General features: G+C 41.0%; 2 protein-coding genes and 2 long non-coding RNA genes across 5 annotated transcripts; 2 read left to right on the forward strand and 2 right to left on the reverse strand.

The window, feature by feature from the left end:
• Positions 1–26,673: 26,673 nt before the first annotated feature.
• LOC129009886 (CDGSH iron-sulfur domain-containing protein 1-like) lies at positions 26,674–27,051 on the reverse strand. The gene has a single exon (XM_054443484.2). The coding sequence runs from the start codon at positions 26,998–27,000 to the stop codon at positions 26,674–26,676; it is 327 nt and encodes a 108-aa protein (XP_054299459.1). The 5' UTR covers positions 27,001–27,051.
• A 9,070-nt stretch (positions 27,052–36,121) lies between these two features.
• LOC134737654 (uncharacterized) lies at positions 36,122–75,793 on the forward strand. 2 transcript variants are annotated; one of them, XR_010122765.1, is made up of 5 exons: positions 36,122–36,189; positions 36,638–36,774; positions 42,004–42,126; positions 71,009–71,150; positions 75,704–75,793. It is a non-coding gene; the product is annotated as an uncharacterized LOC134737654 (long non-coding RNA). The 2 variants fall into 2 exon arrangements; XR_010122764.1 differs by lacking the exons at positions 71,009–71,150; positions 75,704–75,793 and adding exons at positions 59,450–59,581; positions 71,793–71,906.
• Positions 67,890–68,243, reverse strand: LOC129010691 (small ribosomal subunit protein eS27-like). Its single transcript, XM_054445212.2, has one exon. The coding sequence runs from the start codon at positions 68,241–68,243 to the stop codon at positions 67,929–67,931; it is 315 nt and encodes a 104-aa protein (XP_054301187.1). The 3' UTR covers positions 67,890–67,928.
• A 5,503-nt stretch (positions 75,794–81,296) lies between the features above and the next one.
• LOC129009887 (uncharacterized) lies at positions 81,297–105,246 on the forward strand. Its single transcript, XR_008492863.1, has 4 exons — positions 81,297–81,357; positions 82,918–83,021; positions 95,932–96,138; positions 104,616–105,246. It is a non-coding gene; the product is annotated as an uncharacterized LOC129009887 (long non-coding RNA).
• Positions 105,247–144,179: the final 38,933 nt, after the last annotated feature.

Here is a 144,179-nt window from a genome sequence, read left to right on the forward strand (position 1 = left end):
TCCTTCTGATGTTCGGATATGCTTGGAGTTTCTTCCCTCTGGTGGGTTTGTGGCCTCGCTGGCTCAGGAGTGAAGCTGCAGACCTTCACCGTGAGTGTTACAGCTCTTAAGGTGGCACGTCAGGAGTTGTTCCTTCCTCCTGGTGGGTTCGTGGTCTCGCTGGCTTCAGGAGTGAAGCTACAGACCTTCACAGTGAATGTTACAGCTCATAAAGGCAGTGTGGACCCAAAGAGTGAGTAGCAGCAAGAGTTATTGCAAATAGCGAAAGAACAAAGCTTCCACAGTGTAGAAGGCGACCCGAGCAGGTTGCCACTGCTGGCTTGGGCAGGCTGCTTTTATTCTCTTATCTGGCCCCACCCACATCCTGCTGATTGGTCCATTTTACAGAGAGCCCAGTGGTCTGTTTTGACAGGGCGCTGATTGGTGCCTTTACAATCCCTGAGCTAGACACAAAGGTTCTCCACGTCCCCACTAGATTAGCTAGATAGAGTGTGGACACAAAGGTTCTCCAAGTCCCCACCAGAGTAGCTACATACAGTGTTGATTGGTGCATTCACAAACCCTGAGCTAGACACAGGGTGCTGATTGGTGTGTTTACAAACCTTGAGCTAGATACAGAGTGCCCATTGCTGTATTTACAAACCCCTAGCTAGACATAAAGGTTCTCCAAATCCCCACCAGACTCAGGAGCCCAGCTGGCTTCACCCAGTGGATCCCGCACCCGGTCCGCAGGTGGAGCTGCCTGCCAGTCCCGCCCTGTGCGCCCGCACTCCTCAGCCCTTGGGTGGTTGATGGGACTGGGCGCCCTGGAGCAGGGGCAGCGCTCATTGGGGAGGCTCGGCCGCATGGGGGGAGGTGGGGGGAGGCTCAGGCATGGCGGGCTGCAGGTCCCGAGCCCACACCCACCCGGAACTCGCGCTGGCCCGCAAGCACCAGGCGCAGCCCGGGTTCCCACCCGCGCGTCTCCCTCCACACCTCCCCGCAAGCTGAGGGAGCCGGCTCCGGCCCTGGCCAGCCCAGAAAGGGGCTCCCAGTGCAGTGGCGGCTCCCAGTGCTCAGAAAGGGGCTCCCAGTGCAGCGAGGGGCTGAAGGGCTCCTCGAGCGCTGCCAGAGTGGGAGCCCAGACAGAGGAGGCGCCGAGAGCGAGTGAGGGCTGTGAGGGCTGCCAGCAGGCTGTCACCTCTCAATATGGGAATCTGATCCTTCCCTCCCTGGTCACGGCTGATTAGGTCAACGGTGTGCACCTGGGCCAATTAGAACTTTTTTTTTTTTTTTTTTTCCCTGGGATTCTAAGGAAGCTCTGTCTCTCTATGAGACTGAAACTTTGGAATTATGGGCAGCGATTTCATATTCACTGGGTGGACAAGTATCATCACATTAAGAAGGATGAAGTGAAGGGTTGTGAGGAGACATGGAGAAAGCTTTCACCCCTCTTCCACCCCTGTTCTAGTCTTCCCGAGGCCTCGCTGTCTTACTGTTCTTGGGTTGTAGGAATCACCTCTGTATCTTTATGATAAATCTCCTTCTCCCACCTTGTTTTTTTGGCTCGAGCAAGTGTGAAATTTTCTTCTGTTGCTTCTAATCGAAAGAATCTTCACTAGTCTGCATTTGTCGAGTCAGTGTTGCAGTTGGCATTGTCACCACTCCAAGAAGCAGATAAAGATACAGAGGGGAAGAGGGAAAAGTGTAAACACACAGTTCCTCACCAAGCTGGGAAACGGGAGGTTTTCTTCTTTTTTTCTTTCACAGTCATAGACTCATTCCTTGAGGGGAAATTTGTGGTGCGTGCAAGAGGTGGGAGACGAGAGCCAAGGACTGCAAATAATAAAGAGCACGACGTAGCCACAATCAGGAAAGAAACAAGGATCTAAAAGGCAGAGTCAAAGTTGAAAGTTTCACATGTAGGGAATGGGCACCCAACAGAAAGATCTTGGTCCTCTAAGGCAGATAAAATGCTGAGTCTTGGGCCCCTCCCTAGGGATCTAAGGACCCAGGAGTGATTTATTCTTGAAAGGCTGATTAGGATGTTTTGAAATTTGCATATTGGCATCTTTTTGCATACCAGGAAAACTAAGAGGACCTTGAAAGTGTTTTGATAATCACCACTCTCTTTTCCCCTTTTGACATGGATAATTCATATCCCATTATGATGTGACTAATTCAAATATGATTATTATCCAAACAGAAATATTCTTGTACTTTCATTACTGGAAAATAACTCTCTGCTTGTCAGAGCCAAGTTAAGGAAAAGTCAGCATTGTCTGTTTCTCATAAAGCACATTCTTTCTCTGTCTCATGCCAAAATTCTGTCTCAGCTGGAAATAAAGTGGACAAATCTTCACTGTGGCTGATCTATAGCTTTATAAGAGAAGGAATATATTATGATTCTAACTGTGTCCTTGGGACTTTCTGTTCTGATTTCAGGTTACATGAGTAGAATATTTAAAAATCAGGGAGAGTACATATTCAGAATATGGGCATAAAACGGAAATGTTAGATAATTTTTTATTTTTGACATTAAAATGTTTTTCATAAATTAACATAAAACAAACAAAAATCACAGAATGGTTTTTGCTTTTACTTAGGAAGAGCAAGGCAAGTAAATGTTATTCACACATTGTATCAGGCAAAAATGCAAATGTTCTCCCCAACTAACACCATTAAAAATATTGCCTCTCACAAGTTTCTCCTGGCAAAAGTTAGTTTCAAATCTACAATTTAAATATTATGAGCCAGGCTAGGCACTGTGCCTCACGCGTATAATCCCAGAACTTTGGGAGGCTGAGGCAGGTGGATCACTTGAGGTCAGGAGTTTGAGACCAGCCTGGCCAACATGGTGAAACCTTGTCTCTACTGAAAATACAAAAAATTAGCTGGGCGTGATGGCGTGTGCCTGTAATCCCAGCTACTCGGGAGACTGAGGCAGGAGAATAGCTTGAATCTGGGAGGCGGAGGTTGCAGTAAGCCGAGATTGCACCACTGCACTCCAGCCTGGGCAACAAAGCAAAACTCTGTCTCAAAAAAATAAAATAAATAAATATTATCAACCGGGTATGGTGGTGCATGCCTGTAGTCCCAGCTACTTGGGAGACTGAGGTGGGAGGCTGAGGTGGAAGCTTGAGGCTGAGCCCAGGACTTCAAATCCAGCCTGGGCAATATAGCAAGAACCCATCTCTAAACCAATAATAAATACTATGTGCACAGGGGTGAAATACAGATGCTTATTTCACTAATATAGGCTGCTCTGTCTTATGTTTTGTGTTAGCAGATGCATTTGAGTAGACCATATTCTGTTTTTATCTTCCTTCCCAACCTGAAATAAGCAAATGTTTCATGGGTTTTTCCTTCTCCTTTTGGTTTCCCCTCGTTACACATTTTGCTAGATGGCCGAGGAGTTTCATCTGGAAAAGAATTTTCCATAATAATAGATCATTTGGTACTCATGGCCAATGATCCCACTTCCCCCTGCCATCTACAGGAACCACGGGATGGAGCAAAGTGGCAAATGAGTCATGAGTGGCAGAGCCTGGAAGAGGGGGAAAGACACAGCAAGCAAGGGGAGGCTTTGTTTGTCAAAGACCTGACCGAGAGTCCTAGGATAGTAAGAGCTGAGTGGTGTGTGTGTGTGTGTGTGTGTGTGTGGTGTGTGTGTGTGAGAGAGAGAGAGAACCTACGTACATCCTCAGGAGATACTGTGTGTGTAACTATTTTGGAGTGTGTAGCTGCAGGTCATTTTGACAGATGCAGAACATGTGTGGCACAACTTTGTATGGCGAAGAGGAGGACTGGGGGAAGAGAGGAACATCAATGTGCTGCAAAATAAGATGAGGCTGAGATCCTGGGTGTGTAAGCAATGGCCTGGTGAAGGAAGCTGTAAAGAAGTGCAAGAGTGAAAGGAAAACTTCCTCTTTGTCCTCAGAAGGCTCAAATCACTCCACAAAAGGCAGGCTAATTGGAGAAAGAGTATGCTAATTTATCATTAATGTTTACACTGTAGATGGGAACACTTCAGAATGAAGACCCAACTCTCCACTGGGGTGCAGAAGCTTATATGCCATCTCAAGGTGACAGAAAGAATGGGGGCTTGGTGCATGGCCAAAAACAAGTTGTGATGGTAAATCGGGTTTTAGTGGCAAGACAGGTTATGGGAAAGAGAGAAGAGGAGACTTGGCTAGCAAAAGTGATCTTATTATGTAAATGGAACCTCAGAGGTAGCAGTCCTCAGTGAGATTAAATGGTAAATTTTTCCCCCCAGTCCTTTAAAGATGTCAGACTCTCAGTTAATGTTTGCTGGGTCTGGACGAGGGAGGGTCTGGCTGCATCAATGCAGATTTTCTACAGATGCAAATTTTCTCCACAAACGACAGGTTTGGAGGGTGCTACTTCATTTTGCTGGCTCTCTGACAGCCATCTCAAAAATATGTCAAAGAAGTGTATTTTGAGGAAAAATATTTTTCTTTCCTTCAGACTCCACTTTGAAACATTAAAAAATTTTCACATATTAAAAACCAAGTTGATCCCACTGGAGGGATTTGGGCTAGATGTTGCTAGACAGAGGAGTGGAGACAAATTGGGATAAACACAAAAGAACAACTTTAAATATATCATCCCATATCTTCTTTAATCAGCCTCTTAGCCCTGAGAATAGATCAGTTTAGTTAAATGGCTGTATCCCATTCTAAGAGGTGGCATTGCAGATAGGATAGGCCTCTACATATGATGTAGGCAAACAGATCTTTAATAAGAGGCATTTCTAAGGAAAAAGAAGAAAAAGGCTAATATCTGGAATACTCTATAGACTAATTTTTCTAGAGTCTCTGAAGCATCTTCAAATTGCAATGGCAATCTGACAGATTTTTCTGGATTGTAGTTTGAATTAAGTGTTCAAGTAAACTTTCTGAGTAGTCCATACATCAGGAGGTGAGAAAGTTGTTTATAAAAGTTGCTTTAATTTCTCCTGAAGTTCATTTAAGTTGCTTAGCTTCAGTTTGCAAGGCTTTAAGAAAAGCACAGTTTTAGTTTCTAGGGATTCCAAGTCAGGAAAATGAAGAAACATTTGGAAATATTAGTTTGGAGATATGTGGCCAGGAAAAAATCCAGAATTCAGTCCAAAGTGTAGGCATATAATAAAAACTCAAAAATAATGGACACAGCTGGAATCTCATAACAGGTATACCTTAGTTTTCTTTTGGAACATAATTTTTATTTCTACAGTCCTCCATTTCTACCAAAGACAAATTACAGTAGGACCAATTTATTTTCAAGATAAGTTTTAGTCTTATTATACTTGGCCTGGTTATTTGCATAAAGTGCATAAGAATTGTGATTGGCTATATAGCCTTTTTTATTTTTATTTATTTTTCTTCTTCTTTTAGAGATGGGATTCTCACTATGTCATTCAGGTTGCATATAAACTCTTTTAAGACTGACTTTGCTGGAACTTTTTCGTAAGGAATCTCGGATTAGACTTTTAAAAGCCTCAAGGCTAGAAGCTATGCCAAGGATTTGCCATCAGACTATTGCAATATCTGTATGAATTGGGTGAGTTCCTCTTTCCTCAAAGTACTCAAATAATTTGAGGTTCCTGGGACTGTCAGAAAGTGACATTCCTTACCTACCGAAGGTCAGGGACCTTGTAAAGGAACCTTGTAGACAACGTACCAGGCCAGCCTTTACAAGAAGCTTTTCTTGAGCTTTATAAGTCAACCTTAATTCCTCAAAGCAGTCTGGTTATTATGGAAAATATGCCATTGCAGTTAAATGGTTTGTAAAGTAACCAGTATCTCCAATTGTGTCCTGTTAGAGAAACAAACAAACATAAATACAACAGATTTTTATTGAATTTATGCAAATAACCATATTGCTATAAATTAAAAATATAGTTTCCAAATTCTGGAGAAATCAGGTAGAGAGAAATATAAAAGCTTCATTGCTCACAAAATATACTTTACCCAATTTGTTGTAAGCTTCAGGTTTTGCTCACAAAATATACTTTACCCAATTTGTTGTAAGCTTGAATAGCTCAAAAGAAAAAGTTTTCTTGACCCTGGAAGACAAAACATTAAAAAAAAAGCGTGTTTCAAACAAAAGAAATCATAAAACATCATTTTAGTCCTCTGTTAGTTTAGCCCCATGTAATTAATTCTTGTTTTGCTTGATGTTGGGCTAGCAAGTCTCATGAATGCTGGAAGTTTTTATTTATTCCAATGGTATAATCTCTAAAGCTATCAGAAACCTGAATAAGAGTACTTGTCAGAGCCTTTTCCACAAATTTTCTTAAAGAAGCAATTTTATACTGTAGCTGATTATAAACCACTTTTTGAGAAGAATCATAGTAAAACAGTAATTGTCTGTGGATGACAAAAATCTTAGAATAACTATGGCTAATGACATTTGACAAGGACATTTGGTTATTTCTATGACATGTAATAATTTAACATAATAATCATAATTATTACTAACATACTAAAATATATCAGAATTTTAGAAATCTCATAATTTTGGTATATATATTAATAATGCATTTACACAAATATGCAAAGAAAGTTAAACACCATTTCGTATTTGACAATGCTTCCTGTATGATTTTAACGTACTAAATAATCCTAATATAGCTCGTTTGAACTTCCAGGGGGCATAATATACAAAAAGTTGGTCTGAGGTTAAAAAAGCTGAATTTAGAATTTGAAACGATTTAGGAAAGTTTGTCAAATATCAAAAGTTTAAAACACTTGCTCAAAATAGGATCACAGATCATTATAAAATAATAGTCATTAATTTAGCTAAGTGATAATGTAAACATTTTAAAAAGCAAAACATTTTACTCTTTGACAGAGAGGACACTCAGTTTCCCAATTATAAAACCTGACAAAAACACCATAAGGGAAACAAAAATCTGTCTCTCTCTCTCTCCCCTCTCTTTTTCTTGTAGTCTAATCAAAAGTTAAACAAAAATATTTTACTATCTCTTATTAATACTATACAAAAATCTTATTCAAAAAAGAAATCCAAATTCTACCTTTGTGTTAGTGTATAATTAATGTTCAAGCTAATTTTAATAAAACCTTGTAAGCAAATATATCCAATCTCAATCAGTTTTAACCATAAGATTTTTATAAATATTTTATAACCTCTTACAATTTTTCTCATTTTCTCAACTTTTTATATCCATTTAGTTTATCGATTTTTTAATTTCTTTAATATAAACCAACTTTTAAAAGCTAAAACCAACTTTTAGAAGCCAAGTAAATTTTGTTACTTTCCCTGTAACAAAAACCACATTCTCATGCCTTTTTATAACTTTTCTTTTCAACCAAAAGTCCTTCCTACTTTCTTTATATACTTTACATATGGAATTGTTTCTCTTATATCTAATAGTTTTAATTACATATATTAATTAAATGTTTACTCTTAATAACCCTTATTTTTTATGAAAAGCCTCAGCAGTAAGCAATTTTAATCATGTACCAGATGTAATGTCCAGGACAAAAGACAGAGCTGTGAAGACAATGCTTAGAGGATATAACCCCGCTCAGCATGGCCAAGAGACACAGCCGGGCAAGGGAGGAAAGGGCCTAAATGTTGTCCCCACACCCTACTATGGTCACTGATCTAGACTTCAGAATCTAAAGGCTCAAATCCAAAGATGTAAGCTCACAGACAAATTATTCAAGTATTAAAAATACCATAGAAGCAACAGTTTTATGACCTTAAAACATTTATCAGAGACAGTATAAACCTGTCTACCAATAGACCCAGGCAAAATTGTCTAAATTATATTCTAAAGATGTTTTTATTTACAATTTAACAAATATTTGCCAAACATTACTAAAATCATGTGAACTTAAACAACATTTAAGCTTATTTACCTAATTTATGAGTGCTCATTTATTTATAAATCGATTTGGTACTATATAGATAGTATACAAACAGACAATACACATGTACACATAAAACCATAGACAGACATCAATAAAGACTTTATAGTTTTGATTTTAGAATTCTAGCCATGAGAATAGTAAAACTCACTAATTTAAAGGGACAGCGGGAGGCAATCTCTGCCTTTGTAAATGGAAAAAGTTAAGGTTTATCCTGAGAAACACTTATTGAGTTTTAGAGAAAACCAGGTGGCAATTTATATCTCAAAGCATATACACAGAGATAATTTAAGCTTTTTCAACTAGGAGTTTGTTTGTGTTAGAGGAAGATTAAAAATGAATGCCAAGGTAGGCCAGGTACAGAGTGGCTCATGCTTGTAATCCTCGCACTTTGGGAGGCTGAGGACGGTGGATCACTTTAGGTCAGGAGTTTGAGACCAGCCTGACAAACATGGTGAAAACCCATCTCTACTAAAAACAAAAAACCAAGAAAGAAAGAAAGAAGCCAAGGTAACATAAAATGATAGGAATTTACCATAGAATTATATAAAGAGAACAATTTCATTTCAGCAGATAGCTGTTAATTTAGTTCTGTTTTCTAACTAGATCACTGAGCTCATGGCAGAGCCCATTAAGGAACAGGGCCAAGAGTGCATTTGCAATTTTTAGGGCCTGATATTTTAAATACGTGAAAAGCAGGTGTAGTTGGAAGACAGAACATTTAACCCTTTAAAAACCAATGATCTCACCCTTGCACTGAATCGTGGGTCCCCCAAAAGAGGAAAACACCATGGGCAGGGCCATGCAATACTTCCACAGTGCACTGTGCTACAGAGACATTTCTCTAAGTGTTTAGATTGTGCCTTTCTTATTTAAACATGAAAAAAAATAACTAGCCCCCTGTTGTAATAATCATTTATTGTATATGACTGCTGTCAGTCACCTCTAAAACTGTAGCTCTTGCCAGGGACTTGCAGTCATCATAGACACAAAGAGCAAGTGTCCTCTCTGTAAAAAGTAATCTCTGCTACTCCCAAAAGCCCAAGAGATCAGGTAATACAATACAAAAGAGCGCATAGTTTTAGAGCTGAGAGGAATCTGGCCATAACGCCTTAGACTCTACAGGAAGACAGGAGACCCTAAAATAGGGTGAGCGATGCCTTTTTCTGTGTTCCGTAAGGGATCTGAGTCATTAGATGTCCCCATAGATCTTTTCATGTGGTACCAAAGATGGCAGAGGGAAAAAAAGAACAGGGAGCAGTAGAAGTAAATGGGAGAACAATTCTTAAGAAAGGAAGTGAACAGAGGGACCAGGCACACACTTAAAAAAAAATTTCAGTCAATTGAGAAAAAAATTTTAAAAACAGGATACAAATGGGAAAAAGCCAAAAGTCCTTTAACATATACCAAAAGTCCTTTAAAATATACCTATACCTATAAGTAGTTTGAATATTAGCTTTTAATTAAGTGAACTGTCAACCATAGAGCCTTTAAAAAGATTATCTTAAAATCTCTTATTATCAGATTATGTATTTATTTATTTTTTTGAGATGGAGTTTCACTCTGTCGCCCAGGCTGGAGTGCCGTGGCATGATCTCGGCTCAAGCAATTCTCCCGGATTCAAGCAATTCTCCTGCCTCAGCCTCCTGAGTAGCTGGGAATACAGTCATGCACCACCATGCCCAGCTGAGTTTTGTATTTTTAGTAGAGACAGAGTTTCACCATGTTGGCTAGGCTGGTCTTGAACTCCTGACCTCAGGAGATCCACCCACCTTGGCCTCCCGAGTGCTGGGATTACAGGCGTGAGGCACTGCGCCTGGCCTTATTCTCAGATTTTAGCTGGGAAAAACAGCCGATATTTCTGGCTTTTGAATTTTTATTTTATTAATATTATTATTATTTTTTACCAAAGACACCCTCCCAAGTGAACCAAGAATATGACTTAACCAAGGATGCATGAGGTGATTCCAGAGAGGTGAATGGACATCCCAAAAAGTCAAAAGTCACACAGACAAACCAAAAAGGATGGGTTCCCTTACTGGAAATCTAATCCAAGCTGTGTGGTAGTCTAATAGTTAATAGTTTCTTGCTTTTTGGGAACGTTTTAACTTTTGGATTACAAAGTGAAGCAGCCCTCATTGTTAATCCTGCAGGGATCCAAAGCAGGCAGTTAGAGCAGTTAGAGCAGGATTTTAACTTTGTTTTAGGTCAGAGTTTTACCATTTAATTTGGTCATGAGAATTTCTAAGGCTAGTCATGACAGTATTATGTGTCTTTCTTTTAATTTGATTTTCCCATCAATTATTTAGAATAAGAGATCTCTGTTTTTTGTTTGTTTGTTTGTTTGTTTGTTTGTTTTAAATTTAGGAGTCTAATTTAAAGTATCCATCTTCTGGCCACTGACAATTAGAATTTCCAGTGGAAATTATTCCAATAGCAACTCAATCCAATTGCCTTTTTACGGAAAGCCCAGGATGTAATTTTCCAAGTTTAGAAAAAAAGGTGCTTCCTGGAGAGGGCATAGAAGAAGCAATCCCAAAGACTGCCCCCATCCAAAAAAAATATCGACTCCCAGTGTTACCAGAAAGGGGTCTGGATCCAGACCCGAAGAGGGAGTCCTTGAATCTTCCCCAAGAAAGAATTCAGGGCAAGTCCATGGAGTAAAGTGAAAGGAAGTTTATTAGTAAAGGAAAGTAAAGGAATAAAAGAATGGCTATTCCGGCCGGGCGTGATGGCTCATGCCTGTAATCTCAGCACTTTGGAAGGCTGAGGCGGGTGGATCACGAGGTCAGGAGTTCGAGACCAGCCTGGCCAATATGGAGAAACCCTGTCTCTAATAAAAATACAAAAACTGGCTGGGCATGGTGGCATATGCCTGTAGTCCCAGCTATTAGGGAGGCTGAGGCAGGAGAATAGCTTGAACCTGGGAGGTAGAGGTTGCAGTGAGCCGAGATCGTGCCACTGCACTCCAGCCTGGGCGACAGAGTGAGACTCTGTCTCAAAAAAAAAAAAAAAAAAAAAGAAAATGTCTATTCCATAGACAGAGCAGCCTCAACGGCTACTGGTTGCCCATTTTTGTGGTCATTTCTTGATTATATGCTAAACAAGGGGAGGAATATTCATGCCTTCTATTTTTAGACCATATAGGGTAACTTTCTGACATTGCCATGGCATTTGTAAACTGTCATGACGCTGGTGGGAGTGAGGACAACCAGTGAGGACAGCCAGAGGACACTCTTGTTGCCATCTTGGTTTTGGTGGGCTGGCTTCTTTACTGCAACCTGTTTTATCCACAAAGTCTTTATGACCTTGTGTATTTTGTGCCGACCTCCTACCTCATCCTGTGACTTAGAATGCCTAGCCATCTGGGAATGCAGCCCAGCATGTCTTAGCTTTACTTTACCTAGCCCCTATTCAAGATGGAGTTGCCTCTGACACCAGGATTAGGCTAAGACAGCGAAAGGCATTTGTTGTGACAGATGTTTAAGGATGGTGTTTGCCTCCAGTAACCCACAAATTTGTAAGGGGACACCAGTCACAGACCTGCTAATCTGAGACACCCTGTATGACTTCCTGAAATTGGACTTTTCTGGCACTAACCAGGCAACAAGAATTGAAATGACATAAGTCCTATAGGGTTGGAACATCTCAAGACAAACTATCCCAAAAGCATCATATCTTTGGAATGAAAATCTTGGGTTCCAGGTCATTTTCAGGCTGACCACCTAACGTGATCTGAAACTCATGTCCCCTGGATGGCAGAGACCAAGAGAGAGTGCTTCCATTTGGTCACAAGTCAAACTCTCAGGGACATGGAACAAGAACAGAGGGAGCCTCAACCAGTGCCCCTCTTTATGACAGACAAAATCAAAGGAAAGGACTATTTCTGGGAGGAAAGAGATCAAACAATATGAATATTCATATCACAAAGTACCAAATAGTCCACTAGAGTCACTGCACCAAGACTAGTCACATAAGTCTTCTTCTCTCATTAATCAGAATTTTGCAGAGGAAACTGTGATTTTTGCCATCCACTTGACTGGATTGTACAGAGAGAGATCCTGAGAGCCTGGCTGTAAGAAATTCTTACCCTTTTGCCCATGGATCAGGTCCCAGATTCTCTTATCTGTAGCTTCCAGAAGAATGGAACTTTGACCCTACCAACTAAGCTAACTAAACTCTAGGAGCAAAGCGATAGGTTTGCTGAAAAAAAAAAAAAAAAAAAAATCAACTCACAAAAGGCAGGCTAATTGGAGAAAGGCATGCTAATTTATTAATGTGTATGCTGTAGATGGGGAGACTTCAGAATGAAGATCCAGCTGTAGATGGGGAGACTTCAGAATGAAGATCCAGCCCCCTAGTGGGTCACAGAAACTTCTATACGATCTTGAGGTTACAGAGAGAATGGGGAATTTGTGCATGGCCAAAAACAGCATATGGTGTAAGTCAGGTTTTAGTGGCAAGACAGGTTATGGGAGGAAGAGAAGAGACTTGGCTAGCAAAGGTGGTCTTATTATGTAAATGACACCTCACGGGTAGCAGCCCTCAGATAGACGAAGTACTAACTGTTTCCTTAGGCCTTTCGAGATGTCGGACTCTCAGTTATTCTTGGCTGGATGTTGACAAGGGAAGGCCTGGCTGCATCAATGCGGATTATCTATAGATGCAACATTTGATTGCCTTTGCAAATTTATAGCTGAGGAAATTATGACAGTGAAAGAAATCAAACCTAACTGACTCCATCTTGCTTCTAACCTTTAAGCTGTTCTTGTTCATTCCTGCACGTAGGCCGAAGTAACTTTGGAAAGGAATTCAGTTCATGATTTGACTCTGAAACAAAATTGATAACAGCCCTTTCCCAAAAAGACCCCCTTCTTGCCTGGGGACCAGTCTGCCTTTGCAGGACTAACAAATTAGCTACAAGATTAGAAATTACTGTTTAGGGGTCATGCAACCTCTGGCTCCAAGAGTCTGAACCTCCCCAAATTGTTCCTGGGGATAACATCACTATTGTAAAACCTAAGATCAGTGCTTGAGATATTTTGCAGACCCTGCCCTGGATGGATCAGCTGATACCATACACACTTGTTATCTGGCTCAATCAGTTCTGCCATCCCACCCAGGAACAGAAGACAGCAAGAAAAACTGACTTTGACCCCCATGATTCCATCTTCAACCTGACCGATCAGTACTCCCCACTTCCCAAGCTCCAACCCACCAAATTATCTTTAAAAATTTTGATCCCTGAATGCTCGGGGAGACAGATTGAGTAATAAGATGACTCTGGTCTTCTACACAGCTGGCTCTGTGTGAATTACTCTTTCTCCATGGCAATTCCCCTGTCTTGATAGATCAGCTCTGTCTAGGCAGCAGGCAAGGTGAACCCATTGGGCAGTTACAATTTTCCCAGCAAAAGACAGGTTTCGAGGGTGTTACCTCATTTTGCTGGCTCTCTGACTGTCATTCCAAAATATGTCAAAGAAATATATTTTGGGGAAAAATATTTTGATTCCCTTCAGAAGGTAGAGGAAACACACATCATACCATTAGCTGGTTTGCCAAATTTTAGTTGTTAGATCAGAAAACTAAGAAATGGCATTCTTTACCTGGAGCCTGGATTTGTAATATTCAACAAATTTCATGACCCTTAGAGTCTGCAGGCAGGGTAGTTTACATCACATGAAATCTAAACAACGGTCTTATTTCTGGAACCAGAATCTTTACTCTGCCTGGTGCAAAAGAAGTAACTTGCAAATACAGTGTTCATTTAGACTGAAGCTCATGAAAACCAACTTTGGACTTAGTGACTTTCAGCAAATTATCTAAGCTCTCTGGGCTTCAATACCCTCAATTGAAAAATGAAGCAGTTGGTCTAGATAAGTGGTCTCTAAACAGTTTTCTAAAACTTTTCCTAGAAAGTGCCCCATCCCTCACTTCCAGGGCACAAGCAGACCTGTTAGGACTTTTTCTGATTTTACCACAGTCTTTAAAGAATACTTACTGGCGACTAAAAGAAAAAAAAATCATTTTGGAGCCACCAGATTGAATTCTACGTTCCCTTCTGGCATTATCATTCTAAATGTGAATGCAGTGTGGTTGACATGAATACATTATTCAGATATTTACTAAGCATCTACTGTGCATTGACCACAGTTTTAGGCATTGAGGATAAAGCAGTAAAGGAGACAAGTCCTTATCCTCACAGAGCATACATTCTAGTTGAGGGATAGATTAATGAACAAAGTGATTACAGGGAATGATTGGTATATTATAGCAGAGAAAGGGCACGGAAGCAGTGGGGATCTCTCTGAGCAGTGGCATTTGAACAGACATCCAAATGAAGCCAGGGAAAGACTATAAAGACCTCGGTAGAACATTCCAGAAAGAGAGAACAGACAGTGGACAACCTTGGGCAGACATGAGCCTGCAAATTTATTTTTTACCACATGAACTACTGATCTAGGTCTCCATCTTCCTTAAGGAAGGAAACACTTGATTTTACTGATTAAGGGTATATGAGTTTCTTCTACTTGAAATGATGTCTTGTCTTAGTGGTTCCTCCTTACCATTTTCAAGGGCCTCCTCCCACCGCACCTTTGCAGCATGGTATTCAGTTGCAGCAGAGTGAGAATCCCGTCCTGGTGAACTGTCTTGTCCTGCCCCATCCTGTGTATTCGCCTCAGCCCTTCTTGCATCTATCGAAGTTAATGCAACGTGCGTTGACACTGGCTTTTCTTATGCACTTGAATCTGCCCCATCTATTGGTTACCACTGCTGATAACCACTGCCTCCAGTCCCCAGGATTCTGCACCCAAAACTCTGGCACAGTCTGTTCAGAACCTAGGCCTCTGTGGTGCTCTCAGCATTTCTTGGGCATGAAACCCCCAGGGGTTTTTCTCTTTCCATGCTGGAGTAGGCACAAAAGGCATTAAGAACCAGGACTCTTGAGCCTCAGTGCTTGGGTTTGATTTCTCTATATAGTAAGGTGAGTAACCTAAAATCTTTTTGCCGCCTTCTTCCTTCTTCCTCTTCTTCCTCTTCTCCTCTTCCTCTTCCTCTTCTTCCTTCTTTCTTCTTCTTCTTTTTGAGACAGAGTCTCGCTCTGTCACCCAGGCTGGAGTGCAGTGGTGCGATCACGGCTCACTGAAACCTCTGCCTCCTAGGTTCAAGCAATTCTCATGTCTCAGCCTCCCAAATAGCTGAGGCAGGATGATTACTTGAGCAAAGGAGTTCGAGGCTAGAGTGAGCTATGATTGTGCCACTGCACTCCAGCCTGGGCAACAGAGCAAGACACATCTCTTAAAAAAACAAAAAACACAGCTGGGCGCAGCGGCTCACGCCTGTAATCCCAGCACTTTGGGAGGCTAAGGTGGGCGGATCACCAGATCAGGAGTTCGAGACCAGCCTGGCCAACATGGTGAAGCCCCAACTCTATTAAAGATTAAAAAAAAAAAATTAGTCAGGTGTGGTGGCACTTGCCTGTAATCCCAGCTAGTCGGGAGGCTGAGACAGGAGAATCGCTTGAAGCCAGGAGGCGGAGGTTGCATTGAGCCGAGATCGAACCATTGCTCTCCAGCCTGGCCAACAACAGAGCAAGACTCCATCTAAAAATACCCACGAAAACCAGAAACCGAAAAACAAAAAATCCAATCAGTTTCTGCCCATGTTCCCAATCAGGTCTGTTTATGCAAATGAAAGATTGACACTTTCTTTGTTCTGATTGGTTGTTACAGCTGAGCTCTGATTGGCTGGGGCTGGTGAGCCTTGATTGGTTGGTTTCCAAGTCTAAAACCAGAAGTCTCTGTCAGATGTTTCTTTCAAATGGCTGGAAGTGGGGCTGGGGTGGTGGTGGTTTTTCTAGTCACAGTTTATTTTGGCACTGACAATTGGAACTTGTTTGGCTTGATTTCAGAAAGGGAGATCCTATGACATTTTATAACATCTTTCTGATAACACAGAGTGTGTGACAGCTCCCTCACCCAGCTATGACCACCTGGTTCTGTTTTAATTCTGAGCACCTTAGCCATGGGGAATCCATTTTGCCTGTCACCAAGGAGCATACTTTAGCACTACCTTACATGACTGCTTTCAGGTACAAATAGCTTAATATATGTAAATATATGTAAAATGCTTTTCTTTTTCCTTTGAAGGGTAAATATTTTATTTCTGAGGAATTTCTTACTGCACATTTTCTTTCTTTCTTTTTTTTTTTTGAGAGGGAGTCTCACTCTGTTGTCCAGGCTGGAGTGCAGTGGCACGATCTTGGCTCACTGCAACCTCTGCCTCCCAGGTTCAAGCGATTCTCCTGCCTCAGCCTCCAGAGTAGCTGGGATTACAGACGTGCACCACCATGTCCAGGTAATTTTGTAGTAGAGACGGGGTTTCGGGTTTCACCATGTTGACCAGGCTGTTCTCAAACTCCTGACCTCAGGTGATCCACCAGCCTCCTCTTCCCACAGTGCTGGGATTACAGGCGTGAGCTGCCGCGCCCGGCCTTACTGCACATTTTCAAAGAAAGTCTCATAAGAAAGTACAAATGTTATTCTCCCCACATCCCAGAAATAAATAAGAAGGGTATAAAATTTCTTTTAAATCAGAACATTTGGAAGTTTAGCACCAGCATACAAAATGAACACACAAAAATAAAATAAAATAAAAAGCCTTTGCTATATATTTCAGATTTTTTTTGGTTGGGGTTCTCCTGAGGTGGTATTAATATTTCTTCTTTGAATTCACATATTTCTTCTTTCAATTTATATAACCAAAAGAGTAAAAAACGGGAAAAAAAACCCCTAAGTTTGCTGAAAACTGGAGAGGTTGCTGTCTTGTCTTTTGTTGTGCAGGCATTCCCAGTGTTTCAGCTTACTGGAAAAATTTGCTGTCATTTTCCTTTTGCAGTTGTTATTTTCTTAAAGAAAATAGTAAACATTCTAATGTCCAAATCTTGGTTAGTCTTCCACTTTCTTGCTCGGATGTTTCTTTGATGCGGGTAAGATCGAGGTCTGCTTTTTGCTTTATGTTATTTTTGAGTGGTCACTAATTCTTTAGGTTGCCTTGCTGATGGTGAAGGTCCCTGGTGTAACTCAGCGCTGCTCTGCTCAGTCGTGGGAGCAGGGTTCTCAGTTGGGGCTTCACCTGCTTCGGTCTCTGACATCTTGTGAAGGAGCCTTAGGAGGATAGAGGCTGCGTAAATAGTTGTGGGGACGCTGGTATCCACGGCCAGCAGGTTGCTGGCTTGGATGATTGGCTGCTTGTTGATTCCCTTTATCTTCAGCTTCTCCAACAGCTGGGGCAGGTCGTGGCTCTCTGAAGCCAGCTACACATTCCAAATCAAAGCCCTACTCTCCAAAGGACAGGAAGCTTTCCAATATGCAACAAAACGCAGACGTGGGTCTTGAAAAACTGAGCCAAAAAAATCTCACACCAGAAAGCATAGAAGTTTTCCTCCAAAATTGTGTTATAAGTTAAAAGTGCTCTCCTAGAAACTTTTAACCATTAAATAGTCTATCCGAAGTTAATTATTCTATCTGAGCTAATTGTACATGATCTTTGAGGAAAAAAAGTCAGCAATTACTGAAATAGCCTTGTGTTTTGATGAGAGTCATGGCTACAGAAAAAAAAAAAACATAAAAAACAAACAAAAAAATGACAGTGGTAGCTGTCATAGTCTGTGACAAGGACTCTGCAGGTTATAAACCTTGTGCATTGTTAACTTAGACCTGCAATTAGTCCATTCACATTTTGGTGTGATTTAATTGCAGGAATTGTAATTTGAAAGGGAATAATTGGTATGAAACTCAATATTATTTAATTTAATTTTGTTTTACTTTATTCTTTTGGTGGACCACTCTCACAGAATGATGAATAATTGATTTCATGGCCCACAGGTATCTGATGAATAATCAATCGAGTTAGTGATTTTATTTTGCAATTTACATTTAAATAAAAAGGGATGGAGAGAATTCTTTCAAGAAGTTAAAAAAAATTAGCCCTACTTAAATGATGTTTAATATAAAACACAAAAACACTAAAACAATTCCAAAGTTAATCTTCTACTCTACTACTCCACTTTTACTCATGACTTTGCAATGACTGGGAACAAGGGTAAGTGATGACATGAAAAATGATGTGGAAAAACAAAAGAGCAAGAATTCGATATAACAGGTTATTTCTATATTTCTATATTTGGATTTAGCCAGTCCATCTGCCCGATATTCTGACCTGTGGGTTTATATAAAGATTTTCTCAGAGACAACTGGGGTATAGTGAAAGGAGCTTTGACACTGTAAACAGAAATCGTTTTTTCAAAAAGTCTCAATTTGGCCATTGTTTTTCTGTACGATCAAGTCATAACTTCTCTACTCCTGTTTCTCATGTAGAATAAGGAGTTAATAATTTAAACTTCACAATGTTATGGTGAGGATTCAATAAAATAATGCCTGTGAAAATGCTATGTGAAGTACAAACTATGCATGGGAAGATGTTAAATTTTAAATGAGGGTTTCATTTAGTTGGGAGAAGCCTAGATCATAAGCATCTAGTGCCTCAATGTCCTACAGCCTAGTCTGGGTAGATTGCCTCTCAGAAAAGTAGAGGATTCTGTTAGCTGCAAGGCAGGTGAACAGCAATGCGGAGCAGGGGGCCAAGGGCAATGTCTAGATAAAGCAAAAATGTATCTGGTATTTACTATATATCACGCACTCCAAAGCTGAACTCTTTTTTTTTTTTTTTCCCTGTAGAAATCCTGCCCATTCCTGCTTATGTATTAAGGGAATTTGGGTCGTTGTTTCAAGAAAGTTAAGGATAAAGGAAACATTTCAATTTCCATAGTGTTGATAAAGAATTGCAGCACATTAACAAGGTGTATCGTTTAGAGCTTTTCTTTTTTTTTTTTGAGATGGAGTCTCCCTCTGTTGTACCCAGGCTGGAGTGCAGTTGGGGCGATCTCAGCTCACTGCAACCTCCGCCTCCCAGGTTCAAGGGATTCTCCCGCCTCAATCTCCCAAGTAGGTGGGATTACAGGTGCCCACCACCACGCCCAGCTAATTTTTTGTATCTTTAGTAGAGACGGGGTTTCACCATATTGGCGAGGCTGGTCTCGAACTCCCAACCTCAGGTGATCTGCCCACCTCAGCCTCCCAAAGTGGTGGGATTACAGGTGTGAGCCACTGTGCCCAGCCTAGAGCTTCATTTTAATTTGCATCACTGTCACATGGCAGTAAATGCTAGGCCTTTTCACAGCTCCTTGCTTTATAGGAAATCTCTATGGAGTCTTTAGTAGGAGCCTGTTGTAATGCTTTTGAAAGGAAATGCAACTTTATGTTCTTTTTACACTCAGAAGTCTGAAACGTACATTGTTTTTTAAGAGTGCTGCACAGAGCAGAATTAACTTTACCACCTTGAGGTGTCAACAGTGAGAGAAACGGAGGAAGTCACAACTTCTGAGTTGAGAGAAGCTTTTTAGGTAACTATGAGGTGTTTAAAAAAGTACCTTGTCTCTTTGGTAAGCGGAGTTTCCCAACTCCTGTTCAACGATCTGTCAAAGTTAGAATGCACATGAAAGGTGCATTGAGACAACTGTACTTGTCTGAGAGGGAAACAAAAATTTGTTTTTTGATGAATCCTTCCAAAATAGGTCAAATTGAAGCTGCTTTGAGGCACCAAGTGAGGAAATCTGATTTTAGCCTTTTTCCCCCTCTCGGTTGTAGTTATTCTAAGTGACAAAGAACAAATTATGTTAAGAGAGGTTGACATTTTTAGGAGCTGCTTTTCAAAACATAGAAACCAACATTCTTCTTATTGGCTGACTCATGTTTGAATGTGTGTTTGCCTTGGGTTAGGAGATACAGCCTCCCAAAAGACGTGGCTCTACCATCATCAGGCAGCTCTTTCTAAGGAATGATTAACCTATCGGATATATTTTCTTCTCTTTAGTAACAAACCAACGTTCCCCTTTCCGTGCACCCATTTGCTACATCTCCATTCTACTCTGTTAAGATTATGACTGTCTCTTGGATTCCAGGCCTTCTCATAGACTGTCTTTCCACTGTCCAGGAGCAGCTTTGTATTCCAAAATCTAATCAGAGAGTAAGTTCATTCCGCAAATATTTCTTTTCACAACTGTTTATTGAAGGACAGTGTGTTACAGGCTCTGTGCTAGCTGCTGGAATGCAGCTATGAACCAAGTGGAGAAAGATCCCTACCCTATAGGAGCTTACACTCAGGGGAAAAGGGAATCAGCTTCCTTGATGAAATATAAGTTGGTCTATTTAAATTCTTCTCTAGCTTTCTAATCCCTGTGTACCTGTGCAGTTCAAACAGATTCTAGAGAGACTGGGACAGAATTCCTGTTAAGAGAAGATTGCATTTACTGTGCGAGAGCATTTGTTACTCAGAGCCAAAAAGCTCTTTCTGCTGTAGATGTCTTATCAAGATTATATGAGAAGAGAGAGCCTGAAACATAATTCTTCTCACTGCCATTTCCATATCTCTGCCCTAAGGCCCTTGTTTTAAATTCTAGAAGGTGAAAACATAAATGATTAATGGCATGAAGGACTGATTTATGGCAAAGGATCTTAGGAGATAAATATGTACGGGTTGACTTCAGGAGGCTCTCAGAAATTGTTCTTGGTGATATAGTTAGTGAGGAAGGATTAGCATGATATTAAAGCTAAAACAAAGTAGGGTAGAAGAGGATGATTCAGGATGTTTGGGAATACATAATTTTTTTTTTTTTTGAGACGGAGTCTCGCTCTGTCACCCAGGCTAGAGTGTGGTGGTGTGACCCCAGCTCACTGCAACCCCTGTCTCCCAGGTACAAGCGATTCTCCTGCCTCAGCCTCCTGAGTAGCTGTGACTACAGGTGTGCACCATCATGCCCAGCTAATTTTTGTATTTTTAGTAGAGGTGGAGTTTTGCCATGTTGGCCAGGCTGGTCTTGAACTCCTGACCTCAGGTGATTCGCCCGACTCGGCCTTCCAAAGTGCTGGGATTATAGGCATGAGGCACCGCGTCTGGCCTGGAATACTTAATTCTTAACATTCGTATGATGCTTTACAGGTGAATAACAATACTGGATATCATTGATTAAGGGCTTAGCACGTGACAAGCACTTACACAAAAAGTTATTTAACAAATATTTGTTAAGTGCCTCGTATGTGCAAGGAGCGGTTCTAGTTTCTGGAGATACGACCTGAAACAGAGAAGACAAAAAATCCTTCCCTTATGGAGCTTGCATTTAGTTGGGGAAGGTAGAATATACACAAATAAATCAGTAATATATGTTATTGGGTCAAGTGGTGTTAAGTGCATTAGTATGTGATTATCCGCACAGCTTGCAAAGTAATTTCACAAACATCATTTACTCATTTAACAAATATTTATTGAGAATACAATATGTACCAGCCATTGTGCTCATAACAACCGTATAGTTGTTAGCATTTTAAGACCAAAATATTGAGGTTTAGACTGGTTAAATGATCTTTCCAAAGTAATAGAGCTGAAGGCAGGGCACGATGGGCTTATACCTTCAATTCCAGCACTTTGGGAGGCTGAGGTGGGAGGATGGCTTGAGGCCAGGAGTTTGAGATCAGCTTGGTCAACACAGAGAGACCGTGTGTCTACAACTAAAAAAAAAAAAAAAAAAAATTACAGCTGGTAAATTGCAGAGCCAAGACCCAAACCCATATTTTCAGTTTCTAAGTATAGTCCTCTTTTTGATGCAATAGCCGTAACTTAAAAATCTGAGCCTTGAAGCTTCCTTGTTTCTTCTTTCACTCCTTCTGTTGCTGTAAGAGTGAAATAAATATGTTTCTAGGGAAGTGGATTTCTACCTTCAGGGCTTCCTGGATATGTGTGTTGCTTGGGCAATATTTTGTCTTCAATTAGATGAGTTTGGATAGCTTAAAAATTCACTGTGACTTGCAAAAGAAATGTTTTTTAAAACTTTACATTCATAAACTTTTCTTCAAATGACTTTAAAGAAAGACATTTACTGTAATGTTCCCCTCTCTGTTTCATATTCTCTACTTAATTTTATTCCTTCAATTTCCTCTGGTCATATGAATTTTAAAATTAGGCCCTTTGACTCTTTTATAAACTGTATTTGGAGTTCTGTCAAAACTCAGTGAGACTTTGCTGGATTCTTAAAAGTGCATGGCTCTCTGAATTCATCCTTTACATGAGAAAGCAGGGGAGATTCTTGGAAATAATCTGAGTTGACATCTATTTCTGTTGTTTTACAACAGTTTCCCAAAGTTTGCAGTTTTAAGTAAATTTAGAACAATTGTAAAAAAGGCAGCACACAAAGTTGAAGATGGTAGAGTTGTAGGCCAGGGAATTCAGACTTCTTATCCTGAATGTTTACACATGGATTTTTCTTTAGATGTATTTTTAACACTGTCTCCTTTGCTTTTATTTTTGCCACAAGGTAAACCCACCTCCAGTAAATAGTTTTGAAATGATTTTAAACCAGGGTAAACGCAGTAAGAAAGCCAATATATTACAATGAACAGAGCACAGTTAAAAAAAAATAGTTGGGTGGCTTGGGTATTTAATAATCTTTAAAAAGATACAAAAGCAATAATCTTTAAAAATATAAAAACAACTTTTGTTCAATGTAGATATTATCATTGATAATATTTTGGTATGGCCTATCTTTCAGACATGTTTTCCCCTGTAAAAAATGGGACCATATGTTGTGGACTTCATTTCTTTTTTCTTTGTCCACATTGTTTTTATGGCTCTTTAGTAGACTGACATATTGTGATTTGTCTAACCATTTGTCTATTGACCTTTTAAATTATTTCCAATTTTTTAACTCATTAATAATTTACAGTGAACATCCTTAAAGTAAAATATTTGAACACATCTGTGATTATTTTCTTAAACTAGTTCACAGAAGTTAAATTGTTAGGTCAAAGTGTATACGGAATTCAAAGGCTTTTGTTAGTTTTGTCAAACTGTCCTCAAAATTCTGTATTCCCATAAGTAATATATGGTGAGTTAAAACATTGGGTAAGAAACTAATAAATGCAAACCAGGTACAGTGGCATGGTGCCTGTATTTCTAGCTACTTGAGAGGCTGAAGCAGGAGGACCGCTTGAGCCCAGGAATTGGAGACCATAGTGCTCTATGACTATGCCTATGAACAGCCACTGCACTGTAGCCTGGACAACATAGCAAGACCCAGGCCCTAAAACAATCAAGTGAAATCCAAAAAAAAAAAAAAAACACTAAATGCACAATACATACTACATAATCTAAAAAAGCACAATACATAATTTAAAAAAGAAGAGTTCAGATCACATCAACCACTAAGAATATTCTGTTCCTTCATTTAGGGGGATTTTCTATTTGAAAACCATCCCAAAAAAAGAAAAATGGAACACCATTACCGTTGAGGTCTATGTAGCGTACTGAACTGGTAATCTGAAAATCTGGTCCCTAGCCCTGGCAGCCAGTTATTCTAGCTGGGCCTAGTATTCTTTATTCGTAGTGTGACCATATATCTTGCTCTATGTCTGTGGCGCAAGCATGATAATCAATAGCATTTTCTTTTACTCTCAAAGTGGACAATGAAGTCTGTGCTTGTCCCACTTTCCTTTATGTGAGGTGTTTCCACTGTTAAAATGGACATATGTTGTTTTGCCTGCCCAGCCTCTTCCCCTGTTGTTTTCTGTTGTGGAGCCACTGTCTCCCATCATCAGTCAATGTGTCTGCAGCCTAAGTCTATCCCAGACACAAGGCCAGGGTGGGCCAGTCAGAGCACCACAGCCTCTTGGACTCAGAGATGAATCTAAAAATAGCCATGTGACCCAAATCAGGCTCCTGTGGGCTGTCCTCCTGGATTTCTGCAGGGCTGGTGGTGCGCTGGCTCATATTGGTCCACAAGAGCCAATTATTAAATTTCTAGGAGTTTTGCCAATCAGTTGTTAAACACAGCCATTATTAACAATTAGATTATATAAACTTACAATTAAAGTATATTAAAACAAAGGTAGGTGAATACTTCAAACTCACAGCTGCCTTATTATTTTACTACATCTTATATTACCTATTATCTTGAGTTATGTATGTGTTTTGACTCTATATGGTGGAAATACTACAGAATGGACTGCTGCACATCTCCTCTCAACTCCATGTTTAGTGATGTTAAGTTGGTAGGTTGAAATTGGCCAGGATGGGAGTATTTATACCATGGAAATGGGCAAATGTTATAAACCAGATTTTTTTTTTTTTTCTGGAAAGTTAAACACTTACCTTCGCATCACTGGCTTGAACTAATCATTTGCTTTTTACTTTGTCACTATGCTGGTAAAATGTAGTCCTGGAGTAGCAGGAGGGCCATTTTGGTCATTTGGAGAGGGCTTGCCCAAGAACTATGCTAGTGAAAAGAAAAGTAGAGCGGAGGGCTACAGAATGATGGGATTCTTATTTTTCCTTTGGCTTTATGGAGGCATAATTGACAAATAAAAATAGAGACAAGCTTGGTGTGGTGGTTCATTCCTGTAATCTCAACATTTTGGGAGGCTGAGGCAGGAGGATTGCTTGAGCCTTGGAGTTTAAGACCAGCCCAGACAACATAGCAAGATCCTGTGTCTACAAAAAATTAAAAATTTATGCCGTGTGCAGTGGCTCATGCCTGTAATCCCAGCATGCTGGGAGGCTGAGATGGGCAGATCACCTGAGGTCAGCAGTTCGAGACCAGCCTGGCCAACATGGTGAAACCCTGTCTCTACTAAAAATACAAAAAAAATTTTAGTAGGGCATAGTGGCGCACACCTGTGGTCTCAGCTACTCTGGAGGCTGAGGCAGGAGAATTGCTTGAACCTGGGAGGTGGAGATTGCAGTGAGCCGAGATTGCACTGCTGCACTCCAGCCTGGGTGACAGAGCAGTCTCCATCTCAAATAAATAAATAAATAAATAAATAAAATAAAAATTTAGCCAGATGTGTTGGCTTGCACCTGAAGTCCCAGCTACTCAGAAGGCTGAGGTGGGAGGATCACTTGAGCCCAGGAGGTGGAGGCCACAGTGAGCCAAGATCGTGCCATTGCACTTCGGCCTGAGTGACAGAGCGAGACAGACCCTGTCTCAAAAAAAAAAAAAAAAAAAAAGACAAGACTCTTAATGTATGTATTTGGTATTTTAGTTGGATGAGAAACTGGCTTAATCCACATTAGGTTTCCATAATTTATAAATAAAAGTCTTTTGATAATACAGACTCTATGATCTCTAAGACTCCCTTGTAGCTTAATGATACCTGATTTCAAAATTAAATAAGAGGGGGAACTTCTTAGATAATATTTGAGTGCCCATAGTTACTATCTTTGACAAGAAGTCAAATAAAAAATATTCTGTAATGAATTCACACAATTTATCTTCACTCAAACATTCAATCCTGTATAATGTTAGCATTAAATATCTTGTAGCCAAAATTTAAGCCATAAGACAGATGAAATAAACTGATGTTAATAATTTCGCTCATTTTACAAGATTTCCCCCCTTCTTTTGAAAATAAAATATTGTGTTTAAGCTGATCCACTTTAAAATAATTTTTTTAAACCAACTTTTAATTATCCTCAGATAGTGATTATTATCTATATTCAACCACAGTACTGTGTCTAGAAAGCCCTGTTAAGATATAGTTACTCTGCATTTTAAGAACACTGTACTTTCTCCCTTTGAAATATTGATTTGATTTTACCAGCGTGATGTCCCCACGGTGCACCCTGAGGTGGTGGTTGTTAATTAGTGAATGAGTCTGGAGTAGGTCCTACTGAGTTATTAGGAATACTCTCCAATTTGACACAGCTGAAGTGCATATTTAACATTTCATTCCTGGCTCACTGTAGCTATGACCCATCTCGCGTATTGTTGATTCACAAGAATCAAAATCCCATCGGTGTGTTTGCTTTCTGGTACTTGACTGTTGATAGCTCAGAGGTGTTGGTGGTTAATAGTCAACATTCACAAAAATCTTATGAGGCCAAACCTCATAACTTGCCAAGGGCTAAGATGGTTTAAATTTACCATCCCTGAAATAAAGTGTTCTTTTCTTTCTCTGGCTTAAAAAGATGTTAGAGAAAGTCTGTTTTGATTTGGATGATTACGTTTAGAAATAAACTAAACAACAAAAACCTTGATGCTGCCATTATTAGCTCTACTAGGGGTTTCCTTGTCAATAGCTGGTTGCCTCCTCTTAATTCTATTGCTAGTTTGCCCCTTTTTCAATAGTGAGTTGTCATCTTGCAACTATAACAAAACAAGCTATTTAAATTAACGTGAATGAGAACTGTGATGTATTGGAACGAAACAAGCACTTTTGGGGACTGACCTTGAATTAATTCCCTGCACCAGCATTTGCATTTCCCAAAGTGTGTTCCAAGAACCCTAGTTAGGGAAACATTTCATGTCAGTATTTCTCAGTGTGTAGATCATCTGCATCTGAAATACCTGGGGTGTTAAAGTACAGGCTGCAGGGCTGCTTCTGAGGGGCTTGGTAATATGAATTTTCAACAGTTTCTCAGAGTGATTCACATGTACTTTGGCAAAAAGGGATCTAGTAAATTTGTGAATTACTTTCTTTTTTTTTTGGTTTTTCCTTTTTTTGTTTCGTTTTGTTTTGTTTAAACAAATGTGTACCACGATGTTTCAACAAGTAAGACAAATGTCATGAATGTGAAAGCTGCAGTTTGCAATATACCACATTTAGAACCCAGGGGAGTTGAATTAGAGGCGGTAGTCATTCTAATTAAACAATCAGGTAATTTCACGACAAGTATCAAAACTGTCCACTTAAGTTTCTTTTTTCTTGATGATCAGAGGTCCCACGTTGACTCCAGTCTCTTCGTTGTGTTTTGTATGAGACCCATCACAGAACGGGAACTTTTTGGACCTCCAGAAACGGCAGTACACAGCTTTATCTCCCAAATCCTCCATGTCAAAAGCACGTACTATCTTTGGGTTGTCTTTCTGGATGTGAAGGTTTATCACAGCTTTATTTCGATGATCTTTAACATAAAATCTTTTGTAAGCTAGATAACCAATTGCAGCTGTCCCAGCAGCAAGGGTAACTGCTGCCATCCATTCAACTCGTCCGCTGGAACAGGAAGTCAGACTCATGGCGCCGTCGCTTGCAAGGCGTGTGCACTAGGATACCGAGCACAAACGGGTTCGCGCGGCCAGCGAGAGTCAAGGTAGGTGCCAGCGGCGTACTAAGGTTACCGACTCCGCGCTGCTACCGCCGAATTACTTTCTTGACTTACAGACTACATTAGCAAATTAAAGGATCTGAAAAGGATCTGAAAAGTCCTGTAGTAGAGACCTGTTTAACTTTTTTAAACCCAGGACTTTCTCAAATTGTTTGATTTTTCAGTTTCTTTTGTTTTTTGAGAGTCTCACTCTCTTGCCCAGGCTGGAGTGCAGGGGTGCGATCTTGGCTCACCGCAACCTCCGCCTCCCGGGTTCAAGCTATTCTCCTGTCTCAGCCTCCCAAGTAGCGGGGACTACAGGTGTGTGCCACCACACCTGGCTAATTTTTTGTATTTTTAGTAGAGACAGGGTTTCACCATGTTGGCCTGGTCTCAAACTCCTGGCTTCAAGTGATCTGCCCATCTAGGCCTCCCAAAGTGCTGGGATTACCCGTGTGAGCCACACTGCACCCTGTCTCAAATTGTTTGATTACAGAATTCTTTTTTGGGAGTAACATTTGTTAGTTGATCAAATACTATTGGGAAAAGTTTATCTAATAGCATAATAATTGTAGATTGTCGCAATTGCTTGCTAGTTTGATACTGAGTTACTGTAGTGTCTTGCTATAAGCATTAGACAGACATCTGAGTGTGAATCCTGAATTTTATACTGTTGGTTCAGTTACCTAGCAGTTATGTTCTCTTAATCACAAGGGAGATAGAGCGAAAGAGTGAGTTAATACCAGAAACATTGCTAGAAAAATAAACAAGTGTTTCTGATACTATCATATTTTATGAAGAGGGATGTATATGAATACTTCTGGCAATGTATTTTGCCCAGACATTCTACCTCCTCACTCTACACCTCCAGAGAAGAGATCTGGGAGATCTGGTTGCCATTTGACAGTAGACTATACAGAGGGAGGAGTAAAGAGCTCTTCCAGAAACGCCAATCAAGTAGAACAATGGGAAAGAAGTAAACACAGTTGAGCAGGAAATTGGATGGAACTGAAGTAATTCTTCACTCTGCAGCAGAAGTGGTTAAAGGCAACCCCAGTTTTTCTTCCCACCATTCTCCCATTAGGCATAAACAACACAGAGCCAGGCAGTAAAGAAATGATAAGGGAGGACTGAACTTTAGGGCCTTCTCTCTGGGGGTGGGACTGCCTTTTGCTTGGCTCTAGGACTAGAGGGACAAAGATGGGTCCAGAGTAAAGGAAGCAGGGCACAGATTAGCTGGAGGGAGAAAGATAAGGAGACCTCTGGGTTTCCTTTCAAATTGCCTGGGTTGATTGACCAGGATAGAGAAGGAGGCCAAATCCTGGGCTTGCTCATCCCGTCCCTGACCACACAAGGCATTTCATTTCTCCATGCTTTTGCACGCCTTGTCTCCCTTGTTTCTTCTTTTCTTTTCTTTCTTTTTTATTTCTTTCTTCTTCTTCTTCTTTTTTTTTTTTTGAGACAGGGTCTCTCTCCTTTACGTAGGCTGGAGTACAGTGGCCTGAACATGGCTCACGGCAGCCTCGACTTCTGGGGCTCAAGCAATTCTTCTGCCTCAGCCTCCCAAGTAGCTAGAACCACAGGTGCGCATCACCATGCCTGGCTTTTTTTTTTTTTGAGACAAGTCCTTGCCATCTTGCCCAGACTTGTTTGGAACTCCCAGGCTCAAGCCATTCTCCTACCTTGGCCTCCCAAAGTGCTGAGATTACAGGCGTTAGTCACTGTATCCAATCCTGCCTCCTTTCTTTCAAATGCCCTTACCTTGTTCTCCCCCACTATGTGCCCATGGAACTTTGCTGATTTTTCTAACTTAACCTCATAATATATTAATGCGAGATTGGGAGCTTTTTGAAGGGCAGAGATAATGTCTTATTTATCTTGAGTATCTTGCACTAGGCTTAGCTTCTAGCATAAAACAGCTTTTCAATTAATGTTTGTGGTCGCCAGGGGGATCAGAAATCTCAACAGGATGCCTCTAAATAATCTTTAGAGTACTCATGTAGAGTTCAGTGGTATAGAGCTTTAGAGCTGGAGGCTATCTATAGACCCTCCTCATTTTACAAATAGGGCAGTGATAGTTCACTCAAGAGGCAAGCAGCGACCTAGGACTCAGGCCTCCTACCTCTCAGTCCTATGTTCTTTTGACTCCCCCAAGGTGGTTTGTGTAATTAAAAAAACCCTCAAAACTCACACTACCCAATGTTGCATGACCCTTTATGAATTATAGTATAAAGCAGTATTTCATTTAATATTTGCATCAGTGAAAAATGCAGAGACATTGAGCTAGAAAGTGATTTAAGGAGGATGTTCTGCCTCCACATAGAATGTGTTCCATTTCTGAATTTTTGCATCCCGTTGTGCGCCTTTCTAATTCTTGGCTAAGCTTGGAAGCTGCAGTTAAAAAATGCTGGGTGAGAAGCTATTCTCCTGGTACTTTCAACTTTATTGGAAAGAGAAGGTCTCATAAATCACGTAAGGGAACTGGGGCCTGTAGGATTGCTTAGTTGCCAAGTGAATTCTGATTGATTGCTTTGGAAAATATGTACATTTTCCAGGAGCTTATCTGAAATAAAATAAAGATTCATACTTTCTCAGACTGAGCTCCCACTCCACTAAATTTCAATCATAGTCTGGTCATTTTAATCCAGTGAAACGGCAGTTAAATGAACAGTGTAAGCATTAGAAGTGTAGTAAAAAATCTGAACAGCAAAGTACAAATGTTATTTCAAATAGAGAAAGGTTTGGAACAACAAAAATGCTCCTAACTAAACATAAAATTAGAACCAGATTCAGGTTCTATGGCTCGTGTTGACTTAAGCTTCTTCCTAATAATGGCCAGCATATCAGAGTGGAGAAATTGTTGGGAAAACCATGTTATCAGACGCAGCTATCACTTCCGTATCAGGAAGCACTGTAAATTAGGATTACAGGAGAACTGAAATTGTGTGTGTCCACAGAGAGCGAAATTAAATGGGAGGAAAACATTTGGATCTTAATCCTTTGAGGTCACAGAAACTGTTGAAAATCTATGAAAGCTGTGAACCTTCTCCCCATAAAAATTCACATGCTTATGAAAGCTTTCAGACCCACGATGCCCATAGGGTGCTGGGAACCTACATTAAGTACCTCTTATTTAGCTATTTTTCCTAGAATTTCTGGTTTCTGTATGTGGCAGATCTGCCTGGCTGGCACCTGGAACTTCCAGCCCCCTCACACACATACACTCTAGGGCCAGGTTGTAGCAAAAAAAAAAAAAAAAAAAAAAAAAAACAGAAAAGGAAAAAAAAGGACAGAACATCTGCTGTGAGGCTGATTCAGTTTTACTCAGGGTGAACAGAAGTGGCCTTAATCCCCTACAGATTTCCTTTACTTTGTTGTTGTGCAGAGGGATCATCTGGCAGAGATTTTAAATTTTCTCAGCATTTATTTGTACTTTCATTTGTAGTATGTCTGAAAGGAAAATGTAAACTTTTAATTGGACTGACTTGGTAACTTGGTTCAGTGATACGCTAGGTTCAAAATTGCTCCATCCCCGTTTACCAGATGATTACAGTTCACGTGGGTAGCAAATTCTGCTTCATCTTGGAGATAACACAGTTTAAGAGATTTTCTAGTCTTCATTCATTACCATTTCTTCTGAATTCATCTCTGGTGAACTAAGGAAGACTTCTTGTTGTATGATTAACCTAGTGAACATGATGATGCATTCCTGAACAGACATGGGAAAGCCAGGAGGATAATAATAGTCTACAGCACTTTTTATTTATCCAGAAATCTGCCATCCCCAGGAGGTTGACATATAATCCCATACTTAATCTTTCATCCATACTTTATGTAATAATAATAATAATAATGATAATGATAATCATTTACACTTATATAGCCACTTTCATCTAGGGTATCTTAAAGCTTTACAAACACTAATTAATTCTCCTGGTCTCCCTGTGAACTAGGTAAGGCCCATTTTACAGGTGAGGCATTTGAGGGACAGAAAGGACGAATGGCTTTCTCAAGGCCCTTGGGTACTGAATGACAGAGAGCTCTGTACTTCCAGTTGTCTAGAGCCAGCTGCATCATCTGGGTGAGTGAGTGGGAGGGACCACACCAGAATAAGGCCTTCTAAGACTTGGTTACCTAAACCCTAGTAGTGCGTAGAAGCTCTGGGAGAGTTTCCAAAGTATGTGCTTTTTCACCTCCAGCACACGCATGCACAGCCTGTGAGTGGTTGTTTTTGAGGTCTAAGCAGTAGAGGTGGAGTTAAAGTTGGCTGTCATATATCTTTGGATAGGAAGGAAAGGAAAGAACGTGGGAAGAGAATTGCATTTTAAGTGGATGTTGCTGAGATGCATCAGCCTACTCTACACTGAATCAGAGTAATCCTGACTTTTGACTTGTTTTATTCTGTTCCACTACATGAACCATTTGATATGTACATAACAAGGATGCAATGATTAAAGAGAGTCCAGTATGCAATTGGCAAGGCACCTAATGGAAACTAGCTTCTCACTGTTTCCAGGCATTTTAGTTTTTGAGAATCCTTGAAATTCTCCCAAATGGGTGGTGCTGAATTCCAGGGAAAATGATGTTTAATGAGTGCTTCTCTCTCTCTTTAATTGCAAGAAGAAATAGACAAATGAGGGCTTATCAAATATTAATATGCATACCAGTCACCTAGGGATCTGTTAAAATACAGATTGTTGCTTAGTAATTCTGGAGTGGGGCCCAAGATCATGCTTCCAGTTGGTGCCCATGATAATGGTCCCTATAGCTTGCTCTGAATAGTGAGACTCTACGCTATTGTTTACAATTCCGATGAGCTTATTCCCACAACATACTGCTCTGGAGGAAGCTTCGGTCAATTGGAGTGAGGCCTGGGCTTACAGGACCAAGGCCTGGTTTGGAAAAGTGCTCCTGCTCTTTATTATCTAAGAGGTTTAAGACCCCAAACCTTTCAGAGCCTCAGTTTTCATATCTTTAAATGAAGATCATTAATTGCTCCTTTGCAGGTTTGTTATGCAGATGAATAAAATAACCCAGGTGAAAGAGTCTGGCACATGCTGGCTGGGTGCGGTGGCTCACGCCTGTAATCCTAGCACTTTGGGAGGCCGAGGTGGGCCGATAACTTGAGGTCAGGAGTTTGAAACCATCCTGGCCAACAAGGTGAAACCCCGTCTCTACTAAAAATGCAAAAAAACTTAGCCAAGCATGGTGGCACACACCTGTAATCCCAGCTACTTCGGAGGCTGAGGCAGGAGAATCGCTGGAACCCGGAAGGTGGAGGTTGCAGTGAGCCGACGTTGTGCCACTGCACTCCAGCCTGGGCAGCAAGAGTGAGACTCTGTCTCAAAAAAAAAAAAAAAAAAAAAAAAATTGTCTGGCACATGCTATATAACTCCACAAATGTTGATTCATTCTCTGGGCTCCCCAACTTACTCTGTCTGGTTATGTTCTCTAACAAATACTTTATAGTTTTCCCTCTACATCTGCTGTAATTAACTATATTTTGTCTATCTTGGCTTTTTCCTATTATTTTACCTCTAGATTCTTTCTCTTAAACATGTATAAGCCAGCATCAAATGTTAATATGTCTCTCAATATCAAAAGGCTTTTCTTGAGCTAATTTCTTGTCTTGTTAACTATTGTAAACTTACCTCTGCCTTCCTGGGTTCTAATTTGATCTAGGCCATGCAACAGAAGTCAGACTGTATGGTATTCATTTAGTAAACAAATATTCATTAAGCACCTACTATGCTATGTTCTGATGTCCTGGGTATACATACCACTGAGAATAAGATAGAGACTTTTTGTTTTCCATATTGTTTTTGTTGCCTCTGTTTAACTGTTTGAGCCATAGCGAAGTCTGTCTTTAATTATCCATTTATTGATGAAGACTTTCTCTCATTTTCTTCTAGTTTCATTTTTGTCTCTTCCTCTTGCCCACACTTATCCTTTAGATCTTTTCCCTCTGAATCTATCAGACTGACTAGAAAATTCTTTCCTAAAAAGTCTTTACAAAACTCATTTTGTGTGAAATGGTTTTGATTTTTAATAAAAAGCAACAGTGAAAGTTAAGTATTGTATACGCACGGGAACAAATGTCTGAAATAACACATACCTCACTGTTAACACTGGAACTGGTGAGAGGAAACTTTCACCTTTATCTTTATGTACTTTGGCATTTTGGGGAAAAAACCCCTCCCCCTTATAGTCATCAAATTATATTCTGTGACACAGAAAAGAAAATGAGAAAAAGTATGGGCCAGGCATGGTGGCTCATGCCTGTAATTGTAGCACTTTGGGAAGCTGAGGTGGGCAGATCACCTGAGGTCAGGAGTTTGAGACCAGCCTGGCCAACATGGTGAAACCCCATCTCTACTAAAAAGAAGAAAAAATACAAAAATTAGCTGGGCGTGGTGTCATGTGCCTGTAATCCCAGCTACTCAGGAGGCTGAGGCAGGAGAATTGCTTGAACCTGGGAGGTGGAGGTTGCAGTGAGCTGAGATTGCACCACGGTACTCCACCCTGGGCAACAAAGGGAGACTGCGTCTAAAAAAAAAAAAAAAAGTATGGATTGATGGACGACAAAAGGAAGGATGAAGAAAAATGAAATGAAATTTACAATCTTCAAATTTGCCCACATTCCAACCTGTAGTTTTATGTCTCAATTGCTGAGTCTGTTATTTAGGTTTCAAATCACTGGTTTGGAACCCCGTCTTCCTGGGATTATGCAGTGTCAAGAACACTGTTGACATGAAAGCAATACTAATAGTAAAACAAGAGGAGGCATTTTTACAAGAGACAGCACTACCCAGATGGATTTTGATAAGGTTAGTATGTACCCCAAGAGGTCATAATTAACCACATCAAAGAAGGAGTGGCTTCTTAAGCAAATGGACTTTATCTTGCCATCTGCCAAAAAATGTACCAAATGCTCTTACTTTGTTAAAAAAATCTGCACTTTTGGAACCAAGTCTTCATAGCTTTGAACTGACAAATGTGATTGAAGAAATACTTTTATTACTTACACATTTGACCTCTCATTCTTTATTTGGCACCTTGCTTCTCTTATGTCCTCCTCGCTTGGACACATCATCTACAATTTACATAAATGAGAAAGTACTGGGTCATGGCTTAATTGGGAACAGAGAGGAGTTATCTGATAAAAACAGAGCAGGAAGAATTTAGTTTCCCTAGCTCATAGTCAATTTTCATCCTACCAGCTGGCATGCGGGAGAAAGTAGTTGTTAGAGAATTGAATGTAGCAAATCTAACGTAGGCAAAACTGCGTTAGAATTTAGATAGGACTCAACCTGGTTTCTGATTAGAATCCTCTGGAGAGGTTTTGCAGATTAAGCTTGATTTAATTGGCTAACTTTGGAATTAATAAAAACAACAACCAAACAAAACAACAGGCACAAAACACCTCTCCAGGTATCTCTAATGTGTAGCCAGGAGAGCTACTTCTGGGACTGAGCCAGCCTTATACGAGGTCTTTGGACTACACAGCTTTTAATTAGAGAACACATGGTTCTCTTAAGGAATAATAGATACTCTTCAAATTTATTCTTTCCTGTGATGTTTGGTTTCAGGTATATTTGAAAAATAATCATAAGTGTAAATGAATAGATTGGAATGGCCCAAGAATGTACTGAACATTTACAATTGTGTTTCAGCCTTGGTACTTTTACTTTACGTATGTAAAGCTCTAATATTATATTTCTCTGTAATTAATACTTATTTCTTAAATGTTATTTAATGAAGTAGTTCACCTTTATTTCTGCAATGATTATTAAATTATCAGTCTTTTTCAAATGCAGAATAAAAATTTGCCTACCCTTGACTGTAAGTTTCTGGCTAGCACTGGAGTTTCTTTCACTGGAGGCATCTTCCTTAGATTCTTTGCCTGCCTCTTCTTTTTGGTGGTGCCATGCTAGTTAGACGCACCTCCACTGTTTCTCTTAGATTTAATAAAGGTGTTGGAGGCTATTCTTGCTGTTTTGTGGTTTTCATTCTATCTCTTCATTTCCAATATTACTTGGGGATATCTTTTTGTCTATGCTGTTCCCTTTTCCACCCCTTTCCAGGGAGTTCTGGGCACAGAATTTTAGAATGTACAGAGATAAACCAGAAGGTGCCTCATTATGCATAATCCACATGCCAAAAGATCTGCAAACCATGTTGGGTGATGAACATTTGAAGGAAATGAAGGCAATTGCCCAAAGAAATTATGATGTGAAATTATATGGTAAATGATAACTTCCTTAATATATTTTTCTTCCTTAGTAAAATGAATTGTCCTTTTTAATTATAGAAAACCCAGATCCTCCAAGGCCCTAACCCTGTTCCTTGATATGCAACTTCCTTTAGGTCAGGGATGATACTCATCATTCACCAATGTTGCCACTTCCTCTGTCGTATTCACGATTGACAGGAGTACTAATTGATCAAAGCATTCTTTCCTGCTTGAATCTGGATGTGGCTTCAGGCAGCCACTACTAATTGATTGGTATTGGTGTTAAAAATGACATTATGTGTCATTCCTACCTTAAAGGTCTCTTGCTAATTACTGCTGCCAGGAGGATAATTCTGCCCTTTAACACCAAGGGGGCTTCATGATCTATATTTAAATAAGTCTCCTGCAATAATACCCAGATAACAGTTGAGACAAGACTAGAATATTTATTAAGACTGTAATTAAGTGTAAGTCACTAACAAAGTGGAAATAAAATAATATAAACTAGATAATCTTGGCCTGTTCTTCCCTAACCCATCCTTAGCCTGGGATCCTCTCTTTGTATATCTCCTGGTTTTCCTCCATGAGGAAGAGAGAATTTTAAACTCCTAATCCTTTGGAATAGTTCAGAATCTTCAGGACTTAAAAATTTAGATCCAAGAAAATGAAGTCCCAAGAGAGAGGAATTGTTCTATTTGTTGCTTTCTGAATTCTAGGTGAATTGCCTGATATTACTGTGGACTGGCAACAGAATGTTCATATGACATGTCTTTAAGAGAGACCACACTTAACTACAACTCTACTATGACCTCAAAATCCCAACATTCCTTCAGCAGAGCCACATGTTGTCTTCAATTGCTGTCTTCAAATCATTGAATACTTGAAGGTGTAAGTTTATTGCATATTGCTTCCAAGGGTCAGCTAGATCAGTGGGTAGAAATCAGAGGGGGGCCAGACCTGAGTTTAACAGAAGGTTATGTTTTCTACTAATAAGACATGCCCTAATGTTATTAAGGGGCCTTATGTTTTAGTGCTCCTAGTCACTGGAAAGATTTAGACAGTCTGGATTGCCCTGTGCCGGAGATAGAGTTAAGTGGACTCCCTTAGCAGATGGAAAATTGAACTTAATCTCCCTTCCCTTATCAAAGAATCAGGAGATCAGAAGATTCAAATATTCAGTTATTTGAAGACAACATTTATCAAAGAATTGAAGACAACATTTATCAAAGAATCGGGAGATTCTTTGATAAGTTAGGTATAGCTAGCCTACACAGTACAGCAGGAGTATTTGTAAGGAGGTAATCTATAAACGATTTGAACTTTTCTATCCTGACAGTTGCTGGCCAATGCAGGACTGATTATAAGTAATGATGACGCATCTGTAACTTCTAAATGGGAAGGTCTTTGAGTGGGATTGAATAGAGAAAGTGATGAAAAAATAATTGTGGTAATACATACTGTTCCAGGTTTTAAGTGAGTACAACATAGTTGCATTATAATATAAAATTGTACAACTTAAAAATACACATATATGCCATCTATAATTACAAGTTTATGTGTACAACATAGTCCATTTCTAAAAGAATTTTTCACATAATTTTGATCTGAAAATTGTAAGATGGAATATTATGTAACTAACATAACACTGCTACAGAAAATACATAATGTTGTGGGGAAATATTCACACACTACTGAAGAAAAGCAGATCATAAAAATAACGGGAAGAATGATTCTACTTTTGATGGGGAAAAAGTATACATTTATGTTTTTAAATATAGATTAAAGGTGCTTTTAATTTTGTAAGAAGAAGAAGACTGGAAGGATGTACCTCAAAAAGTTAATAATGGATATAGGGGAGTAGAATTAAGGGTGACTTTTGTTTCTATTTTAAATGTTTTCTAAAATTTCCAAAGTTCTTAAAATAAGCAGACATTACCTTAGTGTTATCTTAGTTTTATATTTCTGCTGTAACAAATTATTACAAACTTAATAGCTTAAAAAACATGAATGTATTATCTTATGGTTCTATAGGATAAGAATCCAATGCAAATTTCACTGGGTTAAAATAAAGATGTTTATTGGGTAAAATCGAGTGCTGCATTCCTTTCTGGAGGCATTAGGGGTAAATCACTCTCCTCACCTTTTTCAGTTTGTAGAGGCTGCCTACATTTCTTGGCTCATGGCCCCCTTCCTTCATCTTCAAAGGCTGCGAAGTTGCATCTCTCTGATCATACTTTCATAGACATATCTCCTCTGATGGGCTTCAACTAGAAAATGTTTTCTGCTTTTGGCATTCTCTTGATTAGTTTGAGCTTACCTAAATAATCCAAGATAATCTCCCCATCTCAAGGCCTGTATCCTTAATCACACTTGTGAAGTCCCTTTTGCCAAGTAAGGCAACACAGTCACAGGATTTGGGGATTATGACATGAGTATTTTTGGTGGGGGAATGCATTGTTCTGCTTACCACATGTGGTCAGGAAAAGAAAGCATTTGTAAAAATGTGTTGAATCCCTACTGAACTCATTCTTTCCAATAGAAACAAAGTCATACATGAGGCCATGCTCCAGGCTAGTCATCAGAGCCTATGTGACCCGTGATAGAGGGGACTTTACTTTTTCAGTAAACTTGTTCAAATGGTCCTGTTAGTGCTCTTACACATCAGTACCTGAAAGAATGAACAATAACAAGTTCAAATGGTTTATAGATTACCTCTTTACAAATATACCTATGGTACTGTGTAGATTCACTATATGTAACTTATCAAAGATTCTCCCTCTGAAAGGGAGATTTATTTCAATTTTCCATCTAAGAAGGGAGTCCATTCAACTCCATCTCTGGCACAGGGCAATCCAGACTTTGTCTAAATCTTCCCAGTGACTGGGAGCACTCTATAACATAAGGCAGCTTACTAACATTAGGGCATGTCTTATTAGTAGAAAACATGTCCTTCTGTTAAACACACGTCTGGCCCCACTCTAATTTCTACCCACTGGTCTAGCTGACTGTATCAGGAGAATGTATTCAGAGTTCCCAAGTGGATGCCAGGAACATAACCCTCCCCTTTTTTTTCTCAGCCTCTGCTTTACTCTCTTCTTTCTCCCTTATGCTTATTTTTGCCTCTCCCGTCTCCTCATATGTTCGGGAATACTGAGTGGAGATTCCGTTTTCAGTCTTTAGGTGGTGATCCCCACGGCCTGTGGCGTGAGTTCAAGCAGGATGGGGGTAGGAAGTGACGAATAGCTGAGGAATTAGATGAGTTCAAGAGAAGGTAGCTGTGGGACCTCTTTTTTGGTGTAAATCTCCGAAGGTATCCTAGGAGGCTCCCGTTTCTCTCCTTCAGTTTTCCCAGTGGCCCAAGTGATTGATTCACCTGCTTCTTTTTACCTATCTCCACTAGTGTCACTGAAGGCTTCTGTTACATTAAAAGAAAATCCTTAGCTAAATCAAATTTAATGGAGTTTACTTGAGCAAAGAACACTTCACCAATTGGGCAGCCTCCAGAGCCCAGGTAGGCTCAGAGACTCCAGTGCACAGCCACGTGGTGGAAGATTTATGGATGGAAAAAAGGAAAGTGACATATGGAAAACGGAAGTGAGGTACAGAAACAGCCAGATTGGTTACAGCTTGGCATTTGCCTTATTTGAAAAAGGTTTGAACAGTTGGCTTCCTTTGATTGGCCAAAACTTGGTGATTGGCACAAGAGGAGGCTATAGTCTGTTGACACATCCAGTTAAGTTACAGTTCACTGTGTACAGAGAAACCTTTAAGCAGAACTTAAAATATGTAGGGAGGCACCTTTAGGCTAAACTTGACTTAACAGTTCTTACTTGCTCACCATGGAACAAAACAGTTGTTCATACAAGCCAGAGCCCTTCTAGAGTTTTCTGAGGGCTTCTCTATCCAGCAACTGGGGACAGAAAGCTCTCACATGCTCCCTTCTACTTATCTTGTGCTCGGGTTATGTAGCCCCAGGTGCTAGGGAAGGAGCGTTGCACGGAAGGGCTGCCTTAGAAGCTGGGGCATGGGGAAAGGCCGGCAAGAGGCTCTGCTGTTGGGCCAGGCAGTGGCACGTGTGAGAGAGAAAGTCTGCTTTCCCTCTGTGGGGTGAGCTTTCCTCCAGCCTAGGCCAGCACAGTCCCAGTCCCAGGTGGGTGGATCCCAATAAATAGAGCAAGTCTGTCTCCTTACAATGTTCAAAAGATGGCGAGTGTATTGTTTTCTCATGTTCTGAGCTTGCTCTGTAGTTAGTTGAGGAAGTGTCTGGAGAAGGCTTTTCAAGGACAAGCCTCAAGTTGTCCTCTTTTTTGGCATTTAGGGGGAACACTGCCCCTGACTGGGAACTAGGGCTTGCCTCCTGATGATTGTAAGCCAGAAATAAAATCCTAAACCCCCCAACTGACTGAACTGAACAGACCCCCTCTTGGCTGAGGGAACCCCAGAGAAACCTAAAAAACAAAATTCCCGGCCATGCCAGGAAGGGAGGCTGAACATACCTTGTTGTACTCTTTTGGGGTTTAGGTTAAAATAGAGGTCACAAGACTAGCAAAACAGAATCTTTGTGGCAATGGGATACCAAATTACAAAGAAGACCAAAGGCCATGCAAGGCAGGGGTTAAGTCACATCCTACAAACCATAAAATCTGCCCTCCCCCACTTTTTTCTGAGGCAGTCTCCCTTTGTCACCCAAGCTGGAGTGCAGTGGCGTGATGACAGCTCACTGCAGCCTTGACTGCCTGGGCTCCAGGGATCCTCCCTTTTCAGCCTCCTGAGTAGCTGTGACTACAGGTGTGCACCACCATGCCAGGCTAATTTTGTATTTTTTGTGAAGTCAGGATTTTGCCATGTTGCCCAGGCTGGTCTCAAACTCCTGAGCTCAAGTGATCTGCCCACTAAGTGCTGTGATTACAGGTGTGAGCCACCACACCTGGCTTTGTATTGATTTATTAATTGGTCTACAATTCCCATCTCCCTAACATGTATATAACCAAACTGTAACCTGACCACCTTGGGCACACTTTCTCAGGACCTCTTTAGACTGTTCCCTGGGCCATGGTCACTCATACAAGTTCACAGTAAGCCTCTTTAAAATATTTTAAAGTTTGGTTTTTCCATTAACATGATGATGAGGAGGATGACAAGTAGCTGTCACGTGCAAGTGCTTACCATGTTTTAGACTGTGCTGAGTGCCTACCTGAATCTAGTTAGATCTTCATGATGACAGTATGACATAAGAACTATTTTATCATTATTATGTGTCAGTGATTTCAAAATAACACAGAAAACGTATAAAGCTATACACTAAGTTAATGATATATGTAAGCCATGCAAAAATTATTGAGAATAAAATACACTGAATAAAGCACTGAAGTCATACAAAGGACTTAGCTATGGTTGTGCTAAGCCTTGGAAAAACAGGTGGAATAAAATCTAGAGTTCTCTCTCCGTCTTTCCCCCCATTTACTCTCTTTGGATGGACCACACTGCAGCTGCTCTGGTGCTCTTTCTATCCCTAAAACACACCCAGCCTGTTAGAGGCCAAATAGTGCCCTTTCAGTCCCCTAAAGTCATATGCCCAAGTCCTAAGCCCTAGTACCTCAGAATGTGACTGTAGTTGGAGATGGGGCCTCTACAGAGACAGTTAAGGTAAAATGAGGTCATTGGGGTGGGCCCTAATCCAATATGACGTATACTCAATACGACCATGATATTATGATGTATATATTTTGGGTTTTGTCCATGATTCCATGTTCTCAGCTCCTGTAAGCCTTGCTGTTTCCTAAGTGACTAGAGCAATAAGAATATCTTTTGTTAAATTATTTGGCCTTTTGTCCTGGGTTCTTGAAACACCCTAGAAACAGCTTCAGAGAAGTGAGGGAGAAAGATGTTTTTTTGTTATTTGTAACAAAGCCTTTTCAACCACATCTGAGCTGGTGTGAATGAGGTGATTTTTGGAAACTCAGGGTGGGCAAATGATGGGGTGCTCATTGCCAGGAGAGAACTAGCCGTGTGGTCAGGGGAACTAGCCATGTGGTCAGCCCCACACTCCAACCACCCAACAACCAGGGAGGGGAGAGAGGCTGAGGGTTAAGCTGATTACCAATGGCTGATTGATTTAATTAGTCATATCTATGTAACAAAGCTTTCATTAAAACCCAAAAAGAACTGGGTTGGAAGAGCTTGTGGATAGCCGAGCATGCGAGGGTTTCCAGGAAGATGAAGAAGAAGATATCCACGAGCTGGGAGGGTGGCGCACCCCAACTCCACCCAGACAGAAGCTCCTGGGCTCATGACCCTTCCAGATCTTGCCCTATGCCTCTCTTCATCTGGCTATTTATTTGTATCCTTTAAAATATCCTGTGTAATAAACCAAGTAAGTGTTTCCCTGAGTTCTGTGACCTGCTATAGCAGCTCGTGGGAGCCCTGATTTATACTTGGTGAGTCAGAAGCACGGGCAAAATAACCTGGGGTTTGCAATTGTCGTCGGAAGTGGAGGGCAGTCTTGAGCGGCTGAGTCCTCAACCTTTGTGATCCGATGCTGTCTCCAGGTAGATATTGTCAGAATTGAGTTGAATTGAAGGACACCCCGCTGTTGTCCTCTGCGCAATCACTTGCTTGCCGATGGGAGAAATCCCTACACATCTGGTGTCACAAGCGTGTTGTGAGAGTATAGAGGAAAATGGTTTGCTTTTCCACCCACAGACACATACAGAGGGAAAATGAGGTGAAGACACAAGGAAAAGACAACCACCTATGAGCCAAGGAGAGAGGCCTTAAAAGAAATCAACCCTGCCATCTTGATCTTGGACTTCAGCCTCCAGAATGGTGAGAAGATTAATTCTGTTGTTTAAGTCGCCCTGTCTGTGGTGTTTGTTATAGTAGCCCTAGCAAAACAATACAAAGCCTTTTTCTGTACTAGGAACTTTGTGCTCTGCATTTTCTGGTTGGAAATCTTTGTTCCCACATTCAGTTCAAATATTCCCCCCTCACAGAGGCTGTCCCCACCAGTCAACTAAAATTACTGCCCCCACTCCCAACAGTCAACCTCTTACCAGCAACCCCTAGCACAGGAGTCTGTTCTATATTTTTTATACTTCTATTAGCACCTGATATTATTTACTTGTGTTACTGTTTATTTTCTCTTCCCTGATCCCTTCTAGAATGTAAGCACCTTAAAGGTAGTCTCTAGTTCATTTTTATGAAATAAACTGCTTTCAGTTCAGAGCCAGAGTCTGGTGATTAAAAAAAAAAAGAGGAAATAACATTATTATTATTATTATTATTTTTTTTATTATACTTTAAGTTTTAGGGTACATGTGCACAACGTGCAGGTTTATTACATATGTATACATGTGCCATGTTGGTGTGCTGCACCCATTAACTCTTCATTTAACATTAGGTATATCTCCTAATACTCTCCCTCCCCGCTCCCCCCACCACAAAATAGGCCCCGGTGTGTGATGTTCCCCTTCCTGTGTCCATGTGTTCTCATTGTTTAATTCCCACCTATGAGTGAGAACATGCAGTGTTTGGTTTTTTTGTCCTTGCGATAGTTTGCTGAGAGTGATGGTTTCCAGTTTCATCCATGTCCCTACAAAGGACATGAACTCATCCTTTTTTATGGCTGCATAGTATTCGATGGTGTATATGTGCCACATTTTCTTAATCCAGTCTATCATTGTTGGACATTTGGGTTGGTTCCAAGTCTTTGCTATTGTGAATAATGCCGCAGTAAACATACGTGTGCATGTGTCTTTATAGCAGCATGATTTATAATCCTTTGGGTAGATACCCAGTAATGGGATGGCTGGGTCAAATGGTATTTCTAGTTCTAGATCCCTGAGGAATCGCCACACTGGCTTCCACAATTGTTGAACTAGTTTACAGTCCCACCAACAGTGTAAAAGTGTTCCTATTTCTCCACATCCTCTCCAGCACCTGTTGTTTCCTGACTTTTTAATGATTGCCTTTCTAACTGGTGTGAGATGGCATCTCATTGTGGTTTTGATTTGCATTTCTCTGATGGCCAGTGATGATGAGCATTTTTTCATGTGTCTTTTGGCTGCATAAATGTCTTCTTTTGAGAAGTGTCTGTTCATATCCTTTGCCCACTTTTTGATGGGGTTGTTTGTTTTTTTCTTGTAAATTTGTTTGAGTTCATTGTAGATTCTGGATATTAGCCCTTTGTCAGATGAGTAGGTTGCAAAAATTTTCTCCCATTCTGTAGGTTGCCTGTTCACTCTGATGGTAGTTTCTTTTGCTGTGCAGAAGCTCTTGAGTTTAATTAGATCCCATTTGTCAATTTTGGCTTTTGTTGCCATTGCTTTTTGTATTTTAGACATGAAGTCCTTGCCCATGCCTATGTCCTGAATGGTATTGCCTAGGTTTTCTTCTAGGGTTTTTATGGTTTTAGGTCTAACATTTAAGTCTTTAATCCACCTTGAATTAATTTTTGTATAAGATGTGAGGAAGGGATCCAGTTTCAGCTTTCTCCATATGGCTAGCCAGTTTTCCCAGCACCATTTATTAAATAGGGAATCCTTTCCCCATTTCTTGTTTTTGTCAGGTTTGTCAAAGATCAGATAGTTGTAGGTATGCAGCATTATTTCTGAGGGCTCTGTTCTGTTCCATTGATCTATATCTCTGTTTTGGTACCATACCATGCTGTTTTGGTTACTGTAGTCTTGTAGTATAGTTTGAAGTCAGGTAGCATGATACCTCCAGCTTTGTTCTTTTGGCTTAGGATTGACTTGACAATGCGGGCTCTTTTTTGGTTCCATATGAACTTTAAAGTAGTTTTTTCCAATTCTGTGAAGAAAGTCATTGGTAGCTTGATGGGGATGGCACTGAATCTATAAATTACCTTGGGCAGTATGGCCATTTTCACGATATTGATTCTTCCTACCCATGAGCATGGAATGTTCTTCCATTTGTTTGTATCCTCTTTTATTTCCTTGAGCAGTGGTTTGTAGTTCTCCTTGAAGAGGTCCTTCATGTCCCTTGTAAGTTGGATTCCTAGGTATTTAATTCTTTTTGAAGCAATTGTGAATGGGAGTTCACTCATGATTTGGCTCTCTGTTGGTCCGTTATTGGTGTATAAGAATGCTTGTGATTTTTGCACATTGATTTTGTATCCTGAGACTTTGCTGAAGTTGCCTATCAGTTTAAGGAGATTTTGGGCTGAGACGATGGGGTTTTCTAGATATACAATCATGTCATCTGCAAACAGGGACAATTTGACTTCCTCTTTTCCTAATTGAATGCCCTTTATTTCCTTCTCTTGCCTGATTGCCCTGGCTAGAACTTCCAACACTAGTTCTTGAATGGGACTAGTGTTGAATGGGAGCAGTGAGAGAGGGCATCCCTGTTTTGTGCCAGTTTTCAAAGGGAATGCTTCCAGTTTTTGCCCATTCAGTATGATATTGGCTGTGGGTTTGTGATAGATAGCTCTTATTATTTTGAGATACGTCCCATCAATACCCAACTTATTGAGAGTTTTAGCATGAAAGTTGTTGAATTTTGTCAAAGGCCTTTTCTGCATCTATTGAGATAATCATGTGGTTTTTGTCTTTGGTTCTGTTTATATGCTGGATTACGTTTATTGATTTTCTCATGTTGAACCAGACTTGCATCCCAGGGATGAAGCCCACTTGATCATGGTGGATAAGCTTTTTGATGTGCTGCTGGATTCTCTTTGCCAGTATTTTATTGAGGATTTTTGCTTCGATGTTCATCAGGGATATTGGTCTAAAATTCTTTTTTTGCTGTGTCTCTGCCAAGCTTTGATATCAGGATGATGCTGGCCTCATAAAATGAGTTAGGGAGGATTCCCTCTTTTTCTACTGTTTGGAATAGTTTCAGAAAGAATGGTACCAGCTCCTCCTTGTACCTCTGGTAGAATTTGGCTGTGAATCCATCTGGTCCTGGACTTTTTTTGGTTGGTAAGCTGTTAATTATGGCCTCAATTTCACAGCCTGTTATTGGTCTATTCAGAATTCAACTTCTTCCTGGTTTAGTCTTGGGAGGGTGTATGTGTCAAGGAATTTATCCATTTCTTCTAGATTTTCTAGTTTATTTGCGTAGAGGTGTTTGTAGTATTCTCTGATGGCAGTTTGTATTTCTGTGGGATCAGTGGTGATATCCCCTTTATCATTTTTTGTTGTGTCTATTTGATTCTTCTCTCTTTTCTTCTTTTTTAGTCTTGCTAGCGGTCTATCAATTTTGTTGATCTTTTCAAAAAATCAGCTCTTGGATTCATTTATTTTTTGAAGGGTTTTTTGTGTCTCTGTTTCCTTCAGTTCTGCTCTGATTTTAGTTATTTCTTGCCTTCTGCTAGCTTTTGAATGTGTTTGCTCTTGCTTCTCTAGTTCTTTTAATTGTGATGTTAGGGTGTCAATTTTAGATCTTTCCTGCTTTCTCTTGTGGGCATTTAGTGCTATAAATTTCCCTCTACACACTGCTTTGAATGTGTCCCAGAGATTCTGGTATGTTGTGTCTTTGTTCTCGTTGGTTTCAAAGAGCATCTTTATTTCTGCCTTCTTGTTGTTGTGTACCCAGTAGTCATTCAGGAGCAGGTTGTTCAGTTTCCATGTAGTTGAGCGGTTTTGAGTGAGTTTCTTAATCCTGAGTTCTAGTTTGATTGCACTGTGGTCTGAGAGACAGTTTGTGATAATTTCTGTTCTTTTACATTTGCTGAGGAGAGCTTTACTTCCAACTATGTGGTCAATTTTGGAATAGGTGTGGTGTGGTGCTGAAAGGAATGTATATTCTGTTGATTTGGGGTAGAAAGTTCTGTAGATATCTATTAGGTCCTCTTGGTGCAGAGCTGAGTTCAAATCCTGGATATCCTTGTTAACTTTCTGTCTCGTTGATCTGTCTAATGTTGACAGTGGGGTGTTAAAGTCTCCCATTATTATTGTGTGGGGGTCTAAGTCTCTTTGTAGGTCTCTAAGGACTTGCTTTATGAATCTGGGTGCTCCTGTATTGGGTGCATATATATTTAGGATAGTTAGCTCTTCTTGTTGAATTGATCCCTTTACCATTATGTAATGGCCTTCTTTGTCTCTTTTGATCTTTGTTGGTTTAAAGTCTGTTTTATCAGAGACTAGGATTGCGACCCCTGCCTTTTTTTGTTTTCCACTTGTTTGGTAGATTTTCCTCCATCCCTTTATTTTGAGCCTATGTGTGTCTCTTGTACGTGAGATGGGTTTCCTGAATACAGCACACTGATGGGTCTTGACTCTTTATCCAGTTTGCCAGTCTGTGTCTTTTAATTGGAGCATTTAGCCCATTTACATTTAAAGTTAATATTGTTATGTGTGAATTTGATCCAGTCATTATGATGTCAGCTGGTTATTTTGCTCGTTAGTTGATACAGTTTCTTCCTAGCCTCAATGGTCTTTATAATTTGGCATGTTTTTGCAGTGGCTGGTACCAGTTGTTCCTTTCCATGTTTAGTGCTTCCTTCAGGAGCTCTTTTAGGGCAGGCCTGGTGGTGATAAAATCTCTCAGCATTTGCTTGTCTGTAAAGTATTTTATTTCTCCTTCACTTATGAAGCTTAGTTTGGCTGGATATGAAATTCTGGGTTGAAAATTCTTTTCTTTAAGCATGTTGATTATTGGCCCCCACTCTCTTCTGGCTTGTAGAGTTTCTGCCAAGATACCAGCTGTTATTCTGATGGGCTTCCCTTTGTGGGTAACCCAACCTTTCTCTCTGGCTGCCCTTAACATTTTTTCCTTCATTTCAACTTTGGTGAATCTGACAATTATGTGTCTTGGAGTTGCTCTTCTCGAGGAGTATCTTTGTGGTGTTCTCTGTATTTCCTGAATTTGAATATTGGCCTGCCTTGCTAGACTGGGGAAGGTCTCCTGGATAATATCCTGCAGAGTGTTTTCCAACTTGCTTCCATTCACCCCGTCACGTTCAGGTACACCAATCAGACGGAGTTTGGTCTTTTCACATAGTCCCATATTTCTTGGAGGCTTTGTTCATTTCTTTTTATTCTTTTTTCTCTAAACTTCTCTTCTCACTCCATTTCATTCATTTGATCTTCCATCACTGATACCCTTTCTTCCAGTTGATGGAATCAGCCACTGAGGCTTGTGCATTCGTCACGTAGTTCTCGTGCCTTGGTTTTCAGCTCCATCAGGTCCTTTAAGGACTTCTCTGCATTGGTTATTCTTGTTAGCCATTTGTCTAATTTTTTTTTCAAGGTTTTTAACTTCTTTGCCATGGGTTCAAACTTCCTCCTTTAGCTTGGAGTAGTTTGATCGTCTGAAGCCTTCTTCTCTCAACTCTTCAAAGTCATTCTCCGTCCAGCTTTGTTCATTGCTGGTGAGGAGCTGCGTTCCTTTGGAGGAGGAGAGGCACTCTGATTTTTAGAGTTTCCAGTTTTTCTGCTCTGTTTTTTGTGGTTCTTTGTGGATTTATCTGCCTTTGGTTTTTGATGATGGTGACGTACAGGTGCGGTTTTGGTGTGGATGTCCTTTCTGTTTGTTAGTTTTCCTTCTAACAGTTAGGACCCTCAGCTGCAGGTCTGTTGGAGTTTGCTGGAGGTCCACTCCAGACCCTGTTTGACTGGGTATCAGCAGCGGAGGCTGCAGAACAGCGGATATTGGTGAACAGCAAATGTTGCTGCCTGATTGTTCCTCTGGAAGTTTTGTCTCAGAGGAGTACCCGGCCGTGTGAGGTGTCAGTCTGCCCCTACTGGGGGGTGCCTTGCAGTTAGGCTACTTGGGGTCACGGACCCACTTGAGGAGGCAGTCTGCCAGTTCTCAGATCTCCAGCTGCGTGCTGGGAGAATCACTACTGTCTTCCAAGCTGTCAGACAGGCAGGAGTTTTCTGCTGCCTTTTGTTTGGTTATGCCCTGCCCCCAGAGGTGGAGTCTACAGAGGCAGGCAGGCCTCCTTGAGCTGCAGTGGGCTCCACCCAGTTCGAGCTTCCTGGCTGCTTTATTTACCTACTCAAGCCTCGGCAATGGGGGGCGCCCCTCCCCCAGCCTTGCTGCCGCCTTGCAGTTTGATCTCAGACTGCTGTGCTAGCAATGAGCGAGACTCCGTGGGCATAGGACCCTCTGAGCCAGGCGTGGGATATAATCTCCTGGTGTGCTGTTTGCTAAGACTGTTGGAAAAGCACAGTATTAGGGTGGGATTGACCTGATTTTCCAGGTGCCGTCTGTCACCCCTTTCTTTGACTAGGAAAGGGAATTCCCTGACCCCTTGTGCTTCCCAGGTGAGGTGATGCCTTGCCCTGCTTCAGCTCACACTCGGTGCGCTGCACCCACTGTCCTGCACCCACTGTCTGACACTCCCCAGTGAGATGAACCCGGTACCTCAGTTGGAAATCAGAAATCACCCGTTTTCTGCGTCGCTCAGGCTGGGAGCTGTAGACTGGAGTTGTTCCTATTCGGCCATCTTGGCTCCACCTCCTGGAAATAACCTTTGATAGAAGGAATAGTTCTGATCCCCCCAAGCCACTGTGCAAGGTCCATGAAATTTTGGTATCTGCTATGAGCAATCACAGACCATCATCAGTCTTTCATTATTCTCTTGCTCCAAGTTCAGGTCTTTAAAACATTCATTTTCATTAAATCATTTGACTTTTATAGGAGGCTTGGCTTTTCTCCAGTATGCCCTGCAAATGCTGGTCTGTTATACTTACATTAAATTAAGCCTAAAGCTGCTTCTTTACATGTTTTAAGTTCGGTCTGAAAGTTTCTCCATGTGTAGTGAACTGTAACCTAACAGGCTGCAACCTAACAGGCTGTGTCAAATGACTGTAACCTACTCTTGCACCAATCACCGAGTTTTGGCCAATCTAAGGTGACCAACTGTTTAAACCGTGTTCAAATAAGGCACATGCTGAGATGTAACCAATCCAGTGATTTTGGTACCTCACTTCCGTTTTCCATACCTTGCTTTCCTTTTTCTGTCAACAAATCCTTTGCAACCACATGCGGGAGATGTTCTGAACCTATTCTGGTTTGGGTGCTGCCTGACTGGTGAATTTTTCCTTGCTCAGCTGAACTTTGCTAAGTTCAGTTTGTCTTAAGTTCTTCTTTTAACACCTATGAGCAACAATGGCTGCATCTTAAGTGAGGCCCCCTCACCCTAGTCTACACTTCTGCATGCTCTCCTGCATTTGTGTATGCTTTGGTTTGTGTGTTCTCCTTAAAGAGTCAGCATTCTGCATATCATACTACTGGGAGGAGAGTATTAAACCAGCTCTGGCAGGAAAAGCAACTCTGCTTGGAGGTAGAACTGAAAATAGATTTCCCCATTGGGCAGAAATACAGATGCATGAAATCTCTTGTGCATCCCATTTGATACTCCTGGCAGCAATAGTTCTGGGATCTTATTATTTGAATGCTTCTTGCCCATTGTGATGAGGACTACATATCCACACATGAATGTACATACGTACAGTAGAATATTAGAAATGGCAGAAATTCCATTTATTGTGTAACGAAACCCAATCTTTCCAATCATTTATAGTCAGGAGAGCTGGTCTCACAATTACATGTGGAAATATTATATTTGAAGATATATGATCTTCATAATTTTGTTTCAGATATGGGTGAAAAGCAATCTGAGAGCTACCAGATTAAATAAACAACCATAATAATCTTTTTTATTCCTGGGAAGAGAAATGAGGCTGATTTGAAAAAGAACAGATCAACTTGTTAGTGTTTCAAAAATATCTCATTAGAAGTAAACACAATTTCATGAAAATTCCAGTGGTGTTTAATTTAGCTAATATTATTACTGCGTGGTGGAAACTGTAACACTCAGCTGTGTGACGGGTTACTTTTCACAATTATTTGTGTCACAGGATTTTTCAACTTTTCAAATGGTAGAAAATACACAATTTTACTTTTTTTTTTTTTTTTGGTTAAAAGGAAGCTGAAGAAAAACAAGGACAAAATATTGACTATACAAATGAAAGCTTAAAATGAAAACAACGCAAACCAAACTCAAAACACACTGAGGGTACCAATTTGCTCTTTAGAATTTTTCTGGGATTATTGTTGCTTTAAAACTATAGAGTGAACCAGGAGCTGTTCTCCGTGACTCATAGTTCCAGATTGACAGCTGTCATTTCTCTTTAGCAGATAAAGAGGCACTTCCTTTTTTTAGTTGTCAGCTGCTAAGTCAGTTTAGTGAGCACTGGAGAACCAGGTCAGGGTGAGCACACAGACTGCTGTAATGGCACAAAATCAAACCCCACTTTTGGACTTGGGTCTAACGGCAAAGGCAAAATTGAACATTGGAGCACTGATTAAAGTCAAACCTCCCAGTTTCAAGAGATTTATTCATTTTTTAAAAGGCCTATTAGTAACTGAATGAGTTTACAGTTCTGAGTAACTGTATGTATGGTCTATAGTAAACAACCTAAACAGCTGTTCTAAATGAGCTCTTTATATTCAGCCTCTAGAAACTTGTAATTACATTTGAGGCAGGATATGTGATACCAGAAGATATAAAGCTATTTAGCCCCAACTGCCACTTGAATTCAGGGAAGGCAGTTCCGTAAGATCAGCGGAACACACAAGAAAATCACTGCCATTAATCATCTCTTAAAGTAGAACTGAAGAAAGCTTTTCTTTAAAAACAAATAGATTTACTCTTTTTTCATTAGTCCTGGGCTTTAAAAATAAATTGTGATGAGGTTGCATTTTCAGCAGCAGTTGATCTTTTCTGTCTTACATTTTCTATCTGGCTAGGTGATGTTAGGAAATTATAGGCATAAATACTGTTATAGCAGTTCTCTTTAAAAAGTGGAGGCTCAAGAAGAAAGTTAAGAAACACTCTGATTTTCAACAACCATGAAATCAAGTGTGGGTTGCTCCAAGAATTTCTCCCCATCTCTAGCTACAAAAGCGTGCTCTAGGAGAACACATGTATGCCCAATGAAATGGGTTAAATATTTGAATATGAACAATCTTTAAATAAACAGGCCATGTTTTAAATGTTACTTATGTTAGCAAAAATGGACAGATTTGAAACCACTGTTTCCAGGTAGATTGACCAAAATCTAACAGTTACTAATAGTTTTACCAACCTGCAAAATTTTTATCAATTTTTTGACTCTTTCCATCATGGATTCATTCATTATTGAAAAAAGTATTTACTGAGCCTCATTTGGTTCTACAACTAATAAGAGTGAGCTTCAGGAGTTTGAAGTTTTTATTCATTTTTAGCAATATATATTCCATTTATCTTAACGTTCTTAGGATCTGTCTTCTGATTCTTTAGATTAGAAATAGGTCCAAACTAATTTCTTTTTCTTTTCTTTTTTTTTCTTTTGAGACGGAGTCTCACTCTGTTGCCCAGGTTGCAGTGCAGTGGTACACTCTCGGCTCACTGCAACCTCCACCTCCTGAGTTCAAGCAATTCTCCTGCCTCAGCCTCCTAAGTAGCTGGGATTACAGTCGTGTGCCACCACACCCAGATAATTTTAGCATTTTTAGTAGAGATATTTCACCATATTGGCCAGGCTGGTCTCAAACTCCTGACCTCAAGTGATCCACCCACCTCAGCCTCCCAAAATGCTGGGATTGCCACCACGCCTGGCAGTTCTAACCTAATTTTTTTCTGACCTTGGCTCTCTTGGGCCATGCCAATTGCAGGTCAAGTCAACCCTTCCCTTAAAAGCCTGGGACACTGGTTAGCATGAGCCAGAGCTGGAGAGCCACATGAAGGCAGCGTATGCTGCCCAAATGGTACATGGCCACACGCTGTTCTTCAAGATGCACCTCATTAGCTTGTTTCTGATGTGGTATGTTGTTCTCCTCTATTTTCTCCAATTTCATACTTTTGGACTTTTAATCATTCTTTAAGATCCAGCTCAAATCATTTTTCTTCATGAAAGCTTTATTAATCTACTTTCTTCATTCTCCCAATTTCCATGTGTTTGTATTTTTCTTTCAGTACACTCCTAGAAGTGGTTACATCTATGGTAGTCAGATTTTCTTCCTCTTGTGTTCCTATAGATCAAAAGTTCTTTGACAATAATATTGTTTCTCATTTTCTAGTAGCCCCTGCTGTCTTTCAAATGAAAGGTGCCTGATAAATATTTGCTGATAAAGTTGGGAGGAATTGGATACAATATTGGTGATATATATCTGGCATATGGATTTTATTTTTGCCTTTGTTTTTTCATCCTTTCCTGAAAGTAGTAAAAAAAAAAATACGGTATCAGGACTACATTTACAGCCAAAGAGTCCTTGAATTAGAGTGAAACAACTGAGGCTAGAATTTAGCTCTTTATGTCAAATTTGTGGCACTAATTTTCCCAGTGGCAGTTGGGGAAGTCACCAACACAGACATAACGTCATTGCAAACCAGGAGGCCAAGCATAGCTGTGGGAAAGAAAGCCATGTTCAAAAGGAAATATCCAAAATAATAGAATGGAGGGTCTAGAAAATCACCACCATGAATGCTGTTTTTGTGGGTCTCATTTTCCTCAAGGTTGCTCTGGTATGAAAGTCCTTCTTTAAGGAGATAACATAAAAAGAAATAAGTGGTGGCAAAAAAAAAAAAAAAAAAAAAAAGCTCACTCTTGTAATGGCCTTGTATGTTCTTTGGCTATTTCAATGTAATGTTTATCTAATAAATAGCATTTCAGTGTTAAACAGTAGAGCTGTGTCTCCACTTCTATGCCAGAAGGCTGGACCTCCTTCAGGTCTTGCCATGCTCTTACTGCTGAAAAAAGTTCTGTTTTAATGAAAAGAGATACTATGTGGCTGGAGCCAGTACCAGTGATGCCTGCTTAACATTTTCATGCTTCCGCATAGTACAGAAGTCTTCAGACAGAGTCACAGTTCACGTGTTTGTGTGTGATTACTGTATGTATGGTCTATAGTAAACGTGCATGCATACATAAAAAATATAATTTCAATAAAAACTGACAGTAAAAAGCACCCAGACAACCAGACAATACTTGCTGGAGATAGAATTCTATGTAACTGCTTCCTGTCCTAAACAAGTTTATCGGAGAAAGGCATTGTTCAAAGGGAAATATCCTTTGTGTATGAAGATAAATGTAATAAGGATTATTGTCTATTATGTCCTTTGGCGATGTGTATTGGTGCATCTGTATAATAACTGAATAATTGTTCTGATGTCCATATTAAAAAAAAGGAAGGAAAAAAGAAGACTAATGTGTGTGGTAGTGAAAGGTAAAAGAAAGATGCTAATTCCAGAACAGAGCAAATGAAACCTATGTCCAATTACCTACCTCAACTCTTAGACAGTCAACACATTTTTTTTTATTTATTTATTTTTTAAAAATAATAGATACGAGGTCTCACTGTGTTGCCCAGGCTGGTCTAGAACTCAAACAATCCTCTTGCCTTGGCCTCCCAAAGTGCTGGGATTACAGGCGTGAGCCATCACGCCCTGCCTGGTCAACACATTTAGATGGTATTGGAGTCATTTTTGAGATTGGATTTCAGAAACATAGTTGGTCTCTAAACTTTGCTATTTTCCAGAGGAGGAGAATGTTTCTTGAGAATAGTAAAATGAATTTTTAGCATGGTAGAGCGAGGACATGGCAGGGACAAGGTAGGTCAAGGCGGGACAGGTTAAAGAGGAAGAAAACATAGTCCATGAAAAATTGTCCCAACTACTGAGAAAAATATATGATATTGCCCTGTTCATTTAATCCACTTCTGTAAACTCAGAGGAAGTGTTTATGTGGTTCTAAGGCAGTGCTTCTGCTCTGACAAGGTATGAGAATTTGGTTTATGGACCAAAGCGTTTCAGGGTGGAAAATGGGAAAGAGAAACTTGAAAGGGATTTGGTTGAGGTGTTGTCACCATCAGTCTGACCTCCTTAATAAACTTTGCTGTTCAATCATCCATTCCATTCATTTGGAAAACTATTAAGCTCCTTCTGGGAGCACAGGAAGGATCACTACCCTGAGATAAATAGGTCCTGTCTCTGAGGAACTTAAAATCAGTCAGGTTTAAATTATGAGATCCATTATGCATAGTTCATGTGCTCTGCAGCTTGGGCTGATTTTAATGTTGATGGACACAGACATGGTGTTTATGGGCAATGAATTGTGTTGACACGGCTGCCTTGTCCTCTCTTGGGGAACTGTCCTCACTGGTGGCCTTTGTCACTTCCGCTGATTTCCTTAGGGCTCCCTTACTTGGTAACTTCCCTTGGTCCAGCCTTCTCCTCTCTGTCCTTTCAGCAAATACAGCTGCCTTGTGTGCTGTTCTCCCAGAATTCTCAGTCTACTTTATTTGAAAAACCTCTTGGTAAAGTGATAATGGATTCTTTTTCCTAGTTAGCATGTTTATATGGGAATAGCACAATGAAGACACCTGCTTTAAGCCTGGGGAAGGTCTCTAATGCTAACAATTTCAAGTTATGGCAGGCTAAGGGGTGGTGGTGGGGAGTCATTGGAACCCCTCAAATGGTAATCATACTCCACGGCTTCTGTCTGTATCCAGAGGGATGGTGGTGGATGCATCACTCTGGTTCCAAGAGCAGCTAGAGAGCTTGTCATCTGTGCTGAGATGCACTCACTTCTGCAGGTTTCGTTCTCTCCCTGGGCCATCACTCCTCAGAAATGGTGGAAGAACTCTGGACAATTTTCACCTATGGTCTCTTCAAATATTCGTTTTCTGCTATTCGCACCACTCAGTGTGTGTCTGTTTTGGATTATTTAAATTCACAAACAGTAAAGTTGACATTGACTTTTGATTTTTTATCCTATGAGTGATTTTTTTTTTTTTTTTTTTTTGAGACAGAGTCTCCCTCTGTCACCCAGGCTGGAATGCAGTGGCGCAATCTCAGCTCACTGTGATCTCTGCCTCCCGGGTTCAAGCGATTCTCCTGCCTCAAACTCCCGAGTAGCTGGCATTACAGGCACACACCACCACGCCTGGCTAATTTTTTTTTTTTTTTTAAGTAGAGACGGGGTTTCGCCATGTTGGCCAGGCTGGTCTTAAACTCCTGACCTCAGGTGATCCACCCACCTTGGCCTCCCAAAGTGCTGGGATTAGAGGCATGAGCCACTGCACCCAGCCTATTCTATGAGTTTTGACACTTGCAGAGATTTGTGTAACCACTACCACATTCAGGATACAGAATAATTCCATCAACCTCTAGGTCAATCCTCTGCTCTCACAAATCCTTGGTAAGTATTGATCTGTTCTTTGTTGCTATGGTTGTACACATATTTTTGAAAGTGTTGTATTAATGGAATCATACAGTATGCCACTTTTTGAGATTGGCTTTTTTCATTCAGCCTAATGCCTTTGAGATTCATCCAAGTTGTTGCATGTATCAGTGGTTTGCTCCTTTTTATTGCTGAGTAGCATTCCATCCAATGGCTATGTATCCATTCACTGATTGAAGAGCATTTGGATTGCCTCCCATTTTTGGTGATTATGAATAGAGGTGTACCCATTTTTCTACGAGAATGTTTTCATTGATCTTAGGTAAATACCTAGGAGTAGGATAGCTGGGTCATATAGTAAATATATCAAATAATACAAAATAAAAACAATTGGAAGAGACTGCCAAACCATTTTTTGTTGCCCCAGAATAAATGATGCTATAGAGACGAATCTTCTAGTGCCTCTGAGCTCACCCATCTAAAAGCAAAGCAAAGAGTACTGGTTTCTCCAAAGAGCAGCCATTGATCATTTGTCTGACTCAATGTTTATTCCTACTCACTGCTGTGAGAAACCACCCTCTGGAAGGCAAGCACTTTGGGTGTTTACATGCAGAAGTGGGCGGGGCTGGCTTCGTGTTGAGTCAAGGGTGTGTGTTACTTAGAGGTAGCTTAGGTAGGGGCACTGTCTGGGTCCACAAAATCAAGCAAAGCTTGGAATGAATTATACAACAGCAGTGGGAGGCTGCTGTGCTTTCTGCCTAAGCTTAAAGAAAGAAGACACACCTGGAGTCCTGCAGTAGAGCACTCAGTTTGATACTTGGGCACATTAAACATTCAGCAAGAATAGTGCCTGCCTGAACATTGTCTTCTAAACAGTATCATCGAAATGTAAACAGATAGTGTGACAATCCTATAGCAATTCTGTTGTTGGGTGTCTTTTCTCCTGATTGGTCTCAGTGCCCTGAAACAATTTCTTCAACCTGAACTGCTGGGAATTCAGATTAGCCAGCATCAAACCAACCCTTTAATGGGATCCACTGGCAATTGCACACAGCAAGAGGCTAAGCAAATCTTAGGAACAGCTTTTTACTAATCACAGAAAAAGATGCAATTTATTTATATTTTAACACATCCCACTGTGTTAAACCCAATGAAATGAATCAGAGATAAGCTATATAAAGAATACGTATGTATATGTATATGTGTATATATATACACACACACATTTCAGGTAATTTTGGTGGCACTTAAAAAAGTTTGTCTGATTTAACTTCTATGACACCACAACTTTAAACCATTCCTAGCACAACTATAAAATAGAAAAATTGATATATGTAAAAAAAATGGATCAGGGATCATATCAGACAAACTTATAATTATAAGCAGAATTATGGTAGAAGGTAAGTAGCAGTTGGAGAACCTCAAAAGGCTTTTGGGCTTGTTTTGGATGACCCTCAGAAAGTTTCATTTCTCAGGCAAATGTTCTGTCTCTGGAGTTGGAAAAACTGGACTTGAACTCTTATGAGAACAGGTAATTCTTCCTGGTTTGTTTTGATGACCAACATGGCCAGAGTAGCTTCTTTCAGGTGTTTAGCGTTTCTGCTAGAGCCCCTTTCAGAAATCAGAAATTTAGACAACAATTAAAAGCAAACAAACAATAACATGGCCACGCATATAGTTGTGTGAAATCTTGCTAGTCCCCTTTTTCTTCTCCCAAAATGTCTAGACTGAACCACAACGGACTGACTGTTCACAACCTCAGGCTAAATTTCCTGAAGTTCCTCCTTACTATCTTACTCTGCTGCTTTCACAGAAGGAACCAAGGCTAAGTTCTCAATTGTTTCTTTTTTTTGTTTTCCTTTCAAATTACCTACAGTATAAACAGTAGGTTTGTGGTCACCTGGTTTGAAATGCCCTCTATTTTCTCTGAAGGCCAAGTATCGTAGTATCCTATATTTAGGTATCACACCTGTGATAGTTAACCAAGACTCTCAGGCTAGGCGCAGTGGCTCATGCCTGCAATCTCAACACTTTGGGAGGCCGAGGCCGGTGGATTGCCTGAGCTCAGGAGTTCAAGACCAGCCTGGGAAACATGGCAAAACCTCGTCTCTACTAAAAACACAAAAATTAGCTGGGTATTGTGTCGTGCATCTGCAATTCCAGCTACTCAGGAGGCTGAGGTGGAAGGATCACTTGAACCTGGAAGGCAGAGGTTGCAGTGAGCTGAGATTGCACCACTGTACTCTAGCCTGGGCGATAGAGTGAGACCCTGTCTCCACACACAAAAAGAAAGACTCTCAGGAAGTATTTGTTCAAAGACTGAATTCACTCATACATTCAACAAATATTTAGTGAGCACCTAAATATATGTCAGATACTATTCTAGGCACAGAAGTGATCAGCACTGGGCATGCAAATAATTCTGCCCTCAAAGAGCTTACATTCTGGTAAAGGAGAGCATCAGAGCTGTCTTGACTGGCATACAACATTTCACATTCAAATGATTATTTTGTTCCAACACAGAATATTCTGCCTCAGGTGCTATTTCAGTCATACAGATATAACTGAGGAGGATAAAGGGTATACATTTGTTTTTCTACTTACCACATAGGTATCATTCTAAAAAAGCAGTGCTAATATTGTAGCATCCTATCTGATAACTACAGTTACCTGTATCTGAATGTTTTTATAAATTTTATAATGTCTTCAGGTCTATGTGACTTTTAAAATATCCAAAATTGATGTGGATTACTCATCAAAATTTGAAAAGGTAATTTTTAGCCACAAAGTAGAAATGAAAAATGAAAATGATTGCTTCAAGATTCTGCAAGATGTTTTGCTGTAATTATATACCAGGCTTAATAACGGTCGAGTCTGACATACACGTTCCAACATTCTGTTGGAATTAATTGAGGTAAAATATTTGTGGATCTTTTCTTTCTTTTCTTCTCTCTGTATTTATAATTCAAATGAATGAAAGGAGCCTGATTACTAACTGGAGAGTTTACCAGGTTACTTTTTTCTTTTTTCTGGTTAAAGCTGCATAGCCACAATTTATTGTTACTTGTTACCTGTCTCCATCCTCAGTATTATCTGGTGATCAAGTTGCACTGAGAGATGCTATTTTTGTATAATGCCACAGGACATATGCATAGAAGTTTTTCACATCTTACATTATGTAACTGAAAGGCATTAGAGCTAGTTCCAAATGAATCTTTTTGTTTAACTAGTTCCTAAAGAACTCATCTTTTATATGTACCAGCTGTATTGTACAGTTGAACAATTACAATTCTTAGAGGTCACTGTGTGTCCCATTTACCATATAAATAGCAGTGTGATGGTCTGGAACCATTTGATTTCTTATTTTCCTTATATTCCTTCTTTCTGGTGTAAAAGCATTAAGGAATTTTGACATAATGATAAGCTGCTATTTAAAGTCCTCACTTGTGAAGATTGGAATGCCATGCATTCAGAAGAAATTTACAAGCTATGCATTCATCCGAGGTTAGAGCCAACAACACTGAGCATTGTTTGAAGGCAGGAAACAATTTACATTTCAAATTTCTGTTACCTTGATTACTTTGACCATGGAGGTGATTATCAAAAAAATTTAATAAGATTTTTAAGATTCTTATACAGTCTTATAGGAAGCAAAATATCTTCGTGATAACTAAATACATGTAATTGCTAGCCAGATGTTTTGTTTTTGTAATGCCAAACAGCTGGATGTTAAGAAACATTGGATAATTGTGTTTTTAAAGTTTTTTTTTTAATGTGAATGTATGCTTGCCATAATGTGGTCATAGTTACACAGTCAACATCAGAACATGGCTGTTTTGTAGTTTTATATCATAATACTAATACACAATCTCAAAAGTATATCTGGAAAAGATTTCTTTGCTATGTAGAATTCTCCCTGATTGCTGAAGAAATTACATCCAGTTGTATAGGGATGTTTATAAGAATAATACAAGGACAAGTGATCATTATCCAATTAAATTGGTATTTTGCAGGAGAGGACCTAGCAAAGCCAGGGTTACACATCGAGATGGAACTGAAGAAAGCTGAATTTCAACTCAAGAAACTGGAGAATCGGCCAGGCGCAGTGGCTCATGCCTGTAATCCCAGCACTTTGGAAGGCCAAGGTGGGCGGATCACCTGCGGTCAGGAGTTCAAGATCAACCTGGCCAATATGGAAAACCCTGTCTCTATTAAAAATACAAAAATTAGCCAGTCGTGGTGGCAGGTGCCTGTAATCCTGCTACTCAGGAAGCTGAGGCCAGAGAATTGCTTGAACCTGGGAGGCAGAAGTTGCAGTGAGCCGAGATCGCGCCACTGTACCCAGCCTGCGCGACAAAAGTGAGACTCCATCTCAAAAAAAAAAAAAAAAGAAATAAGAAACTGGAGAATGGACTGAAGAATCAATTTATAGATCACTTCGTCATCTAAAGTGAGCAAAACAATCTCTTGTGGCAGTTGGAATAATTGGTAATAATTGGCACACTGGCTGAAATTTCCACTAAGCGAAATTGCTGCAACAATTAATATTTTAATAATATAATGATTGTATTTAATATATTTCATAATATAATGATTTAATAATATAATATTGGGTATATATAGAGATCTAGCTATGTATCTATCTATATAAAGTGAGACTCTACACACACACACATACACACACACACACACACACACACACACACATATATATTTGGAGACAGGGTCTTGCTCTGTCACCCAGGCCGGAGTACTGTGGTGCCATCACAGCTCACTGCAACCTCAGCCTCCCGGACTCAAGTGATCCTCCAGCCCAGCTTGCCCAGCTAATTAAAAACAATTTTTTTTTTTTGTAGAAACTGTCTCCTTATGTTGCTCAGGCTGGTCTTGAACTCCTGGACTCAAGCTGTTACTAGTGGAAGTTATCCGAGTTTCCAGTAGCGAATCCGTAGGGGTCTGCAGCAACCTCAGTTCTTGCCTCCTCAGAAGAAAGAATTCGACTGAGGAGCATAAAGCAGGAAAATAGACGGAGGCAAGTTTCAGAGCAGGAATGGAAGTTTATTAAAAAGCTTTAGAGCAGGAATGAAAGGAAGGAAAGTACACTTGGAAGAGGCCCAAGCGGGCATCTTGGAGGTCAAGTGCGGCATTTGACCTTTGACTTAGGGTGTTATATGTTGGCATACTTCCGGGCTCCTGCGTCCCTTTTTCCTTGATTCTTCCCTTAGGGTGACCTGCCAGCATGTGCAGTGGCCTATTGGCGCCTGGGAGGTGAGCATGCACAGTGTGTGCACATGCTTGCCTGGGACTTCGTCCCTTTTCCGGTGGAATGCCCCAGGAAGGTCACACTCCGCCATTTTGGTTCTTAATGAGCATGCTTGAGCCCACTTGCCCAGTTCCTGATATCTTAATTGAGAAGCTGTCAATCACCAATTTCAGGTGTTTTCTATCTATAGGGGTCCTGCCTTTCTTTGATGCTGGCTGTAACCAATTATTATTTTAGAGCGGCAGTGTGACACTGCCTGACCATCACCTGATGGTTGTCTGACTTTACTGGTGAGGTGTGGTGGGGAGCCTTCTCCTGCCCTGGTTATGCCTGACTAGTTACCTACTGTAACAAAGCCATCGTCCCGCTTCTGCCTCCCACAAGTGCTGGGATTATAGGTGTGAGCTGCTGCGCCCCATGTATTTCGTTATATTTAAACAAAACTCTGTGTTGATGAGGAGAACCTTTCCCCCATTTATTTTGTATCCTTTAGTTCTCTGAAGAGCTCTGTATAACATTCTAGATAGTTAAATGCTTGTTTATTCTAAAAATGTCCCAAAATTCAACAGCCAAGACTTTGGCATTGTAATTTATGAGTTGCCTATAGAGAAAAACAAAACATCTCCTTTCTGTATGCTACATGCCTCCAGGTACTTTTTCCCAAGCATGTTTTATCTGAATCAAAAAGTAACACAAATTAACAAAAGTCTCCAAAAGTTCTTATTTCAGTTACTCATTTATTCAACATACATTTAGTAAACAGATACCGTATGCAAAGCCTGTTGCTATACACAGAAGGGGTATGAAAGAGAAAAGGGAAGGGGGGAATATTCCTTCTGGAGGAGACACAATGGCCCATGCACTATGCTTAGCATTTGATATCTGTGGGGCTATCCGAAGACACAGCTATTGCCTTCAACAAGTTTGCAGTCTAGCAAGGAGGGTATGACGGGTACTATTCCTATAGCAAGGTAAAATGGGAGCATGTGCCACAAGACAAGTACAAACTGGATTGCGTGTTAGAGTGGAGAGGAAGAGACCACTTTCAAATTGGGAGGTCAAGAAATCCCAGCTGAGAATTGGCTAGAATTTCAAGGATTTCAATAGGAGAGCATAGTATGTGGTGGCAGAAGTTGGGGAATCTAGAAGTCGGCATAGGTAGATGTGTGATGTAAAGAGTATGGGTAGGAAAGAAGTGGGAACTATTTGAGCAAAAAGAAATGCAGTTTAGACCAGTCGCAGTGGCTCACACCTGCCATCCCAGCACTTTGGGAGGCCAAGGTGGGTGGATCTCTTAAACCCAAGAGTTCGAGGCTAGCCTAGGCAACACGATGAAACCTTGTCTCTACCACAAATACAAGAATTAGCTGGGCATGGTGGAAGGATCACCTACCTGAGCCCCAGGAAGTTGAGGCTACAGTGAGCTGTAATGACACCACTGCACTCCAGCCTGGGTGACAGAGCGAGGTCCTATCTCAAACAAAACAAAATGAAACTAAACGACAGAAAGAAATGCAGTTTAGGTGGTGAATAGGGCACACCAGAGCCTCCTGAACATGTCAGACCAAAAGAATTACTTCTGTAAGTGTTCGTATCTGTGGTAATTAAAAAAAAAAAAAAAAGAGGTTTCTTTTTAGGTTTCGCCTAAATCTATTAATTCAGAATCTCGGGGGTACTTTTTTTTGGCAAACACTTTTCTTTTTAAAGCAAGTACTCAAAGTGATTGCTAACATCAGGTAAGTTTGGGAAGTCCTGGAATGTGAGGGCTGGAATGATAAAGGGAGGCCCCGCACTTGGATTGTATTCAGAAGGTAATCGTTGCATGCAAGAATTCCCACCCATTTGGTCAATAAGCAAAATATTCCTAAATTGTCTTTGTCTGTATGCCTTTGACTCTTCAGTCACATTCTTTTAGACATTTGGGAACCTAGGTCGCTCAGGTAAATGTGACACAAGGCCAGCCCTCCCCATGTTGAAGAATTGTGACACTGTGGAGCCAGAGCGTGGTTCCACACAGTCCAAGTGGAGCAGGCAGCTGCTGCTAAGAGCTTCTCTTTCACTGAATTGGGCCATGTTCTCTGTGGCATGTTTAAATAGCCCTTTAAAGGCAGTAAAAATGGGTTTCTATTGCTCAATCCCTCCTCTGTGGTTGCCCCACTGACAGGACTGAGACATGTATTGAGTGGATGGGAACTGTCACTCTGGCTTGGTCTCTTCTGTCTGTATTATTTTAGAAGTGAAAGCTCACAAGCTGTTAGGGAATGGATGAACAAAATGAAAAAGCACTGGTGCTAGATCCAAGTCTTTTAACTTTTATTAACAAATGCTCTCTTATCTGGACTATAGGGCATGATGGCCTTTGGAATGCCCAAAGAGAGGACCTTCCCTTTTCATTTTGTCCCCTTCTCTTTATTTGTCCCCTTTCTATTTTATCTTTCTGGACCCAAGTCCTCGTTTCTAAACGCATCTCTTCTAGGCTCTACCTCCCAGACTGGCTCCCTCATGCCTTCCCCTGGGTCTCTGGTCTCCTTAGCTGTCTGTGTCCCCTCTGCCTGCAGCTTCCCACCCCTTCATCATCTGAACTCATCCTCAGCCTCTCCAGAGCAACGTCATGATCTCTTTACTCTCTCTCAACCTCCTTGCTTTTCACCCTTGCCCATGAACTCCGTCAACCCATTTTCAGCTTCCCCTTCCTTGACTTCTTGTCCTTTTCTTTTGGTGCTGCTACTCTATGCCCGGTTGTCCAGCTTCATTCCTCCCGTCTCCATGTTTCCTTCAACATCTCTGCCTCTTCCCATCCCGCTCCTGGCTGCCCTTGCTCTGCTTAAAGTTACAGTAATATCACTGAATTCTGCTTCGAGGTAGACTGGAAGAGTGGTTGGGACCAGAAATTAAGAAGAAAGGTGGTCAAGAGCATTCATTGGTTCTTGGGCTCCACTGCCTGGTTTCAAGTTCAGACAGTGCGGTCTTTGTAAGTGCCTCTTTGTGCTTCATCTTAATCTTTCAAATGGGCCTGCTAGCAGTATGCAAGTTGTAAGGCTATTATGAGCATTGAATAAGCTCATATACGTCAAACACTTAGAACAGGGCCTGGCATGTAAATACCATGAGAGTGTTCGTTGTTATTTCTCTACCTGGTCTGTGTCCTGTAACTGCTTCCTTTTTCATTCACACTGAATATGTCTGCACATTTGCCAGGTTATAACATTGGTACAGTATTTGTAAAAATTTTTTTAAATATTATTTCTTAGCTGGGCATGGTGGCTCACACCTGTAATCCCAGCACTTTGGGAGGCCAAGGTGGGTGGATCATGAGGTCGGGAGTTCGAGACCAGCCTGACCAACATAGTGAAACCCTGTCTCTACTAAAAACACAAAAAAATTAGCTGGGCGTGGTGGTGGGTGCCTGTAATCCCAGCTACTCAGGAGGCTGAGTCAGGGGAATTGCTTGAACCGGGGAGGCGGAGGTTGCAGTGAGCTGAGATCATGCCACTGCACTCCAGCCTGGGTGACAGAGTGAGAGTCTGTCTCAAAAAAAAAAAAAAAAAAAAAAAAGAAAGAAAAAAGAAAAAAAAATTATTCCTTAAGATGAAAAACTTTAACGTTTGCTTTCTGCAGTGTATGTATAAGCTGGTGTACAACAGAGAAGATGCAAGCTCCCTTTCCACTGCATGTCTGCTCAAAAAATGACTAGTCCATTTTTGTGAGCAGAAAGTTCAAAGCCAAAGTTTAGTTGATTCAAGTAATTCCTCCTTGCTCATATACACTGAGAAATGGTGAGCCGTTCTTTTATCTTTTCCTTATTTGTCTTTAGCTATGTTCGTTGACATAAACTTGACAGTTTGTGTTATGCTCATGGACTAGAAATTGAAATTGCAGAAAATAAGGAAGAAGGAATTGAAAGAAGAGACTAGAAAGGGGGCATTTTACAAATTGTGAAAGATGAATATCAGCACCTTGTTTTAAAACAAGAAATGGATCTCCAGAGAGGAAGGACCGATCATCCTTTAGAGTAAAAGGTCTATAAACTGTCATGCATCAGATTTACCTGAAGGAGTCTATCCTCAGGCTTCTGACAAGTTCAGAGTTGCATTTTAAACAAACTCCCAGGTGATGCTGTGATATAGTTTGACTGTATCCCCACCCAAATCTCATCTTGAATGGTAATCCCCATAATCCCCACGTGTCATGAGGGACCTGGCGGGAGGTAATTGAATCATGGGGCGGTTTTCCCTCATGCCGTTCTCGTGATAGTGAGTGAGTTCTCACGAGATCTGATGGTTTTGTAAGCGTCTGGCATTTCCCCTGCCGGCATTCATTCTCTCTCCTGCTGCCCTGCCTTCCACTGTGATTGTAAGTTTCCTGAGGCCTCCTCAGCCATGCAGAACTGTGAGTCAATTAAACCTTTTTTCTTTATAAATTACTCAGTCTTGGGCGTTTCTTCATAGCAGCATGAGAACGGGCTAATACATGCTGCTATAGTCCAGGGACCATACTTTGAGAAATACTGCCATAGACTTTTCTTCCTGCCCCTTCATAACACTTTATTCTTTCCTTTTTGTTCGTTAAAAATAGTAGTACCTCCCTTAGTAATAGGGAGATATTACTGCTCTAAAATAATTTCATTCTTCATTGGCGTTAATGCCATTTATTGTACTTTCTATTATCTTTATTTGTAAAGTTGTCCTCATTCACATACAATGAATTCTTCTCTTCCTCCTGAGCCCTCATCACCAGCTCCACCTGCCTCAGTCCCCAGCACACCCGAACCCCGGCTTCTTACTTGCAAATCCTGCCCAAATGACCAATACATACTGGAATAGAGACTTTCTACCAGGTTAGAGTATGGAAAAGAAGGGTCTTGAGGCTGAGCTACAGCAAAAGAGTTACCACCAAGAGTTTTCCAGGAGTGTGCTCAGCCAGGAGGGAGAGAGGAAAACAACAGGGTCAGAAGCTCAAATGCTGAATGACAGACATGGTGATGTATGGAGCTGAATGTTAGCATGAGGACCATAATAGACACCTATTGCTTTTGCCTTCCTATCCCCCAATGTCTCTCTTTTTTTTTTTTTTTTTTTTTTGGTGGAGCATCTGCCTTTACTTTTAAGGAACTGTTTTTCTTTTATATTTTGTAGGTCTAATTTGAGGCCCTACTTTCCCAGCCCCAGGTATGGGCTCTAGGCTTTTCAATGAGAGTAGCTCATGCTCTGGTTGGGGTGACTTGTGGCTGACTGGACATGTGGCCCCAGGGGGCTATTCTGAGTCCTTTGAAGCCTGAGCTAGAGGGAAAAGAAGGCCACTCTCCTTTGGAAAGTTCAGAAGCTTAGATTATGTCCATTAGGGCTGCTGGGGACTACATAGTCTTCCATTTGGAGAAAGCATTCCTGAAGATGAAGTCAAGACTAAAGAAATCAGGATAGGGAGAGAGAGGGAGAGGGAGAAGAAGAGGGAGTTCAGTTATTTGAATCCCTGAATCTAGCTATGCCAGAAGCCAAACTACTGTTGGAGTTCTCAGTTATGTGAGCCAATTAAGGCTCTTTTTTGCTAAAACCACATAAATTGGGTTTCTGTCATTTGCAATAGAAAAAAAAGTCCAGAAGGCCATTAAAAATGTTGCTTTGGTCTATGGGATATCCATATCATGTCCCCTTGGTTTTTCCTTTGAAACCTCCCTCATCTCCCTACTCTCAAGTGTATGGATAGTGACACTTGGCTTGGCCAATCTGTGATTTCCATCTTCTAGGCTGCAGCAATTGGTTCAGGGATGAGCACAAGGTGTAATCCAGGTCTGGGAGACTCATTTCTGTATTTTTTTTTTTTATGAAGTATTGGAAATGTAAAGCTAATTTTTTTACCTGAAATTGCAGTGCTAGAAGACATCAGCCTGGAGCTGTTGGGGTGATTATATAGGAAGGGCTTGTGTGAAAGCAAAGCCCACAGAGAACATTTGGATGTAGGGAGATCAAGGCTGATGACATCAATATTCAGAACAGCTGAGGTTAAGAGGTTCAAGAAGCTTAAAAACACATTAAAGAGAATTGTTAATCAGCTGCAGAGTGCACATGTTTAGAATCTTAGTAAATCATGGTCAGCTTAAGCAGATTTTCCTAATTGGCTTTGTGTTCCAAAAGATTTTAGTTGTAGTTTTAGCCAGTTTTTTCTGTCTTTTGCTCCATTATATATAAGGATAAAAATGATTCTTACTGAAAATTATGATAGAATCAGAATTTCAGAACTGAAAGGGACCTTAGAGTTTATCTAGCCTTGCGGTTTCCAAGTTATGGGCCATATCATTTTTATAAGTGGTCCCTAAATTCATATGTGTCACAAACATCATTCTGCAGCTGAAAAAAATGCTTATATCTGGGACACGTACGTGGATTATCATTTTTCAAATGAGTGCAGGTGCTGCTATGATTATGTTAGAATTCATTTAACGTTTGGACAGAAAGCCCAGTACCATTTATCAATCAGTAAAGCCATTTTTTCAATCAGTAGAAACGTTTACTACCAACCTTTTAGTAGGGGGAAGAGTCTGAAAACTGTTGATGTTAACATATTTCACATAACTGAAAGGATTTTAAAACATATCCCTGGCCCAAAATGTTGATTTGTAATAAGTGAAGAATCTAAGAGGTTACATGACCTGTCTGAACATTTGTAGTGGTTCTGTGCTACTTTTGTCATGGTGCAAGGCTATGAAAAGGTGGCTACCTAGGGGACATGGTACCTACGTGGTACATGGAGAAGAGGTGAAGAGTCTTGTGTCATTATATCTCTGCCACCTGTAATCCTCACCACCGTCCCTGGCTCATGGGTATCTTCCCGACCCACCCATCCTTTTGTGCCCCTTCCCCTGGCTTGCTGCACTCTTGTCGCATGACTTCCTTCCAGTGTTTTGGAAAGGCTCTGCTTTTCTCATCCCCGGTATTTGGCACACGTGATTGCCTGTCTAGAATGCTCTCAGCCCCATTCCTTTGCTTGAGTTAATGCCTCCTCTGTCCTCACCTCTCAGTTTAAGAGTCACTTCCTCAGAGGAGGGCCACCATGATTACACTCATCCCAGCCCCTGTCCAAGGCAAGTCCTTTTGTTGTGTGTCTTCTGCAGACAGCATTGCTTTCCTTGGGCATACTTCCCTTGGTGTGGAACTCTGCTTTTTTTTTTTTTTTTTTTTAATCCAAAATGTGTTTATTGAGATGGTTTCCCACTCATCTTCATTCAGAGTGTTTTAGTGCTGCTTCCTCCTGAAGGAACATCCTTCTGTAAGCCTTGCTTTTCCTCCTGTAGGCTGGCAGAGGACAGTGGAGCAGCCAACACGCAGAACTACCGTTTGTGCATGGCTAAAGACCGTGGTGATTTTATAGCATCCTGGGCATTTCACATCCATGAAGTAGGAATTGGGGCTATGCACCAGGCATTTCTTCTTGTGTTTCCTCTTCTCCTCTTCTGGGAAGGGATGAAGGAGATCCTTTGTGAGAGGCGTGTTCTCATGTGGGTGGGTCATCACTGCTGGAAAGGCGGAACTCTGCTTTTGTGCTGGCATTTGACGAGGTTTGATTTCCCCACCTGAGAAAGCGGAGTCCTGACAGCCGAGACAGTGTTGATTTTTGTGCATAATTGTCTTCACCGGTGCTTGGCATGTAATAAAATGTGTTGCACAGATGAAGCAGAGGCTTCTAAGGTGCCTTAAATTCCTGCTCTCTCTGCTCCTCTACCTCTGTTATGCCAAATTTCACATTCTTGTGCTTCATTTTTACATTTTCTGTCCCTGTAACTAGTCTTGGAACTCTTTAAGGGCAGAAACTGTATTGTATTTATCTTTATATCTATATATCTATTTTTATCTAAAATGTGAAGAGAAGGCCCACCTGCAAGCTTGTGACATAACCAGAAAACTATGTCCTATATACAGCCCTCCTAAAAATAGCCCAGCACGTGCTCTGTTATAATCTGACTCAGATGCTTTATGTAGTAGAATTTCAGGAATATGCCTGTCTTTATACACTCATTAAAACCCCTGAATTGAGTTAGTCTTTTAAGTGTATTTCAGCAACTGCTATGATAAGATGAATGTATTATCCCGGGTTTAACGAGAAACAGAGGCTCCATGAACTGTGAGCATTCCGTTGCTTCACAAACACCTTCTCTACTTACCCTGAAGTAAAAGTTAAAGGGTTGAAGGATGTGTGGGCTGGGAAGACCACCCAAGAATAATGTCGTATTTACTGTAATGTATAAGCACAAACTTTTAGGGTTATACACCATAGGTTTGAACCTTAGCTTTGCCACTAACTACCTGTGTGGCGTTAGCAGGACTCTCTCTCTCTAAGCTTTATTTTCTTTGCAGCTCAGTAGAGAGAATAACAGTACCTGCTTTATAAGGCTGCAGGGAGCATCGTGGAAAGCAAGCATGTGAAGTACTCTGCACAGGCCGGACTTGAGGGCTCAGGGCCATAACCACTGCTTCCCCTCCCTCAGTGGGAGGCAGGTGGGTGGGTGGGAGGCAGGCAGGTGGGTGGGTGGGTAGGTGGAGCTCGAGTAGCAGGAACATCCCGGATGAGACAGTGCTGCCTCTTCTTTCTCTGTAGCCAGAGTGGTAAATGGGAGAGGAGTAAAAAGGTCCCGGGGAATAGAAAACAAACTTATCCAAGCCATGATCAACCATTTGTTCTTTGGGGCAAGGAGTGGGAGTGGGGGTTGGGGTATGAGTGACTTGAAGATAAAGGTGGGACATCTAACTGACATTGGTTATAACGGTAAGTTAGTTTCAGTAAGAATAAAATATCAGGCTGGGCATGGTGGCTTATGCCTGTAATCTCAGCATTTTGGGAGGCTGAAGTGGGAGGATCACTTGAGCCCAGGAATTTGAGATCAGCCTGGACAACAAGACGAAAACCTAGCTCTGCAAAAAATACTAAAATTAGCCGGCCGTGGTGGTGTGTGCCTGTAGTCCTAGCTACCTGGGAGGCTGATACTGAGGGTGTGAGGCTGATACTGAGGGTGTGAGGATCACCTGAGCCCAGGAAGTCGAGGCTACAGTGAGCTGAGACTGTACCACTACACTCTAGCTTGGGCGACAGAGGGCAACCCTGTTTTTAAAAAGAAGTAAAAAAGAATAAAATATCAAAAGACCTTGAGGAAGGAAGACAAAACAGATACACTTAAAATACAGCTCAATGGCAGATCCTGGGATAAAACATTGTCTTAGAGCTTCCTGGCAGCTGTGGACTCTGACGTATTTTCATTGTAGATTTTAAGTTTTTTTTTTCTTTGCATGATGCCTAATTTACATGCTGATTTCTCCTGAAACCTGATGTTGAATCATTGCTTTTTTTAAATGGAAAGGATTTAGATTAGATCATGGAGTGAAAGAATACTGTAGTTTATAAAGTGCAACACAAATGTAAAGAGTAATCGTTAAAGCATTCTAACTCCAATGAACTATCTTCTTCTTAGTTCCTTCTAATCCACTCTCCAGAGTTGACCAGAGGGTTATTCCTAAAACACAATCTGGTCACATGTTTCCTTTGCTTATAGTCTCTGTCCTCCATACTTACCGCAGTAATTGTCATTTTCTTTATATTAAGTTTTTGTTAAATGGTCTGAAGTCACACAGTATTAAAAGCAGCAATCTTTACTCTTTCCTTCCCCAGTCCTGTTCCTCAGAGCAGAGTTTATAAAACTACCTCAGTGTTCAAGTGCTCATAGCACTCAAGTACATTGGTAGGGTTTCTAGGACTTAAAAAATTATTTTAAAAATGTAACTATCATAACCACTTACAGTAAGTTGGGAAATTACCAAAAAAAACTGTGCCTTTGCTTATATTGCCCTAATGGTACCATAGTTTAACCATCATCATATTGTTGGCTGGACCCCAAATTATGTAATTGCCTTAATTTGGGGCCACTTAAATTATTTCCAGTTCTTATTGCTATAATCTATGGAAAACATCTTTTTCAAAATTATTTTGTTTATATTAAAATATAAACATATACTTCAAAATTGTTTCCTTAGGGTTGATAGTCCAAATGGCAAAATCTGGGCCAAATAGTACAAATACTTTTATGGATCATGAAACTCATAAACTATCTTCAAAAATGATTAGCCACTATCCGGTGCATCCAGAAATACATTCAAGTACTCTTTTCACCTCATCCTTGCTATTCCTTTTTTGACTTTGACTAATGTCTCATTGTTTTGAAATCTAGACCTTTACAAAATTCTCTTAGTATTATTCTTGGTGGGAAACATTAAGACATAAAATATAAAACTCTACTTGTAAACTTGAATTTCTTTTCTTTTTTGAGATGGGGACTCACTCTGTCACCCAGGCTGGAGTGCAGTGGCGCCATCTTGGCTCACTGCAACCTCCACCACCTAGGCTCAAGCGATCTTCCTATTTCAGCCTCCCAAATAGCAGGGACCACAAGCATGTACCACCATGCCCAGGTAATTTTTTTTTGTTTTGTGTTTTTTGCAGAGCCAGAGTTTCACTATTTTGCCCGGGCTGAAACTTCGATTTCTTTTAAGGTATAAAATACTGAAACTTTATTGTTTTCAAACTCTCAATTATCAAATTACCAGATATGATGCATTCTAGCATTATTTTCTCATACATTTATAATTTCTACCTTGTTTTATTTCCTGCAGCTTGTTGCTGTAGGAACAGGTATGGTGAATCACATGCCATATTGTGTTGGCCAAGAAAATAACTCCATCTCTAGTTGTCTGGCACATCTTGACAAAATATATGGTGCAGTTTAAAAGTGTTTCAAAGGCTTCTTGCTCTAAAATTTGGGGAAAAAACTATCCATTGCTTGCATATGTGAGCGTAAAATGATTCACTTGGTATTAATGCCTTTAGGTTCTTTGATTGGCTAGGGTATATGAGAGAACTAAGAGAAAGGAACACTCATTAAAGGCAAATAAAGACTTGATACTTTTTCTTCTTTATTCACTAGGTAAGATTTATAGTATGGTAATCAGAAATTCCAAACTGGCTCTCAGGCATTGTATCTACATGATGCCAACTTTTGTCAGTGAACTGTAAATTTTGTCCTCAAACCATTGCTTCATGCTATTTTTCACCAGGGCAAATAAGCAGATTGATCTCAGGAACCAGAGGTTGCATGGATGGCTGGTCCAATTGATCCACCTGTCCTAATGGATCATTGTGTAACAGGGTGGAAAAACAGGAAACTTGATTTAGACACCATTTTGATCAGAGACTGAAGTCAAATGATGTGAGTGCTCAGGTCGTTATGATTCCTTTAGTTAACTCTATCCTGTAGAGTAGGGAGCTCTGCTGATCTCACCTCAGTCGTGCTTATGACAATAGAATTATTTTTCAGGGGGTCAGTATTTGGTAGTTTTGAGAGAAGGTTCAGTTTTACTAGAGGAATATTATAAATGCAATAGTTTTATTATACTTTCCATGTAACTTTTGAAGAGGAAGAACATACACATGGTTTTCTCAAGAATGAAAAACAATTCTCAGCAAACAATTTGTTGTGAAAAAATGCCCTTTAACTTTTATAGATGTTTGTGTCTGTCCAATCCTGGCTTTTTCTCAGTTTCTCAGAACCCTCATCCATCCCACCCACCCCATCACAGAATTTGTGTGACCCCTGGCAAAACACAAAAGTCCTCTCCCCACTAATGAGAGGTTTGGGAAACATATTCTCTTGTGTGTTATTCCCCAAATAGTTGTTTCATACCATTCTTCAGAGGCAAATAAATGAGCTGTGCTAAGGAATCAGTTTCATGGGTGTTTAGAAAAAATGGATCCATCTGACTTAATGGATAATTGTGTAACAGAGTTCAACAACAACAATAACAAACACACTTAGCCTTCAAGCTTTGGGGCTGCAGTGCCTGGAGATCAGCCAGATCTTTCCTGTTCAGTGACAATAAACATGTGGTAGTGTCCTGAACTAATGCTCATCTTGGGAGGAATTCAAGATTGGGGGTAGGGTGTGGAGGTACAGAGAGGGAACCTGCTGTTTGGTGCCTTTCTGCTAAAATCATAGTCCTAGCCTTTCAGCTATTTTCTTTCTTAGCCCCTCCTGACCATTCCCTCAAGTCCCCACTCCCTGCACATGCAGAATGAGTGTGCTTTCTCCAACCACCAATCTCTCTATCTCCTGAATCCCCTATGCAGAGGAAGAGCCCAGCCCTGTGCCCTGCCTTGTTGCCTTATCCATAATAGTCAAGTCTCTTGGAGCTGGGCATCTTTTCACACCACCTTAGCTTTGTATTCATCTAACTTTTGCACTTAGAGATTTATTATGCCCTGGGACTCTTTCCTCAGCTCAGAAGCCTCGAGGTGGGTTGCAGAGCTTTGCTGTTCTTCCTCATGAGGGCTGCACCTCTGCCAAAATATTTCTTTTCCTGCTGCTGCTTTTTCACAAGGTTGTTCTCTTGTTCCTTTCCCCACGCTGGGCAATCCGTCCTGTGCTGTGGTTGGGTCAGCCTGTTTTTTGGAAGGTATTTTTTACATTTGCTTCAGTTGTTTGGATTCTAAGGCAGGGTATACCCTCTCTGTGGTCTACATGTGAAAATGCACATTTACAAAACAAAGCCAATATAAATGGATTATGCTGTTGACTTAATAAGAACAAAATTTTCTAGCAACAGGGAATAGAAATGTAAATTTAGTTTTTGGTGATTCATTACTTAATAGGAAATATTCCAATTCAACATTTATAAATAAAGTAAAAGTACAATTTACTTATTCATCTGTTTAGTCAGCATATATTATTTGAGCATCTATTATGAGTCAGATTTCACACTAAGTAATGAAGACACAAAGAAGAATGAAACAATTCCCAACCACATTGGGAAATCTGACAGTCTAAGGGAAGAGACACATACAAAAAGAGGTCATTTGAAAACAATGTGATATTCTAGTAACAGGATATACACAGAGGATTAAGGGAATATGAATAAATGAACAATTGAATGAGTGAATGAAGTTTTCTATTTCCTTTAATGTAATAGAAAACAAGTAGTTCAATGGCTACTTACTGGATATAGAGGGTTGAAAATAAATCTGCACTTACAAAAACACTCCTCCTATAAAGGCGTGGGTTTGCATTCTTTCTCCTGAAACTGGGCAGGTGTTTTCACTATATTTCCCAACAGTGTGTGATGAAAGTGATGCTGTGTGAATTCCAAAGTGAAGACAAAATGTGATGCTACTACTGCCTTGCTGGAGCTCCAAGCACCATGCTGTGAGGAAGCCCAAGGTAGCCTGTGTAAGGACACTACATGGAGAAGCCCTGAGCATACATGAATAAAAGAGCTGCCCAGCATCTCCCATCTGCTCCAACCCACCTACTGTTCCAGCCACTATCTGACAGCAACCACACGAGAGACCCTAAGCCAGAGCCTTTTAAAAAAATTTTATTTATTTTATTTTATTTTTTGAGATGGAGTCTTGTTCTATTGCCCAGGTTGGAGTGCAATGGTGCCATCTTGGCTCACTGCAACCTCTACTCCTGGGTTCAACTGATTCTCCTGCCTCAGCCTCTTGAGTAGCTGGGACTATAGGCACGCATCACCATGCCTGGCTGATTTTTTTTTTTTAATTTTTAGTAGACATGGTTTCACTGTTTTGTCCAGGCTGGTCTTGAACCCCTGACCTTAAGTAATCTGCCTGCCTCGGCCTCCCAAAGTGCTGGGATTAGTGAGCCACTGAACCCCACCCTGGTAGAATCTTTCTCAGACTCCTGACCCACAGAAACAACAAGAGAATAAAATGTTTGTTCTTGTTTCAAGACCTTAAGTATTGGATAGATTTGATATATATCAGAAAAATGGAACAGACTGTTACTTTGTAGTGGGGTGCTGCTAGAACAAAAGATGAAAACAATTTGGGGTCGGGCATCAGGGAGATGCTGGAAGAGCCTTGAAGATATTGTCAGCAGAAGCCCGTTGGGCCCTGAAGAATCTGTTCTAAAGGTTTAAAGGAATGTGAGGAAAACTTTATTGAAAACCAGAAGAAAGGAGGCCTTTGTTAGGTGGTGGGAGAAAGTTTAGCCAAATTGTCACCTGTAGTAGTATGGAAAAGAGAAAATGTAACCAACGAACTAATGGATCTGTCTGAGAAAATCTGCAGGCAGAATGTTGAAAAAGCCAACTGGTTTCTTTTAGACATCATGCTAAGACACAAATAGACAGATAAGCCAAAAATGCAACTGTTCAGTTTTTAATAAAAACATAGAGGAAATAGTAAGATGTCAAGACTGTTTTTGAAAATAAATGTTTCTTATTTTACCAGAAAATAAAAACTCTCTCAAGTACTATTTCAGGGCAGAGATCAAATCCAGGGTGGTCTTGTACAACCCTTTGTTAAGACCTCAAAGATGTTAGGTGGGGCCTCATATCCTTTCAACAGACAAAAATGTTCTAAGAATCTGAAGGGTGTGCATCGCAGACCCTTTGTGTTAATAGGGTTTTTAAAATTTTTTGTTTTTGTTTTTCTTAAGACTGTTTTGTTTAGGGTTTTTTTGAGACAGGGTTTTGCTGTCTCTCCCAAGCTAGAGTGCAGTGGCTCGCTGTTGGCTCAATGGATGTAACCTCCACATCCCATGCTTAAGGGATCCTTCCACCTCAGCCTCCCAAGTAGCTGGGACCACATGTGTAAGCCACAAAGCCTAGCTAATTTTTGTATTTTGGTAGAGATAGGGTTTCAACATGTTGCCCAGGTGAGTGTCAAACTCCTGGGCTACAGCCGTCCTCCCACCTTGGCCTCCCTAACTGCTGGGATTTATAGGCATGAGCCACTGTGCCAGGACTTTTAAGACACTTAAGGGAATTTTCCAAAGACAACCTCACGGGGAGTGAAGGCTTACTTTAAAGAGTTTTGTCTGACTTTCATTTAATGGAGTAGATTACAAATTAATATACAAAAATTTCACAAAAAATTTTTAAAGGAATTGTGTCAGCTTGAACTGAAAAGGACAGACGGAGCAAAATGAAAAGAGGCCTTTGTTTTCCAGAATGAATGTGGGCAGGAAGGATCCTGAAATATCTACTTAGCTGCATTTCCAATGCTATGTCATAAATGGCAATACAACTTCTGCCTTGTTTGCTGGAACACTTGCAATGGAGCACTGTTTTGGCAGGTAAGCCGTCTGACTGCCCTAGGGGCACCATGCTGTGAAGTCCAGTTGGTCTACCTAGAGAGATCATATAAAGAAGCACTGCGACAGCATGCTGAGAGAGGGGGAGAGAGGAGGGAGAAATGTATCAATCCCTGGCTAACCCCTAGCTTCTCCAGACCTCCATTTTTTTTTTCCTGCTCTGTCTACCATCTGACTGGGTGAGAAGTCTCAAGCCAGACCTACCCAACAGAGCCCTTCTCAAATTCCTGACTCACAGGAACTGTGAATCATAGTGAAGTAATAATTGTTTTAAGCCATTAAATTTTGGGGTGGTTTGTTATATAGTCCTAAGAAACCAGAACACTGGCCATGTAAATTTGAACAGTATATAACTTTTTATGCTTCCAAATAGGAAAATAAATATTCATTTATTTACTCTTTGATTTATGTCAGATACTTTGCAAGCAACTTAATGAATGAATGGATGAATGAACATCTCCATTTTGAGGTGAGAACATTCAAAGGTGGGCCATAGAGGATTTATGTAACTCATCTAAGAATTCAAGACAAGTAAATGTCACTAGTGGACTTGAATCATCCCAAAGCCATTAAAGTTCCATTCATTCAACACTTATTTTATTGTGTGTTAACTATGTGCCAGGCACTGTGCTAGGCAATGGGGGTATGGTGTTAAACAAGACATTCATTGTTTCTGCCCTAACAATGCTAATATTCTCGTGGAAACTGACAATAAACAAGAAGTAATTATACATTTTGACCAACATGGAGAAGAAATATAAGAGTGCCATGATGAATTATAGGAGAGGATGCTCCTTTAAAGAAGGTATTTAGGAACATTCTCTCCAAGGTGGAGACATCTGAGCTAGAACTTGAAGCTTGAGAATTAGTCAGCTATGAGAAGAGGAGACAGCATTTTTTATGAGAGGATTAGATGACGTGTGTGTGTGTTTTTTGCACAGTAGTAAAGCATGTCACTTTACAGAGCCTCAGATGAGTGGGACTGGCAGTGAAAAAGCTTTGGGCACCCTGAGAGTGAGGGCCTTCTTGAATTTTGCCACTTTAGCCCCTCTCTTGTCTCATCCTAGTCCTGACCCTGAACGTAGACTTACAAATTTTAGATTTGTTGCATTATTGCCTATCACATTTAAGACCCATCTAATAAAAGAATCACCATAGACACAGGCGTACACAGATACACATACATAGGAAAAAGCCAAAGGATTGATCAAAATTAAGTGTTTAAAAATATTTATGTAACTGATGGGAATTTTATGATAAGCAGCAAGGGAATTGGCACTTATGTTTCAGCACAGGGCTTGCTGAGATACAAGTCTGGGGTTACTCAGTGGGGTAAGCAGGCTTATTGAGCTCATAATGTTTTAGTACCTGTTGGGGGATGAACTAATCAGCTCCAAATGGGCAACAGGCAGCGAAATTGTGTGTGTGTGTGTGTGTGTGTGTGTGTGTGTGTGTGTGAGAGAGAGAGAGAAGCGGGGGTGGGGGGTGGGGTGTGGAGAGGCAGTGTTCAGCCAATGAATGCTGTTCCAGCAGGGTTTGTTTGGGAAAGTTTACTATTCACAAAGTCTTCTTCTATAACATAAATATTTGTTTTGGTCAAATTCTTAGAAACTCTTTCTGAGATTCAAAGAATATGTACTATTGCACTTGGATTCAGAATGTATCATGGCCAAATTGAACCAAGAATTCCCCTTCATTAGTAAAATCATGTTGCCCTTGCAGGTTCTAAATCATTCCTGGGACAACGCAGACATTAGCGGAGGTGAAACTATGTGACTTGCAGACATGCCTGGGGAGATGGGGCTGAGCAGCAGACCTGAAACCAATTCCGGGCTTTGGAAAAAGGAGATACTGTGTCTGCTCACTTCATGTGTTATCTTCCAAGGATTCTTTTGGTATAAGCAGTTTTGCTTATCCTACCATTGTTCATTTTGCTCTCACTTTCTTTGAGGGATTATTTTTCCAGAGGAAAATGTGGTTCAAGGTCATTTCTAATTCCCTACATTTATTACTGTTGGGTTATTGATGTCTTTCTACTCTGATTATGCATGCCCGTCTTAAAGTTTTCTCTTTAAGAACTTTATAACTTTTCTTCTTTTCACACACTTATTACTGGCATCACTGCAGCCTAGTTGGGCCCTGGGCTCAGGAGAGGAAAAAAGCATGGAATCTACTCATCTGAAAAGTCAGTTTAACACAAGTTTATTTTCATTTATTATTTTTGTGTAGAGACAGGATCTTGCCATGTTGCCTGGGCTGGTCTCAAATTCCTGGCCTCAAGCCATCCTCCCTCCTTGGGACTCCCAAAGTGCTGGGAGCCACCACGCCTGGCTTAACACAAGTTTATTGAGTAACTACTTGAGTTGGGCATTGTCTCCTGGGTGCTAGGGATCTAGAGTTTAGTGAGTCCCTGGAAGAACTCACAATCTAGTATAATTACCTATTTGTATAACCATGTACAGTAAATAGGTAATTACGACATTAGTTTACAAACATCAAAGAAAGTAGACAGTATGTGCTGGAAGTGGGCTGCTCAGAACTGGGATGATGTAGAGCATTCTTCTGCAGGACACTTCAGAGTTTTAGTCCAGATGAGATTTATTAGCTCATTAGCTTGTTAGGTTTTTATTCATTCATTCATCAAACATTTATCAAGCACCTATCATGTGCTAGAAATATGCTACGTGTAGGTAGTGGCAATACAAAACGAAAAAGAAGGATCCCTGCCCTTAGAGAGGTTACGATAGACATGAAAACACATGGCTGCAATGTTTTCAAATGCTATAACAGAAGTCTCTGCATGGAATGGTTGGATTACAAGGGGAGAACAAGCTCCTTCATGGGGAGGCTTCAGGAAAAATGTCAGAAGTAATGTTAGAATTCTAAGACAAGTGAATGTTTACTGGGCTTTTATTAAAAAGAATACATGGGAGAAAGAATATTCCAGACTGAGGATGCACAGAGGCCAGGAGGCTTGAAACTACCTAGCACATTTTGGGGGAACTGCAAGACATCCAGCCTGGTTGGAGCTTCACATGCTTAGGGTGGGGCCCAGGGGGAGAGAACCTGTACAGGCAGTAGGCACAGTGTTCCTGGAGGACCACACGCTGGCAGAAGGCTGAGACACAATGCAGGGTATTCAGGGAACCACAGTGATGTGGCCTGTCTGAGGCACAGGAAAGAGAAGGAACTAGAGAGGCAGGGAAAGACCAAAACAGGAAGGGCTTTCAATGGTAGTCTGAAGCAAATTGAGTTTTTTGTCAATGATGGGAAGCCACAGAGGGATATTAAGACATAACTGTTTTTAATTTTTTATTTCTAAATTAAGACAGTAAAATTTGCTTTCATTACAGTCCTACCAGTTTTGACAAATGCGTAAGTCATATTGCAACCCCTTTAGACAAATATAGAGTAGTTCCACCATCCCAAAAGAGTGCCTCTGGCTCTCCCTTTGAAGTCAGCTCTCCTTTGTCCCGGGCAACCAGTGATCTGTTTTCTGTTCCTGTGGCATTGCCTTTTCTAAAATGTCATAGGAACACAATAACACATATAGCTTTTTGATTCTGACTTCTTTTACTTAGCATAATATATTTAAGATTTATCCATTTAGTATGTATACCAGTAGTCTGCTCTGTTTTATCACTGAGTGGTATTCCATGGCATGGATATACCACAGGCTTTTAATCCATTCAACAATAAAGGACATTTGGTTTACTTTCACTTTTTGGTAATAGAAAGCTGCTATGAACATTCAGGTACAGGCTTTTTATGAATATAACTTTTTCATTCCCCTTGGGTAAATGTCTAGGAGTACAATTACTGGGTCACTGGAGAGTATATGTTTAACTTTATAAGAATCTGCCAAACTGTTTTCCAAAGGTACTTGTACCCTTTTCCAATCCTATTAGCAATATATGAGAGTTCCAGTTACTCTGTATCCTTGTTAGCACTTGATATTGTCAGTTGAAAAAAATGGAGCCATTTTCATAGATATGAAATGATAATCTCACTGTGGTTTTACCTTTTTTTTTTTTTTTTTTTTTTTGGCCAAATGACTAGTGATATTGAACATGTTTTGTGTGTGTGTGTGTGTGTGTGTGTGTGTGTGTGTTTTGCCATCCATATATCTTTGCTGGTGAAGTGTGTGTTGAAATCTATTACCCAGTTTTATTTTTCCTTATTGTTGAGTTTTGAGAGTTCTTTATATATTCAGCATACAAGTCCCTTATATGTATTTTACAAATATTTTCTTCCAGTCTGTGGTTTATCTTTTTATTCTCTCAACAGTGTCTTGTAGAAGCTTTTCATGTTGATAAGTCCAGTTTATAAGTTTTTTTTTTGTGGTCCAGCTTTTGGTATATTTTCCTTTTTGTTTGTTTTTTGAGATGGAGTCTCACTCTGTCACCCAGGCTCACTACAACCTCTGGGTATATTTTCTAAAATCTTCACCTACGCAAGGCTGTAAATATTTTCTTTTAAATTTTCTTTTGGAAATCTGTGTGTAGTTTAGGTTTTTCACTTAGGTCTGTGATCCATTTTGAGTTAATTTATGTATAAGGTGAAAGGTATGGGTCAAAGTTCACTTCTTTTCTCTTAAGGTTGTGTCTTAGAAAGCCAGCAACAATGTTGAGAAGGGATTGGAGAGACAAGAAAGTTGAATGTTTCTTAATTTATCTCTTGTTGTTCTAGGACTTTGCGCATCAGTAGATAAATGGAAAAATCATTCCCAACACAGGGACTGCTGGCATTTATGAATCAATTACATTGATTTGGCCAATATGAATGGTAAAATATTTAAAAATACATAATAATTAGCCTGTTGGACGTATGACTTAGTGATTTGGCTGTATAGATATAGCTTGAACCCTTCTTTTGACCCAAATTTACTCCCTTATTTATCACTTAGAGTTATAAGGAATTTAAAAGGAAGAATGTTTTCTCTTTTATGTTCTATGATTGTACATCTGAGTGAGACAATTGCTATTATGCTTTACTAATACTCCTGGTGGTGTCATGATATAAGGGAAGATGAATTTACTTTGACTAATGGATAAGAAAAATATCTGTTTTAAGAAAATCCAGGTGTTGGCTTATGAAAGATGAAATTCCAGAGACTCCTCATTTATGTTGTAGACAACAAAAATAATACATAAGCAAATGGAATTGAGGCAGGAGAATAGGGTCTGGAGTCAGGAAACCTAAGGCCATTTCACACTGACTTCCTAGAACTAAATTGAATGGAAAACCCTAACTTTGCACATCTTAGTAACAAAAGGACCAGGGGCTACTCCCTTTGCAAATCCCCACTTTTTCTGCGTGGCAGATGGGAAATTGAAAGTACTTCTGATTGGTTACTTTTTGCATAGGAGTGTAACTTTGTAACTTCAGCCTCTGATTGGTTGCAGATAGCAACCAATCAGACTGAGTGCCAGCCAAATCTTTGTTTGCATAGACGTTCAACTTTGTGACTTCACCTTAGTCTCGGAGGGCCACAACTTCATTTACATGAGGTGAACACAAAGTGGCCAACGGGAAATCTCTAGGGGGTATTTGGACCTGAGAAGATTCTATATCCAGGCCCTTGAGCTGCTGCCGCTGCCAGCTCCCACACTGTGAAGTGTACTTTCACTTTCAATAAATCTCTGCTTTTGTTGTATCATTCTTTCCTTGCTCTGCTGTGTGTTTTGTCCAATTCTTTGTTCAAAACGCCAGGAACCTGGACAACTTGCAGTCAAGACCCTCCACCGGTAGCAGAACTTCTTCCGCCCGTTCTACAACTTCATTTTTAATGAATAGTCTATGCTATTCTTGAATTTCTTTAAATTAAATTAATTCATTTAAAGTATCAAGTGGAAAGTAGAGAATAGGGGTTTAGGCTGTGGAATCCAAATACTCAGGTTCAAACCCTAGTGTCTCTAACTGCAAGATGGGAAAGCTCCTTAGATGCTGTGATCTCATTTCCTCTTCTGTAAAGTGTGAAAGGTGATATTTATACATATGGCTCTTGTGAAAATTAATTGAAATAATGCTTTAAATGCTTAACTAAGACTGATAAGTAGTATGTGATCAATAAATATCAGCTATTATTAGTAAAATTGAGAGCTTGCTTTAAGCTATTCTATGCATTGTGAAAGGATATAACCAGGAATAATACAGGGCTTCCTTCCTCAGGGAGTTTGCAATTTGCAACTCATTTGGGGATGCGGATGTGTAAAGAATGACCACTTAAAATTCAACCAGAGGCTGCTTTGCCTATGGAGTGGCCATTCTTTATTCCTTTACTTTCCTAATAAACCTGATTTCACTTAAAAACCAGAATGAAATAAGTGTTGTATTATATTTGTTAGATGAGGTGAGGCTAGAGTGATTATCAACCCCTGGGTGGATTAGAGGATGTTTCAGCCAAGGACAGTGTTTGACTTGGACTTTGGAGGAGGAGTAGGGGTCTCATAAATGGAGAAGCAGAAGAGAATGACTCACACATTAGTCCAGAAAGGATTTGGAGAAGAATTCTCTTGAGCTGAAGAAGGAAGGATAGGGGGTGGTGGGAAAGAAGTGATAGAAAAAGCAAGTAAAGAACAGATTTTAAAGGGACCAGAATGCCGAGAGGAGAGGTTGGGCTTGGGCTTCTCTTATTCACCATATTTTATACCTTTTTCATATTAGTTTTCAGAAAAAGCCAGCCTAGAAGACTACTCATGAAAGGTTTTATTTCTCTTCCTTTAAAAAAAATATAAAACAAAAAACAAAAACCACCCTTGTAAATCATTAACGGCCCATTTTAAAAAGGAGATTACAGCCTGGGAGTTACTGTTTTTCTGTTAGAGAAATAAAAAGGAATATATTGAATTATATGAAATATGAATTGGCCTCTGTGCTCCAGTACCTATCTGGGACAGATTTATAAATACTGAAATGATATAAATGATGGTTATTCAACCCATTTAACATTAGAGAACTTTTAATGGCAAAGCAAGGACACTGAAAGAAAAGTTTTAGGGAAAAATAGTGGTAGTCTGGAAATCTAAAAGTTATTCTTTATTCTTCCATATTGATTTACATCTATTTAGAACTCGAAGATTTTTAGTGTTCTGCCTACTCTGCCAGTTCTTGGAACATTTGCGGAACTGAGAATTTACTTCTTCGTTTATTACTTCCTAACTACATTTTAAAGGTAATAGTGAAATCTTAAATTATTCATTCTCTTTTCATTGTGCAATGTCATTGAGGTAGAACTAATATTCAGAGAATTAATTTCCAAGATTTTTAATTCTGAAAATGATACAGATTATTTTTCTCAAGTTTAATCTGATGTCTCCTAGAATAATACTGGGGAGTCATGCTGGGAACAGAAGATAAGAAATCATTCATATTCTAGATTAGACAAGCTATACTTTAATTAACAGGCTGCAGTTGGAAAAATGACTCCAAGAATTAAATGTGAAAACCAACTATTTCAGTGTTCCAAGAATATTTAATCCTCTTAGAAGAGTTTATCTATGTCACAATTGGGAATGATTTAAATTGTCTGTGGCATCTTTACGATATTATTGAAAATGGAAAAAAAGAAAAATGCCCACCCTCACAGGCTTTTTGCGGCAAAGTTTGGGGGCACCCACAATTTTAACTTCAGCATTGAGAGAGTCCCTCCCCATCTTAGTTGGCGTTGGCTTTCAGGGTTTCTACCAAGGCATTTCTTCAGGCTTACTCTCTAAAAAGATGTTCTGGTTTCATCAGAGCTAACCTAGCTAGTGTCCCATTTCCACGGGACTCTGATAAATGACTAGAACTTCTGCTAAAATAATTTCAGGGTCCATTTCATGCTGACTTCCTAGAACTGAATTGAAAGGAAAACCCTAACTTTCCAGGCCTAAGTAACAAAAGTAGTTGCAGAGGCTACTCCCTTTGCAAACCCCCACCTTTTCTGCAGCAGATGGGAAACTGAAAGTACCTCTGATTGGTTTGCGTTTTGCAACCAATCAGACAATTGCATAGGAGTGTCACTTTGTAACTTCACTTTAGCCTCTGACTGGTTGCTTCCCAGAACCAATCAGACATTTGCATAGGAGTGTGAACTTTGTAACTTCACTTCAGCCCCTGATTGTGGGCCACCACCTCATTTACATGAGGTGAACGCCTAGTGGCCAATAGGAAACCTCTAGGAGGTATTTGGCCCTGAGAAGATTCTGTATCAGGGGGCCTTGAGCTGCTGCTGGGGCCTGCTCCCACACTTTCACTTTCTATTTCTTTCACTTTTCTATCTCTGCTTTGGTTGCTTCATTCTTCCTTGCTTTGCTGTGGTTTGTCCAATTCTTTATTCCGAATGCTAAGAACCTGGACAACTTGCTGTGAAGACCTTCTACTGATAAAACCAGAATCCACAAGAGTAATAAAATAATTGTTTCATGCCGTCAAGTTTGGGAGTGGTTTGTTACACAGCAATAGCTAACCAGAACAAGATGGGAGGATTTATCTACACCAAACCTGTTTTTAACATTTTAGTAAGGTTGTAAAGAAAATTTGAATAGTATTATTTCTATTGTTTCAATAGCTTTAAATCATGATGGCAAGCTGTAGTTATTTGTTTACTGAAACTTCAGAGCAAAATAGACTAAGAATTATTGGAAATTTATACTTTTTTCATGTAGGATCAAATATCATGAGGCGAATTGTCATTTTCATTCCCACATCATCTCCTTAGATTTTGAGCAGAGGGGCTGGCTGTATTCCTGTTGGCTTCTACTTCTACAAGGAATGAGAATTAAGCCTCTCCATTCTTAATGTCTTCAGAGTGGGATCCCACACATGAACTGTTCTAGCAACTCCTCTCCCTGGCATTCAATCTTTCAGAACCAGTGGCAGGCAGAAAGCAGATGCTCTGTGCATAATTTGGGAAGAGACAGTGGAAGAATTTTATCACTTTGCAGCTCTAAAAGATACTTCAGACTATTGGCTTTTTCTGAACCCAGATGTTTCAGCTCTGTGGTTTACCCCCTTGTCTGTTCAAGAAGATTGTAAGATCTCTCATGAGCTTTCTCTCTTGAAACCTCGGGGCCTTTGCTTGAATGATTTATTTTACCCAGAATGGCTCCTTTCAATCCCTAGCCTTCTAAGTCCAGTAGAAATTCCACCTCCTTCATGAAAGTTTTGTGAGTTAGCGGCAGCACTTCTGACTTCTTAGCACTTTGTTGGCACTTCTTTTAGAATTCTTAACGCCGCCAATGCCTGTTTCCCTGATGAGATCGCAATGCCATTCTTGGCGGGGTTTCCATCTTGTTCTCCTTCCTGAACCCTACTGTGGTTTCTCAGGAAATGCTTGTTGAATTTCATAAGACGGCCCAGGGGAGTGCCAAAATTGTGCAATCAGAGTCAAGACACTTGGCTCCCAGTTTGAGGTCTGAGCCAGGTCTGTCAAGAGGAGATTCTGAAAATGGTCTTGTGACCCCAGAAGATTCTTCATGCTACTGGGCCTCCTCAGCTTGCTCCTTTGTAAAGTGAGACATTTAGAGCAGGGCAGTGGTTCCTAACTAGGTACATTTTTCAACACCACGGGTCTGATACATCCTTGGCTGTGCATCCTTGGCTGGATATACAATTTATAAGATGCCTTCCCATTCCAGAAATATACGTGGGCTGTTGGATATTGCTGTAGCCTGTGGAGTTAGATGGAAGGAAGTAAGCAGATTGGAATTACAGGTTAGGACTTCAGAGACATAACAAAAAAACCCTCTGAATAATAATAGCTAATATTTATGAACCGGGTGCTGTGCTGGGCTTGGAATGCGTTATTTTATTTACTAGGCACACAATGCCCTTATGGGGCAGGCACTACTCTTATCCCATTTTATAGATAAACTGGGGTTTAGTGAGGTCAAATAATGATCCAAGTTGCTGAACTAGGTTGCTGAGCACCGGAACTGAGATCAAACTCAGGCTCTCTGACTTCAGAACCTGTATTCCTAACCACTCCCTGGCTGCCTTTCTCTTAGTTTTTGCTTTTATTGTGTGGAACTGATCATATGGTTATTAAGTATTGACTTTATCAGTCTTTGCAATTCCACTCTATGTTCTGTATAATATTTGGTTACTGGTAGTAAGGAAGTGATGTTCACTTATAACAATCTTTTATAGAGATAGTACATGGAGGCATGGTTTGGCCATTTAATTTTTGAAAATTGCAGCATACCATACCAGATTCACACAAAGGTGGCGTCATTTTATTCTTTCACACATACAGTCATGAGTAGCTTAATGAGAGGGATAAATTCTGAGAAATGCATCACTAGGCAATTTTGTCATTGTGTGAACATCATAGAATGTACTTACACAAACCTAGATGGTATAGCCGATTGCTCCTTGGCTACAAACCTGTACAGCATGTTTCTGAACTGAATACTGTAGGCAATTGTAACACAATGGTATTTTTGCATGTAAACATACCTAAACAGAAAAGGTACGGTAAAAATATGGTGGTATAATCTTACAAGGAGCACTGTTGTATATATGGTTTGTCATTGGTGGAAAGGAATTTGAGAGGAATTTACTTTCTGAAGGAAATACCTAGAGTTAAAAGAACATCTGGTGTTACAAGGTCATCAAAGACCAGGAAATGTATCAAATCTTCTGGAAACTCACCCAGAGTTCTCATTAGTGATGAGGGAATTGCTATTCTGTAATTGCATAGATGGAACAATGATAACTCATATCCATTGCAAAATGTTTCACCCCACAGAGTGATTAAGCAATTGGTATTTATTGCACCCAAGATATTGTTCACGTTTCTATTTGTGAACAACTCCCATAACTACTCTTTTACTCCCCATTTCCTTATCGTTGCATAATTTCCAGCTGCATCTGTAATGCCTCTGCCTGGTTAAGTGGCTCTTGGCTCCTGCTGAGCATGACTGACAGGCTGAGTTTCCCCTCAGGCTCTTCTAGTGCCCAATTTCCTAGTCTCCGTTAGCAGAACTCCTTTGTCCTATACATACTTTGTCTTAAGGTCAGCTCTGCTCTCAGCTGTGCCCTATCTTCCAGTGGTTGCTCAATCTGGTTCCATTTGCCTCCATGACATTGCTAAAATCTCTTCCCATCTCTTGGATTCAACAGCTCGAAATCACATTTTTTTTTTTTCTATAGAATCATGACTTCCTTTCCCCCACCCCCAGAGTTTACCCTTAGACCTTGGTCATTTTTATTTTCAGCTCCAATCAGTTAAAATTCTCCTTTAAAGTGGTCAAGTGATGCTTTTCCTTCCAAGGAAGAGTGGAAAATGTCAATGGGTCTGGTGTGACTAGCACTTGTGCTTAGGGTCACAGGAAGGAAAGGCAATCGGGAAGGATTCCAGTAGAGAAGGCGGAGGAAGGGGCATCAGGCCACTGATCAGTGCTTCTGGCCTCCCACAAGTCTGCTGGCGATGCAGAGCACATGGTATAGGGGTCAGAATATTCCAGACCTGGCCATGAGAGAGCTCAAAGACATGGGCAAGTAAGTCCCTGCCATCTTAGAGCTGCTGTCTCTATGAGAGTGGCCCCCCTGGTGGCCCATCTCCCTTCCTTATATTATTGGGGCTCACAAAGTGCCTCACTAAAAAGTGTACTTTCCAGCCTCCTGGGAAGTTAGATTTAGCCACATAGGTCTGGCTTAGGAGAACTAAGTGAAGTTCTGTGGGGACTTAAGCAGAGGAGGCTGCTTAAAAGTAGGAGATAACCGAGTGCAGAGCAGCTCCCTTTTGGCCTTTTCCCTTCTTTCCTGTAACCTGGCATGCAGATGGTGGGATTTCCATAGTCGACTTGCACGATGAGGTGCTTGGTAATAGAAGTATAGTGTATTAGCTTATAGCACCTATAAGGTATTAGTGCACAGGGCCTAATAGGGCATTAGGGCACAGCGCCTATGGGGTATTAGTGTATAGCATCTATAGTGTATTAGTTTTCTGTTGCTACATAAGAAATTACCAGAAATTTAGTGGCTTAAAACAACACATTTATCATCTTACAGTTTCTGTGGATTTGGAGTCTGAGGATGGAGTCTCTGTTCAAGGTCTTGGGAGGCTGAAATCAAGGCGTCAGCTGGGCTGTGCTCTATTTTGGCAGCATTCAGTTCCTGGCAGTGGTGGAACTGAGGTCCTGTTTTCTTCTGGGCTGTTGGATGGGGGTCCACGCAGCTCCCTGGAGCTGCCCTCACATCCTAGCCTCATGGCCCCTCCCACATGGCTGCTTTCTTCTTAAAGGCCAACTGGAGAATCTCTCTTAGAAAGGCTCAAAAGCTACCTTCTAAGTTCCTTAGGATGAGCCCAATGCCTTTTAAGGGCTCACCTGGTTATCAGACCCACTCAGGATATTCTCCTTTTTAATTAAGTTAAAGTCAACTAATTTGGGTCTTTAATTACATCTGCAACGCCTCTTCCACTTTGTCATGTAATGTAACCTAATCATGGTGGTAAGATCCATCTTATTCACCATCCTGCCTGTGATAGAGGGGAGGGGACTATTCTGAACACCGGGGGCAGGAATCTTCGGACCATCTGAGTTCTGCCTCCTACACGTAAGATGGTGCAGTAGAAATATAGAGCCAGGCTCTCAGGAACTGTGGTGCCTCTTCGTCACCTGTAAGCTGTTTAACTCTGAATTTTTTTTTTTTTTTTTTTAGACGGAGCGATCTCGGCTCACTGCAATCTCCACCTCCCAGGTTCACGCCATTCTCCCGCCTTAGCCTGCCAAGTGGCTGGGACTACAGGCGCCCGCCACCATGCCCGGCTAATTTTTTGTATTTTTACTAGAGATGGGGTTTCACCGTGTTAACCACGATGGTCTTGATCTCCTGACCTTGTGATCCGCCAAATGAGAGACATGTTCTTGGTTTATTGAAGCCACTATATTCAGGCCTCTTTTACTAGCTGCTGAAAACAATACCTAAATTGATTTGATTCAACACTGAGGTTGGAGAAGCTATTTCTTATTTTGAGACAGGGTCTCACTTTGTTGCCCAGGCTGTAGTGCAGTGGTGTGACCACAGCCCACTGTAACCTTTAATTCTTGGCTCAAGAGATTCTCCCACCTCAGCCTCCCGAGTAGCTAGGACTACAGGCATGTGCCAACATGCCTGACTAATTTTTAAATTTTTTGTAGGAATGGGGTCTCGCTATGTTGTCCACGCTGGCCTTGAATGCAGAAGCTATTTCTAAGATTTAATCTTTCCCTTTCTTTGGGGGCATTCTCTTTGCTCTGTGTATACTGGCTGATGCCATGTTTGAAATTCAAAACTCTCTTGCTTGCCATTCATAGCTCTATGCATCCCAGGTGTACCTTGTAATTCTCCAGTGGTGATTCTATTTGTTGTAGAGAAGAAAGAGCAGAATTTGAAGTTAGAAGACCTTGCTCCCAGGGTGGGCTTCTTCATTGATCAGCTTTATAATCTTGAACAAGTTACTTCAATAGTTAAACTCCAATGCCCTTTAAGAAAATGAAGATAATAATCATACCTGTCTTGCCTACTGTATAGGATTGATGTGAGGAACAAATGAGAGAAATATGTGAAGGTGTTTTGAGCCCTGCAAATGCTTGAGCAAACGTTAATGACATGCCATGACTATCCATGCATTCATCTGTTCATTCTACAAACTTAATCTGAATGCATTATTTGTTAAGCATTGAACTGGTGCTGGGAATTCTAAGATTAGTAAGAGAGAGTTCCTGCCCTCACAGGGTCATAGTTTTTTGCGGTGGAGGGAGGGACAGACATATAAACAGTAGAGTATGAGATGTGCTAGGATAGAAGAATGTATGGATTAGTCCTAATCTAGACCTAAGGGGTCAGTAGAATCTTTCTAGAGGCTTGGGCAAATAAGAGATAGTCTGATGAATAAGTATTAATAATAATAATTACTATGCATAGAGTGTTTGTTATGTGTCAGGAACTGTTCTGTTATATGTAGCCCTATGATATAGGTACTGTTATTCTAGCCTCCATTTTGCAGATAAGGAAACTGAGGCACAGGATAATTAATTTGCCCAAAATAACACAGCTAGTAAGCTGGTGGAGCCAATCTAGGCTGATCCCATAATTGTTTACTCCAGAGCCTGATCCCATAACTGTTATGCACTGGACCAGGTGGGGTGGCCTGTCCAGAGAGATGTAACAGAAAGCCTGTTCTGTGGAGAAACTGCAAGTAGTTCATCAGGGTCCCAGCAATTCACCAAAAAGTAAAGATGGGGGAAAGAGGGAGTTAAGGGTACAAGGGCATAGAGAGGTAATATAAAATGGTATAGAGAGGTAATATAAAGGCCAGCAAGCTTTTATATTGCGCAAAGCGAAGCCAGGTAAGGGTCTTGGCCAGGGTTGTTCTTTGCAAAGATCACTGTGGCACAGACGGATAATAGGTTGGAGGGGTAATATTGGACACAGGGAAAATAGTAAGGAAGTGCTGGCAGCTGGGTTTAGGGGAATATTGATTCTGGGGACAAAGGTGTGGATATGTGACACATGAAAAAATTAGACAGGATTATTTGGGTGGTGGTTGACAGAAAAAGAAGAATCAAGAATGAGTTGTAGCATCTGGTTTTACCTGACAGAAGGGCCCTTTGCAGAGATGAATGCTAGAGGAACAAAAGGAGGAAAGGTGATGAGATTTGAATATATGGAGTGCGAGGTGCTTTTGATTCATGCAAATAGGCAGTGAATACAGCTGTGAATCTGAGAGACCTGGAATGTGAAGATAGGCTTGGGAATCATCAATATGTGGATTATAATAGAGGCTCTGGGGATGGATGAAATTGGCAAGGGAGAGTAATGTGGAGAGATAAGAACCAAGGACAGAAGTGCAGGGAGCACCCATCCTTGAAGTGTGAGCTGGGGGAGATGAGGTGTGCAGAGAGACACGAGGAACTCAAGAGTGCAGGGGAGTTAGAGATGCAAAAGCACTAAGTGGGTGGTTTCATGCAGAAAGAAGACTAGATGCACATTAAACAAATAGGACAAGTAAGCGAAGGAGTGAAAAATATTCATTGGACTTGCACAAAAAGATGAGCACAATTCCAGTAATTGCTCTGCATGGACATCAGGCTGCAGAGGGTTGAGAAATAAACGAGAGGTGCAAAGGTAGAGCTAATAAGTACACAAATGAACAAAACCAAAAAATGAGAAACAAGCTTTTTCTAGGACTTTGTGACAGAAGGAGGAAGTCCACAGGATAGGTGAAGAGGGTGTGGGATCCAAGGAGAGTTTTTTCTTTCTCTTTTCCTGTAAGATGGGGACATATGAGCAAGTTTTTAGTGTGAAGGAAAAGAACCACTGGAAAGAGCCTACTTGAGTGGGCCACATAGTGAGAGCCCATCTCTACAAAAAAATTAAAAACATTAGCAGGCTATGGTAGTATGTGTCTGTAGTACCAGCTACTTGGGAGGCTGAGGTGGGAGGATCGATTGAGTCTGGGAGGTCGAGGCTCAAGTGAGCTGTGATTGTGCCACTGCAGCCTGAGTGACAGAGTGAGACTCTGTCTCAAAAAAATATAGTGCGGCTAATATAAAGAAAGAAGGATGATAAGGTGAGGTTTCCTGGGGAGGCTGAGGGAACAAGGTTCAGCAGCTGAGTGAGAGGATTCATCATAGGGAGAATATTTTCTTCCTTTAGATGGGGAGAGAGGAAGTGCTCCCTAGGCTCCCACCCACCACCCACCTGATTCTGCCATGCCCAGGACACTGACCTCCCACACCAACCTCTGCCTTGTGCTGTTGTCATTCAGACACGTGCCAGTATGCATCCATTCAGCAAATACTGGTTGAGTACCTACTAGGAGCTAGCCCCTTTTTGAAATGCTGGAGATACATTAGTGTTTACAGCAGACAAAAATCCCAGCTCTTGAGTTTACCTATTCTGGTGGGAGGGCAGAGGCAATAAAATAACTGAGTAAATTGTGCAGCATATTAGAAGTTGATAAGGCCTAGGCAGAAAAATAGAAATGGGAGAGAGGATTGAAGGGTCTCCCTGAGAAGGTGAGACTTGAGCAAAAATATGAAGGAGGAAAGAGACAAAGTCCTGCCTATGTTTGGAGGAAGAATATTCCAGGCAGAGGCAATAGCAACTGCCAAGGTCCCAAGGCAGGAGTAGGCCTGGCATCTCTGAGGAGCTGAGTGAGTGAGCAGTGAGGGCTGAGAGGTAATGGCTGGGTGGAGTTGCAGGACACTTAGGACCTCGTGGGTCACTTAAAGGATGTTGACTTTTATTCTGAGATGGGAGACCATTGGAAGGTTGTGAGCAGATGACTGATGTAGGTTTTCTTATGGTTTAAAGGATCGCTCTGGCTGCTATGTTGAGGATTGACTGTGGGGAGTGAGGAAGTTGGGGACAAGTGTGGAAGGTCGGAAGCCAGTGAGGAGGCCATTGCAACAATTCAGGTGTTGAATGATGTGGCTTGGGAGAGTTGCTTTAGAGGAGATTATGAGCAGTGGCTAGACTTTGTATATATCTTGAAGGTTGAACCAGAAGGGTTTACTGACTGTTTATGAGGAAGACTCCAGAACTTTTGTCTTGAATAATCAGAAAGCCTCTTATCTGTTCCTTGTGAAAAAGAAGCTGGTTTTAATTTTCTTTGTATGTTTCATAGTTCCAATTGCAGTTTTGGGTGAATTTCAAGTTTTTGGTAAAAACTATTTAAATTTAATTGAAAGATTTGTAGCCCTCTAAACTCATGCCCTATGGGATGATTAAAGTAGCTAATTTGTTGTTTTAAATATACCTTTTCCCTAAACTCAACACTAAATCTCTCAAAGTAACATCTACTTTCTGGAAGCAAATGGGACTTGTATGGTGTGACTCATAGGTAGGGATTGCTTGGGAATTTTGGGTGGAGGAGAGAAAGGAAAGAGTTGGCCCAAGGGGGCACCACATTGGAAACCTGGAGCAGCTGAGGGCTCTCAGCTGAGAGGTGATTGGCAAAGTAAAGTGGGAATCTGAAAAACAAGAAAGGAAACCAAGATTGATTTTTTCCCTAATACCTTCAGTGTCTGACAATGTGTATTCTGACAATGTACATGCCTCTGTATGGCTTGCAAACAACAAGGACTTTGTTGCATCTTAGATTCTTGAATTACAAGCAGAAGGAAGACAACATTTGGAAATGTGTCCTACTTTTGCGTTCTCTTAAAAAAAAACTATGAAATCTTTTCTTTCCCCTCATGGTTCTAGAACTAATGTGCCAGTCACCTGTGTGTTTGCTCTCAGATCCATCCCCACTCTTATCTTTGACTGTTCCGAACTGCAGGTGGCTTCCACTGCAGACTTCACTTCCCAGCTCCCTTCCCCACTGGCTCCAGGCTTAGTGGGTGTGAAGCACTGCAGGGGATTGCAGGGTGTGAAGTGCTGTACTGAAGAACAAGGGTATTTCTTCCCCTCTGTCTTTGCTTCAAGTGATGTTCCAAAAGTAGCTATATTTTCTCTCCTAAAAGCCACAGATACCACTGAGTGGCTCAGACTAGTGGCTCTGTTAATATTACCTCTTCTCTTTTCTCTCCCACTTCTTGGTACTAGCTTCTTGATTCTGCTAATTGCTGGACTGCCCTATTGCTTCCTGTTACCTCATTGTTTCCTGTTACCTCTCATAAAAGCTTTGTAACTTGTTCTCCATATTAAATTCCTAATATTGAGCTACCTGGTATGTGCTGTTTTCTTAGTTGGAACTTGACTGACAAGTGTATTTATTGTTGAAATTTGGCAAGAGGAGAGTTTTGTAGAACATAGAAGAATATAAAATCACCACTAATCCCACTATCCAAAAGTAGCTATAGTTAGTGTTTTGGTGTGTATCTTTCCAGTTTATTTTCATGTGCATAAAAGCATTTTTTCTTTTTGTTCACAACTTTGGAGACATACTGTACTCTTTGCTTTGTAATCTTTTTTTCCCATTTGATATATTGAAAAAATTTCTAAATCATTTGGTATTCTTGTGTAACATGATTTTTAAAAATGGTTAGTTCTGTGACTTCAAATAGATATACTAGAATTTATTTAGTCAGTGGACCACTGTTGTTCAAATCGTTTCCAATATTTTGCTATTATAATACTATATGCAATTTTGGGGGTATATTTCTAATCGTTTCCTTAGAGTAGATTCAAAAGGTAACTTCTACAAGAGCAGAGGTGTTATCTGGCCTGCCCGCTGATGAATTCTCAGCGCCTAAAGCAGTGTGGGAAGGGATACGTACAGTCTAGGGACCTCATTCATGTTGACCTGTCTCTCTTTTGGGGGCCAGGGCTGATTCATCACACGGAAAGTAGTCAGCTCAGAACTGGCTGGCTGCCTGATGTATTGTACAGGATGGAGCCTCCAGGCTACCACAGCTGCTGGGATTCATTCAGCTGGTGGAATTTGCCTTTTGTAACCGAGAGCCAGCTGGACTGGGAGTGAAGGCCAGGGCCTTGTGGATTCCTGTGAAGTCCACTCCTGTTCCCCCAGGACATCCGTTGGCTGCTCTCCTGAGGTTCTGGTAACCATGTTGTGTCAAAGCCCAGGCCCTGCCCCAGCTGGACGAAGCCTGCAGGGGTGGAGATGGAATTTTCAGGCCCCTTCAACTCTGAACCCTTAAAAACTGAGATTTTCTTAATTTTAGGCTTTCAACTACACTCTTAAATTTACTATTTTGAGGGTTAATTCAGGTATCAAAGAAAGGCTTGATTACCAAGTAGATGGTAATTCTGTCCTTTTCGGTAAAGGAAGTTTAACTTAACCTTTACCAAGTTGACCAGCTCACAAGTTTTTTTTTCTTCTTCAGCAAATGAGGCACCCCAGGAAGCTGGAACCTGGTCTTAACATTTATCTTTGGTTTGCCTAAGACCAAATAAATGACTTTATGCCCCAGGCTAAATAACAACAACATGCCAATAAAATAAAAACCACAAAGACAAAGTGCAATGTGGAGGACATGAAGGTTTCATGCTAGGAATTAACCTAGAACATGAAGATGCATCCAGAGATCTCCAGTTCTGAATACCCTGGTCACTGTAAACAAGTTCCAGATGATTTAAAGTACTAATTGAATTTGATAATTGTTTATTGATCACATAGTATATACTCTGTGTCAGAAGCTGCCTCTAAGTAGTTTCACCTTAAGCAGAAGGGATTGAGGTACAAATTCACATGTCAGTAAACACTAAAGGGCTTAGTTAGGAGCCCAGGATTGCATTGCCTGGGTTCTAATCCTGGCTCCACCATTACTCGCTGTGTGATCTTGGGGAAGTTGTCAGCTCTTCCTTGGCTTCAGTTTCCTAGTCTATAAAAAGGATGTAATATCCCACAGAGTTATTGGGAGAATTAAATGAATTAACATATATAATGTATTTGAAACACTGCCTGGGACATGGCATATCTGCTTTGTTGCTCCACAGCTTCTCTCCAATGCCAAGTTTTCCTCTGGGTTGGGGTGGGGTATGACTGGGGTAATTGTTGCCTAGCCATTTATTTGGTGTGTGTCCCCTGCATCTGCAGGGACTTCCTAGCTTCCACCTCTTTGTAGCTTCCTAAGCTTTCACTTGAAATACGTGACCTTTGGTCAATTCCCAGCTTGCCCCTCAGTGAGGGGTTAATGCAACACACTAGGCTAGGGAATGTAGAAGATAGGGAATTGTAAGGAATGGTCTTTCCTTGATATGCTCAGCCTGTGAGGGTCTAACATACCTGGTCCAGGAAGAGATACCTTAGAGAAGGATGCTGGCATTGGTATGGGGTTCCTTAAAATCATTGAAAGCAGGCCTAGTCCCTGAGAATGATTCTTAGCAACTGGACAGTCTGCCAATATGAGGACGATGTACTCAAGACAATCCAGCCTTTCATCCAAATTCAGGAATCTTTGGACGCTATCCCTTGGGAGATGATCATTTAATTTCTGCTCTAACATTTTATTCATTTGTTCATTCACTCACTCACTGGGCTAGGCCAGTCAAGGGGACTTTACCACTTTGACCTATCAGAGCGTAATAAATTCTCCCAAACAACTTCCAGCAGGTCTTTCTTATTCTGGTTTTTCATACAAGTCAAATCTCTATTTTATATATTTAATGGCATACATTATCTTCCTGAATCTTTTCCTTTTCAGACTCATTTGTTCTAGATTCATATCATTCAACAAAACATGGCATGATTTCCACACTCTGACATTCTGATTGCATTGCTTGGGAAGATTCTCAGTCTGGGAATCTCCTTAAAATGCAGCACAGATGATGGCTGAGTAGGAACAGCTCCAGTCTGCAGCTCCCAGCGAGATCAACGCAGAAGGCAGGTGATTTCTGCATTTCCAACTGAGGTACACAGCTCATCTCATTGGGACTGGTTAGATAGCGGGTCCAGCCCACAGAGGGTGAGCCGAGGCAGGGTGGGGCGTTGCCTCATCCGAGAAGTGCAAGGGGTTGGGGAACTCCCTCTCCTAGCCAAGGGAAGCCATGAGGGACTGTGCCATGAGGAACAGTGCATTCCAGCCCAGATACTGTGCTTTTCCCACAGTCTTTGCAACCTGCAGACCAGGAGATTCCCTCGGGTACCTACACTATCAGGACCCTGGTTTTTAAGCACAAAACTGGGCAGATGTTTGGGCAGACACTGAGCGAGCTGGAGAAGTTTTTTTTCATACCCCAGTGGCACCTGGAATGCCAGCCCCTGGAAAGGGGGCTGAAGCCAGGGAGCCCAGTGGTCTAGCTCAGCCGATCCCACCCCCACGGAGCCCAGCAAGCTAAGATCCACTGGCTTGAAATTTTTGCTGCCAGCACAGCAGTCTGAAGTTGACCTGGGATGCTCAAGTTTGGTGCGGGGAGGGGCGTCCACCATTACTGAGGCTTGAATAGGTGGTTTTCCCCTCACAGTGTAAACAAAGCCGCAGGGGAGTTCCAACTGGGCAGTTCCCACTGCAGCTTGGCAAAACTGCCTCTCTAGATTCCTCCTCTCTGGGGAGGGCACCTCTGAAAGAAAGGCAGCAGCCTCGGTCACAGGCTTATAGATAAAACTCCCATCTCCCTGGAACAGAGCACCTGGGGGAAGGGGCAGCTGTGGGCATAGCTTCAGCAGACTTAAACATTCATGCCTGCTGGCTCTGAAGAGAGCAGTGGCTCTCCCAGCACAGTGTTAGAGCTCTGCTAAGGGACAGACTGCCTCGTCAAGTGGGTCCCTGACACCAGTGCCTCCTGACTGGGAGACACCTCCCAGCAGCGGTCAACAGACACCTCATACAGGAGAGCTCTGGCTGGCATCTGGCAGGTGCCCCTCTGGGACAAGGCTTCCAGAGGAAGGAGCTGGCAGCAATCTTTGCTGTTCTGCAGCCTCTGCTGGGTATCAACCCAGGCAAACAGGGTCTGGAGTGGACCTCCAGCAGACCTGCAACAGAGGGGCCTGACTGTTAGAAGACAAACTAACAAACAGCATCAACATTAACAAAAAGGATGCCCACACAGAAACCCCACCTGAAGGTCACCAACATCAAAGATCAAAGTTAGGTAGATCCACAAGGATGAGGAAAAACCAGCGCCAAAGGGCTGAAAATTCAAAAACCAGAATGCCTCTTCTCCTCCAAAGGATCACAACGTCTCACCAGGAAGGGAACAAAACTGGATGGAGAATGAGTTTGACGAATTGACAGAAGTAGGCTTCAGAAGGTGGGTAATAACAAATTCCTCCGAGCTAAAGGAGCATGTTCTAACCCAAAGCAAGGAAGCTAAGAACCTTGAAAAAACGTTACAGGAATTGCTAACTAGAATAACCAGTTTAGAGAAGGACATAAATGACCTGATGGAGCTGAAAAACACAGCATGAGAACTTTGTGAAGCATACAGAAGTATCAATAGCTGGATTGATCAAGTGGAAGAAAGGATATCAAATTGAAGATCAACTTAATGAAGTGTGAAGACAAGATTAGAGAAAAAAGAAAGAAATGAAACAAAGCCTCCAAGAAATATGGGACTATGTGAAAAGACCTACGTTTGATTGTTGTACCAGGAAGTGACGGTGAGAATGGAACCAAGTTGGAAAACACTCTTTAGGATATTATCCAGGAGAACTTCCCCAACTGAATAAGACAGGCCAACATTCAAATTCAGGAAATACAGAGAACACCACAAAGATATTCCTCGAGAAGAGAAACCCCAAGACACATAATCATCAGATTCACCAAAGTTGAAATGAAGGAAAAAATGTTAAGGACAGCCAAAGAGAAAGGTCGGGTTACCCACAAAAAGAAGCCCATCAGATTAATAGCGGATCTCTTTGCAGAAACCCTACAAGCCAGAAGAGAGTGGGGGCCAATATTGAACATTCTCAAAGAATTTTCAACCTGGAATTTCATTTCCAGCCAAACTAAGCTCATAAGCGAAGGAGAAATAACATTTTTTACAGACAAGCAAATGCTGAGAGATTTTGTCACCACCAGGCCTGCCTTGTAAGAGCTCCTGAAGGAAGCAGTAAATATGGAAAGGAAAAACTGGTACCAGCCACTGCAACAACATACCAAGTTGTAAAGACCATCGACACTATGAAGAAACTGCATCAACTAATGCACAAAATAACCAGCTAGCATCATAATGACATGATCAAATTCGCACATAACAATATTAACCTTAAATGTAAGTGGGCTAAATGTCCCAATTAAAAGACACAGACTGGCAAATTGCATAAAGAGTCAAGACCCATCGGTGTGCTGTATTCAGGAGACCCATCTTGTGCAAAGACACACATAGGAAGTTTACCTTAACCTTTACCAAGTTAACTAGCTCACAAGTTGGTTGTGATGGAGGAATATTTACCAAGCAAATGGAAAGCAAAAAACAAGGGTTGCAATCCTAGTCTCTGATAAAACAGACTTTAAACCAACAAAGATCAAAAAAGACATAGAAGGGCATTACCTAATGGTAAAGGGATCAATGCAACAAGAAGAGCTAACTATCCTAAATATATATGCACCCCATACAGGAGCACCCAGATTTATAAAGCAAGTTCTTAGAGACCTACTAAAATACTTAGACTCCCAGACAATAAGAGTGGGAGACTTTAACACCCTACTTAGCACCCAGATTCATAAAGCAAGTTCTTAGAGACCTACAAAAAGATTTAGACTCCCACACAATAATAGTGGGAGATTTTGACACCCCACTGTTAATATTAGGTAGATCAACAAGTCAGAAAATTAACAAGGATATTCAGGACTTGAATTCAGTTCTGGACCAAGCAGACCTAATAGACATCTACTGAACACTCCACCCCAAATCAACAATATACATTCTTCTTAGCACCACATCTCATTTATTCTAAAACTGACCACATAATTGGAAGTAAAACACTCCTCAGCAAATGCAAAAGAACAGAAATCATAACAGACAGTTTCTCAGACCACAGTGCATTCAAATTAGAACTCAGGATTACAAAACTCACTCAAAACCGCACAACTACATGGAAACTGAACAACCTGCTCCTGAATGACTACTGGTAAATAACATTAAGGCAGAAATAAATAAGTTATCTGAAACCAATGAGAACAAAGACACAATGTACCAGAATCTCTGGGACACAGATAAAGCAGTGTTCAGAGGGAAATTTATAGCACTAAATGCCCACAGGAGAAAGCGAGAAAGATCTAAAATTGACACCCTAACATCACAATTAAAAGAACTAGAGAAGCAAGAGCAAACAAATTTAAAAGCTAGCAGAAGACAAGAAATAACTAAGATCAGAGCAGAAATGAAGGAGATAGAGATACGAAAAACCCTTCAAAAAAATCAATGAATCCAGGAGCTGGTTTTTTTTTTTTTTTGAAAAGATTAACAAAAATAGACCACTAGCCAGACTAATAAAGAAGAAAAGAGGAGAATCAAATAGACACAATAAAAATGATAAAGGGGATATCACCACTGATCCCACAGAAATACAAACTACCATCAGAGAATACTATAAACACCTCTATGCAAATAAACTAGAAAATCTAGAAGAACTGGAAAAATTCCTGGACACGTACACCTTCCCAAGACTAAACCAGGAAGAAGTCGAATCCCTGAATAGACCAATAGCAAGTTCTGAAATTGAGGCAGTAATTAGTAGCCTACCAACCAAAAAAAAAAAAAAAAAAAAAAGCCCAGGACCAGATGGATTCACAGCCAAATTCTACCAGAGATACAAAGAGGAGCTGGTATCATTCCTTCTGAAACTATTCCAAACAAAAGAAAAAGAGGGACTCTTCCCTAACTCATTTTATGAGGCAAGCATTATCCTGATACCACAACCTGGCAGAGGTACAAAAAAAAATTTCAGGCCAATCTTTCTGATGAACATCAATGCAAAAATCCTCGGTAAAATACTGTCAAACAGAATCCAGCAGCACATCAAAAAGCTTATTCACCATGATCAAGTCGGCTTCATCCCTGGGATGCAAGGCTGGTTCAACATACACAAATCAATAAATGTAATCCATCACATAAACAGAACCAATGTCAAAAACCACATGATTATCTCAATAGATGCAGAAGAGGCCTTTAATAAAATTCAACACCACTTCATGCTTAAAACTCTCAAACTAGATATCGATAGAATGTACCTCAAAACAATAGCTATTTATGACACACCCACAGCCAATATCATACTGAATGGGCAAAAGCTGGAAGCATTCCCTTTGAAAACCGGCAGAAGACAAGGATACCCTCTCTCACCACTCTTGTTCAACATAGTATTGGAAGTTCTGGCTAGGGCAATCAGGCAAGAGAAAGAAACAAAGGTATTCGAATAGGAAGAGAGGAAGTCAAATTGTCTCTATTTGCAGATAACATGATTACATATTTAGAAAACCCCATTGTCTCAGCTCAAAATCTCCTTAAGCTGTAAGTAACTTCAGCAAAGTCTCAGGATACAAAATCAATATGCAAAAATTGCAAGCATTCCTATGCACCAATAACAGACAGACAAATCATGAATGAACTCCCATTCACAATTTCTACAAAGAGAATAAAATACCTAGGAATATAAATTACAAGGGATATGAAGGACCTCTTCAAGGAGAACTACAAACCACTGCTCAAGGAAGTAAAAAGACACAAACAAATGGAAAAACATTCCATGCTCATGGATAGGAAGAAGAATCAATATCATGAAGATGGCCATACTGTCCAAAGTAATTTATAGATTCAGTGCTATCCCCATCAAGCTACCACTGACTTTCTTCACAGAATTAGAAAAAAACTACTTTAAATTCCACATGGAACCAAAAAAGAGCCTGTATAGCCAAGACAATCCTAAGCAAAAAGAAAAAAGCTGGAGGCATCATGCTACCTGACTTCAAACTAATACTACAAGGCTACAGTAACCAAAACAGCATGGTACTGGTACCAAAACAGATATATAGACCAATGGAACAGAACAGAGTCCTCAGAAATAACACCACACATTTACAACCATCTGATCTTTGACAAACCTGACAAAAACAAGAAATGGGGAAAGGATTCCCTACTTAATAAATGGTGTTGGGAAAACTGTCTAACTATACGCTGAAAACTAAAACTGGACCCCTTCCTTACACCTTATACAAAAATTAACTCAAGATGGATTAAAGACTGAAATGTAAGACCTAAAACCATAAAAAACCCTAGAAGAAAACTAGGCAATACCATTCAGGATATAGGCATGGTCAAAGACTTCATGACTAAAACACCAAAAGCAATGGCAACAAAAGCCAAATTTGACAAATGGGATCTAATTAAAGAGCTTCTGCACAGCAAAAGAAACTATCATCAGAGTGAACAGGCAACCTACAGAATGGGGGAAAATTTTTGCTATCTATCCATCTGACAAAAGGCTAATATCCAGAATCTACAAAGCACTTAAATTTACAAGAAAAAAACAACCCTATCAAAAAGTGGGTGAAGGGTATGAACAGACACTTCTCAAAAGAAAATATGTGGCCAACAAACATGAAAAAAAGCTCATCATTAGTGGTCATTAGAGAAATGCAAATCAAAACCACAATGAGATACCATCTCATGCCAGTTAGAATGGTGATCATTAAAAAGTCAGGAAACAACAGATGGTGGAGAGGATGTGGAGAAACAGGAATGCTTTTACACTGTTGGTGGGAGTGTAAATTAGTTCAACCATTGTGGAAAACAGTGTGTTGATTCCTCAAGGGTTTAGAACCAGAAATAACACTTGACCCAGCAATCCCATTACTGGGTATATACCCAAAGGGTTATAAATCATTCTATAAAGACACATGCACATGTATGTTTATTGCAGCACTGTTCACAATAGCAAAGACTTGGAACCAACCCAAATGCCCATCAATGATAGACTGGATAGAGAAAATGTGGCATATATGTACCACGGAATACTATGCAGCCATAAAAACGATGAGTTCATGTCCTTTGCAGGGACATGGATGAAACTGGAAAGCATCATTCTCAGCAAACTAACACAGGAATAGAAACCCAAACACAGCATGTTCTCACTTGTAAGTGGGAATTGAACAATGAGAACACATGGATACAGGGAGGGGAACATCACACACTGGGGCCTGTCAATGGGTAGGGGTTTAGGAGAGGGATAGCATTAGGAGAAATACCTAATATAGATGATGGGTTGGTGGGTGCAGCAAACCACCATGGCACGTGTATACTTATGTAACAAACCTGCATGTTCTGCACATGTATCCCAAAACTTAAAGTACAATAAAAAATGCAGCACAAAGATTTAGTCTCAACACTCCATATGCAGAATAAGAGTCTCCTTGATGGATTTACTAATAGAGCCTAAGACTGTTTTAGCTTTTAAAGGAAAATTTTAAATGAGTCATTATTTGCCCAATTTTCTTCCACACGATAGCTATGTAATTGACTTTGTAAATCTGTATGTAACAGTTTAATTTCACTGCAGCTCACTTATCCTCTGATGTAATTTTGAATTTGCCAGTTAGAGGTATTTTTGGTGCCCATAATTTCGATAAGCATGAAGATGAATAAGAAAGACAAGGACAGCATATTCCAGCACCCCATTACAAATTTTGCTCTGAGATGAATACCCATCTACTAATCAACACTCTTTGACTTTGGATTCAACCAGCTGATTCTTCCTACAACTCAATCTATAGTTGCTACTCACGTGTCTGATTCAGTTTGGGTTGCTGTAACAGAATACCATAGACTGAGTGATTTAAACAACAGAAATGTATTTCTCGTAGTTCTGGAGGCTGGGTAGTCCAAGGTCAAGGCACTGGCAGGTGTCTGGCGACATCCTCTTCCTGGCTTGCAGTTGGCCATTTTCATATTCTCCCCTCACATGGTTGGGAGCAGAAGGAGAGGAAGCTCTCTCATGTCTCTTTCTATGAGAATATGGGCACTAATTTCATCATGACACCTCAACCCTTATGACCTAATTGTTTCCTGAAGGCCTCATCGCCAAAGACCCTAACATTGGAGATTTAGGCTTCCAAATGCAAATGTTGGGGAGATGCAAATGTTCAGTCCATAGCACTAATTTTGAAGCTCTTCACTTAGTAGGGCAACATTGGAAAAGTTATGTATAATAACTTCTCTGAACCTCACCATCATCATCTGTAAAGTGGAGGAAAATCTACCTTGAAGTGAGGGCTAAGATAAATTATAGCAAAGGTTTATCACAGTGTCAAGCATTTAATGTCAGTTATTTAATATGTTATTTCTCCATCTTGTCCACTAGATACCACAAAATTGATCTGAAATTTCATTATCACAGTTTCAATATTTTCCTGTCTTTGGTCTTTTGGAACTTTCCCTTTTTTTTTTTTTTTTTTTTTTTGAGACAGAGTCTCACTCTGTCACCCAGGCTGGAGTGCAGTGGCATGATCTCACTGCAAGCTCTGCCTCCTGGGTTCACATCATTCTCCTGCCTCAGCCTCCCGAGTAGCTGGGACTACAAGTGCCTGCTACCATGCCCAGCTAATTTTTTGTATTTTTAGTATTTTTAGTAGAGATGAGATTTCACTGTGTTAGCCAGGATGGTCTCGATCTCCTGACCTCATGATCCACCTGCCTCGGCCTCCCAAAGTGCTGGGATTAGAGACGTGAGCCACGGCGCCTGGCCGAGCTTTTCCTATTTTTAATGACTTTTAAAGGATTAATTGGCAATGATCTTGATATGAGCCTAGAGATTTGTTTAACAACTGAGAGCAATTATGGCTTCCTATAGAGCACTAGATTAGCCTAGTGACTAATACAAATAATGTCATTAATTTGGGTGCTGGGGAGAGGAACTCCACAAGAGTTGAGAATCAAACCTGGAAGTCGGACAGTAGCTTTTTTTTTTTTTTAATGTGGTATGCAGAAACGGAAGACCATGCAGGATAATTTTTATTAGATTTTATTACAGAACATTTAGCAGGAATGTTATTGCTCAGATTGGGGTGGGTGATTGTTGCATTTACTTGGACATTGTTTATCTGATAGTATCATCATGATTAGGAGGTTCTGGGATCAGACTGCCCTGGCTCCATCATTTGCCAGTGTGTGTAAGGTCACAGCTGGAACCTTGACTGAGTCTGTTTGCTCGTCACTTGAATGATATCCAGAATATAAGATGGCTTGAGGATGATGGGAGAATGTGTGTCTGAAGCGCTTATCCTGGTTCCTAGTCCATAGTGATGGACTCAATAAATGGTAGCCGTGATTTTAACTATGGTAAGAGAAAATTTCACAAAGGAACTGGCCACTGAACACCACTAAAAATTTAATTATTGCCTTTTTTTACAGCAGGCAGATTATATGAATACTTGCTTTCTTTTCTCTCAAGGGTGTAACACTGTGACTGATGAAAAGAGAGTTTTCTATCGGTGACTCACAGACTTCCCTTTCACTGGAATCCAGCTTATTAGCTGCATGGTTATCTTTGGAGCCAGGAAAATGTCCTGCACGTAACACTGCCATCAAGCAGAGGAGACATGTTTCTCGGCCTCCCCTCTCTGGGACTTAATAGCTTCTGAAGGCTAGCCTTTACTGACTCATGAAGCTGTGTCCGCCTGGGGTCAGTGGTGGAGACACTGCATTAACCCCAGCAAGCGAGCCATCACCAGAGCTTTGCACAGGGAGACACCACATAGAAAGGCAGGTGAGGCAACACACACACCATCCCCAGACCGCCATGGGTCCCCAGAGACAGGAAAAATACGTGTTTTCTTAAAGAATTAGAAAAGAAAACCTCTTGCTTTTTTCTGTGTGGCTCATTGGTAGGAGATATCAAATTCTAACCCTTGTTTTCTCTTTTACCTCTCTGTCTGCTAAAAAGCACTCCTTAGATCCAGTATCTAGGATGGTGAGCCTCCTGGATGCAGTGCTGCAGTGGCCACTGCTGGGTCAAAAACAAACACTGGGAAAGGAGGAAAATGATGTTTTTCTCTCTTTCAATAAAGCATTTGAAATCTCTAGTTCTGTTTTCTCCTTTCTCTCTCTGGTGTCCCATGTATGCAGTGATGAGAAAGGAAGTTCTTCCATCTGGTGTTTGTGACTCAATTATTCCTAACCCATTTTTATGTTGTTCTATCAGTAGTAGTTCCCCAGGTGCAGGTCACCTTCCTCTCTTATGACTCCCTGTACTCCAGGCTGTTTCTGGGATAGGTGTTCATTGTTGGGGAGAAACTGTACTCTCAACATTAGCAGAGAACATTTATTGTGTGATTGTAAATTGGTCCCTAGAGAGGTCCTGGGACATTTTCTTAGTGAGCCAATGCTGACTTCTGGAGAGCATTCCTTAGTAGGTGTCAGGATCAGCTTCATAATCTATTCTAGAACTTTGTTAAGCTCAAGCTTTATGATAATGTGTGTCCATTTGTAATTATCACCTCTAATCATCATCTGGAAATGTAGATTTCAATTTGTGTGCAAAGGTGCCCACTGCCTTGGTTTTCTAGTCTGTTTTACGTAGTCTATTCTGTGCTTTTTAAGTTGACATACATTTTCTTTAGTAGACAAGGAATGATACTCCTGTTAGTAATGAAGAGAATGGTCAAAAAAGGCTGGGGATATGGTTGGGGTTAGATTTGTGCCATCCACATGTGGTGGGTGGCAACCATATTGGACGGTGTAGATGTAGAACATTTCCATGATCACGGAAAGCTCTATTGGGCTTGTCAGATCTGTGTTAGATGACCAAAAGAGTAGGATCACCTCCTGCTGGCCTGGAAGTCTCCATTAGTAGAAGCCAAGAGAGTGCTGTAGAATTCTTCGGACTCCTATAAAGACCACTGTAACTTGTGTCTTCTCTACCTCCTCTGCTGCCTGGAGACCACAGGGCTACTCTCATGTCACTTATCACATGAAGCCCAGGACTGCCTGGCCATTTTCATGCTAAGACTCCTCCATGACTTTGCACTTCTCTTAAAGGATTTCACTGGCCCTTTGGAATTTTAAGGTCAATTGTCAGCATAATCTCCCAAATCCTCAACTCTTCACTGAATCTTCACTTCCTTGCTCTTCCCAAGATACTGCTTCCCTTGCAGCTCTCTTGAAAGATGGACATTTTCTCTCTCATCCTTCTTGTACTGCTGGACCTGGAGGTGGGTGAATTATTTTGTCTTAATTTCTGTCAGCACAGTGGCTCACACCTGTAATCCCAGCACTTTGGGAGGTGAAGGTGGGTGGATCTCTTGAGCCCAGGAGTTGGAGGTCAGCCTGGGCAACATACTGAAACCACATCTCTACTAAAAATACAAAAATTAGCTGGACATGGTGGCGCATGCCTGTAGTCCCAGCTATTTGAGAATCTGAGGTGGGAGGATCAGTTAGTTGAACTCAGGAGGTGGAGGTTGCAGTGAGCTATGATCATGCCACTGCACTCCAGCCTGGGCAACAGAGTGAGACCCCCCCAAACCAAAAAACACTTCTGCCTCTAGACCTTTCTCTCTCTCCTCCTTAAAATCTGTTATAAATCTCATGTTGTCAATTTAGATCACCCTATATACCTGCTCCCTTGCTGTAGTCCATGAGGACACCTTGGGTCACTCTGCGTGATTTCTTGAGGACTTTTTAGCTTGTGGCTCACTGCCATTCTCTCATCATTATTTCTTTAATTGTTAGTAATTTAAACAGACATGTAGAGGATTCTTGACTTCTTCTCCTCTGCTTATCTTGTCCTCTGTCTTATCTCAGAAACTCTCTCTCGTAGTTGTCAACCTAAATAACAGAGCTCTCTGAGAAATATGTTTATTTGCAAATAGAGCACTGCCTTGTGAATATGTGTGCCATGGTAAACTCTGTGTGTATTCAGGGAGGTAAAGGAAGACAAAGATTTTTTATGTTTTTTAAAAAAATTTTTTATTTTTTTTATTTATTTATTTTTTTTCTTTTATTATTATTATTATTATTATCATCATTATCATACTTTAGGTTTTATGGTACATGTGCGCAATGTGCAGGTAAGTTACATATGTATACATGTGCCATGCTGGTGCGCTGCACCCACCAACTTGTCATCTAGCATTAGGTATATCTCCCAATGCTATCCCTCCCCCCTCCCCCCACCCCACAACAGTCCCCGAAGTGTGATGTTCCCCTTCCTGTGTCCATGTGTTCTCATTGTTCAATTCCCACCTATGAGTGAGAATATGCGGTGTTTGGTTTTTTGTTCTTGCGATAGTTTACTGAGAATGATGATTTCCAATTTCATCCATGTCCCTACAAAGGACATGAACTCATCATTTTTTATGGCTGCATAGTATTCCATGGTGTATATGTGCCACATTTTCTTAATCCAGTCTATCATTGTTGGACATTTGGGTTGGTTCCAAGTCTTTGCTATTGTGAATAGTGCCGCAATAAACATAAGTGTGCATGTGTCTTTATAGCAGCATGATTTATAATCCTTTGGGTATATACCCAGTAATAAGATGGCTGGGTCAAATGGTATTTCTAGTTCTAGATCCCTGAGGAATCACCACACTGGCTTCCACAATGGTTGAACTAGTTTACAGTCCCACCAATAGTGTAAAAGTGTTCCTATTTCTCCACATCCTCTCCAGCACCTGTTGTTTCCTGACTTTTTAATGATTGCCATTCTAACTGGTGTGAGATGGTATCTCATTGTGGTTTTGATTTGCATTTCTCTGATGGCCAGTGATGATGAGCATTTTTTCATGTGTCTTTTGGCTGCATAAATGTGTTCTTTTGAGAAGTGTCTGTTCATATCCTTTGCCCACTTTTTGATGGGGTTGTTTGTTGAGTTCATTGTAGATTCTGGATATTAGCCCTTTGTCAGATGAGTAGATTGCAAAAATTTTCTCCCATTCTATAGGTTGCCTGTTCACTCTGATGGTAGTTTCTTTTGTTGTGCAGAAGCTCTTTAGTTTAATTAGATCCCATTTGTTAATTTTGGCTTTTGTTGCCATTGGCTTTTGGTGTTTTAGACATGAAATCCTTGCCCATGCCTATGTCCTGAATGGTATTGCCTAGGTTTTCTTCTAGGGTTTTTATGGTTTTAGGTCTAACATGTAAGTCTTTAATCCATCTTGAATTAATTTTTGTATAAGGTTTAAGAAAGGGATCCAGTTTCAGCTTTCTACATATGGCTAGCCAGTTTTCCCAGCACCATTTATTAAATAGGGAATCCTTTCCCCATTTCTTGTTTTTCTCACGTTTGTCAAAGATCAGATAGTTGTAGATATGTGGCATTATTTCTGAGGGCTCTGTTCTGTTCCATTGGTGTATATCTCTGTTTTGGGACCAGTACCATGCTGTTTTGGTTATTGTAGCCTTGTAGTATAGTTTGAAGTCAGGTAGCATGATGCCTCCAGCTTTGTTCTTTTGGCTTAGGATTGACTTGACAATGCGGGCTCTTTTTTGGTTCCATATGAACTTTAAAGTAGTTTTTTCCAATTCTGTGAAGAAAGTCATTGGTAGCTTGATGGGGATGGCATTGAATCTGTAAATTACCTTGGGCAGTATGGCCATTTTCACGATATTGATTCTTCCTATCCACGAGCATGGAATGTTCTTCCATTTGTTTGTATCCATTTTTATTTCATTGAGCAGTGGTTTGTAGTTCTCCTTGAAGAGGTCCTTCACATCCCTTGTAAGTTAGATTTCTAGGTATTTTATTCTCTTTGAAGCAATTGTGAATGGGAGTTCACTCATGATTTGGCTCTCTGTTTGTCTGTTATTGGTGTATAAGAATGCTTGTGATTTTTGCACATTGATTTTGTATCCTGAGACTTTGCTGAAGTTGCCTATCAGCTTAAGGAGATTTTGGGCTGAGACGATGGGGTTTTCTAGATATACAATCATGTCATCTGCAAAGAGGGACAATTTGACTTCCTCTTTTCCTAATTAAATACCCTTTATTTCCTTCTCCTGCCTGATTGCCCTGACCAGAACTTCCAACACTATGTTGAATAGCAGTGGTGAGAGAGGGCATCCCTGTCTTGTGCCTGTTTTCAAAGGGAATGCTTCCAGTTTTTGCCCATTCAGTATGATATTGGCTGTGGGTTTGTCATAGATAGCTCTTATTATTTTGAGATACATCCCATCAATACCTAATTTAGTGAGAGTTTTTAGCATGAAGATTGTTGAATTTTGTCAAAGGCCTTTTCTGCATCTATTGAGACAATTATATGGTTTTTGTCACTGGTTCTGTTTATATGCTGGATTACGTTTATTGATTTTCTCATGTTGAACCAGCCTTGCATCCCAGGGATGAAGCCCACTTGATCATGGTGGATAAGCTTTTTGATGAGCTGCTGGATTCATTTTGCCAGTATGTTATTGAGGATTTTTGCATCGATGTTCATCAGGGATGTTGGTCTAAAATTCTCTTTTTTTGTTGTGTCTCTGCCAGGCTTTGGTATCAGGATGATGCTGGCCTCATAAAATGAGTTAGGGAGGATTCCCTCTTTTTCTATTGATTGGAATAGTTTCAGAAGGAATGGTACCAGTTCCTCCTTGTACCTCTGGTAGAATTCGGCTGTGAACCCATCTGGTCCTGGACTTTTTTGGGTGGTAAGCTATTAACTATTGCCTCAATTTCACAGCCTGTTATTGGTCTATTCAGAGATTCAACTTCTTCCTGGTTTAGTCTTGGGAGGATGTATGTGTCCAGGAATTTATCCATTTCTTCTAGATTTCCTAGTTCATTTGCGTAGAGGTGTTTAGAGTATTCTCTGATGGTAATTTGTATTTCTGTGGGATCGGTGGTGATATTCCCTTTATCATTTTTTATTGCATCTGTTTGATTCTTCTCTCTTTTCTTCTTTATTAGTCTTGCTAGCGGTCTATCAATTTTGTTGATCTTTTCAAAAAACCATCTCCTGGATTCATTGATTTTTTTTAAGGGTTTTTTGTGTCTCTATTTCCTTCAGTTCTGCTCTGATCTTAGTTATTTCTTGCCTTCTTCTAGCTTTTGAATGTGTTTGCTCTTGCTTTTCTAGCTCTTTTAATTGTGATGTTAGGGTGTCAATTTTAGATCTTTCCTGCTTTCTCTTGTGGGCATTTAGTGCTATAAATTTCCCTCTACACACTGCTTTGAATGTGTCCCAGAGATTCTGGTATGTTGTATCTTTGTTCTCATTGGTTTCAAAGAACATCTTTATTTCTGCCTTCATTTTGTTATGTACCCAGTAGTCATTCAGGAGCAGGTTGTTCAGTTTCCATGTAGTTGAGCAGTTTTGAGTGAGCTTCTTAATCCTGAGTTCTAGTTTGATTGCACTGTGGTCTGAGAGACAGTTTGTTATAATTTCTGTTCTTTTACATTTGCTGAGGAGTGCTTTACTTCCAACTATGTGGTCAATTTTGGAATAGGTGTGGTCTGGTGCTGAAAGGAATGTATATTCTGTTGATTTGGGGTGGAGAGTTCTGTAGATGTCTATTAGGTCCACTTGATGCAGAACTGAGTTCAATTCCTGGATATCCTTGTTAACTTTCTGTCTCATTGATCTAATGTTGACAGTGGGGTGTTAAAGTCTCCCATTATTATTGTGTGGGAGTGTAAGTCACTTTGTAGGTCTCTAAGGACTTGCTTTATGAATCTGGGTGCTCCTGTATTGGGTGCATATATATTTAGGATAGTTAGCTCTTCTTGTTTAATTGATCCCTTTACCATTATGTAATGGCCTTCTTTGTCTCTTTTAGTATTTGTTGGTTTAAAGTCTGTTTTATCAGAGACTAGGATTGCAACCCCTGCCTTTTTTTGTATTCCATTTGCTTGGTAGATCTTCCTCCATCCTTTATTTTGACCTATGTGTGTCTCTGCACGTGAGATGGGTTTCCTGAATACAGCACACTGATGGGTCTTGAGTCTTTATCCAATTTGCCAGTCTGTGTCTTTTAATTGGAGCATTTAGCCCATTTAAGGTTAATATTGTTATGTGTGAATTTGATCCAGTCATTATGATATTAGCTGGTTATTTTGCTCTTTAGTTGATGCAGTTTCTTCCTAGCCTCAATGGTCTTTACAATTTGGCATGTTTTTGCAGGGGCTGGTACCAGCTGTTCCTTTCCATGTTTAGTGCTTCCTTCAGGAGCTCTTTTAGGGCAGGCCTGGTAGTGACAAAATCTCTCGGCATTTGCTTGTCTGTAAAGTATTTTATTTCTCCTTCACTTATGAAGCTTAGTTTGGCTGGATATGAAATTCTGGGTTGAAAATTCTTTTCTTTAAGAATGTTGAGTATTGGCCCCCACTCTCTTCTGGCTTGTGGAGTTTCTTCTGAGAGATCAGCTGTTAGTCTGATGGGCTTCCTTTTGTGGGTAACCCGACCTTTCTCTCTGGCTGCCCTTAACATTTTTTCCTTTATTTCAACTTTGGTGAATCTGACAATTATGTGTCTTGGAGTTGCTCTTCTCGAGGAGTATTTCCTGAATTTGAATGTTGGCCTGCCTTGCTAGATTGGGCAAGTTCTCCTGGATAATATCCTGCAGAGTGTTTTCCAACTTGGTTCCATTCTCACTGTCACTTTTAGGTACACCAGTCAGACGTAGATTTGGTCTTTTCACATAGTCCCGTATTTCTTGGAGGCTTTGTTCGTTTCTTTTTATTCTTTTTTTTTTTTTTTTGACAAGCTTTAAATATTTATTACTTCTGCTTTTAATATAATTATTTAATCATAAGTTTATGCAATTTAATTTTAATAATGGTTAACACTTGGCTTGCACATTTTCTGAATAATTAATAAGCAGTTCTCATAAGCTGGCTCCAGCATATTTCTTCAGTGTGAGCATTTATCTCTCTTTAATTCCTGAAAATTCTTGGCTATTATCTCTTCAAATATTATCTCACTCTCCCATTCTTTTTGCTTTCTCCTATTTTATTTTTATTTATTTATTTATTTATTTATTTATTTATTTATTTTTAATTTATGAAGTATTTATTGATGATTCTTGGGTGTTTCTCGGAGAGGGGGATATGGCAGGGTCATAGGATAATAGTGGAGAGAAGGTCAGCAGATAAACACATGAACAAAGGTCTCTGGTTTTCCTAGGCAGAGGACCCTGCGGCCTTCTGCAGTGTTTGTGCCCCTGGGTGCTTGAGATTAGGGAGTGGTGATGACTCTTAAAGAGCATGCTGCCTTCAAGCATCTGTTTAACAAAGCACATCTTGCACCGCCCTTAATCCATTTAACCCTGAGTTGACACAGCATATGTTTCAGAGAGCAGGGGGCTGGGGGAAAGGCCATAGATCAACAGCATCCCAAGGCAGAAGAATTTCTCCTAGTCAGAACAAAATGGAGTCTCCTATGCCCACCCCTTTCTACACAGACACAGCAACAATCTGGTCTCTCCTTCCTTTCCCACACTTCCCCCCCTTCTCTTCAACAAAACCGCCATCGTCCTCATGGCCGGCTCCCGATGGTCGCTGTCTCTTCGGAGCTGTTGGGTACACTTCCCAGACAGGGTGGCCGGGCAGAGGCGCTCCTCACCTCCCAGACAGGGCGGCCGGGCAGAGGCGCTCCTCGCTTCCCAGAGCGGGCCGCCCGGGCAGAGGCACTCCTCTCCTCCCAGATGGGGCGGCCGGGCAGAGGCGCTCCTCACTTCCCCGACGGGGCCGCCCGGGCAGAGGCGCTCCTCGCTTCCCAGACGGGGCCACCCGGGCAGAGGCGCTCCTCGCTTCCCAGACGGGGCTGCCCAGGCAGAGGCGCTCCTCACTTCCTCCCAGACTGGGTGGCAGCCGGGCAGAGGCGCTCCTCACTTCCCAGACAGGGCGGCCGGGCAGAGACGCTCCTCACTTCCTCCCAGACGGGGTGGCGGCCAGGCAGAGGCGCTCCTCACCTCCCAGACAGGGCGGCCGGGCAGAGGCGCTCCTCACTTCCCAGACTGGGCAGCCGGGCAGAGGCGCTCCTCACTTCCCAGACTGGGTGGCCGGGCAGAGGCGCTCCTCACCTCCTAGACGGGGTGGCCAGGCAGAGGCGCTCCTCACTTCCCAGACGGTGTGGCGGCTGGGCAGAGGCGCTCCTCCCTTCCCAGATGGGGCAGCCAGGCAGAGGCGCTCCTCACTTCCTCCCAGATGGGGTGGCGGCCGGGCAGAGGTGCTCCTCATCTCCCAGACGGGGCAGCCGGGCAGAGGTGCTCCTCACTTCCTCCCAGACGGGGTGACGGCTGGGCAGAGGCACTCCTCACCTCCCAGACGGGGCGGCCGGGCAGAGGCGCTCCTCACCTCCCAGACGGAGTGGTCAGGCAGAGGCGCTCCTCACTTCCCATATGGGGTGGTGGCCGGGCAGAGGGGCTCCTCACTTCCTCCCAGACGGGGTGGCGGCCAGGCAGAGGCGCTCCTCACTTCCCAGACGGGGCGGCTGGGCAGAGGTGCTCCTCACTTCCTCCCAGACGGGGTGGCGGCCGGGCAGAGGCGCTCCTCACCTCCCAGACGGGGCGGTCGGGCAGAGGCGCTCCTCCCTTCCCAGACGGAGTGGCCAGGCAGAGGCGCTCCTCACCTCCCAGAGTGGGCGGCCGGGCAGAGGCGCTCCTCACTTCCCAGAGTGGGCGGCCGGGCAGAGGCGCTCCTCACTTCCCATAGGGGGTGGCAGCCGGGCAGAGGCGCTCCTCACTTCCCAGATGGGGCAGCTGGGCAGAGGTGCTCCTCACTTCCTCCCAGACGGGGTGGCGGCCAGGCAGAGGCGCTCCTCACCTCCCAGACGGGGCGGCCGGACAGAGGCACTCCTCACCTCCCAGAGTGGGTGGCCGGGCAGAGGCGCTCCTCACTTCCCAGAGTGGGCGGCCGGGCAGAGGCGCTCCTCACTTCCCATAGCGGGTAGCAGCTGGGCAGAGGCGCTCCTCACTTCCCAGATGGGGCAGCTGGGCAGAGGTGCTCCTCACTTCCTCCCAGACGGGGTGGCGGCCAGGCAGAGGCGCTCCTCACCTCCCAGACGGGGCGGCCGGGCAGAGGCACTCCTCACCTCCCAGAGGGGGCGGCTGGGCAGAGGCGCTCCTCACCTCCCAGAAGGGGCGGCTGGGCAGAGGCGCTCCTCACTTCCCATATGGGGTGGCAGCCGGGCAGAGGCGCTCCTCACTTCCCAGACGGGGTGGCGGCCAGGCAGAGGCGCTCCTTACTTCCCAGATGGGGCAACCGGGCAGAGGCGCTCCTCACTTCCTCCCAGACGGGGTGGCGGCCAGGCAGAGGCGCTCCTCACCTCCCAGACGGGGAGGCCAGGCAGAGGTGCTCCTCATCTCCCAGACGGGGCAGCCGGGCAGAGGCGCTCCTCACTTCCTCCCAGACGGGGTGGCAGCCGGGCAGAGGCGCTCCTCACATCCCAGACGATGGGCGGCCAGGCAGAGATGCTCCTCACTTCCTAGACGGGGTGGCGGCGGGGCAGAGGCTGTAATCTTAGCACTTTAAGAGGCCAAGGCAGGAGGCTGGTAGGTGGAGGTTGCAGTGAGCCGAGATCACACCACTGCACTCCAGCCTGAGCACCATTGAGCATTGAGTTAGCGAGACTCCGTCTGCAATCCCAGCACCTCGGGAGGCCGAGGCAGGCAGATCACTCGAGGCCAGGAGCTGGAGACCAGCCCGGTCAACACGGCGAAACCCCGTCTCCACCAAAAATACAAAAACCATTCAGGCGTGGCGGCGCGCGCCTGCAATCCCAGGCACTCGGCAGGCCGAGGCAGGAGAGTCACAGGAGCCCGAGGCAGGGAGGTTGCAGCGAGCCGAGATCATGGCAGTACAGTCCAGCCTCGGCAACAGAGGGAGACCGAAAAAAGAAGGAGAGGGAGACCGAGGGACAGGGAGAGGGAGAGGGAGAGGGAGAGCTTATTCTTTTTTCTCTAAACTTCTCCCTTCATTTCATTCATTTGATCTTCCATCACTGATACCCTTTCTTCCAGTTGATGGAATTGGCTACTGAAGCATGTGCATTCATCATGTAGTTCTCGTGCCATGGTTTTCAGCTCCATCAGGTCCTTTAAGGACTTCTCTGCATTGGTTATTCTAGTTAGCCATTCGTCTAATTTTTTTTCAAGGTTTTTAATTTCTTTGCCATGGGTTCAAACTTCTGCCTTTAGCTCAGAGTAGTTTGATCGTCTGAAGCCTTCTTCTCTCAACTTGTCAAAGGCATTCTCTGTCCAGCTTTGTTCCGTTGCTGGTGAGGAGCTGCGTTCCTTCGGACAAGGATAGGCGCTCTGATTTTTACAGTTTCCAGTTTTTCTGCTCTGTTTTTTTCCCCATCTTTGTGGTTTTATCTACTTTTGGTCTTTGACTATGGTGACATACAGATGGGGTTTTGGTGTGGATGTCCTTCCTGTTTGTTAGTTTTCCTTCTAACAGTCAGGACCCTCAGCTGCAGGTCTGTTGGAGTTTGCTGGAGGTCCACTCCAGACCCTGTTTGCCTGGGTATCAGGCTGCAGAACAGCCTGATGGTTGTGGAGGCTGCAGAACAGCAGATATTGGTGAACAGCAAATGTTGCTGCCTGATCGTTCCTCAGAAGTTTTGTCTCTGAGGAGTACCTGGCCGTACGAGGTGTCAGTCTGCCCCTACTGGGGGATGCCTCCCAGTTAGGCTACTCGGGGGTCAGCAACCCACTTGAGGAGGCAGTCAGTCCGTTCTCAGATCTCCAGCTGCGTGCTGGGAGAACCACTACTCTCTTCAAAGCTGTCAGACAGGGACATTTAAGTCTGTAGAGTTTTCTCCTGCCTGTTGTTTGGCTATGCCCTACCCCCAGAGGTGGAGTCTACAGAGGCAGGCAGGCCTCCTTGAGCTGCGGTGGGCTCCACCCAGTTCAAGCTTCCAGGCTGCTTTGTTTACCTACTCAAGCCTGGGCAATGGCGGGCGCCCCTCTCCCAGCTTTGCTGCTGCCTTGCAGTTTGATCTCAGACTGCTGTGCTAGCAATGAGTGAGGCTCCGTGGGAATAGGACCCTCTAAGCCAGGTGCGGGATATAATCTCCTGGTGTGCTGTTTGCTAAGACCGTTGCAAAAGTGCAGTATTAGGGTGGGAGTGACCCGATTTTCCAGGTGCCGTCTGTCACCCCTTTCTTTGACTTGGAAAGGGAATTCCCTGACCCCTTGGCTGTTTTGCAGATACACTTAAACCCCTGTCGTCGTGCAGGTCATAACTTCACAAATACATTTGGCCCAGACACAGTCCTAGAACATGTTTTGGGGAATTGAAAATAGTTCCTTAAGGCTGAGGTGTTCAGTGAGGAGGAAAGAAGGGCGAGGGATAAAACTTCATAGAAAATAGCCACACTTGCCGTCTTTACTTTCTTTGGTTCAGTGCCTTAGTGAGCCAGGCTTTTGGACTCTAAACTTTGAATGGAAAGATGTAAGGCTGGGTATGCTTAAGTTTCAGACAAATCATCTGTCTTTGCTCCTTATGGTTAACACCTGGCATCTGTCAGCAGGGCCACTTCTTGGGATGCTGACTGGTGGTTACAAAAGAGAAGCCCCACAGCCTTTCATGAAACAACTATATATCCCTGCATCGTAGATCATAGAGAACCAAAATGTGTGGTTTAGGAAATGTCCAGCATGTTCAGGAATCTTAGACTTCATTCATTTGCCATTAGTTAACGTTAGATTGGTATTTCTTTGCCCACTATCGGCTCCTTGAAAACTAATCCTAACTCTTAGAGCAGTGCCTGCACAGTCTTTCCATAAGGATGAATTAATATGGGTGATGCAGCCACAAATTAGGCCTTTCAAATTTTTCAGCTGGTTTTTCCTCCAGAGGGTGTCTGTAGGCTGTACAAGAAGCATGGCGCTAGTGTCTGCTCAGCTTCTGGCAAGGCCTCAGGGAGCTTACAATCATGGTGGAAGGTGAAGGCGGGAGCCAGGGTATCACATGGTGATAGAGGGAGCAAAAGAGCTTTTTTTCTTTTAAACACTAGTAGCTCCATTTTGGTTCTGAAAACTTTCACATGGTCTTACACCAGTAGATCTTGTGCTTACCCTTAACTTGAACCGTGCCAGAATATTAATTTCAAACATTCACCTCCTAGATCATGTTTTTCATCTTTATAGCCCACTTCTTGCAGCAGCCTAGCTCCAACAATCTTTCAACACTCCTAGGACCTTCAATCTGGTGTCTCCACTAGTCAAACACCAGAGGCAACCCCTCTGGATGGATGAATTAAGAAAAGGTGTCTTCTCTGGGCATGAGACACAGACTAGATTTTGGCCCTCTTTTACCCCTTTCAGATACAGCTAAGAAAAAGAAAACTGTGCTGCCTGTTCTCACTTCAAATTCGTGATCAGTAACCTCAAGTGAACCATGATTCCTCCCATCAGTTTGACTGTATTTCCTTTGCATATAATTTTCTGTTTGCCTAGACAATGATTTAATTTCCTTTCTTCTCTTCAGAACTTTAACGTCTCCTCCCTCACTGAGTTTCGACTGATGACCTTGCTTCCCAATCTACCAAAGAAATTGGAGCTGTGACAAGAAAACCTCCACAAGTTCCTCTCAGCACACCTAATCACCCACGTACATCTCTGTCTACATGCTGTACCTTCTCTTTGGCTTGTATTCCTCCACTTGGGCACTGAATCTCGTTGCTTTTGCCTACACAAGGGCACTGCTGCCAGGATTCTCTCTGCTCCTTTTTATCACCAAATAATGCCTTTGCATTGGATCGTTCCTACCAGAATTTAGGCATTATTTCCTTCCCCTTCAACACAGGTCTCTATAGACCTTATTTCCCTCTTCAGTTGCTCTGTTTTTCTATTTTCTCTCATAGGAAAATTTCTCAAATGTATTGTCTGCACTTGAGGTCTCCATGACTGTGGTCAGTCTTTCACCTCTCCACTGCTCTTGTTAAGGTCACCAGTGACAACCACATTCTCAAATACAGTGATCAAATTATCAGTCTTCCTCTCCTTGGCCTGTTAGAGGCATTTAACATAGTAGGTTGGTCTCTTCCTTGGAATATTTTTTCATTTAGATTCAAGGACACCACACTCTTCTGGTTTCCATTAACCTTTTTGCAAAGTGATGTCTCCTCTACTGGTTCTTCCTTAACTCTAACCTCTAAATATTGGAACACCCCAGTGTTCGTTCTTGGTCTTCTTCTCTTTCTATCTCTCCCTAAATGATCTTATCCAGCCTCATGGCTTCAAGTAACATTTTCATGTTGATAATTCCCAAATTTATATCTATCTTCAGCCTGGACACTCCATAGAATTTCAGACTTGTACTTCATACCCCCATTGCCTAATCCGAATTTCTACTTGGATATCAAATAGGCATCACAAATCGAACAAGATCAAACTGAACAACTGATATCCATCTCTCCTCTCAAAGAAACTGCTACTCCCATGGTTTTCTTTATCTCTAAAATGGCAATTCCATTCTTTTAGTTGATTAGCCCCCAAACCTTGAAGTTAATTGATTCATCTTTTGTCTCACACTATCAACAAATCCTATTGGCTCTAGCTTTAAGATATGTCCCAAATCAGGTCACTCATTTCCTCCATGGCTACCATCTTAGGTGAACCACCATCATCTCTCATTGGATATTTGTAATAGCCTCCTAACTGGTCTCCATGCTTTCACCTTTGCTCTGTTTTCTGTTTTCCACACAGCAGCCAGGGTAATCTTTCCAAAACATAGGCCATATCATGTCATTCGTCTACTCATAATACTGCATTGCTTTTCCAGATTGCTCAGATAAAAGCCAATGCCCTATGCATGAGCTACAAAGCCTTAAATGATCTGGCTCCCTGTTACTTCTATCCCAAGTTACTCTCTGACCTCCTCTTCCATCACGTTTCCTCCCTCTGTTTTAGTCACACTGCTTTCCTGAGTTCACCAGATAGGCTTTTGCCTCAGGACATTTGCACTTGCCATTCCCATGCTCAAAATGGCCTTTGTCCAGATACCCACGTGGCTCATGTCCTCACTCCCTTCAGGTGTTTATTCAAAAGTTTTAGTGAAGACTTTTGCAGATACCTTCTCTAAAATTTTGTTCTCCTATGCATACTTTCTATTTCCTTCTCTGCTTTTTCTCTTTAGCACTACTTATCACTATCTAATGTACCTCACATTTTATACCATCTTGTTTTTCATCTGACTCTCCCACCAGAATTTAAGTTCCGTGGCAGCAGGACGTTTCAGTTGTCTGTATTGTTCGTTTTGCTCTCTGTTGCGTCTGCAGTGCTTAAAAACGTGCTGGGCTCCCAGCAGGTGGTTAAGAAATGTTTGCTGAATGACTAATTGAAGTTAAAGAGGAATCAGCCAATACTGCCTCTTTCTACAAGGCATTATAACCTACTGTTTAAGAGCATGGGCTCGAAATCCTGCCTGTGTAACATTAGGTAGGTTATTTAATCTGTTTTCCCCTGTGCAAAAATGGGGTAATAAAATTTCCTACTGCATAGGGTTACTGGGAACATAGAGAAAACAGATATAGAGAAATAACTGTAGAGGTGAAATATTTAGACTAAGTGCACGATAAGTTTTTTTTTTTTTTAGAGACAGGGTCTTACTCTGCCACCTAGACTGGAGTGCAGTGATGTGATCATGGCTCACTGTGGTCTTAAACTCTGGGGCTCAAGTGATCCTCCCACTTTAGCCTCCTGAGTAGTTGGGACTTTAGGCATGGGTCACCACACCTGGCTAATTTTTAAATTTTTGGTAGAGATGGAGTCTTGCTATGTTGCCCAGACTGGTCTCAAACTGGTCCCATGAGCAATCCTCCTGCTTCAGCCTCCCAAAGTGCTGGGATTAAAGTTGTAAGCCACTACAGGCAGCCACGGAGTCTTAATTTTCATTATTATTGTTGTCCTCTGCTAATGTTATGTCATCTTCCCATCTGTTCATTACACCATCCTTATAAGTTATTTATACAATATAAACCTATTTATAGGAATTCCAGCTCTGTTGCTCATTAGCTGCGTGATACAAGGCAGGGTACCTAATCTTTCTGAACCTCAGTTGTCTTATCTTTAGATTAGAGGTAACAGTACTTACTTTGCAGAGTCATGGTGAGAATTAAATGATATTTAAAAGCAGTTAACAACTTGCCCTGACTCATAGTAAATGCTCGGAAAGTAAAAGCTCTTAGCTGTGTTGTGAGGGTGCAGGATATGGAGGAGGCATTCTGGCAGGACAAGCCGGAGCCAGGCTGTGGAGCTGGTTGGACTGCTTGTGTTCAAGTTCTTCTAAAATTGAAACCCATAAACAAGCAGCCTGTGCAATCACAGTCTTTAATTCAGTTCTACTTTACCTAAAGATCACTCAGGAATTTTTTTTAGTAGAGATTGTAATTTTTAGAGTTTCTTGAGATGTGTTTCTTTTTATAGTTGCATCTTCCATAGGCTCTTTTCTCTGATTTTAAAATATTCTATCTAGAGTCTAAGAGAACACACATGTATCTATTCTCTTTGTTTTTGTTCAACTTGAAGCTAACACTATCTCTTCCAAGTTTTTAGTAGCTTCTGTATCACCAGTTCTTCCTTGTTGATTGGAATCACACATACAGTAGCAAATTCACTTGTTTCCCCTCTACCCTTTGAGCATCCAGCAAGGAGATGGACATTATTTTTATGTTACAGAGCAACTACATGAAGTTGTCTAAACTGACCTGTTTTAACCTAATATTCCCTCAAACCAGACCTAACCAGCTTTTGTACAAGCCTGAGAATACCTAATAAGCTGATTATTCAATACCACCCACTTCACCTGCATACATTCTTAGGTATTGTTGCCCAAACTCATCTTCTGTCCTGATTTCAGAAGGAACTCCATGAATGGAAGAATCCCTGAGGGGACAGAAGTGAAGGTTAAATCCTACGCTAAATACATGAGCTCATCTTTTTAGAATCCTGCAGAGCCGAGAGTGGAATTATGCCAACATTTCACATTGACCAGGCAAACTGTCAGCATTGTCTATTTCCTTTTTATTTTATACAGGGTAAATATCTTTAAAATAACCTACTAAAAAACTACAGAGTGAGAAAGACCACCCTCTTCCTAGTCATGATTCAAATTTTAAGTGGGTGTACAAAATGAAGTAAAATGATTAGACACAGAGAACACATTTTAAATGTAATTTTAAAATAATTTTTCCTGTAAATAAAAGTGTTGAGTTTGGGTGGCAACAGAATTCTTGGATATAAGGGACTTTCCAATTGTGGAATATGACATATTTTGTTATGAGCCATAGTATGGTACAGTTTTGGAAGGAAGTGAACATGATTGCTAATTAGCTTGAATTTATTTAATGCATGAAATAAATCCTCTTCGGTATTTTGATTACATATGGCGGTGTCCTACCTCCTGCAGAAATGAAATAAATACTAATTGAACTGACAGTTTTTCTTCTAATGAAGTAAGAACTTGTTAACTTCTCCCCCTCAAATCTGTCATCTTCTTTTTATGTAATTCTTAAGTATCCATCCTGATTCCGTGTCTCCCACATTCATCCAGTCCTTGAAAGCAAGCTTAAAAAAAGAAATGGAATTTTTCAAAGTTGTTTTGCATTCTCATTTATGTTTTTAAAGAATGTCATCAACGAGTTTCTCCAGAAACACCATTAGCTGTGCCTCCGTTGGGTGGGTCATGCCATGGGAAGAGCTCAAACTTCTGAAATCAGGATACGTTTTTTTCTTTTCTATTTTTTCCCCTTTTCTTTTTATTGAATGCATTTTTTTTTACATACAGAAAAATACTTACCCTAGGTGTACACTCAGTGCACAATCATGAAAATCATGTACATTAGGGATTTGCCCAAGGTCACAAAACTTGTGACAAACAGGGACTCCAGCTTCCTTATTCTTCATCCACTACTTTTTTATGCCCCATTCTACTCAAAACCCCTTTAAACTGTGTGTCTCATCCATGAAGTTATTCTTTAGAACTGAACACAGTGGTCTAACAAAAGATACTGGGCAGAAAGTGAGGCTCACCATGACCTTAGTGGGCTCCTAAAAATGTTTGCCTTCCCTTGAGATTTACAGAATCTTTACCCCTGTGCTGTCTTACAAAATCCATAGCAGGATATGTTTTTTCTGAGATGTTGAGAATATCAACAGTACTGGTATGTAACTCACTGCTCAGTCAAGTGGCGTGATATACAGGGGATGCTTTTTTAGTTCTAGTTTTCTGGCCCAGTAGGGGAATGGCTTTTCTCCCTCCTATTTTCAAGCTCAAGAGTCAACTGTAGCCCCAGAGCCCGTCTAGACTTCTCCTTGTATGCATTCCCAAAGTACTCTTGCATTCCTATGTCATTTTAGCCCTTGAATATGCCTTGCACTGTTCTATAATGGTTTACTCTCTCATCTCCCCAACCAGATTGTCTCATCTCACTATGTGAGTAGAGAGTAAGTCTTACATGCCATCTCAGGAAATGGACACTTCAAAGAGCATTTCTCAATGTGTGGTCCTCAACATCCTACATCAGAAACATCTGAGACAGCTCAACAAAAATGCAGATTCTTAGCCCCTACCCATGTTGCTTATAATCCAGTATTGGCTGTGGTGAAAACCATGAATAGAGTTAAACAGTGTCCACAGGTGACTCCTATGGACACTAAACTTTGAGAAACACAGGCTTATAGGCATGAGGCAGATACTTGATGATTGGCCTGAACAACCTCCCACTGTTTCCCCATGAATACCTTCAGCAGAGTATCTCAAGGCTCACACAGGCCAGCATGGCTAGGCCTAAGAGTAGAATTCATACATACGTTCACTTAACATACATTAATTATGAGTTAACTCTGCTCGATGTAGGTATATGATGGGCCATATGGTTTGGCAGTATCCCCACCCAAATCTTATCTTGAATACTTCCCCATAATCGCCACATGTCATGGGAGGGAACTAGTGGGAGGTAATTTAATCATGGGGGCAGTTATCCTCATGCTGTTCTTATGACAGTGAGTTCTCACGAGATCTGATGGTTTTATAAGGGTCTTTTCTCCCTTTTGCTTGGCACTTCCTCTTGCTGTTGCCATGTGAAGAAGGACTTGTTTGCTTCCCCTTCTGCTATAATTGTAAGTTTCCTGAGGCCTCCCCAGCCATGCTGAACTGTGAGCCGATTAAACCTCTTTCCTTTATAAATTACCAGTCTTGGGTATATCTTTAGCAGCATGAGAAGGGAATAATACAATGGGGAACTAGATAGATAGACACAGTTCCCTTGTGGATCATACAGTCTAATTATATAATGTAAGGAACCTGGAAATAGTTCCTTTCTCCATCAGCATCTTGTCTTTATTTTCCTTTTTTATTTCTCAGATATTTTGTGAATACCTTCCATTAGCCAGATTCTTTTCTATGATGAACAAGACAGATAAGGGCCCCTTTCCTCTCATAGGGTTTACTCTTCAGTGAGGAGAAAAGGAAAATAAACAAGTAAACCCAAAGCCCCAAGTTAATTACAGATTGTGACAATTGCACTGAAGTGAATAAACAAAGTAATGTGTGGAGAGACTGACTTCAAAGGGTGAAGGCTAGGCAAAGTTACTCATGAGGTGCCATCTGATGAGAAGTGATGGATGGAGGCCTTTGGGTCATGACTGGAACTGGGGCAGATTAGTGAGTCATCTGAGGCACACATGCGTTTGGTGGAATACTACCTCTACTACTAACACCACCAGCTATTGTTTATTGAGCATTTCCTGTGTACCGGACTGTGTGTTAAACATTTTGCATACTTTATTGTATTCGATCTTTGCAGGAAACCTAGGAGATGGATGTTATTACTTCTACTTTCAGATGAGGAAACTGAGGAATCTCAGGTCAGGTGATTTGTTCAGGGACACACAGTAAGTGGAAGAGTGGGCAATTAAATTTCGCTCTGTGTGGTGGCAAAGCCTGCACTCTTTGGCACCACAGGATTTCCACCTTTGGTGATACAAGGCTGTGCTGCTGACTGCAGAGGAAGCATGACAAAATGGAAAGTGCACAGCCTTGCTGTGATAAGGTTGGTTAATATTAAAAAGAGTAATAGTAATGGTTTAGCCCTATCGAGCACCTACTCTATTCAAGGTTCATGCAAAGCACCTTGACATTCATTAGTTCATATAATCTTCAAAATAATCCTATGAAATACAGATGGGGAAAGTGGGGTTTAAAAAGGTTAAGCAACTGGGCCATGGCCACTCAACTGGTAAGTGGTAGGACCAGATTCACACTATGAGGTCTGGTTCCGAATCTTTGACTCCTTGCCCTTCTGCATCCCTAATAAAAGGAGTTAATGCCTGTGCAATGGTCTTAGACACAGATAAAGTAAAGCTTGAAATAACTCATCTCCCCCATTCCTGCTCTTTTTTTTCCCCCCGGCCTGGTTCCTGATTTGTGTGACCTTGTCTTCTTGACTTGTGGGACACTTGCTACAGAATTGCTGTGCTCTCTTTCCCCATCCTGATTTATGAGGGTTGACAGTTATTGGCAAGTACCTGGGCATGTCACAGGATAATTTGCCACTTTTTTCTATCTTTAGAATGCTGTCAACCCAGCATTAAATCACCTTCAATCATTAATAAGCTGGTACGAGTTATCTGTCATCATCTTTCCATAGATGGGGGTGGGGGACGGGGTGGGTTGCAGCAAGCAGGACACAGAGCAGCTAAGCTGGGATGCTAAGGAGGATGTCTGGCCAGGTTCAGAGCCTGTGGCAGGCTCGGGAGCAAAGCCTTAGCAAGGACTCTGAAAAACCAGGGTGGAAATGAAGGTGGAGACTCCTAGGGATTGTGATCCCTCTAGGAAGGAAAGAGGCTCCTTGAAATGGAGGAAGGATGGAGAACCACAGCAAACTTCACAGTTTTGCCCAGTGCAGCCTTTTCATGTTCACGTTCATGCTGAATCCACGCTGGTGCCACAATGGTACCAGTCTATATTGTATTGCTCCGTTTCTATCACAGCAATGATGGCATCAGATGGCAGTGAATACCAGGGTTTACACCTCCATGTTACTCTTCAGCTGTGGCTGAAATCTGAGCCTTACCCTGTTTTTGGCAAATCTACTTTTGGAATGTTTGACCCGTTCTGCTTGGGCTAGTCCATGGCTTGGATTGGATGATATGTCAGGGGAAGACCTGGCAGCATTCCTTTCACTCTCTGGATTGATTTGGGTTGGGATTAGTGAGATATGGCCTCATTCTCTGTGATTTGGTGTTGAGCTGCACTGGGTTTGGGAGAAAAATGAGGGTTCATTCTCAATCTGCCAACCCTAGATTTCCAGGTCTAGACCACCATGATCTCAATACCTGCCATGTGGCTGCACTGTTTGAAATTCCTTTTATTTTTAAAAACTTAAATCTGAAAAAATGGTGGGAAGTTGCATATTCAAAGAGTGGCTTTAAGCCTCACCTTCATCTTGGATTTTTGTGTGAAAAAGTATTTTGGCATCAGTGTTCCATGTTCTTTTCAGGCTAGCTATATATAATAACCAGGTATCCATGCTAGACACATGAAAACTGTTAATTGGTTCACTGTTGAAAAAGGATTAGAACTGGGCTTGTGAAATGTTTTACAGAATAGCTTTATGTGGAAGAAGTTCTCAGTAAAAGCTAGAACAGTATCAGCATCATCTTTAGTGTTTGAAGGTTGATCAGCGCAGTAAGCCAGAAGTCAGTGGATCTGGGTTCTGCTTTTTGCTTTAGCCCTAACTAGCCGTGTGACAGTGCCAGATCTCCTGGCTCTTTATGTCTTATTTCCTCAAAGTAAGGTTGGAGGGTGGAGGGTGGAAGACAGGAGGCTGCAGTAGCTGAGTCCTATGCACCATTCTAACCATGATTATTTTTTAATGAAAGTGAATCTAGACTTCTACAAACTGTCTTTTTGAGTCACTGTCAGAGGCAGCAACTTGACTTTGAATGCTCTTGTGTTTTCACATTCTAACAGATAGTTTCTATCTGTATTTTAAAATCATGATGGCAATCTTTGCCATGAATTCGGGGTTCAGCATTCTATTTCAGGCTCTGACAGTTGTGTGATAACGGGGTAAAAAGATTTCCACTGAGTCTTTTAAGTTGTAGGACATCTTCTCTTTGGGTTTTCAAATTGTAACTTTGAACATAATCTTTTCTCATTAGCAGAGGCTTTGTTGAAGCTTTAGACACAGATATCAAAAATCAGTCAGCTTTATGGACTTTTAAAAAAAATCTTTTTGGCAAGCTTCAATGTGATGGAACAACCATGATACATAAAGGGACTACTTTGCCTGTTAACAGAAGTGCTAAAGACCAGGCTAACAGTTTTGCTGCTGTGCTAATACAGAATAATCTCTGATAACTATAATTAACTTGTACGCTCCTGTCATAGGTTGACTCACCAGAACACTCACACCCTTCAAGATTGATATTCATTCCTCTTTGAGATACGAGCAGATGCTTCCAACAACTGTCTACAGCCACGATGCCGTAGCCTTGGTTTGTACGCATTTATCCCTGGCAGGGGCACTATCTATTTTAGGAAGGTATTTTGACACTTTACCTCTTGGCTACAGTGTCTCCAAAAATGCACTCAGTGAACGGAACAGTCTCTCTCCTTGCAGGCGTGCAGGCGACAGTCAGCCCCAGCATGTTCTGTGGCAGAGTCAGCTGGCTCAAGACCAAAGCAGCTAATCAGCGTTGGGTCTATTCTGGGGCTCAAGGAAGATGCCCTGCCATTCACTGACAGCTTTTCCCTGGGCTTTCTCTCCTTGCAGGCATTCTTATTCTGTGAAAGGGCTACACAGCTATGCTTGGGAATTCTAATCAGGGTGTCTTTGGATAAGGATGATCGTCTTGTGGGGCTTCAAGTTTGGACTCCTCTGACTACCCTCTAGTTTTTCGTGCTAATCCTGTAAACTGCCTGGCTTTTCAGAGAAAGCTGTTCTTCCTCTGCATGGGTTTAGGAGAGAGTTAGGGAGACTCTCTGCTTCTTCCTTTTGGGGCAGACTCTCTGCTGCTTCCTTTTGGGGCAAAGGTGGGAATCACGATGATGAAGCATTTAGCAAATGAGGCAAATAACAAATGCCTCTTTGACATGCAAATAAATGTGCATAGAAATAAAAATTAAGGGATTTACATTGAAACATGGTCATAGTTTATTTTCTAGATCTGGGCAAGATAAATTATATCAGAAAGAAAAATCTAACCCAATGAGAATACTTAGTGAAGTTTCACTAGGAAGTAGTAGTGAGGAGGTATTTCAATGGGGCTTCTTAATGGAGTGGGCTTCAGGAATGATGTGATGGTCACATTTTCTGAACAATTTTTGGTTTGCTAGAAATCCATCTTCTGCGTATTCTCAAACTCTAACCCCATAGCACATAAACCACATTGTCAAGAGGACCTGCTGATGGGTGCTAATGACATTTACCAAAAACACAAAGTGCCTTTAGAGGAAAAAGAAGTCTATTCTTACTGCTGTTTATAGTAAATATTTAAAAAATTACAGAGTAGCAGCTGTCAAGTTTTCTGGCATGAAACATAGTTTTATTTGTTTTCAGACATCTTGGGAAAGTCTTAACTTGTTCTTTATTACATTTTCCTTAATTTTTTTTCTTAGGCTTACGCGTCCCCTCTAATGGATTTTTGTAAGTCAGTCATTAGAAGGGGTAAGGATTCATACATTTATTTAACATTATCCTGCGAGAAGGAACATCTCATTACATTATGTGTCCTGAATAAGAAAAACTATACAAATTGTTGAGAATAATATCTATGTGAGCAATCACATTGGCAAAAAAAACAAAAAACAAACAGAAACAACTATTAGATCGGGTATGTATTCTTTTGGAGTTATCAGATATAACTGATGAGATTTGCTGTGAATCTTCATTGGTGCCAGCAAGACTGGAGGAGAAAACAGAGTTTTCCCAGATCTGGAAAATTTGGGTAATGTCTCCCAAACAACCGCATAAAGGCTTCCATGCATTGACAGCTCTGAGATTCTAAGAGAGATAATCTGTTCCAAGATTTAGAAAACAGTGGTTGAGAATCAGGACATTTACCAGCTGGAAGGAATTAATTCACAGCATTAAGTTCAACCAAGTGCCATTAACCCACCTGTTCCCTGGTATTGCTCTAGACTGGTCGTCATTTCTGCAGGACACATGTGGTGCTTTCCATCCAGGTGAACTGGAGACAGCAGAACAATTGTTCCTGGATAAGATGTCCCATAATACTATTCTTGTGAGTTTGAAAGTTTCCTTAAATGGCAAGTGCCATTAGCAGGGAAGTTTAATGCTGTTACTGGCAACTGAGGCTGGAAGGGTGGATCTAGCAGGCAGCAGGGCAGAGAACTGGCATGGTGCCTCTAGTCTGTTGGTTGTGCCAACAGTCTCCAAACTCTATGCCACGTGCCTAGGGGTGTTCAGCAAACCCATAATCTTGCAAATCTCAGCACTGGAACCTATCACAGGGCAACTTTTTGAAAGTTATATCAAATAAGTTTGAGAGGAGGTAGAAGGAGTGACTGAATTAAATTAGAGGAAAAGAGAAGTAACTGCCTGGGAGTATTCATAAAACTATTGTTATTACTTTTTAGGCCTTTGCAATTATACTTCAAAGTCAGGGAGCATCTTCAAAATTTCTCTATTTTCTTTTAATCATTACTGATATCCTCTATTTGTTATTCTTTTACAGTACAGCATTTCTCAAAGTGAATGAATAGGAATTTTTATTAAGTAGATAAGCAGAGCAGTAAAGCAAAGCAGTCGGTGCAATTTCTAGATGGGAGAATCTCTTGTTACTTTAATTACAATATTTACAGTTAAATTGTTTTGATTATTAGTCTACTGCAATACACAGTACAATTTACATTTTGCTTCATTTTGAGAGCTTAAACAAAGCGTGCTTTAAATGATAGCAAAAACCACATTTGAACATTTTTACCTTTAGAAATTCACATTTTAGTTTTCTACTGATTAAATGGGTTCTCAAAAAAAACAGTGTATCTGAGTATAAAAGGGAGTATCTGGAATACAATTACTTAAAATATTCCACTTTGCATTTATAATACATTTCAGAATGTGGAATGAATATTTTATGCAGAATCCATTTTTGACTTGAAGATGGTTTTATATTTAAAAGTCTCTACTCAAATGTGTTCTCAAAAAGAATTCATTCAGCTATCCCTTGTTTTCATGTTGAAGCTATTGTCAGAAGAGAGTATTCAATGATATTCTAAGAGTAAATTTTTTTCCATTTGTAGAAAAAAATTATTGGGGCTTTTATGTTAATGCGGTATATTTAGCTGACCTTTGATTCTCTGCATGGTCAAGTGAACAGCAACATTTTGAGGTTCTCATCAGAAAACAAAGCATGCCACTTCTCTGCAGACTCTGAGGTATGAGATTCAGATTGAAATACCATTTATTGAATTCCAAGATTATGCTACGGACTCCCCTTACATTGTCTTTGTTTTCACAGAAAATAGGTGAATGTATGAGTAACACAGATAAAGACAAAAATGGCTTGATAATGTTTTGGGTGACATCTGTCTCCTCGTGTGGCCCATCCTGGGCCCTGCTCTTTAGTCCCATCTCCTTGTGCTCTGAAACTGGGGATCCTGCTCTCTGAGTTCATTCTCTCCATGCTCTGTTGGTGGGAAGGTTTGTGATCCCTGCCTAGGGTAACTGAGTCGAAACCTGTCCTCTGTTGAGCAAAAGACTGAAAGCTCTAACATTTTCTGTGAACACCACAAGAAGCCTCCTGCCAACACCTGACTGTAGCAGCCAAAAGGCTTTGCTGTTTAGCCATATCATATTCTATATCGCATGAGCTACAAATATACACAAACAAGTTTAACTTACAAATTCACAGAAAGCTGGGTCCAGAAGAAGGCTTTGAGCTCATTTAGTGCAGTGAGTTTCAGACTTTCCCCATGGTATGGGGGTTGGGGAAGGGGACAGGAAGGAAGGCTCAGCCCCTCTCAACAAGAACAGGTCAGCCTTTGTTTTATATATTGTGGTTCTGAGTAGGATTTCTTTAGGGAAAAAGCATTCTGCCATTGTTTTCCACTAAAATATTTGAGAACCTCTAGTCCTCTCTTTTTACAGATGAGGAAATAGAACCCTAGACAGATGTTGTGTCTTTATTCAATGTTGCTTGCAAATACAGAGATTTTCCCGAGGCTTACATTTCTGGCTTAGTATGTAATAAATGTATTACCCTTTTCTCGAAACTTCTTGGCTGGAAAGACATGAGCAGAACATCTATGTGGCCTGTCTCTGTGCCATGGTTTCACTCTTGCAAGCGTACCACCTCAGCGTGTGTCAATGTGTGTTTTACACTCATGCTGGCTTGCACGAGGCTGTGTGAGCCCACAAAGGCAACAAGCCTGTAGAATTTGGGGATCAAGTGGACCACCTCAGTAGCTGAGGGGCCAGTGCTCGGAATACTTCCCTGAGTTTTCCATGATATGGCAGGTGCTTCTTGCTGTAGGAAGCAGATCATAAATACAATCTCAAACTCCTTGGCTCCTATCACCATCAACATGGTTCTGAAACTGGTGTTGATTGGAGAACTGTGGATGGCTTGGGGGCAGCCACTAGTTTAATGAGAGTATTCTGTCCTGAGTGTTGTATGCAGGCCCTTTAGTGCAAGCATGTCAGATAGGGGGAAAGGGCAACAAGACACTACCACTCATTTGCTGCCAGTGCAGCCAAGGATCCCATACCCATGGTTGCAATCTGATCAGAAATTGCTGATTTCCAACTTTGTTTCCGAAGATCATAAAATGGGCATCTAATTTCCCTCTTGTGTATTGCAGTCTGTTCAGTTTGGTCCAGCAAACATTTCTGCAAGCCTCCTGTGTGCCAGGCACAGGCTATAAACCACATGTGAAGAGAACACTCCTCTGAGTTAACATAGGCCATGATGTTCATATTTCTTCTTAAAAGATTATTTTAAAACAGTTTTTATATTGTTGGTGGGAATGCAAAATGGTGCAGCTGCTGTGGAAAACAGTATGGAGGTTCCTAATAAAATTAAAGATAAAACTACCATATAATTCAGCAGTCCCATTTTTGGGTGTTTATTCAAAAGAATTGAAAGCAGCATCTTGAAGAGAGATTGGCACTCCTATGTTCATTGCTGTACTATTCACAGTAACGATAATGTGTTCATCAACAAATAAATGGATAAAGAAATGTGGCCTATACATACAGTGGAACACTATCCAGCCTTAAAGAAGAAAATTCTTTAATAGTGGGACGTCATGAATGAGCTGTGAGGACATTATGCTGAGTGAAATAAGCCAACAGAAGGATACATAGTGCATGATGATTCCACTTATAGGAGGCATCTAATAACAGTCAAAGTTTTAAAGTGAGGAGCTGGGGAAGCCCATCTAAGGGGCTAGCCATTTCTGGTCAATTGTTAGCATGTAAAATAGTGGTGTTATTGTTGCCATATCTTCCGATTCAAATCAAGAAATCCAGATTTTAAAAAATGTTTCATATCTCATTTTGTAAATGTTGGCAATGAAGTAAAAAAAAATTGCAGAGCCCACATCTGTGAGTTGCATCTAGTTCACAGAAAGCCTGGTTTTCCACCAGTGCTTTACAGTAACCTTTGAATGTGACTGCAGCATTTGTAGTTGACTGTCCTGCTATGTGAAACATATTGTCTCTGAGTCCATGATGCTGGAAGGCTTGAGCTGCACATATGGTTTTGTAGACATATTGTGAGCAGCCAGTGAATATTAATCATTAGCAGCAGTTTTATCACCACCATTATGCAAGTTTGGGAAAGGTACCATAGAGCAGTTAGTAGCAAACCTGCAACAGTAATCATGGGACTACTTTGGAAAGTGATGATCTAGAATTAAATTTCACTCACACACTTAAAAGCAATTATAAGTAGTAAGAGAGATATATGATTATACCATGGTCAAAAGTCCAGGATATTTTAAAATAGTTTTTAAGTTTCTATAGATTGAAGAATCAAGGAACTTGCACTCCATGAAGCCCTAGTACAGTTTGATTATAAAAATATATATTTTGGCTACTCAGTTTTATAGAAAGAGTAATGTTTATTTGCTCAATTGGTTACGGCTGCTGCAGCTATTGCTTTTCTATTATACACAATCATAAGCACTTGCTTTCTAGGTTTTATAATTGTGTAACAGAGACAAAGTGTAACAGGCTATTTCCTGAAAATAAAAAAATATATTTTTATGAAAATGAATTGAGATGATACTTTAACAAATACCCTTAAGATTAAAATTCACAACTTCAAAGCTGCCTTTATACAAAGTCGAATCAGTATTTAGAGCCAGGAGAAATCTTAGAGATCATCTACTTTAGTCTTTCTGATGGGTAAATCAAAGCACAGAGAGGTTAAGTGATCAATCCAGTGCCACACAGCTATACAGCACTAGAATTCAAGCCTCTAGCATTGAGTGTACAAACTCATGACATTTATAGATTTAACACTGTGGTCTCAATTACATGCCAGTGATCTAAAAATCCATGAACTGTAGTACTTATAATTTTTCTGAAACAGGGATTTGAATGCACGTATAGTGATGCTGTTACACTGAGATGAGTCACTTCCCTGGTGAATGAACCCAGCTGACCACTTGGTATTTAATCTCAACTCAGCTGTCTTATTTTCTGCTCCAAAGACGTCAATAAAATTGTTTGATTATATTTTATTACCTGGCTTATGTAGCAGGCTTGCAATAAAATGTTTCTTAAAGCAATGAATAAAAGACTGCATTTTATAAAGAGTTATTTGCTGCAGTGGCATTTGAAAATATGAGCATTCAAAATTTCTCATGATGTCACTCTTCATGAATGTTAACGGTCAGCTGTAGTTTCTATTAATAGAAAGGTCCTCGGATACAGAGGTAGAGTCCCCAGTGGTTTCTCCAAGGGAATTTGAGCCAGACCCATAATTTTGTGGGGCTAAAAGGTAAGACTAAAACAGAGACTTAAAATTGTTGAATCAAATTCTTTCGGTTCTAAAACTAGTCCCTGAGATTAGGTTAGGGACTTTTGAAAACTCCAGCCCTTTCCAGTCTTCTGTGTCCTGTTCAAGAAATTATTGCTTTAGGGATAAAAAATTTCATGCCTAGATGCTGTATGGTGTAATATGATCAGGATTCCCCTTCTAAATGTATGTATTTGACTTGGGCAAGGCACATAGCCTCTCTAATTATTGGTTTTCTCATCTGTAAAATTGACAATGATGCCTGCTGCTAGAAAGTTTCTTGGAAGTTCACAGGAGCCCTGTGGGAAGTCTGGGTTGGGCACTCTCCAGGGTTCCTTCCCATCAGCCTCTCCTTCCTTCATGCACAGCATTGCAGTTGTCTCTTGTTTGTGTGTGACATTTCACATCAAGCTGTTAGCTCTGGGAGGGGTAGGAGAATGTCTTGCTCTCTTTTCTGTCCAGCTCCGTAAATATTTATTGAATGAATAAAATTGCACAATGCGAACGTAAGCAACTGTTGTAATTTCATCTAGGAAGTTTGGTTCCTCAATTTGATGGTATTAGTACTTCCTCAACTCTGGGCATGCTCTGACTTCCTGTATTTAGTTTTCTGACCCCCAAAAAGGCAGATGGAGAATCCTTACAACCCACATAGAGGGGATTTTGGCACATGATTTCACTGTGCCAAAATGTTTATTGGGTTGGCATTTTCTGAGCAGGATTGGGGTTAGCCTACCGTTGATGAAATCTGTTCTTTTTTGTACTTTTCTAATGGAATACTCCAATCCAGTCTCTCACTCAGGGTTAAATAACAAACCTATAGAATAAACATTAAATAATATAGCCATGGGAAGGGCCGGCACAATCTATGGCTCATAGTGAGTTTCACAAATGCTGGTTTTACTGGCCCCCTTGCAAACCTTCCAAACCCAGTTTAGTATTTCTGCTACTGATGATTTTCCTATCTGACTTTGCTGAAGATATTTATGACTCGAGCAGGCTTCTCTCCATAGTAGTCATAAATGAGATTCACCTTGGCCTCACCTTTCTAAATTTTGTGTTGGCTTTAGTCCACCCAATGGTGGATTGAAAGCCGATGGTGACTCAGGGCAATGTTGGATCTAAAGGTTGATTTTTGCAAGTTCCCTGGATGGGGTACTCACAGTGGGTGGGGCTGACAGCCTTTTGTATGTGTCTCCCTTTCCTGATAGAGTATGGGAATGTGTTCTTTGGCTCCTGGCAAAGCCCGCTTGCTTGTCTCTCTTACCACGTGATAGCCTTTTCCTGGGCTCCACAAAGATCACACACTCCCTTCCTGCTCAAAAACCAGACCAATGTACTCAGCCAAACCAATGTACTCAGCTCAATGGAGAAAGTAGGGGAGGTTGTGTCGTGTGTGTGTGTGTGTGTGTGTGTACACAGTATACATCAATGAGAGGGCTGTCATTGGATTTTGTATTGGGTCCCATTTTAACTTGTTGCATTATGTCACTGCCGCTACACTGTAACAAGGATCATTGTTTTGAAGACTGGCTTCTCAGGGCTTTTGTTAAGCTAAAAATAATAAAGATTATAAGAAATTATTGAAGTAGAATTGGGAAAGTCCACGACTCTCAGACTGCTTTTAATGCAATAAAGCATTCACTTGCTATAATATTTTATTGTTTTGTTCTCCCCAAAGCACAATCTACAATGGTTTTGTTAAAGGGTTTCAAGTCATTTTGGTAAGTGATCTTTTGTTTTTGTGTATTGTAATTACCCACATCAGATTTTCCTTGACTTCAACTCATCTTAAAAATTTTCAAAGGCTGTGCCAGGATAGCTTAGTGGGCACCAGGTTTCTTGCTAAAAGGCCAGAAAACCACTAAATTTTTGTTCTGGGGAATTGTAAAACATTAAAAGGTGTAAGGGAGTGTTCTTCTGGGGCCCTAAACCAGTTGCATGCTGTCTCTTAAGCCTAAACCCAAGGCTATCTTTGGCACTGGAATGAAAAAGCATCATGCCAGAGAAAATTATGCTGAAGTCTTTCTTGGGGACTTGACACAACCAGGCTGACACTTCATGAGGAAAGCCTTGTGATTCTGGAGCCTTTGCCTGGGGCTGTTTACACAGCCTTCTTTTAAAGACACAGGCCCTTCTAGGAGAAATGCTCAGTGTCCTTGGAACTCCTCAAACCTTTTCACTGTAAGCAAGTTGCAGGCTTTCTTATGGGCATGAAGTCAAGTAAATACACACTTTAAAATGAATTTCTGATGTCCACTCATGAATGTTTCATGTCTGCAAGACATAACATTTTTTTGGAGAGCAGAGGTCTGGTGTAACCACATTTTCGAGGTTGCTTCATTATTGTAAAACTTGATCTGCAATCCTGTGACACGTGTCCCCAGGGGGAAAAAACAATGAACACCCATTGTTCCATCAATCATGGATAATCGAGTCCAGTTGCACAATGAGTGCATTGTGCAGAAGAGGAAGCAGCAGCCTAGACAGTGTACGCGTCTTGCTTAGAATCCCCCAGAGCTTTGATCTCTCCCCTCTATTGTCTTCTCTAGCTGTTCCCCACCTCCTGCAAGCCCAGCCCTGTCTTAGTCTCTAGGACTAAACCCCACCTTAGAGACATTAAGGAGCTCCACCCCAGACCCTGAGGCTCAGAGTCAAGTCACTGTTTCTGCTGGGTTGGCTTTGAGTCTGACTTAGACTTTGCACCCCAGCTATGAAAACTGACCTTCTGAGACTCTGCCCTTGTTTCTCATCCAGTCCCTGTATTTGTGTTCCATCTTGTTCCCATGTGCCTGACTCCTCACCAAGGTCACCCAGGGCCACACTTTCTCCACAAGGGGTCCTTTCCTGACCCTGCTAGTTTCCTTTCTAGTGCCTGGAGCCTTTTACTGGGCACAGGCAGGTGAGACAAGCTCTGATTTAAAATAACGATGATAACGATAAAGACAGTAGTTAACATTTATGAAGAACTTACTATGTGCTGGGCACTGCACTTTAAATATGTCATCCTATTTAATCTTCACAGATATGCTATAAAGTAGCTATTACTGATATCTCCACTTTTCATTGGATAAACTGAGGCTCAAAAAAGTTGAATACCTTTCTAATCAAGACTGTGCTTTTCAGTAGGGAGCCCCTTGCTGAGATGAGAATGCAGCCTTTACTCTAAGACATTGCACTTTTGTGCTGTGTGGAGACAGACTTTTCTTATGCTCAATGCCTGTCCAGATTGCCAAGTGCCACCCCCTCCTGAGTCCCCTGTAGCTCTGCTCTATCTCCTATTGGGGCACCTAGACTCCATGTCAGGTCTCTCTGGTGAGGCATCCTGATGCTGATGAAACCACCTTTGCAAAATTATATCAGAGAAATCCGACATGGTTGATTCCATCTTGCTTCTGACTGCTAAGCTATCCTCAGTCATTCCTGGGCACATGTCAAACTAACTTTGGGAGGAATTTAGTTTATAGTTTATCCTTAAAGCAAGGATGATAATAGCCCTTCCCAAAACTAAAATGTCTTTGGAAAACTAATGAGAGGCCACAAGGTTAGGATTATGAGATGTAGTATCTATAATCTATAGATTATAAATAGGATTTTATTTTATATATAGATATATAAAAAGGATTATAGATGTAGTATCTATAATCCTTTACTGCTCAGGAGTCATGAGGCCAGAGGTCACAAGATTTGTGACTTCTCCAATTGTGCCTATGGATAACATCATTGTAGAATCTAAGACTGGTCTTTTGAGACTTTTTTAGACTTTTTGGCAACTGACTGACCCTGCCTAGTCATGTAACTCATGACTCAACCGGTCCTGTAGCCTCGCCCAGTGGTGAGGACTCAGTGGACAAGGACTTTTTCCACACTCCTGTGACTTCATTCCCTAACCAATCAGCAACACACATTCCCTAGCCTCCTTCCCACTGCATTGTCCATAAAAACTCTAACCTCCAAGCCTTCGGGGAGACTGATTTGTGATTTGAGTGGTAACTCTGTCATGTGTGTGGCTGGCCTCACATCAATTAAACTCTTTCTCTGCTGCAATGCCTCAGTCTCAGTGAATTGATTTTGTGCAGCAGTCAGGAAGAACCCGAATGGTGATTACGCTGACAGGCCTACTGGGCCACAACTGTTGTCTATTGCCTGGCACTTTGGATACTGCTCTGCTTCTTGGAATGGACTTCCTCCCATCACAATCACCTTTCAGGGCCAGTTTCAACTCAGCCCCCTGAGTCTGCCCTGTTCTATTATTGTTGATTTGGCTTTGCCCTTGGTATGATGGTATTTAGCTTGTAAGGGACTGAATTGGGTAGTGGGAAAAGAGATGGAGATTTAGCTTGAAGCCAGAATTCAAATTGTACAGAGAAAAAACCAACAATTTTAAATGATATCAATGGCTCGTTTGCATTATAGGAAGGAAAGAAAATTTAGGAAGTAACTCTTAAAGTTCAGGAACACAATTTCTAGAGATCTTTCTAGAATACTCATAGATAACCTCGTAAGTTTTCCATAACTGATTATATTGTAAACATTTTAGATGGTCTGAAAAAAACTTGCTTTTTTTTCAGTCTAAATATGGTAAAATTATCCCTTATCTCTTACAGTTATAATAAATTTAGTCCAGAATTACTTAAAACTAAACTCTTGGTCTATCATTTAAGCTCGGATCAGATTGTACCTATATGAATGCCTATGTATGTGTTCCCAGCTGCCTGTTCACATCTACATATGTTCTCACAATGCTTAAGTTTTATCCCAGATATCTAAATCTCCTATATCAGTCCCATAGAATTTGGGCTGCTTCCCACACCTGATCCCTCTCCTCCTCACAAAGAACCTCAGTGCCTTATATAACTGCACTTTTTAAATGTTTTGCACATAGTTCTATTTACTCGGACATCTGCATCCCATCCTCTTCACCTTGACTTGTCTCTGCAGTTTCTAGGTGGGTGGCTTTTTGTTAGTCACTCTATGCCTCCATGACATCGTCAATAAGGTGGGGAATAATAACCTTACACAGAGTGCTTACAGGAGTGATTGGCCTATAGGAAGTTGTGGAGGGTAAGGAAACTCCATCTTGGATGCTAATCTACCATGTTGACTTCTGATTGACCCCAGATCTGGGAAGGCCCCTAAGATTTCCAGTTTATCTATTGTTCATGTTCTTAGTGTAAATCCTGCCCTTAGGTCAAAACGACCTTGATGTTATTGTACTTAATATAAATCCTGCCTTTGAGCAGCTGTCCTACACTTTCCTTCCCTATCCTATAAGAACTCTGGGTCTGATGGGTAATGACTGGGGATGCACCATTTTGTCTCACCACCCCCTAAGACACAGACATAGCTTCTGTTCATAAGTCCCCATTAAATGTGTATATATATATATTTTTTTTCTGAGAAACTGGATATGTAAGTCTCTTTCTTTGGTCTCTCAGTTTCCTCGGACTTTGTGGGTAGGTTTTCATAGTCCCACTCACATTGGAATAGAAGTGCTCAATACTGGCTGGCTAAATGTTCTCTCCACCATAAACAGGTAACTCTTCTTTAAGAACTGTTCCGTCTCTACTACATGGGCAAAGGACCTCAAATTGTGGGTACAATGAGACTAATACCATTTTCTGAGCACCTTCTCAGCTTTAGCCTTACTACTAAGCACCTTATATTAATCATTTCACTTAACCCTCACAATGACCACAAAGAGGCAGATGTCATCACCCCTGTTTATGAACAATGAGTTTGGGATTCAGAGAGGATAAATAAGTTGCTTCTCAGAGACCATGTCTTGGACCACTTTCTACACCTTGGGCTTGCTTGATGTGGTTGGTGTGGTTCTGCAGTATGTTTTTGGTTTCTATGTAAGATAAAGTTAGTGAAGCAGGAGCAGTCTTTGGGGACACTGTAGTCTCCCCCAAACTTTTAACATTTTGGAGAATGTAGGAAGTTTTTGGTAATGTGGTTACAGAAGTATGTATTCCTTGTGGGTACTCCAGGAGAAAGAGGATTGTTGGAGTCCAGAGAAAGACCAGGGAATGATGACCATCATGGGATAATGTTAACAAAAAACCCAGATAATTTTGCAAAAGTAACTTATTTAGTTATGTTCATGGGATGAATAATTGAGGACATTGGAAAAGGGCTGGAGATGCCTTGCAACCCCGTGATCTGAGAGCGAGAAACTGAATGGCAGGGTGCCCTGGAAACTGTCTGTGATCCCTTCACTGTGGTGGCCCTTCCAAGACCCTGCAGCATGGGGTAGGGGGACTCCGAATCTTTAAGATTTGGAAAGAGTCTGGATGAAGTGGTCCTCAGGGGCTCTGTTGTGTGTCTGATGGAGAAAATGACAAGGCAGGGAATTGTGGGTTAATTGCCACTACTTCCAAGGTAAATATTTATGATTCGTACTAAGACTTCTGTTGGATAGATGGAAAGAAAAACAGAACATTTGACCCTAAATCCCTAACATCCAGCTATTATTATTTCACAATTTCTACTATAGGTTCTAAAGAGAGAAGAGCAGAGGAAACAGTTTGGGTAAAAGTACCCAGTTTGTTGGTATGGAGCTTTGGTCTCAAATCCTGGTGTGTGGAATGAGCTGGATTGGAGCATGTGTTAGCTGTGAGCATGCCCTTTGCCTATCTAGGTTAAGGTGGAAGATTGATAGCTGAAAGATAGAGTCAAGATAGAATGAGATTAAGTCTAATTGGAGTCAGAGCCAAGAAAGCATAGTCCTAAAGACAAACCTGAAACTGAGGGAATGCTATGCTCATAAATGAGAACAAGCGTGAGATTGGCACCATAGAAATCTCTGACTTCTACTGTTGGACCTTGCTTAGTGCAGAACCACATCAGCTCAATGTTGGCATGCTCTCTGCTCAGGAGGTAGTGAGACCAGGTGGGAGAAACCTTCCACTTTTCCCAGTAGCTGGAATGTGCCTAAAGCACTAACTAGAGCATTCTTAGAGTTCTTGCAGGAAAGTTTGTGTTCTCTGGGGCTCTAGATTTGAGTCGACTATAGTGGTTTTCACAATTTTTCTTATGCAATAAAATACTTCTTTTTGGCATACAAATTTGTAGCGATCTAATACATAACCTGTTAAAAAGTATTTCTGTTGGTATAAATTTATTTTATTTTGTATTTTATTTTTTGAGATGGAGTCTTGCTCTGTCACCCAGGCTGGAGTGCAGTGGTGCGATTTCAGCTCACTGCAACCTCCGCCTCCCAGTTTGGGCAATTCTTCCATCTTACCCTCCTGAGTAGCTGAAATTACAGGTGCACACCACCAGGCCCAGCTAATTTTTGTATTTTTAGTAGAGATGGGGTTTCACCATATTGATCAGGCTGGTGTCAAATTCCTGACCTCAAGTGATCCTCCTGCCTTGGCCTCCCAAAGTGCTGGGATTACAGGCATGAGCCACCGCACCCTGCCATGAATTTATTTTATTTTATAAATTCTAATGTGTAACACTTGGATGCACACCTTCTTTACAAGATACATAATAATAAGACAGAGGGAGAGAGACAAGGGAGGGGGGAAGATATCCACTCATCCAAAGGGAATCTGCAAACCAGATTTCCAAAATAAGTAAAAAGTTTGGTAACACAGTTAAAAAAGCAACAATCCAAACATAAGTCTGTCCCATGGAGTAGTCTGAAGAAGACATTAACATAAATATGTTTAGATTTATAGTGAGATAGATTAAAGGATGATTTTGTTTAAAAGGGCAAGATATTATGAAACAATTCTGGTAAAAATGAAAAACATTGAGGTGGGGGCGGGGTGCGGAAAAGAAAAGCTAAGAAAAATGGAGAATAGATTAAAAGACTAGAATATTCTTTAATAGGAATTCCAGAAGAATAAAATAGAGGAATGGAATGGTGAAGAATCAATCTTTCTTTCTTTATTCTTTCTTTCTTTCTTTCTTTGCTCTTTTCTCTCTTCTTTCTTTCTTTCTCTTTCTTCTTTCCTTCCTTCCTTCCTTCCTTCCTTCCTTCCTTCCTCTCTTTCTTCCTCTCTCTCTTTCTTTCTTTCTTTTTTTTTTTTTTTTGAGACAGAGTTTTACTCTGTTGCTCAGACTGGAGTGCAGTGGCATGATCTTGGCTCACTACAACCTCCACCTCCCAGGTTCAGGTGATTCTCCTGCCTCAGCCTCCTGAGTAGCTAGAATTACAGGCTCCCACCACTATGCCAAGCTAATTTTTGTATTTTTAGTAGAGACAGGTTTCACCATGTTGGCTAGGCTCATCTTGAACTCCTGGGCTCAAGTGATCCACCTGCCTCAGCCTCCCAAAATGCTGGGATTACAGGTGTGAGCTACCATGCCTGGCCAAGAATCAGCATTCTAAAAGATGATCATAGAGAAATGTACTGAAATTGAGGAAGGACATGAGTCTTTGGATTGAAATTGTGCTCTGAGTACCAATGAGAATGAATAAAAATAAATTCATAAGTAGATACATGATGGTGAAACTGCAGAGTATCAAGGATAAGGAATGAATCTTAACAGCTATCAATGAGAGAAGATTCTCACAAAGGAGTAGACATCAGACTAGCAGCAGACTTTACCTCAGCAACAACATATTTCAGAAGGCAAAGGAGCAAGAGCTTCCATTTTCTGAGGAGAAACAGTAACTACTATTTGTGTTTAAAACTAAGCTAAACTATTATTATAAAATGAAGCATAGTTAGGTAATTTTGTCAGGGCCACAACATTGGTAAATAGTAGGGCCAGGCTTTGACTTCAGACAGTCTGACTCCAGAACCTTTGCTCTTAACCATTATGCTATTAGGAACAAATAGGGACATATCCATAGTTACAATATTATCATATAAACGATAAAATATCTATGAACAAGTTTGTGTCAGTAAGTTTGAAAATTTAGGGGAAATTACTATTTTTTTTAAAGAAAAATATAAACTATTAAGGATGTAAAAGGAAGTAGAAAACCTGATTAAATTTTAATTAATATAGATGTTTAATGAAAAGTCAAAGTTTTCTGTTTTAAAAAGTAAGCAGGGCTGGGTGCAGTGGCTCACACCCATAATCCCAGCACTTTGGGAGGCTGAGGCTGGCAGATCACGAGGTCAGGAGTTCGAGACCGGCCTGACCAAGATGGTGAAACCCTGTCTCTACTAAAAACACGCAAAATTAGCCAGGTGTGGTGGTGCATGCTTGTAATCCCTGCTACTCAGGAGGCCGAGGCAGGAGAATCGCTTGAACCCAGGAGGCGGAGGTTGCAGTGAGCTGAGATCATGCCACTGCACTCCAGCGTGGATGACAGAGTGACACTCCGTCTCAAAAAAAAAAAAAGTAAACAGGCCAAGATGATTTTGATGACAATTAAAAAAAAGTTCAGGAACAGATAATTTTATGTTATACAAATAATTTCAGGGAGTAAAAAAGAGAAAACTTACTTTGCTCATGTTTTGGCACAGTAGAATTTTGCCAGAACAAGAGCAACATAGAAACTAACATTTTAGATCACTTATTTATGCATAAATGTTCACATTAAAAAAGTAACAGCCCAAATAAGCTGATTCCAGCAGTAAAAATTAAACCAAGGCCATGGTCAGGAATATGAAGATCCTTTATTATATCTAAAAATCTATTATAAAGTATATAAGCTATAGATTAACAAAATCAGATTGATCTTCAAAAGATGCAGACAAAGCATTTGATGAAATTCAATAACAATTCTTGATTATAAATATTATAAAATGGGGATGGAGAATATTTCCCAAATAAAATGTATCTATCATATATCTTCAGTAATTACTGTACTTAACAGTGAGACTTTAGAAACATGTCCATTAAAGTCAGGAAGAACTCAAGGGTGCCTAGTCAACATTTCTTTTCAACTTTGTATTAGTATTTCTTGTCAATGAAATGAGACAAGAAAAAGAAAAATGGATGAAAAGGGAAGAGATTAAAACTATTCTTCTTTGTGAATATAAGAGTAAAGAGAAATTTATAAGTAAATTCACACAAATAATAAAAGAGTTTTTGCAAGATTGTTGGCTGAAAAGTCAACATAAAAATATCAATAGCATTTGTATTAACAAATAGAAAATGCAGTAAATTGAAAGCTTCTTTCTACAATAAGAACTAAAAATAGAACATAGTTAAAAATAAAGTATGTGAAAAATTTTCAAGGAGAAAATTAGAAAATATTGAAAGACACAAAAGAAAGCTGAATAAATTGAGAGATAGGTAATGCTCATGACTGATATGTTTTGGCTCTGTGTCCCCACTTAAATTTCACCTTGAATTGTAATCCCCAAAATCACCATGTGTCAAGGGCAGGACCAGGTGGAGGTAATTGATTCATGGGGCGGTTTCCCCTATACTGTTCTAGTGATAATGAGTGAGTATCACGAGATCTGATGGTTTTTGTAAGCATCTGGCATTTCCCCTGCTTGCACTCATTCTCTCTCCTGCCGCCCTGTGAAGAGGAGCCTTCCATCATGACTGTAAGTTTCCCGAGGCCTCCCCAGCCATTGAAACTGTGAGTCCATTAAATCTCTTTTCTCTCAGGTGGGTGTTCACAGCAGTTCATAGCAGTGTGAGAACGAACTGCTACAATGACTAAGATAATTCAATATTGTAAAGATGCCAGTTCTTCCCAAATTAACCCATATATTCAGTGTATTTCTAATCAAATTTTGTAAGAATATTTTGTGGTACTTGATTCTAAAATTAATACTAAATAGCAAATTGTGAAGAATAACAATGTGGGAGACTTGTCCTAGCAGATCTCAAAGTCTGTTACACTTTAACAATGACCAGTTTGACCGATCAAAAAAAATAGCCCAGAAGCAGATCCATGGGTGTATATGACAGAGGTTATCTTTCACATCAGTAGAAGGAAGGGGAGAGTATTTGATAAATTATGCTGAGACAAAAACTATTAAAAATTATGATGGGACAATTGGTTAGCCTCGTGTAAAAAAAGTACATTCTTACCTCAAACTATGCACAAATAATTCCAGGCACACTTAAGTCCTAACTATGACACGAAAACATAAAGTTTTGGATGAAAATGTAGAAAAATACTTATATAACCTTAAAGTAGGTAAGA

Source organism: Pongo pygmaeus, chromosome 10, assembly GCF_028885625.2.
Source record: "Pongo pygmaeus isolate AG05252 chromosome 10, NHGRI_mPonPyg2-v2.0_pri, whole genome shotgun sequence".
NCBI classification, from domain to species: Eukaryota; Metazoa; Chordata; class Mammalia; order Primates; family Hominidae; genus Pongo; species Pongo pygmaeus.

What these genes read in the sequence shown, in the direction of transcription:
- LOC129009886 (XM_054443484.2), bottom strand. Translation starts at nt 27,000, where the DNA reads ATGAGTCTGACTTCCTGTTCCAGCGGACGAGTTGAATGGATGGCAGCA.
- LOC129010691 (XM_054445212.2), bottom strand. Translation starts at nt 68,243, where the DNA reads ATGCCAGCACAAAAGCAGAGTTCCGCCTTTCCAGCAGTGATGACCCAC.